This window comes from Neolamprologus brichardi, chromosome 18, assembly GCF_056152115.1.
Source record: "Neolamprologus brichardi isolate AB-2024 chromosome 18, ASM5615211v1, whole genome shotgun sequence".
NCBI lineage: Eukaryota > Metazoa > Chordata > Actinopteri > Cichliformes > Cichlidae > Neolamprologus > Neolamprologus brichardi.
This window is the reverse complement of record NC_142121.1, coordinates 19,905,905-20,047,582: the sequence shown is the minus strand read 5'-3', so window position 1 is coordinate 20,047,582 and position 141,678 is coordinate 19,905,905. Positions and strand designations below refer to the sequence as shown.

Genomic DNA, 141,678 nt, shown 5'->3' with positions numbered 1-141,678 from the left:
TCACTCGCTCCCCTCCACAAGTCTGCGAAACCATCCATTAAAGGACCATGGCGACTGAAATGATACACTAAGGTCATGATGAGAGGGTCCCACCCTGGGTGTACACAGTGCACTGTAAAAAAGGCAAGACCTTCAAAAGTATTTCACATATTTGTCTTTTTCAGTACTTTTAATAGATGCCTTGTTTCCAGAGAAAAGAAAGATGTGAGCCTGGTTGTTTGGATTTTGTAACCATTTCTTTCCAACCAATCATACATGGTATATAAAAATAAGAAATCCATAGATAGAATTCCTCTATCGCTTTTGCTCAGTATCTGATAATCAGGAGAAAAAAATACACAAGAAAAATGTAGAAATATAAACATTCATAATTTATTAATTAACATGCTATTTCAAGCCTGTTCTCAAGGGAACTTAACATTAAAAATTCTGCTTTCTGCTATTAATTTATTATGTAGTATTGTCTTCAATTACTTATTTAGAATCTACTAATTAGGAATCCCTGATTTTCTAATATTACTAAGTTAAGTGTGCAGGTTGAACCTTTGCAATTTCCCACTCATGTAGAAAGGTATGAAGCACTCTTTAACACCACCTTAAATGTCACGCTCTCATTTGCTCTCCTCTGTCTGCTTTCCCACTGGCGGGATTTCATAGCTCAGAGTGTCTCGTCATTGTGATAGATGACAGGTGAGAGAGTTTCTCTGATCCCTCTGACACTCTGTAATCGAGTTAAGAACGCTGGATTAGAGGCTCCTTTTGAAAGGAACTGAGGTCAGCTCTCTATTCTGCTTGATGCATAGCTTCAGAGAGTAAGAAAAGTCCTGACATTAATTACAGGAATGTGTGTGCGTGTGTGTGTGTGTACGAGAGACAAGGAAAGGGGAGGGAAAGAGGCACACATAGTTCATGTAGAGGAAAATGTGTGGGGCCTAGAGGGTGCTCTGAGTACCGAGGCCCGCCCCCCTCGGTTACTGTTGCTATCGCTGTCAATCTTTCCATTTTTGCCTCAGCAAAAGAGTGGTTTGCAGTGAGAGATATACCACCTGAAATTACAAGCGGTTTTTGGATATGCAAGTTTAAAATTTCACACAAAATTACACAAAGGTTTCAATTTTGTGGGAGTTGTTACTCGGGTAAAACTGATGCTACAGTTGTCTATCTTGGCACCAAAAATAGAAGATTTGCACGTTATGATCCTACAGGTAAATTTAAGCCTCTTCAGCAGCTGATATATGTTGCATTGCAGGTTAAAAATATTTTAAAAAGACTGTGTTATTAAGGTGATCTCAAAAAACCAAGTCGTTAACAGCACACATGATTTAAATGTGACACGCTCTGTCTTATCCGTATCATCCAAACAGACATGCATCAGCTTGAAATTAATTTAGGGTAGAGGGATAAGTCACAGCAAGTCAAATCTGGCTTCTAGGTCAGAAAACGTTGTGTATGCGTGGCCAGTAAAACTCAAGCCTTCTCCATTTGCTGTGAATGGGAGCAAATGTCTCACCAAGAAAATTGCAGAAAGCTCAGTGCTGATTTTCAGACTCTTGGGAAGAATTCAAAATGCACAACATGCAACTGAAAAAAAAAATAAAGATAAAGATAAAGATAAACCTGGTCACGTTCTTGTTTGATCTCTGGGTGGTAGATGATCCTCAACATAACTTTTCATGTCTGTCAGAAGTTGATGTTTACCCAAGCTTAAGGCCCATTATACACTATACATGTGCACGTGCAAGTGGTCATTCAGAGTTGGACTCCAGGGAGCAATCTAATATTAGTTGCAGTACTGAAATAGGCTGATAGGCCCACAAGAGCACTGAGCACTTTTTCAATTCCTTATGAAATGTTATTGCTATCAACACAATCGATTGTAGTTGGACAGAATACAACAGAGAATGAAAATGGATGGCTCGATGATGGATGCAGGATGAAAATGAAGGTCAAGGTTAACAACAAACATATGTGACAAACATAGTCCTTTCAGATTTGTGTTGCTGTATAACAAACCGAATAAACAGGGATGCCCTAATGTACTTTACTCTAGTAACAACAGAACAAATCTTCCATAAAGTCCAGCCCACGTCCTCACATTGTAAGACAGAAAGCAGTGTGAAATGTGGCGGGATGTTTACTGTTCAGCTTTCACCTCTGATTTGAAGGTGCGGGTGGCTCCGATCACTAATCTGAGGAAACTGGGGGTGAACCACCACCCAGCTGATAAAGATCCGAACATCAATGCCCCCCCCCCCCCCCCCCCCCAAAAAAAAAATGTTAAAAAGCTTTGCACTGAAGAAGAACTGTTAAACAAAAGGTTTAAATCACATCAAAGCAGAAAAAGCATATAAAACAGTTTGACAGTGTGCTAAAATTCAGCAAACACACCACCCGTGATTCCAGAGTTTAATTGCATTTTAGTAAAATAAGAAACAGCTTTAATAAAACTTGAAAACAAATAAAGCAGACTTGCCAAGTAGTGTTGAGCACGGCCAACAGATGGTGGTTAGTTTAACATTAGTCATAATAGTCATGAAGCCGGTGATGATGACAATAATAGCTCAAGCAGCAGACTACAGTCGCAGGTGGGGATATAAGAAGGAGGAAACTCTGTGTGTGTGTGTGTGTGTGTGTGTGTGTGTGTGTGTGTGTGTGTGTGTGTGTGTGTGTGCAAACACCTGAGTGTCTTGGCAGCCCTCAGAGGAAGGGTCCCGGTCATCGGACATCCCTGCTGCAGGACCCACTCCCTGGAGTGGACCCCCTAATCAGTGGGAACAAAAGGGTGAGGGTGTGTAAAGGAACCAAAATAGCACAAAGAGTAGTGGAAGGATGGGGATGGGGAATTTGATGCAATGCTTCACACTGCATGCCTTGGTTATGGCCAAAGTTGACTCTAGTACAGTACACGTGCATAGGTGATATCTGCCACAAAACTATACAGGAAAGTGAGAAAGTGCAAATGAGCAAAATGATTCCTGCCTTTGATCGAGTGTGTGTGTAATACCCATCATATTCAGAGGTCCCTCCTCTTAAATCATTGCTTTTAAATGCAAGCTAAAGGTGTGAGGAATAGGTGAGTAGTAGTTAAGGTTGGGGCTTTGAGTGAGTCTCTGGGAAATGAATGTGAGTCAATGTAATCTCTACTGAGGGAATGGAAGCGTCACTCTGCATGTGTTTTTTGCTTGTGAATTTGTGTGTGTGTGTGTGTGTGTGTGTGTGAGAGAGAGAGAGAGAGAGAGAGCGAGAGAGAGAGAGCACATGACTTCCTCAGCTGTTCATTATGGAGTGACAGCCTGACAAACTGTGGCTCTAGTGGTTGCATCGACTTCCTGACCTCACAACCCATGGTGTTTTCCCCTAATTGACTCTACCTCTTAGACGGGGAAACAGGGAGAATTACATCACTTATCGCAACACAGATCTGGTGTGTTGACTACATTAAATATTTTAAAGATTGTATTGATTTGTGCTTAATAATGAGTGCACACAAACGCATAACTGCAGCAAGGACAGCAACAGCAGAGAGCTTTTTTCCATGCTTGGTACCCCCCACGCACCCCACGTTTCAGTGATACATGCAATCTTACTTAAAATTCACTTTGTGCCGCCCTCTTTGTCTCCTGTGGCTCTTTTTCACGAGGAGTCCCTGTCCAATATGAAGAAAGGCCCATCAAAAGCAGGAGATGATAAACTGGACAATAAGCGGGGGCCACCAGGTCCCCCATCTCTGGGGGCCACAGATTAGGTCTCCTGCACTTCCTTTGGAAAACAGGCACCGGACCCAGAGGAAGCTCCTGTCAGCTGCGCTCCCTTAACTCCCTGGCCTCTCTCACTCTAACTCCTAGCTCCCTTTCTCCACCGCTGTCTGTCTCCCTCGTTCTCTTTTTTCCCTTCTTGCTTTTATTCTTTCTGTCTCAGAGATAAAATGCAGGCCTTTCCATTCAATACTTGCCATCAAATGCCACTCGGATACTACAGAGCAAGCTTCGTCAGCCTACTGAGCAAGTTGACACTTGGCTGCTTTTTTTTTTTGCTTTCATACTGCTACGTTAAGTTGCAATATCTTATATGAATAGCATCCACAAATACATAGTCACCCGTACCATGTGTGTGGGTGGAGCAGTAATTAAAGAGGTACAGAGATCTATGAATAGAAGCTCCTGCTGTGAATATCCTGCATTCTGCTGTCTGGTGGAGGTCAGGTGGTCACAGTGATGGAGTGTGGACACTCCCCTTAATGCAGAGCCAAATCACAGTTTAAGTCCTTAGACAGATACACCTCCACCCTTACACTGTCTCTGGGATGACCCAGAGAATTATGTTTGGATTAGGTGGATCTTTGGCCTTTAACATCTCAGGAGTATGTCTGGCCATATCAAAGTAGCTGCTGCATACTTGAAATCATTCATTTGGTAGTTTTGTTGAAAGACAAGGAATAAGTAACCAAACAACTAATAAAAACTCAGCGCAATCAATACATATATTATTTATATATATATATATTATGTGTGTGTGTGTGTGTAACCTTAGAATATATCAGATACGCAACAGCAGTCTGAAGAAAGTGCTTGCAGATGGATTAACATCAACATTTGCCATCATAGTTTTTAGATCAATTCCTTGGTTTACCTTTAACTTTGAGTTTCAGTCAGCCTCGTTTTCTTGTGCAATGAGTAATTATTGACATGTTTAGTGTCACATGTGTGGCTATTATTCCATCCAGGATTGCGTTCTGGTCTTTGTAGACATGACAGGCACTTCAATACACTGCAGGACTGTGGATTCTATTTCCAGCAGGACGGCCACAGGCAATTTGGATCTCCTACTAGCCAAGTAGTGTGCTTGGTGTGGGTGCACATGGAAAGCCTAAGTAGGTAACTCTGTCAGGCTTTCATGCAGGCCCTGTGGCCAGTGAAGGTTGGCACATAGTGCCCTCCTCACCGCAAACACTGCCACAGGTAATGTTTTCCTGAAGTCACGCCAGTCTTTTAAGAATTTCCATGCACTGAGGAAAAAGCCCCAGGCCTGACTTCTGAAATACAAGTAGTCTTTTCAGCCAAGACCAGCACTAATGTAGTCTGCCGTTACAGACAGCAAGCAGACTAAAGCGCCTCCTGTCTTGAAACCAAAGAGGTGAGAGGATTAGGGCTTGCCACAACATTTAACGACACTGAACCTTGTTTGATTCAATCAAGCGTGGTAAAAAGCAGGCACAGGCAAATCTGACCTAAACCTCCTGTTTTTGACCCTGCCATGCAATGTGTGGTTGTGTTTGGGCTTCTGTAAGCATGCGTCTGTTTATGTGTGTGTGTGCCTGTGTGTGCCTGCTGAGGCTTCTGGCACCTCGCCACACCATGAGCAAGTTGAGAAGACAGATTTATCTTGAAGCAAATTTCATCATGTTATCCCCTGACAAATCTGACAAATTCACAGGAAAAGCCCATCATTTGTAATCAACACGCACTTTAGGTGTGATTAAAGGTGAGGCGCGGTTCTTTTCAAAAAGGGAACCACTCAGAAAAAGTTTTTCTTTTTTTTTTTAACTCTCTGCTTAATCTATAAATGTCATCTCCACAGTTTCTAAAACCATGTCAGTGGCATTCAGTGCCTGAATGACATGCTATCATTCCCACCATAGCCAAAAGCTAGACCTCAGCTAGACACCAACCAATACACCTTGCTCCTTTGGAGCTTTGTTCAGTGATTTGACAGGGTCTAAGACTCAATCTGGTCATTCCGGAGATAGGAATGACATATGATAAATGGACCTTATCTGGAAGTTGTGGTGTTGGGAAGCTGACTCTGTTTCCCTCCGATTACATTAGCAGGCAGGAAAATGGGACACTGGGGAAAGACTGGAATTCCATAGAACGAGGGGCAGACACCCATTTTTACTTGTTTGCCGATTGATAAAGAGACCAGAAGGAGGCATCGGGAGTACTAGACACATTCTGGGTGTATAATAAGTCTGTTTAATATGTCAGTATTATCTGACAAACCACAGTCTAAAGTGTCACAAGTAAAGGCTAAATGGCAGTTCAAGTCCACGTTAACAATTCAACAATTAACAATTCAACTGATGTTCATCTGCAGGATGGTGGTGCACCATATGTGTTGTTATCTATCTGACCTCCCTGGAAAAACAAACAGTTTTAGGCCAAAATACTGGTGCCTGCACTGGTCCATACTGGGTGATATATTGCTTGATACACCTGCACCACTTGACTACACTTGACTGGAGTGTTTCCTGTTCGCAAACCTTTTGCAGGGAGACCAGAAGTGTCAGAAAGTGAATCTGCAGTATGATGCTCAGGAATAAAATAGCCCTGTTATTTTTAACAGTTTTAGTTCAAATGTTGATAACGCAACACATTTTGACACTAATATCAATATTTACCAGCAGCTGCATATTACTTTAATTACTGCAGATACTAGAGAACTGTTGTTATAATCTTAAAACATTTTATTCAGTAAAGTTTCATTATTTTGCTATCACTATGTTCAATTGGCTTTTTCTGTTCCAAAATATAAGTCTTGAAGATAAAGTATTTGCCCAAAACTAGATAAACTCCTTAGAAACTGTTTGGGGAACAACATCTGAGGTGTCCCCCCCAAAGAATCATGCACAATTATGCACATGTTCCCTCAATATACAATATGTTTTTAGCTACTACTTGTAATATATCACAACCCAGTCTACTTTTATCAATAAAACGTTATGTCTCTACAAACTGGGAGTGTAGATAATTTCATTCTATGTAATTTAATCCATCATGTTTGTGTCAGAGCACCTTTGTAGGCATGCCTGACGCCGCAATAGCACAAAGAATAAATTGTGGAATTTTATATATATAAATGACACAGTCAGGTAGTGAATGTGGGCATCTTGACCACATGAAGTCTTCTTTTCTGCCTACCCAGATTTAAAAAGGTCCACAGTTTTCAGGGTAAAACTCGGTCAGCAAAAATATCAGATTTGTGTGTGGACACAATGTGTAAACATAGCACAAGTTTCACATTCTGTGTGGAAAAAGCCAAAGATAGTTATCTGGTGGAAATACTGTGGCTCTTTGTAAACCCACAGCTCAGATTAGTCAGGGTCCATGAGTTGCTAAGTATAATGCAAAGTTATCCCTTATCAGTCATATGTATACAGTATATGCACAAGCTTTTTACAAATGAGGCAGCGGAGCTGCATATTTCTTTTTAAACATTTTATAGCAGTGTTTTGCTTTTAAATATAGTTTCTCTGGGTTTTTTTAACATTTTATTACCAAGTGTCCTGCACTTTTTATATTTATGCCCATGAAGGAGTGACAGTTTCCAGGCTTTCCAGATTTTTTTGAAACATAGATAACGCAGAGATATAATATGATATTGAGGCTGAGCACAAAAAAGGAAGAGAAAGCAACTGAGATAAGAAGTAGGCAGCAGCCCAGACGAACATGGCGTGGCCCTTCCTTACTGACATCCTGAGGAGGAAGCTATGTTGCTCCGGCCCCTCGGCTGCAATCCCAGAGAGACGAGCTCCTCCAACGGGTCATCGGAGTGAGCCAAATAATGCTTATTAACACTTTCCCTTCCGCTTTTCCTCCAGTTCCAACTCACTTTTGTTATTTATTTTTATATTGAACTCAATAGAGAGCAGCCTACCAAAAAGGCTTTCTGTCTGTCTAGATATCTTGGTATCTATACTATATCTATTCAGTTTTCCTGCCTTTTTTGCTCCCACCATTGTCTCTTTTCTACAGTCTGGCTCTTTTTCCACAATTTCAATCAACCTTTCCCCTTTCCCTTCCTTTCCACTCGCCACATCACTTATTCCCCACACCTGCTTGTCATGATTTTACGTGGATATCATATACCAAACAACTGCAGATATCCACCAGACATGCAGGAGAGCAAGCAGAGGGAAAATCTTGCTCCCAGCTCCATAAATCACTATTCAGTCAATCAAGCTAATTGCTGCCCAAATGGCTTCTAACGAAGCTCTAATTGAATAAGGTGGCTGATGCAGTTAAGCAGCACAGTGAGTTGAACTGGAAAGAATATCTTGTAGTGTGTGTGTGTGTGTGTGTGTGTGTGTGTGTGTGTGTGCACCAGGCCTGCTGGCACCAGACACACAGTGGTAAACGGCTCAGTTTAGCATTACAGTGGTGACTCCCCACGGGCCTGTCCTCCACTGCAGCAGCAACCTGAGGAATTGCAGGCTCTTAAAGAAAAAAGGCTGGAAAATAAAGAGTGAGACCAGAAGAGAACCAGGCTGTGCCAGTAAAATATGTACTCTGCAAACACACAAAAGCAAGCAATATACACATTAATCCAGCAAGTTGTTGTGCAGTTTAAGTCATGGTTTATAGATTTCATTTTATTACATAGACACATCAGGCAGAAAGTAAGTGTTTGACCAATCCTGTGTTGGCAAAACACCTCTGACCATGTATGACATGGGTGTGCAACTTCTGGGGTGGGCCTCTGGTTTTTGACACCAGGACTTTGACACAAATCGTTTTGGTCTTGAGACTTGTTAGGTTCTGCATCCACAGATGCTCAAGCACACTGGGTTCTGGAGGTTGGATCCAGATTCCTTGAGCCATTCAAAAGTCGGCTTTGCAGTGTGGCAGGGCACATTGTCCTTCTGCGGGCTGTCAGGACATGCAGCTTTATTTTAGGAACCATTCATGGTCTTAACCATGTTTAGGTGGGTGTTAGGCGTCAAAGTAGGATCGCATGAATGCTTGGAGCCAGTGTAATATTGCATTTTAATGAGATAATCAGTGTTATTCTCTTAACTTGTCGCTGTTGTGGCTGATGAGTGTATTTGTTTTGAAATGTGTTCCCAGCTATCAAGGATTGGAGTCCACAGACATGTTTTCAACAAGGTGTGGTTGTCAAAGCATACGCCAAAAAACAATGGGAGAGTCACTCTTTTTTTTAAAAAATACCATATTGGGTAAGTATGACTGCCATGGATTGTTATTCCCCCTTCATTTTTTTCTCACATCTATTCATCCTCTATCATGGTTATCGGTTCTCTGCATGCCTGTTCAGCACAGCAGGGTTTCCCCGGGAGAACAAACCCAAACTCGAGGGTATGGAGCAGTCACACAGTCACCCCTCTCCCTCCTCCTCTCTCCCACTCTGTCTCCCACTGTGTCCCTGCCCATAAGCCCCATCAGCCTGCCTTATGACTGCATTGCTGATAAGACCAGGGGCCCCCACAGTGCCCAGCTCCTGGTGCCAGCACTTTCCTCTCATACAAAGTCAGTCACAGATGTTATGGGTGATCAAAAGCAGCAGCCCTCCTTAGCAAAGAGCAAATACTGTAAAACAATAGGGTTTTGCTGATATGGCAGCATGTAGCAACTTTCTCACCAGAAGAGATTTCAGTTTCATTTTATCCAATAGTTCCTTTGGTTTGTGACCAAGTGTAAGCACAATTAATTACATTCTCATGTGCCACAGCTATACTTCATGCTTAATGCTAAATGGCACTTGTTAGCATGATGCAATGCTAAACTATTATTGTTAACATGGCAAATATTATATTTGACTAAATGTGCAACAGCTGTTTTGTTCACCAGTGTGGAGCAGAAACAAGATGCAAACAGACATTAGCATGGCACTGCAGAACTGTATCAGAGTATTTCTACTCATTGCCCAAAGGATCTTCTTGTGAGAACATAACAAAACTTTCTTTAACCTGCCAGGTGTGCCCATGCCCAACTCAGTCATGATCAGTGTTGGGGTCATTACTCAAAAAAAGAAACGTGTTATACATTACTCGTTACTTTTCTTAAAAGCAATGTAGTATGTTACGTAATTATTTACCAGAGAAAGTAATTAGTTACACTACTCATTACATTACTTTGTCATTACTACATAAAATGACCTGAAACACACTGTCTCATAATTACCAGTTATACAATAGACCGTCAGCATCACGGCAAAACGTGTAATGCACACACCAGTCTAGGGTCTTGGGCTACAGTTCCACACACCAACACAAATCCACATCCAAAGAGGACACATATACACATATACACAAAGTTGAAAACACAAAGCATGAAACCAGCCCTCAGAGCAATCACCACAGTGATTCTACTGTAGAAACATGAATAAGTACAAACAGAGGCTTCTAGTCTCCTTGCTCATCACTGCTTTTGTTATCTGTTGAGGATCAGGCTCAGGCTGCTGGGCTGGGTCAAGCTTAAAATCACTCTGGGTTCTTAGCTAGCTTAGCGTTAGCATGCTGTCTGTGCAGACGCTCGCAAAGAGCCAAAGTTCTGTTAGCAGTATAATGCAGCTGTTTCTGACTTGGATGAAGTTTCTGTGCTCTAGTCCTTTTGGCAATAAAAACAAAAGTCATGTCCATATCTCCACTCCTGAAAAGTTCTAGACCGCTCCACCATTGTCCTCCTCCTGCACACAAGCTGTTGCAGAAGTGCCCAGGAAGAAAAAAGCATCCTTGTTCTATCTGCCCAGTGTGCAGATAACTAAAGAACTTCTTTAATGAAAGTAGCAACCGTAATTTACTACAGTAGCATGTTACATTACTGAGTTACTGAAAAAAGTGATTACACCAACCAGTGGTCATGATCAACCTACCATGGATGTACAACTGCAGCCGTGCGAGAACAGCACATTCACAATGAGTGAGCGTGTATCTTGTGTCTTGCCTTATATACACTTTTATCAAGCACCAAACCGTTCTAGGCCTAACAGAGCAGGCCTATTTCCAACTGGGAACATGTGTGAAGCAGACAATCTCCTGTTGTGCACTACATGCTAGGAAAGCTGTTTGGAACCAGCACTGTCTTGAGTTCATGTGCTAAAAGGTTATTGTCACCATGTTAACATGATTAAGTTTGCTTTTAGTTCAATTACGCAGCAGTTGCAGCAGTTGCAGCAGTTGCAGCAGTTGCAGCAGTTCATCACTCAATTTTTTTTTCTTTCTCTATTTTGGATTTTTGATGAAGTTGCTTGAGCTGAGACAGTGAGTAAAATCTATTTGTCTCCTTGCTGCCACCGGCCAACGCTTAAACAAGGAGGCACACGCCCTCCAGCTTCTCCAAAAGATACATACAACCCATAACTCATCCTCTCACTGATTCAGCCAATAATTCACTTAAGAGCACACCTATTGAAAGAGAACGTGTGCATGTGTGTATTTCTGTGTGTGTGTGTTTGCTGTCTGGCCCAGCTGAGTGTAGTCCCTGTTACTATTTGTCTGGACATATATAACAAGGCTCATCAATCTTCTTCAGGGACTGTTCGGAGTTTGGATTAAAAACACCTGGGTCTCGCCAGACTGACTCATGAGGTGGAAACATGCTCCTATACCCTGTCAGAAACCAAATAGTGGTCAGTTTAACACAGCCTCACACAGATGGGCACACATGGGCAGGGTGAGACTGGTGGTGTGGTGCTCTGGGAGCTGTCTGAAATATTATATCTTCTTCCAGAGCAACTAATGGAAAGAATAGACAGAGAAAGACAGCATGTGAACCTCTTTGTTAAAACTCATAATAAATCTCTGGGGGGGGGAAGGAAGAACTATGTACCAGGAACAACCAAAACCTTTGCTTATTGATGATAAGTTGATGACTCAGTATGCATTCAGCCTCCTACTGGCTGAAAGTTGAAGAAAAACATCAAAACGTCCAGCAGTGAGAAGGATATTGGCTTGCTTTGTGGCCTGTTTGCCTTTCTTAGCTGTTCTTGGCACTCAGAGAGATTAAGTCAACTATGAAACAAGAAAGGTGAGACCTGAGGTGAGGTAGACTTTAAAGTGCACCCTTATTGAAAGACTGGTATAATCCACAAGAGGAAGGAAGAACAGGCAATCTGAGGGTGTTTCATAAATACATTCCTGTTCAAAGCTGAGGCAGTGCAGACAATAAATTTGTCTAAGTTGACATTCAAGTCTTTCCCTGAAAAGAAAAAATGATGGACAGTGTGTGTATCTGCATACGACTTTGAGTTCTTAGTCTGTGCACACGCAATCATGGGTGTGTGGCAGACAGGGGTGCTATGACCCCGGTCAAGTCACTTGACTTCTCGGCACCTCGGCCTCCCCCAGCTGTAACAACACATCCCTGCTCTACCCGCACAGGCAGGCAGGCAGGCAGTGGGCCGGCAGTGTGTCAGGAGCCTGGCTTCAGCCCATCACATGGAGACTGACTGTTTGTGTGCATTGTAGGTGGAGGGGACCCTTCACCACAGCTCCACTCTGTGGAATTCTAATTATTCCTCTCCACCCTCACCCCCAACTGGCAACCATGCCCTGTGTAAACAAGCAGCTGGGGTCAGGGGCAAAGCAATCAGCACCACTGGGTAGCTCTTAATGGATTGCTGTGTTTGCTGACAGGTGGTTTGGTGGCACTTTGAAATCAATATGTGTTGTAAGACCAATATGTATGTATGTTACGTGGCTCATGCAAATAACAATAACACTGTTATTGCTGTTATTGCAGGAGGTGCAGGTGGTGCAGTATTTAATAACAATATTAGACGTTAAAGTGTGATTAAAATCTTTGAATTTAATTTGCTATTTTCCACTTTCTCTAGTGGCTTACTTAGGTAACAGTGAATGACAAATGCATTTTCAAATGTAGGGACCACAAATTTAAAAAAATGGATGTTATTATTAATCAAATCTACAATTTGTGTTGATAATATGCTAATAGATGTTTTTTCATCTTAATACACACTTGTAGCATTTTCCTATAAGTGTAGGTAAAACCTTTTATTGAAGTCTCTTGAGATGTAAAACGCGCAAGTGCTCGACCTATCATGGGACAAAGGGCAGTTAGCAAAGTGGAATCAAAAGCAGATTCAAAGCAGAACAAGTCAAGGTTCAGAGGATTACGGAGCAGTTACGGAAGTAATGAAGGTGTTGGCCAACAGGATTCTAGAGGACAGTTAAGTTTATGGGGACCGGTGTCTACGAGATAGAGGAGACGTGAGTTGATCTAGGTGAATCCTCAGATAAGGCTTCCACAGGAATGTATTGTGTATGTACACTCCTGAAATGTATTGCGTTAGATGTGAGTAAAATTGTATATTTAGGTCATCGGAGGAGGATTCTTAGGAGGCGGGCTTTGGCTTCAGTTAGTCCTGACAAAAGAGTCATAGGACGGTGGGTCAGCAAGTGAGTTGATGTGCTCTTCAATCCAATGGGGAACAATAGGAAACAGAGAAAGGCAGACATTAAACAAGAAAGGTTTACAGGAATATGATGGAAAGTCCTGATCACCACAATAATTTAGCAGATGATCAGGTGTAGAATGGACTTAAGAGCTGGTCCTTAAATACTGGCTGACAGTGAGAGTTGATGATCAGTTGGTGTGATGACCAAAGAGCGGAAACTCAGGGAAACCTTCACCTGCGCAGCCCAACCAAGACTTTGGAGACTTCTGTGTTGGGTCTTCATAGAGACTATGAGGCAAACATATTTGTCCCTCAAGTTTTTCCACTTCTTTGTACATTCCCTCGCATCCATTCAAATTACTTTTGTGCACAACATCTGTGAGATATTATATTGATTGTTATTCAGTGCCTGATCACTTCAAAAACTACGGTGTAAAAGTATCCAGAAATACACAGGAGGACTCCATGATAGTGAGCATGCCAGTCACAATAGTTGTGGGCTGTGTTGATGCTACGTGTTGTTACATCTCCAGGGAGGTGTAGCTCAAGTTACAGGGCAGGTTTAACACAGGAGCATAAGTCTCCTCTAACACTTGCTGTTGACCTTCTATTATACTTATGGGAACATAATACCTTGTTGTCAACATTGTAAAGTACTATTTCACTTCAGGTGACTGCTGTCAGCTCCACACCTGTGTGCAAGGAGGAGAAAAGGAGAAACCAGTCTTACTGTAAATGATAGCAATTTGCAGCCTAACGACTCTCACTTTGATCCAAAGTAAGACCAGTGAAAATAAATGAGATGTATCGCACCAGCAAATTGTTTATTCTTTCCCCTTATTCTTCTTGGGCTTGTTTTCATTTATTATTTCACTAATAAATATCAACAGTTTGGTAACTTCATCATTTTTTTATCATCAGTGCTTCGCTTCACCGCAAACATGTTGTGCAGCTGTAACTTGTGTATCTGTAGGTTCAGGTGCAAAGGTGAATCACTGCATTGTGTTATATGTTTAGCTTTAAGTAATGTGATAAATGTTTTGGGCCCCTTTGTTGTTGAATCTCATGTAATCCTTTCTACTTGCACAAAAAATCTGGAGAGCAAAGAGCCTGGTTTAAAAAAATCCTGCTTTCATCCACCTGAGGTCATGGCAGTTTGTATATGTGTTCATATCATGCTTCACTTCAGGCTCACTACGGAAGGTAGCCGGAAGAGGATGTGGATATGGGTGGAGGGATAGAGTAGTCGAGCTACACACTGCAAAGGGTTGTTTGTGTGGACATTGATACAAATACCAGGAATGAGCACAGGGTGTATCTGACCCTGCGGGATACAAGTGTGGAGAGACGTGCTTTTAAAAGAAATAAACAAACAGGTGGTCTTGTTAACAGCTAAGATTTTTAACACCCTGTCTACCTCACTTGGATTTGAAATATTAAACTTCTATAATTATAACAATTATAATTACAGCTTACATTTATAAAATCCCCTATTGAAATGCACAAGGTGCTTAATGAGTAAAAACACAGCTGTAGGGAAAAACATAAAAATGGTTTCCATTTTCAAAGACACATAAGGAAGATTTTCTTTTTAAAATTGCAGCTCTCCTTACACCGCTGTTAAAATTGTAATGCATGGCTTTAAATGATGACGCGCATGATGCATGTTTAATTTCTGTCCATTGGTTTTATGTGGATTAAAGGATGCTGGATGCCCTCGTAAGTGGCATTTAATTTAAAAAATAAATTAAAGTCTGCCACTTTACTAATCCTCTCTCAATCTCTAATATCATTACGTTGGTAAATTCATCTTGGAGCGGGAAGAATGAATGGGCCTCTTGTGTTATTATTATTATTTCTGGCACGGAGCACCGCACACACGCCTGTGTAGCACTGACTGAAGGTCTATGCCCAGATGGCAATGGTGCTACAACTTATTGTACAACAAACACATCTTTCAAGTCTCCAGCCAGCACTGGCCTCAATATGGGCTGGGACAAGGGCCAAACAATGCATTACCTCTCACCGCCTAACCTCCACCGCTTCCATTTCACATAGTTAGCCCTCCACTGAACAGGAGCATACCAATCCCCAGGTTGATTTACTGTCCGAGGGATGCTATGGGTTTCCCTGCTCCAGAGTAGCTGAGGAGCTGCTGTAGAACACAGCATGTAGACAAATATCCTTTAACACAATGACACAAATGAAGAATAAAAGGGAACATTCATACATTTAATTGGTTATCAAGTTTTGTATGGTTTCCACTGGATGACTAATGACTATTTGGAGTTGAAAGCCTTGGGGCCTTGAGTGCTTGGGTGTGTGGTTCTATACAGTCTGTGTTCTGACAGCTGGTAGAGGAAAAAAAATAACTTGGCAGAAGTTTGCAATCCACAAAAAAAGTAGTCAATAACAGGAACTCAATCAAACTGCCCTGGTTTCCGGCAAGCTATGTACTCTGGTCTGACAGGGGCTGGCTTGCAGAAATACTGTTGGCAGCAGGTTGGCCCCCACCGCAGCACAGAGTGCACTCAGTTGGCTCTGTTGTGTGTGCCACACTCATTTGTACCTAATCTCAGTGAGGTTTTCGTGTTTTATGCCGTATACTGCATAAGAAAGTCATTGTCAGAAACATATATGACTTGTCACAAGTCAATTTACTGTAACCTGATCCGAGTTATTCTGTTTGCAGGATAAACAACATGTGCTAGAAAAGGAACATTTGTGGAAACAGAAGTTTCACATAAATAGTGGTGTGAGTGTGTACAATACTGATCAGCAGAATGTCTCGAAACCATGGACGTCACCAGCTGATGCCTTTTCCCCCTCGAGATGCGTTTACTGCAGCCATCTTTAATTGCTGCTGGTCTGTGGGTCTCTGCGTTTTATATTTAGGAATTGGAAAACATGTTGTGTTGGGTTGAGATCAGGTGACTATCTTGGCAATTGAAGAATATCATATTTCTTTTCCGACTCTTGGGCTGCTTTTGCAATACGCGTTGGGTTATTATCCATTTGCACTGTGATACTCTACCCAATCAGTTTTGCAGCATTTGGCTGAATCTGAGCAGCGAGTATAGCCCTGCACATGTCAGAGTTTATCCTGCTACTTCTATCAGCATTCAAATCATCAATAAACACTAGTGACCCACTTCCTCTGGCAGCCTTTCATGCCCATGTCATTAGCATTCCCTCTACCGTGTTTAACCAATGACGCTCTAGCATCTTCTCATTGACTGGCATCTAAGATTCCAGAGATGATTTCCTTTTATACCACATCCCTGACATAATATGTCATCTGAAACAAAGCTACATATTTATACAGATATAAATACAGTCTTAAAGATTTGGTTTAAAACTTTCCTTTTTGACAAAGCATACATTTAAGGTTGGATCCAGTGAGCATGAATCATCGTTTAGTTATGCTGCTGTAGGTCTAGGCCACTTAGGCTTACCATGATGTACTTACCATTTCTTATTCAGTTGCCTTTTTTTACTCACTGTGTTTATATGCCACTTTGCATTTAATCATTAGTTATTATTTGACTCTGGCTCTCTTCCACAGCATGTGGTTTGTCCTGTCTTCCTTCCCTCATCACCAACTGGTCGTGGCAGATGGCTGCCCTCCGTGAGCCTGGTTCTGCTGAGAGAAAAGGGCGATAATGTTGATGCTGACATTGGCTGATATTGTGGTACACGTTGAAAATAATGTCATAGCGAGTAAACCTCCAGAGTGACATGCAGCGTTAGCTTTCCACACTTGGATTCCACAGCACCTGTCATCACCGCTACCTTGTTTAGTCTAAGTGTCTCTGTCTATCAGCTCACCCAACACAGAAGAGGCAATGCTTTGAAAATCAGATCCAGAAGTGAGAAATAAAAGAGATGTTTACAGGAGCATTTTTAGCATTAGAGAGTTTTTCTTTTCGGAATAATGGCCAAAATCACAAAATCATGGCTTCAAGTGTAATCTGTCTTGAACTGGTAGGGAGCAAATAGGTACAAATACTGTGCTTAATTTGTACTTTATTGTAGTATTTATTTTTCTGACAACTTTTTACTTTCACTCCCTACATTTTTAAACAAATATCTGTGCTTTCTACTCGTTACATTTTCAAAACACCCTTGTTGCTTTAGGGTCAACGTTCATAGCATTTATACTCGGGAGTTAAAGTGGGCCGGGTGGACTGCAGGTGTCCGTATATTGTGTTTGCGGTACTTATTTATCTAGCCAGCACTAAAGAAGAGGTGGAGGGAGTGATGTTTTTTAAGTGGTAGGTAATTTAAAATTCAACATTTCTATCAGACTGCAAACTGTTTGTGTGCAGTTTGTCGCACAGTGTGTTGCTAGCTAAAGGTCTAGCTGCTGTATTTAACAGGAAGAGAAAAGAGTGCGACAAGAGTGCGACATAACTAAAGTGAGAGATGGAGAAAGATGTAGGAACACAGACAGGACAGGAAAGGAAGAAGAGAGGTTTAATTTAAAGGTAAGGTCTGCTCATTGACACCTGATAAACTCCAAATTTAAAGCTAAATAAACTAACACAAACTAAGCTGCGCTAACTTTGTGTTATTCAAATGTTGCATGAAAATACTGGGTAGCTTTGTCCAGGATAAACAGGTTAGCTTGCATTAATGTGGTGAGTTCACAGTAAAGCACTGTGTTGGATCGGTGCACAGTGCCTGTGGTGCTCATGACCAGAGGTAGGTTACATCAAGTGTAGCAGAGATGAATTTGGGTTTAAGCTGATGATGCTTAGATTAATTCACTGAATTCCAACTTTACACTGTGTAGTGTAAATACACAAGACAGTACAAACAGTATAGTGCCAGTGTAGGATAGACGTCGGCCATTATAGCTTGTGAAACTACTTGAATTCAGTTGTGTAAATCCACAAAGAGCAGCATCTTAGCGTTTTCCGACCTGCTGAATCTCAGGTTATAGGTTATAGGTGTGAAGGCAAGTCACCCTCTATAATATAGCCAACAGAAAATAGTTGTTTTTTATTCTCTTTCACTGCTTTTGTCCTACATAACAGATTCAAGTGCAGTCATTAGAATTAGAATTAGAATTAGAATTTGAACATTTTTTCTTTTCATGTACTAATATTATTTTATTGTTATATTAATATAACTAAAGGGTTGCTTTGTACAAAAAATGTTAGAAGAATTGTCCTTCAAGGAGCTACTTTGTGCTTTCTTACTTTTTCACTTTTACTTGAGTAAAAGTTAATTCAGTACCTATGGTATTTTTTAACCTAGGTATTTCTATTTCTACTTAAGTAAAGAAAGTCTGTACTTTTGCCACCTTTGTTCAAAGCAGCTTACTGATGACCCATCAGGAATGAGTCACAGCCTATTTTGTATCTTTAATCAAGCTCCTGTAGTTATTTACGCCTGCTTATGAGATGTCATATAGGCGCCACCCTCTGGCAGGAAACCTCATCTACACTTAAGAAAAAATGAACATTATCCAGCGTTTTCAGTCCTCTTTAAAGTTTGTGTCTTCTCCTGTCCTGTTTGGCAAAAAAAAAAAAAAAAAAAAAAAAAACATAATCATTGCCAGATCAGAAAACATTTGGGGTGGAGTTTTATCACATATGCCTCACACCACCACCTCCCGCATGTGCAGACCACCACAGTCTATCTGTACACTTTCTCACACTCTCTATTGCCCTACCCCATGTTTAGAGCCATGGCTTCAGACTAATTGAATAAGCAGCGACCCTGTGGACCGCCTCTCTGAGGGATTAGGATATGATCTCAAAAGAACGCTCCTCTGAGGGCAAACATAGCCAATCTAGAGCCATTTCATGCTCTGCGCTCCAGCATATGAGAGGTCGGCATGGAGGCCCACACACACACACACCAGAGAAAAGTCATTCATGGAGTCTCAAATCAAACATGTTTTAAATTCTGGTCTTTCTCTTATGAAGCACAGATGTTCTTTATCTTTCTGTCAACCTCCCAAAATAATGGCAACACTATTAAAAGTCAAAAACTACTCTGGCACTTAAATTCATCGCGTTCATATAGCACTAATTGTATTATAAAGAATTACAAAGGTAATATGTGTTGACACTTTTATTGATCAAGTGTTTGTGATGGCCTGCCTGAATTTCAGATGTCTGGATTTTTAAATCACTGCTGTCACACTTTTGCCTGCGTGCCATTCATCAAATTAACTGTATGAATCTTCTAATGACGCTCGCTTTAATTACAGTGATTAACGTTAGCTCTGTGGAGTGGTTCTCACACGTAACGTTGGCTACAAATCCTCTGATCCACCACTTTATTTTTGAGAAAATGCTGCAGTCTGCGAGCATTCACCTTGAGCAGCATTTCTGTGAGCTTAAGGGTTCAGAGGAAGCGAAGTCAAACAGTGTGGGTTTTATTACATGCCTCAGCAATCCAGGAAAGGGGAAGCACATGTCTCGGTGAAATATGATCAAATTTAGATTATCTGTGGATATTTTGCCCCATTTTAACCTCTCACATAAAATGAATCATATAAAAGTCTACCCTAATTCTGTGTGCATTATTTGTTACATGGAGCATCTTCTTTTCCCCGTGGGCAGCCAGTGTAGCAGTTTATTTCTACCTTTCTTTTTCCAGCTGCCTATTAGGATTGTGGCTTCCCTGTTGCCGGCGTATTTCTCCCCTATGGCAGAAAGAGAAGCATGCCATTAGTTCACCAGACCTGCCATTGCTGTCAAAATATGAGTGGGCAGTAAGCGTATTAGATACCTATATTTCCTAGTAGAGCAGCCTCCATCGCTGCCTTCTCTTTTGGCACGTGGAATAGAAAGACAAAACCCAGATGACTGGTTCCGAATCTATGAAAACATGAACTAAGTACACTGCTTTGGATGTGGATTCCGAAAGAAAATAATGAAAAAGCCACTGGTGGAAAAAAAAATGCTTCTCAAATGACAATTCCCCTGAGAAGACACAGTTTGCTGTCATGGTTAGCTACAATCCCAAGTGCATTGTCGTGCTTTGTTTACCTGCTTGCTCTTTTTTTTTCTCAATTCATGCATTTTGTGCTGTACTGAAAGAAAACGTGTGTTTATTTACTTTTTTCCAAACGCAATAATTCTATTTTTTTCAAACAGTGCCAGTTGCAAATGCTCACAGCGCTACTTCATCTCATCTGTCTTCATCAAGGGACTCAAATAGTTGGAAGCCATTTTTTGCTATTTAGTACTGGGTTTCACTTCCACAGTGAAGCCAGTTTGATTCCTTAAGTAGCAGAGGGAATGGTGCAAGAAAGATTTGTAATAAAAGCCTGCACAGGTAAATCAATTTTCAACCTGTCATCACCCACAAGGGTAATATTATTGGAAACAGGCGGTGTGTATAGCATGTGGATGCTGGCAACTGATTTCATGGTCCCTTATGACTTGGGCACTGTTGAATTCAACACTTCTTTGTGAATTATCATCAAATTTTGATGGTTTGTTTTCCTCATTTTTTAAAGTTCACTTTTTTGTGCATAGACCCAACTAGCAAAAAAAATCCCACATTGTAGTAAATGTCTCAGAAATGTCACTTAGAAACATTAACAGAATTTTATATTAATCTTAAATTAAGCATATATACACAAACTAAAACACTGTTATTCCTGCCCTGTGCTAACAACAAGCTAAACAAAACAGGAATGTATTAATGATAAATCATCAATAATGATAATAAAAGCTTAAGATCAGATTATAGTTTAGTTGTGTTAATAATCAAACAGTAATATTTAAATATATGTTGTTGTTAATTTAATACTGTATTAGGCAAAAATAATTTTAAATCAATGTATAATCTCAAGTAAAATAAAAACTTTGTAATAGTTCAGTTCAAAACTGAGAGATTTGAAGGTGACTAAATAATAAACTCATTTTCTGGATTGATTATCTTAAAAAAGGTTAAATATATTTATGTAACTATATATAGTTTGCTTTAAATTAAAAAAAAATCAAATTATTGAGTTTGTAAAAAAACATTTTAAATGTATATTTTTTTTTCCCCATCGCAGGATTATTAATTCTGCAGTTATTTGAATACTCCCTCTGTCTGGCCAAAGCCTTATCCACTAAGCTGAATCTCAGGGCAGTCCACAGTTTGTGTGAGCTCTGAATCTGCAGGCTTTGCAGGCTTTCCTCTTCCCCGGGCAGGGCGGAGAGGCTGCTGACTCCACATTCTCATCCCTCTATCCCTTTTCCTCCATCCCTCCATCCCCCAGTGTCCTGTTTACTCTCTGCAGCCCTGTGGCCATACCACCTCGGAGACTCTCCAGACCACCAAGGCCCTGGCGGCCTCCTTGGATTGGTTGGTGACGGCCCTCACCATGGGAACTGCAGGGAGAGGTGCTGGAGTGGGTGGGGGAGTGGCACGGACAGTGGCTTAGTGGTGGGGATTTTTCATGCTGCAGACCAGGCCAGAGGGTGAAGATATGATTACATGTGGCCGGTCCTTGACATTCAAAATATATAGGTAGGATGTTGCATTGTGTGGCCAGGTGACCTTTTATAATGCTCCTCTGCTGCACTGGAGATTTTTTTTTTATCTTTACACTGGCTAATGACTATTTCAAAACCATAAAAACCATTATGAAAAAGAAATGGGATTTCAGATTATCGTTGGAGAAAACTATAAAGATGTTAAAAGTTCCAGTTCGCATTTCTTCTCTCAGATTCTACCATTACATTCAGTCTCGGCTCTGGTTGGCAGGAGGTTTTCATACCATCCTTCTTAACTTTCCTCTATTGCCATGAAAGTAATAAGAGATGTTATTTTTGACACTCTGAGAAAACGGGAGGGAGTTATGCTGGCCTGCTAATGTCCTGGGATTCTTTCCAGAGCATTGGTCGCCCTCTGCTGGTCAGAGTCTACAATCTTGTCCTTGTCAGCAATAATGTGGTGTGTTTGCACAAAACCTACAGCCTACCACAAAAGCAACCACAGCAAGCTCCATTATGACATTTATATTTGCATGGGTGGTCCCCTTTACATTGTTGAACTCAGTGACAGCAAGCTCTTACAAATCTACAAAGACAGCTCGGGTCCAATTTTAGGCAGTAAAAAAAGGAGCTCTGCTTAGGTCAGTCCGTCAGCGACCCATTAATGCAAACAGCACGGGCCAAACAGCATATTGAAGGTTTTCTCAAAACGTTCACTGGCAGGACATCATATTCTCTTCAGGAAGGCCTGCCATGGTGGAATGATGAAGGAGTGAAGGAAATATGGGTTTCTAGTTTGGATGCGATATATACGAGGTGTTCAGGGCTAGACTCTGGAATAGAGAGAGATGAAAAAAGGAGGCTGGAAGAGGATACAGGTGTGTGTGTGTGTGTGTGTGTGTGTGTGTGTAACATCAAGGCATTCTGCATTAATTTTCTGCTGAGGTTTTGGAAAGCAGGTCCCAGCTCCGAGTTAAAAGTGTGTGTTTTCCCCACACTGGTGTGCTGACGTGAGCTCTGTGGGCCTACAAGTTTCTTGTGGCCCCCTGAGTCCTTTCAGAAAGGAGGGGGAGGGTCTGCTGAGACAGCACATATAGGTAAAGAGTGTGGCTTGCAGTGGTCAGTGATTAAGCAAAATTTTAGGAAATGAAAAACTTGATTGTGAATTATTGTAAGCAGCTTCTTTACTGGACAGTGCATATGTGTCATTTCGTGTTCCCTTTAAAGTCTGAAAGGGAAGCTCTAGTTATTGATTCTAAAAAAAATTATTTGTTTCCAGCTATATTCTGGAAAAATCTCACCAAACCTGAAGCAGTTCTGGAAAATGCGCTGGGGGGGGGGGCTGACTCTAAAGTGTTTGTGTAGGGTCCTCAACATTTTGACAGCCACAGGATATGTGTGGGCCATTGTTAGTCACTCCAAGTGCTACCTCGGTGGTACAGCTTCCTCCTCTCCCACCAACTTCCATGCACCCACACACACTCAGACACACATTTACATGCCGGAACCATTACACACAACTTTCCATATTACTATCACAAGTTGTTGTTTTTTACTTTTTGGTAAGTTTCAGATATGGTTAAAGACTGCAGTTGCATTTCATTTACATTTACCCAACAGATACAAAGTGTTGATTCAGACAAGACGAAATAAATAACATAAGAGTAAAAGTACAAGAAATAAAAACTAGGTTAGTGTTTCAATAAAAACCATCACAAAAGAATATAAAAATGCATCGAACATGTCATTATTTCTTAAACTTTAGCTATATATGAATGATTTTTTGGTGAATTTAACTGTTGGAAGAAAAGAGTGTCACCATTGTCAGAAACATCCACCTGATAGTATTTTCCAGCTGCAATAAATCTCCAGCCTCTACCAGTAAGAGCATGAACATCATCCAAAACACCCCTGAATAGACACAGACACAGTAAATCTTTTTTCTGCTTGCGCTGCCTGCCACACAACACATAAAATGTCTCCCTCAAAATGGGCTCTTTGTGTGGTCAAGTGAATATAGCCCGAAGAATGAACCGCAGTGCTGTGATTCTTTTCCTGTTTCCCCCCGTCTAAAAGCAGACTGCCCTGAAAATGAAGGCAGGCACAAAAATGCCAAACCAAGAACAAACCATGGAGGAATTTTTAGCTTAGGTCAGGTATCAGTGATCCCCCAGCAGTGACCGCCAATCTACGATCAACACCCAAATGGATGTTATTAAATGCAGTCAGCAGCGGTGGACAGTAATATGAGGATATCTGGCTGCTGTAGCTGTATAGTGTTTCTCAAAATATGCAGTATTGCAAATGTTGGATCCATCTTTTGCGCTGTACTAAATGTTTCAACAAGACACAAACTAAGCTGACACCCATTAAATCATTAAATCTTTTGCTTCACCTCAGAGTGACCCTTATCTCTCAGTTTCATTGTTGTGTCATCCATATAATCCTCCTGTCCCGTCCTGAGCTTCATCGTGGGAAATATTTCATACTACGATAGGAGCGGCTGTACGGGTTGCCATTTGGTTGCCGCGTGCTGTGTTTTTGTTGGCCATGGTGGCTGTTTTTGGGAGTCAGACGGAGAACAGGCTAAGGGTCTTTTCCCCTCTGTACGGTCCCTGCTGCAGAGAGTGCAGCTCATCGATCACTGTGCACTGGGAGGGAGGACAAACTCTGTGGGTGGGATGGGGGAACATAACAGAGACATGTACAATATGGATGTAAGAAGCTTACATACATCTAGTATGCTGTATCCTGTAACATATGCGAGCTCTACAAGTTATATGTGTGCGCAGGCAAGTCACACACTCACACACACACAGTTCATTGGACTAGATGAAGAGGAATCCAATAAAACATGACAGGGGTATGTTGTGGGCAGGATAAGTAGAAGTTTGGGGGAGCGAAAGGGTCAAGAAGGGAATCATTTGTGTCCCTGGAAAAATCCAAAGAGTTAAAACATGCGCACAAGCAGCGTGTTCAGACACCCACGCCTGCACACGAGCTCAAGTTAGCACACGAACCTCAGACACCAAGAACATGCGCCTTCGCCCTGTTTGAACAAGATGACCGGCTCCATTTAGTCACTTCAGCAAAAACTCCTCAGCAAGAGCTAAGGCATAAAAGAGCGAAACACATACATACAGAGGCCTGATATATTGCGGCTCTTTCAGCCACAGAGGCCTCTCAGCGGGGCTGGCAGGATGAACAGAGACCCCATGCAGGCTGAGGGGTGAGTCGAAGGGATGAGTAAATACAAATCTGATGGAAAGGGACCGCCTAACCAGCAGTAGGGCCCAACCTGGAGATGACATGGAGCCAAGCTGATGACCCAACAGCGGGGAACCGCCAAGATCATTTAAGGTTTGAGCGTGACCATTTGATCGAAGCTGAAACCACTAAGTGAAAACACCGGACGCAGCAAGCTGCCATGTTTCTCCCTCGTCTGGAAATCAATCTGCCTGTGGGTGGGAGCTATTTTCATTCCAAGTCATGATGCACTCTCACTGAAAACAAAATTTTACTGTAAATATCTGTCAACCATATGGGACGTCAAGTTCCAAATAATATGTGGAAAATTATCATTAATATCAGACTAATTTGATTTTGGCATACTTTAGAACATCAACATCCCTGATAATTTCTAACTAAAGCTCTATTAACTGTAAGTGAACTTCTCATTGAAATTATAGCATTTTAGCTGCCTGTTAGAGATCCTGATCACTATTAGCAGCTCATTATCCAAAAGCATAGGCAACAAACCCAGGTAAAATCAGGTTTCATTATTTTTGAGGGACATCGTCCATATTTTCTTGAATGTGTTTATTATGTTTCTGCTAAGAATGACCAAAGATGGCAATTAAAGAGTAACAGCAGATGATATAACACAGGATACTTCAGTGTCATTAGAGCTTTTAGAAAAGTTTCTAAAAGCATCTGGTCATGCCAGGTTTAAAGCAGTAGGTGCAAAACCACTGAGTGCACTGAATTAAAAACGAGTGTGTTTTATTGCTTGTGAGATACACATTTCGTAGGTAAAAGGAACTGCTTTTTTCTTTCAAACTTACATTGTCTCGGTTTAACAGGAGAACAGTAGTTTGCAGGTGTGGCTGTTCAGGGTGAAAACTGTGAAGGAATAATTGGACATTGTGTTCTTATTGGTGTCAGACTTCAGCAGAGTAAAAAACAGATCACTCACCCAGCATGTTCCCACCGCTGGACGTGACGACACGTGTACTGCTATTAACTGAACATAAACATGGTCTGTTCCTCCCCTGCACAAATCAGAACCACCTGCCCTCGGGCCCTGAGAACTAGCTGGTCCTCTCTCCGGACCTCCTTTGAGAGAGCGAGAGAGAGAGCACCTCTTGTTTGGACAAACGTCAGAGCCGGTCCAGCGGCTCCTACATGAAACGAATAGTGGAGAAAAGAGAATCTTAGCCTTCGTGTAGCCTCCTTCAACCCCAGGCTTCCTCTCCACCCCGTTGCACAGAGCCCAATATTTTTTAATTACATACAGGAAACTCCTGTTACAAAGGACACTTTCATAGTCAATCTAATGGCAGACTGTGAGAAGTGCTGGGGTCACCTCTCCCTCTCTCCCTGTCTAATTGATTGTGTGTGGGTTGTATTGACTAACAAACTGGAGAGTGTGCAACCTAGAAATTCGGGTCCACTTTCTCAAAGCCAAGAAGGCACCAGGTGCTTGAATGCAACACGCTTCTTAAAGACACCAACAGCAAAACTACATGTACAGCTATTGTCTTCACTTTTACAAGCACCTGATCTAGTAGAGAAAGCTGCCTCCACAGCACCTTCTGTCTTATTTCCTTGTTCATGTATCCTGGATTAAAATACTTGTCAGTCTTAACAATATTTTATATTGCCAGACAAAGAGTTAGACATGTCAATAAGCTTTTTCAATTCTCAGATTTTTTGCTCTGGTGGTCTCTAACTGACAGGAACTGAGGCGCTATTTGTTATCTTTAGGTCCAATAAGTACATCTGGTTTTGGTTTGGCTCCTCAAGATCGCCCCTGGAGATGTGGATGGAGGGGACTTAGGGGTGAGGTGGGGTAGTGGAGGGGCAGTTCTTGGAGCCTTTTTTCTTCTCTTAAATTGAATTTCTCACCATTCCAACCTGGGCCTTGGACCAGGGATAGAGCGAGAGCTTGCATTTGGCTTCCAGCCCTCAGGCTCCTGAAAAGCTATTAAAAAAAAGAGAAAAGGTAGGGAAAAATCCTTGGCCCAAATCAGTATCACCTGTTTTGCCAAATGACTCGCATGTTCAGAGTAATGGTTATTAGCGACTCAGATTCTCTCTGCCTGTGTTTGCAATAGAGGAATGTATGAACTCTCTCTGAACCGTTCCTGACATGAAACTTTTAGTGGGATGAAATGATGTGTGAAAGTAAACAAATAGTAGACTAAACAAGACTGTCAGCCTCAGATAGGAAACTATTTGAAATGTATTTTTAGGACGCTTTATGTAAAAGTTTTTTTTTAATTCTCAATTTGATTTTTCCCCTCAAAATTGGTTATAAATCAGTTGCCAATATTCTAGTTCGGTTCAAGCATCTGTAATATTTATACAATACTGTCAATTGCACGTGTTCAGTAGCCCACAGGAAAACAGCTGTTGTTGGAAGAAAGATTATTATAATAACCCACTAAGGTGGCCTATGTAAGGCAGTGCCTGTTACAGTTTTTTATAATTATTGTCTTTAATTATTAAATAATTATCATTTCAGATTCAGGGGAGTTTAATGATATAATCAAACTTTTTTCATTTATGTTCTGAATATATGTTCTTTATAATTGAAAATAAATTAGTTAATTCAGCTTAAAGGAGACATTTGTGCTTCTTGGTTTATGCCTATTAAGTTTTTAAAAAAACTGTTTTTCTCCCAGGTTGTTTAACTTGAGTGTCTGTGGGGTTGCCTTTAAAGCCAGCTTCAAGTAGCCATTTAATGAAGTTCAGAAGTGACACTTGGTCACTCCAGACATTAGGATTGCAGTCCAATAGACTGCATAAAGAAATGTGTTCACTGAAAACAAAGCATACAATGCTCATAAACTTACTTCGTTAGACTCCATGTGCGACAATATGCTGCTTTATACATTATTTGTGCAGTTCAAAGTCAACCAAATCTTTACATTTAAGAGTATTTAATTGAATAAAAAGTGGATTTAATGGTTCTCTTTAACAAGTTTTATTTATGATTCTTATTGTTCTCTTTTGCAGAGTGCATACATTCAAGTTTTTGTCTTAAAGTTTATTCTTTTATTTTAAGAACAAGAACAACAATAAGAACAATGATGAACATTTACCATCCTTAATATATATTATTACCACATACTTACCTTATATACTTGCTTTTCCAATATATATTGGAATAAAAAGCTTGAAAATTATTTGTTTTTCTTAGTGTTTGTTTTTGAAGTGCACTTATTCATGATAAGAAAATTACATGTTTGGGTATGCTAACAAGCATATGTAGTTTTGCATAAATGCATTTATTGATTGACTGATTTTGGTATAAATGGAGGTATGGGACATTATAGGGTCCCATATTGTAAAATGTTTATCTGCCAGTATTTACCATGTTTTTGACATATATTAGATATTCAGTCCAGCAGATTTTCATGAAGAAACCTGTCAAATAAAAAGCCATTTTAATATGCAAGAAATTTGCATAGGCCTGTTAATTCTGAGAGTCTGGTTTTATGGACAAAGCCAAACTGGAACCGTGTGAACTAAAGGATCAGGCTGTGGTGCAGAAAGGGCAGTTAAAGAACATCCTGAAATACCTGTTCTTAATGAAGAACAATAAGATTCACAAACTGAAGATAAATCATAGAATTTTCCAGCAAGATATCAAGAGTTGAACAAATATAAAAAAATCTTCTTTTCCTATGGTTGTGCCTCATTTCTTAAAAATCACCAAACCTTCCATTACAACTACAGAACAGTTCATTATTGCTATCATTTTTTCTTTGTATTCAGTTTCGATATGAGATGATTTTTAGTTATTTTCCATGTTCAACTGCACTTTTCACATCATGTTCATTTCCTAAGAAGAAATTCAACCAGAATAATTCAAGCTTCAGCAGATTCCAGGTTTTACAGATGGAAGAAAACCCGTCACTGTCTAATGCATGCTACGCAAAGCAGAATTGCTATATAAATCAAAATAGTTTATTTTCTCAACTCTTACGATTCTGTAGCATAACAATTTCACACTGTAATTGTTCTCAAATACTGGGTTCCTAAGGCTTTGGGGGCAGTTTGCATTTCTGGTATTTCTCTACAACTGAATACATGTTTCCCGTTGTACTCTCCCATAAAGTCTTTACTTATCCCTGATTAAACCCCTGGGTTCTGTAGAATAAGAGCTTATAATGCTTGCTTTGTGGGAAAGTTCTACTTTTCCTCACTGTCATTCTCCTTTTTTCAGACTCTTAGCCTGTTTTTTGTTGTCTGTACAATCCCTGATACCCTGAATCCCATTACTGCAACAGCATCCTCACCCCACACGCTCAGTTTATTTTCTCAAGTGACTGTATTGCACAAACTGACCCCTTCAGATTCTCCTGATTTTGCTCCTTGAATCTGCTCTACTTTCATTCTGAGTGAAAGTGTGTGCTCCTGTGTTTCAATTATTATGTTTATTACATAAACTGAGCCAAGGTTTAAAAAAAAAATAACTTTGCCAAAAATAGAATATTGCAAAGTTTATAAACACACAAAGAGAGCTATTAAAGTTCTCTGTAATATTATCTTACTAAATGGATTTAGTTTTTGACAACATGCAGTATTCTTAAAATTCAAAAGAAGAAAGGACAACAAACGCTTGAAGATACAATTTCAGTTTAATGAGTGTGTGCACACTTCAAAAGTACATGCTAAATATGTTAGCAATCAGTGAGAACAACTTATTTTACCAGAACTACAATAATCTGGCATTTAACACGAAGGTAAATGAAAATATAGCTCTAACTAGAGAGGCAGCAACAGGTAGACGGTGCGTCACTCTCAGTTAGTGAACCTTCACAGAAGGCATTTCAAATAAACACTTGTTTTCTTTATTAGCGATTTTAGTGCGATGAATATGCAGAAAGACAGGCTCTGAAGCACAAGGTACAGTTAAAAAAAACTAATGTAAATTATAACTACGTACCAAGTTCAAACTTTAGCTGCAAAGACATGCAAAAAAAAAAAAGTATATACTTTGCTAATAAGACATAAACTGTGTTGTCAAGGTGTTTATTTTAAGGTGACATGTGTTGCCGACTAGTCTGTCCAGTGGAACCCCAGCAGCATTGTGTGATATTAGGTCATAAAGCGCACATACTACAGCTTGTTAAGCCAAACACACAAATTCCATTCTCTCCAATATGCACAATGCACATCCAACAGATTCTAATTTGAATTATTAGCACCTATTTACAGCTGACCGTGTTTATAACCAAGAGGGCAGCGCAGATAATTACATTTATATTACAACTGTTGCTGTAGCCTTCAAGCAGTAGCAGCTGAGGTATATTTCTAAATGCATAAAGTTGTTGTTCTCAAGAAGACAAATAAAATCAGCAAGGAAAGGCGGTACAGTGTTTTTGGTTAGAGATAAATAAGGATGAGTCCAAGTGAGAATTTTATAGTGAAATAAAAGAGAAGAAAATGCGATTTTTTGTGGCTTCCACAAGCAAACACTATCATACAATATGTGTAATAGTAATTTGTAATAATAATAATAAGTATTAATATGTTTCTATTAAAGCTACATCAGATTATGACTTCAGCACCATTTTGAAATGCCAAATAAAAGAATATTGCAAACTACCAGTTGAACATGTATACTTCCCCTGTCACAGTTTCAACAATAACTGAACAGTATTAGCTTCACAAAGATAGCACAGTAATCACACGTCACATAGTAATTCTACTGGATTTTTTAGTGTTATGTGATGGTCTGTTTTTTTTTTTATTTAATTTACCCTGTTTTTTGTGACATCATCACCAGTATTTAACACACAGAACTGTTATACCTAAACTGAGCTATTTTCCTTTATATATTTCATCAGGGTGTTGCTTACAATAACACAACACAGTGGATCACATGTCAGGAAGAGGTTTGCAGTGTAGACAGATTTTCAGTCAGTGTCATGAGTACACTGACTAAAATTTAGGTAATTTACAGGGACAGAAGGGTTGGTCCAAGTGGCCACAGGTGGAGCGTCACCTCAGTGTAGCACCCTGGAAAGAAACATTGCAATGGTTTACTGTGAGAGAACCACATCTGTATCACAGCATCCATTCTGCTACTCCAAACAAAATTTGAGACATGCTTCCCTCTTGTGGATGATTTGAAAGCATAACTCTGACACTGAATTTTTAAGCTGTCGTCCCACAGTCCAAAAAAACACGTCAGTTCAGTTAACTCATGATTCTAAATTGGGCGTGCATGTGCGGGTGTGTTTCTCTGTGTTTGCCCTGATACACTGGCATCCTGCCCAGGGTGAGTATAAGGAGGTGTGTGCATATAAGAAGGGAACAGATTTAAATATAGAGCAATACTTTCAGACCCACCTCAGCTTTCAGTATTGGGCACACATGATGATCTCCGTGATCTGCACATAGTTTTCTGTGAAACAGACAAAAAACAATAATCACCAATACAACGGTAAGACAGGAATAAACATCCACAACAAATGTAAAGCACAATAAGATGCATTCAAATAATTTTCTTTACTAGGTTCACATATTTTACAAATTTAAGTACTTTTCCAGCATAAAAAGCCTTTACCCTCACAAACGCATGCTTTACCTTTGTGTGAAGACGATGATGAAGGGCAGGGTCGGCAAGCCAAGGATGCCTCAAAGCCTCACATGCCCCCATCCTCCAACTAATGGGAAACACAAAATCAAATTTATTTTTTTTTTACACAGTTCATGTATTATTAGCTTTCGTAAGATCAGAGGTCAGTGTATGTGTACAAAATCCAAATACCTTTTATTTACAATCAGGAGTCTGGAGATGAAGTCTTTGGCTTCTTCTGATGTATCTACAAACTCTTGTTCCTCAAAGTTCCACTGACAGGCCAAGATGTTATTCAGAGTCTCATTGTCATCATCGCCGAGGAAGGGACACAGACCGCTCAGACTAGCAGGGAAAAGGGAACGGATGATCAGCAAAAGTTTGTGGATGTGCGTGCATGCTTCTGTGTGTTTACTTACAGCATATATGTAATTACACCAAGGCTCCACATGTCTGTGTTGAATGACACAAAGTCATAGTTGATGACTTCAGGAGCGAGAAACTCTGGAGTCCCAAAATTCACTCGGAGTTTCTCCCTTGGTTTATATCTAAGTTTGAAATATGATTGAAATTCACAAAAATGACATGTTGCATGTTGTATGACCACAGCAGTTCATCCAAGTGGGAATAAAACAGAAGTAAATACCAGTACTTACATCCTGGCAAGACCAAAGTCAATGATCTTGACCTTATTTGTGATTCTGCTCACACACAGGATGTTTTCTGGCTGAAATTCAGCAACAACAAAGTATTACCATTTGACTTTTTGAATGGCATAATCCTGTTATGCAATATATCTACAAAGTAATCACTGCAAACACGTGTGACTTTGTTACCTTCAAGTCGAGATGCAGGATGGACATTTTGTGCATGTGCTGTAGGCCATCGCAGATCTGCCTGATAAACAGCACAGCATCCAACTCCATCAAAGTGTGGTTTTCATCAATAATCCTGTCAAACAGCTCGCCTCCGGCAACACTGAAGGCAAAGACGAGCACATGAAAAGCATTAAAAGAAATTTAAAAAAGAAAAAAAAATGGCAGGTAGATAAAATATGTAAGCAAAGTAAGTTGCATATGAAATCAAATTAGAAAAAAGGTAAATAATAATCTATAAGTAAACCAAAATCCCTTCTGAAATAAATAAACATGTTTTTTTAATAAAGGAACATACTATTCAAGTACAAGGATGATGTCATTTCTTGACTCATAGGCCGCATACAGCTTGATCAGGTTTGCATGGTCGAGATTATTCATGACTTGGATCTCATTCTTCACAACCTCCTACCAAAGAGACAGAAACACAGACACACGGATGCGATGAGAGGTGTCAGCTGTTCTCTGCTAGGACAGACAATGCTTCTTCTCTTCTAGGTCAAATACTTGTCACCTCGGTGACAAGTATTTCCCTCTATCTCTGTTCCAAGAGTGATCTTGTTTTGTACTAGCGAGTGTTTAAAATTTGAAACCGGGACTCTGCTTTTTATATCATGTGATGTAGCTGTCACTGTACTTTGTAGTCATGACAGTATATGAGAGGTGTCATACCCTTTCTTTCTGACTCCTGGCTTTGATGACTTTCGCTGCCAAAGTGAGACCGGATGAATTCTCCACACATTTGTGCACCTGGCCGAAACGACCCCTTTGAGGAGAGAAAGCAAAGACAAAAGTCACATTTCTGTAGCTGGAGAGAAACGTCTCAGTTCCATTATCACATCAAGTCAGACGATCCAGCAGTTGGGAAAAACGGTGCTGTGATAGATGTATTTTCCCACGACGAATCAAAAACTGATCTTCATACGGGGATGTTTCTGGAGAGTCTTGTGCTTAATCTGTTATTTCATTAAATGTGAGCCAAGCTGTGTCTCCACTTTGAAGACTTGGATTAACACTTTGTGATTAGCTACCAGCTGGCACCAGGGATACAGTTTCACATGCCAGTCGGTTCTAAAGTAAAAATAACTGCCGTGACTCTGAAGTTATGAAACATCAGAAAGGAAGGCGGGGGTTGGGGGGACTTTACGCGGTTACATTTTACGGGTAATTAAAACCTGTTCTTACTGACTTTGATCTGTGATAGATCAACTTGTCGATATCTTTTACTTATTTTGCATTTCATGGAGATTTGAGGAGAAGTACAGCACTCACCCGCCCAGGATCTCCTGCCAGCTGATGGTATAGAAGTTTGTAATCAGGTTGGGCTTGGCTGACACAATGCGGTGATTAAAAGGAGCCACTGGAGGTGGAGTGGTGTCTAAAGTTGGATGGGGGCACAAGAAAAAAGATGTAATCTGTTTTAATAAGTTGAGGAATGTGAGAACATACAAGCTTCACTGATAATTAGCTACAGTGAGCCTTTGGAGAGTGTAGATAGCTGTCATAATCAAGTTAGCACATTGTGTACTAAAGAGCTATGATAATCAACAGCTACAGAGTTGCCGCTTTAATATAACAGGTTACCATTTCACTTCATATTGTAATACTTCATTTGTAATTATTTTTCTTTTTTTATCCTCCCTCCCCTCACCACCAACCAGTCATACCAGATGGTCTGGCTGTACCTGAGGTTTCTTCCTGTTAAATGGGAGTTTGTCCTTCCCACTGTCGCCAAGTGCTTGCTCAGAAGTTCTTTTGATAACTGGGGTTTTATCTCTGTTATTGTACAGTGTTTACCTTACAGTGTAAAGCAACTTGAGGTGACTGTGTGATTTGGCACTATATAAATAAACTGAACCAAATTGAATGAAGTCTGCGACTAACTATGCTCAGAGTCCCAATAAAAAGAGTGGGAAAGCATTTAAATGTATGTACTGATATATAAAGCTGTATAAAGACTCTTTACAGATATTTGAGCGGTTCCAGTCAAGCCATTACAAAGACTTCTACTATACAGTGTACTATAAATGATACATACAGAATTTGTTGCTACCTTGAAAAAGCAAACACATTTTCAGTTTAAAAAATGTATAATCCTACAAAGATAAGTATATAATATTTTACTGGTGCTCTCACCGATAAAGTACTGCTCAGGACCATCGTCATCCTCCTTTTCCGCATCATCTTTTTCTCTCTCCTTCTCCACCTGTTGTTTCAGGTTCAGCTGGAGTTCAATTCCATCTGCCTTGAAGACAGCCCAACCCTCTGACTCAGCCTTCTTCTCATCCTTATTTTTGTTTTCTTCCTCCTCTTCCACCTTCTTTTCCAGCAGCTGGCTCTTTGGGTGTTCCTCTACAATAAAGTGTTCCTGGGTGACAAAGGACTTGGTGCTGCTGACCTCTGATAGGGTGTCCTGTTCAGCCTCAGGAGATGGTGCTGCATCTTTGTGGTCATCTCTACTGAATGAAAGTCGATGGATTAGTATGTTTTTTGCATTTATATTAAAATATTTTTTTATGTTTTTGTGCATATATTTGACCATAAAAATAGAAAAAACACAAACAAACAAAAATAATGTAATAACATATCTAACACTGTTATGAATTGTTATTGAATTAATGAAATGTTTTAGATCTTAAATATATAATATACAGTCGCAATGTGACACCATACAGGACGTTAATGAAATATCCTGTTTTGTTCAACAAATTCACAACATTTTTAACAGACACTAAAATGTTTAGTATTATAATTGTAATAATAATAAATTATTACAGATTGTTTTTGTCCTTAAATGCAATAATGGACTACCTGATTGGAGTTGCTTCCTTCTTATTGTCAGGGGAGGTAGAAAGACCTGAGACTTCTTCAGCTGCAGAAACACCTTTTTCCTCTTTGTCCTCTTGGACTCCAAGCTTTTCTTCTTCTTTTTGCTTCCCTAGATTCTCCACACTAGGCTTGAGCTCCTTCTCTGTAACATCCTCGGGCACCTTCTCTCCACTTTCCTCCTCAGTAACTGCCTCAACATCCTCATTTTTCTCAGAAATATCCACTTGGGAGTCTTCTTGCAGGTAGTCCACCAAGCTGCTGGCAGAGGCATCGGGTTCTTGATCTTTAGGGGGCACTCCAGCTTCTAGATCCCGAAAACCAAGGGTGATCTGCTGACCTGATTTCTCAGCGTTCTCCCTGTTGAGTTTCTGAACCTCCTCAAGGAGCAAAATCTGCTTCTTCAGTGAGATATGTTCTACAAGAATACCAAAGAGAAGTTAGATTTAGTCTCTCAGGATCTGGTTAATATTCATCGCTTTAAGAAGAATTAACATTTTCACTCTGAAAAATTCCACTCCGATCTTTAAACGTAGTTTCTATCCCAATTAAACGCTAGCAAGCAACAGCTACATGTAATAACACTGTAATACAGCCACATGTTCCACTCATAGAAGGTATTTTAGAGTATTTATTTACATTTTGCTGCTGCTGTGTCTCAGATTATTTTGACTTGCAAAGAGACACTGGAGTTTGTAGAAGTAACAGTGTGTTGATCTCAGCACCTGCTGTATCTGGAGGCTTCATCTTCTTTTGTGCTTTCAGACCCTTAGGGCACAAACGGGGTGTATCTGTCCCATCTTTGCCTTTATGGTCTTTCAACTGTGAAATGCAAAACAGAAACTGTCAAACCAGAGACCCAGACGAGTACATTAATATGAAATGAATGCATGATCAAAGCTTTATTAGAAAATAAACAAATCAGTTGTGTCGCCCTGGTACTATTTCTTGTCCCAGAGCGAAAATAAAATACAAATGGTCTTCTTTTTTTTTCGTATCTCTGGAGTGGCGATGCAAATATTTCACATGTTCTCTAAGCACATAAACGTACAAAGTTTCCACATTTGCGAGAGGCGAGGAAATGCTTTGGTCCGTGAAGCTTTATCTTGGGAGAAGACTGCAGTGTACTGGGCTCACATGCAGGCGTTATCTCTTGTTTCCCTTTTTTCCCTTTATTAGAGGTAGTTTTCTAGTAAAAAGACAAGAAGACAATGCTTAGAAGGGTTACATGAATGCACACAGAATTGGTGGCATTTTGGTAAGTTAGATTCACACGTTAATGCACAGGATGAATCAAAAATCAAAGACATGTTGGATTTAGTGTCACATGTAAAACGCAACAAGAAGTTAATAAAACGTTGAGTAATTTGATGACAGGCGAATGAAGGATAAAATACGAAGCATTTTCTCTGTTCTCCGCACACAAATTAGCACAGTTAGTGCACGTCTTTATTGCACTGGTAGAATTGCATGCCTTTGATTATTTGTGGCAGACTTGGATAGACAGGAGCAGGGCAGTGAATTTATAGCTTATCACTGGTCACACTCAGCGATGGAATGCAATGTCGACCCTGAATGGAAAATATTGCAAGCGACTGCAGGCTGTAGTTCAAATTTCTCAGCTAAGGAAACTCACTAAACACTCTCCGATCAGCTTAGCATGGAAAAAAACCTGTCTTGAACATCAGGTGTCTCACATTTGTTTTCTGTATGCTGTTGGGACATAAACAGCAGGGGAGCTATTTCAAGTGCAGCGTCTCCCCAGTGACCGCGGTGATTGGAGGGTGCGGAAGTGAATGCAGATGCCGCAGTAGCCCGAATTACTTTCAAGTATGTCACACCTGTGGAGGTGGAGGAAGACGGAGCAGCCACCTGGCAAGTGGTCTGACGACAACAGAAATTCCCTGAAACGTGAGTCACGGTGAAAACATCACATTGGTATTTGGTCATTAATCATCAGGGTATAATTAAGCCATAAAATGTGACACAAACTTTTAATGGGCTTGATATCGTTGAGTCTGATTTTAACGTAACCAAGTCTGGGCATATAAAACCTAAGAGTGCACCACTGCACAATGTGCACTGTTACGTAGGTATTTTTTCCAAGTATGTGATATCGTTATCATGTTACGTCAGAGCCACTTAAGTGAGTTCGCAATTTGCTTGTACGTCATACATCAAGAGAGATACAAGCTGTGTGGCGAACTGATAGGAGTGTGGTGTAAGATGTCAAGCAGCACTCAGTGACCTTTAGTGAGGTTTAACTGGATGTGAGTGGATCCTAAGTTTTCAGTTGGTGAATTGTTTTTCCTTTAAAAAAGTCATAGAAAAATGCATATTTGATTATTTTTTTCTTCATTAAGTTCAACATTTTGAATCTTGGTAGACTTGCGAGAAGTACAGTGGAAGCAGGCATTGCCTCAATGGGACTGTATTACTTCCATGAACTTGTAGCAGACTTCTGAAACACTATCTGCAGTTTAAAATAAAGACAATTACTGGAAGCTGTAATTCAAAAATACCCTGGCAGCATTGTAACAAGAACTCTCGCCTAAGTTTTACATTTTATGTGCTGCAAGAAGTTTAGAAGATTGCAAAGAATCACAATGACACAGACTTCAGACAATGACTGTTCATCAACAAAGCGATAATGGCAAAGATATGACTTGGATAGTAACACTAATAGGTCTGCACAAGAGAGCCGCAGAAATGAAATGGAAATGAAAGAAATGGACTGCGAAACAGAAAAGGAAAGAAAACTCTACAGTTTGTTAACACCTGGTAATCTGAAGGGATGCAAGACCATTTGGACCACAAACACTGTAGCCCGCATCCAAAGACAGCATTTCTAAACCAGGCCACTCGTATTTCACCGCAGACCTTGCACTGGCCCTCTCGTGCCCTGCTGGAGGTCCCCCACAGGCTTCACGCGAAGGAGACCCTCAAGTTACACTCGGAGATCCAACATCGACACGTGTGAGTTAAACTGGGAGTTTATATATGGAATAAGTGACATACTGTCCAGTAGCTTACCCAACACTATAAAACTAGTCTTCTTGCTTACTTTACCTTTAATCAGCAGTTGGCAAGTTTATACACGTCAAAACTCAGACACTACACCAGTCTATTATATGTGGAATTTCACACACAAGCCAAGTCACATTCGCTGCTATGATCATTTTCATATGTCCTGCCAAGAACAACAAGATCCCAGTGAGATCTTAAAAATCAAAGTCAGCATGGATTATACAAGACTTGATGCTCATGGTGATGCATGGGCTATGAAGCCTGGGCCACCTTTAAATGCATCAAAACAAATTCTTGTGAATCTAAATTGGATCAGTAATAAAGGTTGTCCCCTTTTTCTCCAAAACCTCATTCATGACCAAACATCTTACAGTCCTTTTGCAGTATAGAGCAGGTGCACACTTCAGCCTATATGTGCAGTGTCTTACTTCAGCTTGTCTCACCTTGTCAGGCTTTTTGGATACTGTATCTGAAGATGATTTCCTCTTTATAGCTTGCTTCCCTTTACTGTCTTTTGACCTCGAGCCCTTTTGAGCCGTCGGGCCTTTGAGCATCAGCTCCATTATCTTCGAATGTTTCACCGTCTCCCCGATGAAGCTGATCATCTGTTGCATGCTGAGGACCAATTTTTCCATTCCTTCCAGCTTCTGAGCCTGCTGCTCGGACCGCTGGTTCACCACCGACATGATGGAGCTCATCTCCTGGCAAATCTGCCCCACCTCTCGTCCCATGACTTGGGTCTGATTCATTACCCTGGGCGGGAGATGGATCTCCTCCTTGTCGACCTTCAAATTCTCCATATCCTTCTCAATGTCATCAATGTCGTGAGACATGCCATCTAGTCGGCTGAGAACTTTTTCCTGAATATTGATGAGCTTGTCCATCTTGCTGCTCAGTGTCTCTATGCGATTTTGGATGATGTCAAAGCCTGCGTTCTTGCCATCACCCACTGCATTTATTACCAGGGAACTCATGGTTTCCAGTGATGTAAAATTCACGTTAAGACACCAACTTGGGACAAGAATAGGACCAAGAATGCCCTCAAAAATACTTCTGCAAAAATCTTAGCCAGCTCTACAAAAAATGAAATAAAATTCAGAAAAAATATTCTACATCAAAAACTGCCAGGTGACAGATCAAATAAACTATAAAGCTCAATTTGTGTTTATCTCAGTTATTACTGAGTCAGACTTCTGTTCCTCCCAAACCTTATCCCTGAGCGGCTGCTCCTCTCTTCTAGAATTGGTATCTAGAATGGAGTGAGCAGGTGTCCCTAAATGTAAACGGCCAGCCTACGTCAGCAGGGTTTAAGTGATTGGGGTGGGAGCTTGGCAATGCTTGGGACACATGAGACGTTTGAGAGTCTTTAAGTGTTAAGCCGACCACCGTCACTCGCCTGCTGGCTGTCAAAACGTTCACTGTACACATTTCTGCTTCTTAGGACAATGCTCATTAATTTGCACAATTTATCCTATTTAACTGACGGAGGTATTAACTTGTTCCAAGAGACGGATACATGTGGTTCACATTTTTGAATCAACTGCACTAAAAAATAGAGAGAGCTGAATGTGAAGTCCATGTGTGGCTTTTTAGACAACGCAAGAGTACGTTTGAGATAATTTCAAAAGGGAAAATGTTCAGTTCAAGTGTTTATTTGTTGTATTGAAATGTTTGTGACATCAAGGGAAGGACTGGGCTGTAAGATATTTGGCACTGATGCATGTGACTGTGCGTGTACTGTTGTGAATGAGAACCATGTTGCAATGCAGATTCCCTCCTTATCTTTTGAATGCCTAAAACTCGCACTCAGTGTCAGGGGCAACCTGAAGAGGTGAGTGTTTCCTGGTTGGGTGGAGATAGATTAAAATGTTTATCCCTGACCTGAAATAAGAGCTGGGTAACATGGGCGAGTTATATGATGCTTACTTACTGACGGAAACATCCACCGATAACCATCCTTAAGACAGCAAAGGATCCATTTTAACTGAGCTGCTGTAATATGACCGCAATCCAGCTTCACTATATATCAAAATAGGCATGATGTATTCTACCAACAAATCAGAAAAAACATATAAACACAAATGCAGCCTTGCTGTCAGTCGGGTTTTTGTTTCGTTTTGTTTTTTGCCTTTCTGAGTTCATTCTGTACCCATAAGTACACGGATGACATAATGAAGGAAGGATCCAGCTTTGCCCAAGCTACCATGAAATTCTTTTGACAACAGAGTCACAGAGCACAAATTGAGCCACGGTGACCTTAGCCAAACTCGCTGTGACGCGAGCCAAAGTCTGGCCTCACCGGTGCAAAGAACCAGGGAAGGTTCTGAACTCTGCAAAGGAAAGTGCAAGCAAGTGAAGTGGGAGAAAAAGAGTTTACCTGTCGGCTTATGTTTCATGACAAGTCACCACACCGAGTTGAACATTTGTCTAATTTTTTTTTTTTTTTTTTTTTTTTTTTTGGTGTAGATACGCTATGTTGAACAAAGCCTTCACAAATCCTTCTACACCAGTGAGACCAGGGAGTGAACCGAACCACTGCTTCCCCTTGAATTTGTATTGTCTCGTGTCTCGCTAAAGCAAGACAGCTGCAGCGGGAAGACCGAGTAACTGTGACAGGGCAGAAACAGATGGAATGAAATGGACCATCAGTCACTCAGGGTAAGACACCAGTGCTCACACCTGTCTTTGAATGCCAGCAGATGACAGACAGCATGGGAATTAACAGCATGTTGTGTCAATTTAATGAGCTCGGACACTTAGCTTTCTTACAGTGTGCATGTGCATGTAACACGCACAAATATTAAAGACAAGACAGAGCAAATGATTCTGCAACGTGGTGTTGTTGTCATATCAGTGGACATTAAACGCAACGTTGCAACATCCTGGCACGATCTCGGTAGATCTGTCAGTGGTCAGCGGTGGGAGGTTACGAAACCCAGCAGGAGATATAAAGAGACATTAGACTTATGACATAAAGCAAATGTCAAGTTTATATCACTTACACTTTACAGTGAAACTAATACCAAAGAAAGTAACAGCATCACGGCCAGGGCTCAAAGTCGTCTCTCACCATCTCTGCCAAGAGCGAGTATGTGTACACACAATGTGGAAGCTGTGAAATCTTTGCCCGGTCTGCTGCTGCGTGGTTAAAAGTTGTTACATTAATGTGACAGCAAAATCACTGGGATGTTTAGCAGCATTGTCTAATGCATAAATGATGAATGCTTTATAAATTATTCAAAATAATTCTTTGTTATATTTACGGGTGCGTATCCCAGTTGAACTTGTAGTTCTCGAGTGACTTCTAGAGTGGAAAACATTTGAAGGTAAATTGATATACAGCACAGGGGAGAGCACCTTTAAATAGTAAAACTTAGAACTTTTGAGATCACCGTGTACCCTTTGTATCCCCTAATGACTGTGAAATCAAAGTCTTACGTAATAAAAGCACTAAGAAGAATCAATCTAGTTTATGCCACAATCACTTAGTTGCAACTGATGAAGCTGATTTATCACTCAGTGAATAAGTTCTTTGTCATGTTGCAAAAAAAACAGAAAACAGATGATGTCTTATTTCTTCTACAACCATTCAAAAGCCCAAATATATTTATTTTCCCTGGTAAATTGCAGAAAAATCCTCTGCGAATTCATAATTATGAACTAACTTTGCACAGATTTTTGTCACTGACCTCATTATTTTACGCTTCAATAAATTGTCACATTATTTTGCTTATTTATTATACATTCAAGGGACATGCTTTTGGGAAATGAATGCTTAGAGGCATTTTTCTGCACAAATAATTGCTGAAAGACTTGCATGTTGCTTCAAATTTCCGATGAAACTATGTACCCCTCATTGTCCTCACCTGTATGCATACATCCATCTACACATACTGTGTACATGCAGCATAGTATGGGTTTTTTTGTTTGTTTGTTTATTCATTTAAGTTTGTGTTGACAGCAGTGGAAGAATATAAAATGAAAAGAAGATCTCATCCAGCCCCGATTCATAAGAGAAAAAATGTAAAAAAAAAAGTTTACCTAAATGCCCTACAAATGTGTTTGTTTGCTTGCTTGCTTGCTTGTTTAGACAGCATTTTTTAAAGGGTCAGTGTGTGAATATTGTGACCTGTGTGACCCTCTGTATTAGGTTATTTGTTTGGCACTGACACAAGATTAAAAATGGACTGCCCTTACAGCGAACACAATGTCCTGGGAAGCTCTGGGGATGTGTGCTATGGCCACCATCCAGTCACCTCTCCGTCTCCGCTCACACACCGCTCTGTCTGCCAGCTCTGGCTATACTTTCTCTTGGAAACTTGTGGGCTTAAATGTGACTGGCAACCATGAAACTCAACTCCTCGTGCTAATGTCTAAGAAGCCTCTTCTGTTCTCCCGCTGTCATCTCAGATTTTGTCTTGGCATGCAAACACGTTTTGCTGCTGCACTTTGACAGACTTTCTGGTTCTGTTTATATAATGTCATGAAACCACACTACACAGCGTCCTGATGATTCAATATAGTGAGACGCACACACTCCAACTCCACCCTCACCCTCTCGTTGCATACAAATATGTCTGTCTTGTTAAATGCAATTGTCACGAGGACGCATTGCGTGCACATTTCTGTATGCAAACTAAATTATGTACATATTTTGAAAGCAGCTTTTGGATCCTCCATCCAATGACCATTTAAGAAAATGCAGTCATTTTTTGGGGGCTTTCACTGCTTTAATTTTTCAAATAGAGGGTGCTGTGATTTCCCATTATATTGTTAGTCATATACCACAAGGAGCGCTTCAAATAAAACCAACAAAGTGCCAGAAAACTTTCTTACACGACCACCTGAGGGTCACTCCAAAAAGGAAGCTAATCCTGATAGACTCCCGTGTTATAATTTCATACTTACAGCTTGGTACAAAAAATATTTTCCCTTTTATAGCATATTGTCCACGCCAATGACAACTGTACAGTGGTTTCATTTCTTCCTAATTCTACAAGCTGCAAATTCTACAAGCTGGATACATTTTTTTACATCATCTCGTAATTTTCTTATATTGTGGTGACTTCTGCCTTATAGTGCATCACATAAAGTTACAGAGATTATAAAAAATGACTGACTGAATGCTGCTTCAATGTTCCTCCACATAACATATAATCAGACAATATACATCTACAACTGTATGCAAGTCTATAAACACAATACACCCTCAAAATTTCTGTATTTCTTGAAAATAATTTATTTTTATCTTTAAACTGAGTATGTCTGTGAAGGTTCTCAGTCATCCAGGTCATCGTAGTCAAAGGAGCTTGCAAAGAAAAGCGTCTGGACTTCTTTAAGTTACTTGAAGACGTTTCACCTCTCATCCGAGAGGCTTCTTCAGTTCTAAGGTCAAATGGTGGAGAGTCCCAGATATAACCCTAGTGGGAGTGTCCCCCCACAGAGGGACAAAAGGACCCCCTGATGATCCTCTAATCGCCTGAGCCAAGGTGTGGAACTGGGTGTGGGTCCCAATCAGCCAGAGTTTCGGGTGAGTTCATTGTTCATTGGGGCCAGGTTTCACAATGAACTGAAGAAGCCTCTCGGATGAGAGGTGAAACGTCTTCAAGTAACTTAAAGAAGTCCAGACGCTTTTCTTTGCAAGCTCCTTTAAACTGAGTAGCGTTTGAACATTGCTTTAACTCCACATTTAAACTGCTTCCATATTTCACACAAAAACTTCTTATGGTTGAATATTGTGCATCTTTAGATTTAACGTATGCCTCCAATTTAAATTGTTTAAACAAAAATTCTTAGGCAACGACCCATACAAAGAGAACAATGAAATTACCTGCATACTGTCACAGTTGTTTGTTGTTGTTTTTTAATCTAAGCACTGCTCAGAGTAATTGCATTCATTTGCTTCTACATAGCACAATAATCCTTATTGTAATCCTAATTCACTCCCATTAACATCAAGTGCAGTCCCACTGAGGAATATATACCCTAAGGCACTATTATTACCACTATGGAAATGTAAGGAGCGTTTTACACAAGAGATATCAAAGTTAGTGACAGACTGTAAAGAAAGCTTGGTCAAATACGTGCCACTCTCCTACAGTAAATGTCAGTGTGTGTCTCCTAAATGCCAAGAGAGGAATGGAAACAAGAGAAGGTGAGAAGTCTTCAGCTTGTCTCTATGGTATACTGCCACAGCATTAAAGATAACTAGAGGATGCGTGTATTTATAAGCAGCAGTGTATATAGGCAGTGTATATATTTACTCTCAGTCAGATTTCCCTCAGTATACATGAGCTTTCTTCAAAATAAAATGCCATGTAAGAGTTCTGATGGAAACAAAAACACATAGGAGACAAAGTGAACTGAACTGTCGAGCTGCAAACAACAAAAGACAAAACTGTTGAGTTGCAGAAAACATTTTTTGCTCTGATGTCAGCCCCTGAATGTACTACACTAAATCAAGGCTGCGAAAAATCACTAAGTCGCTAGATGGCAGCAAAGCCAGGATCTCCTGTCTGTTTCATCATTCAGCAGATACACTACATTATTGTGTCTGTCATGCTCTGCCACTAGAGTTCACTGTACCTTTACAGGTGATTCTCTAATGTGCTCCCACAAACGCCACCAGCTACAGTCCTAATTCAGTCCCAACAAACTGAATGTTGTGCAAAGAACTTCCCAACTTCTAATAAGCATAAGAGGAAGCCAAAGATTGTGCTGACATTCCCTTGTGGCAGTAACTGTTAAAACACAAGAAGAACAAAGCAAGTACTAAACTACACAAATAATCTAGCTCAACTATCAATTCTGCATTTACAAAGTTATTAATCTTCATCTGCTATTGACACTGTCAGCGGATTTTTAGTTAAACTACTTACTTGTGATGTACTGTGGCATTGTATTTAACAGGATTTAGGCCAATTGGGTACATACGTTTGTCTTGTTGTAATGAATTACAGGCAAATATAGTTTACATCTGTGGCACTTGTGTTGTCTGAAGTGTCATACAGAGTTGCTGAGGCCAGACTGTCCATGAAACCTAAGGGAGCACAACATCATTTTCCTGTGTAGTATACAACTTGAACTGGACTTCACCTGTAGAATAAAAACTTTTGTTATGCATTAGGTAATATTTATGTATTTTGATCCCAGCGGTGAATCTTTAGTCTATTCCAAGGAACTGAAGAAGACTAAGAGCAGAAGAGAGGTGATTATGTTCAAGTAAGGGGACATCTGCAGAAAACAGCGGTTCTTTTGACATAGTAAACTAAGTAAGTAAAGTTTATTTATACTTTATAGAGCTTTTCATAGATATAAGAGTCTCAATGCACTGTACAATAAGAACAACAAAAAACACACTTAATACCAATAGATACATGCACCAAGACATAGCTGTAGGGTTAAAACACTGTATATTACTATCCAAGAATATTGATTTTAACACACACAGTGGTGTAATGTCCCTTCATTTAAATAATAATACTAATAATACTACTAACTTAAAAATCACCACTAGAAACATGAACACTCAAAAAGTGCAAACCTCCACCAAGGCAGCTCATTTTCTTTATGTTACATATATTTCATTTGTTCTTTTTAAACATACTTTGGAAATTGTACGTTTTTATTTCCGTAAAAAGAAGTGCCGGCTTTTATTATTCACCCTGTGGAAACCCATTTTAATGTACTTGACATTATTTTGATTATAGTTCTTGTTTTATTTTATTTTTTTACTTCTGTGGTTATGTGGCATTCATTTTATTGTTTAATAAAATTCACTTAAATGTTTAGTGAAAAATATAAAAAGAAAAATGTTTTTGATGATCACAAGTTTATTTTGTTTTCCAAAAAATAAGATTAAAAATGCTTATTCAGAAACATTTTATATGTTTTCAAACTATTAAGTATTTAAATGGTTGTAACCTGTTACTGTAATGTATATAACAAAATCATAATACAACAAACACTGTGTAGGAGTAGGAAATTTGACTTCAACAACTGGACATGAATAAACTGAGCTTATTATATATTATTACACTACAGTATATGTCTAACTGATTAGGCAGCTCATTCTGTTGCTCTTGACAATACTTTCGTTAAAGATATAACACGTTTTGGGGCAAAATTGAAAAAAACAGACAGATATGACAGGTCAAATGTGACATGATATTTGGATGCAAACTATAATGTAATATTTAGAATCCCCATATATCACTCTAATATTGCCAATGTAAACATTTTTTTAAAAGATAAAAGACATATTATGAAAGCTTGACCTAATTAAAGTTTACTTAAAGAAAACATCAGTGATCCAAAGCAACATGATATTAAGAATCCTTCCCTATATGCCTATATGCTGTCGATATAAACAATGGAAGTAAGAAACATAATTTTAAATAGCTCTGTATAGCATTATTATCACTTTGACCTTCAGATCAATTTATTAACCTTGAAGGAGAGGTCAGAGGTCAGATGTAACATGATATCTTAAATCTTTATATGTTACTTTTTATATGTTAATGATACATACCACGCATGTAGGAATCGTAGTTTATACGTTATAAGGGTTTTTTGGTCAATTTATGACTCATAAATCGTGAAGTTGACCTTGATGACTTTGGTGGATGTGCGCCAAATTTTCATAGGTTGTTAACATGCCCCCACTCTACGCCTCTTTAAAGTTTTAGCAGAATTCATTGAAAATTTCTCAAGCCATCGTGTTTACAGACAGAATGACACTCGTGCACGCACGCAAAACTGACAAAGCATAACTTCCTTAGTGGAGGGAATAATTCTATTCTGCAAGAAAAATACAGTCCTGATGTGACAGTAAACACTATTCTGTCCTTCTTGAAGGACATATCAATGTGGACGGTGATTACCAGGTAAGACCTGGTATTAGATGTTGCTTTAAACGCTGCTGCTGTCACCTCTTCTTAACACAGAGTTTTTGGTAGGATTGATACTATTTGTTGTAGGCTCTTTTTAATGATTACCAGCAAGCAAAAACACAATTAGTGTTTCAGAGGAAAAGAAAACATAACTCACAGTGCAACAGTATTGTTATATGTGTATGTAATAGGGCCATTAACATTCAGCCTAGATAATTTATTAATACCTCAACAAATCAAAGATGTCTTCTTCTAATTAGATTTTAAAACAACATGGCATAGCACCCCAAAAGCATCTTACACAGATCCAAAAAAAATGCAATTAAACAAATATGTTTTAGTATTCTGTGCTGTCTCATTAGGACTTATAACAACAAAATGATCCCCATGATGAAAAGACTGGATCTGAATATAATGTTTTTGTTTGCAAAGGTAGAAAGTTTTCTTGTCCCATCTGCTAGTTCATCAAAACATTAAGACAATCAAACTCTTCACAGAACAACTGCTGACTATTCAAATGCTTACATGGAGAAAATGTAAAATACTGATAACCATTGTTTAAAAACACAAAGATATTTTAGCTTTTTACGATTAACCTGTAAATATTGTCCCACATATCAGAAGGTTTTGTATGTACCTGAACGGTGAATGCTCTTTGCTGCCTCCTGTAGCAGAATAAATCATACAGGCTGTGCCAGAGGTAGGAAAGAATCAGACACATATTGTTGACTAGCCAGATATCCCAGAATGTGACAAAGTTGTCCATGGCTTTCACTTTACCCTTCATCCTTCCCTTTCAGCCTCGCTTTGCCTATATTTAACTACAAACGGCCTTTCAAAGCTCAAGGAGGAGTCTCTCAAGTGAAGCTGATGAGCGTATACTTTCTCAGGATAAGAGCTGCCAGGACATTAATGCTACTCTACCTCCCGCAGCCTCTCTTAATTCAGCCAAGGGTCCTACTTCAATCAGCACTTGCAGCTAAAGGAAGGGCAGTGTGTCCTCATGACAAAAGAGTGACAGGTGCCAGCAAAGGGTGTCTGGGAGATAAGCTCTCTCTCACACTGTCCAGTCACTCCAGCTGTATTAGGAATCGACCTTTTTTAAATTTTCTATATCACTTTTGTCCCATTGATCTCTACTTTAAAACTGAGACTCACAGAATGAAGAAAAACTAAATTAAATCAGCACAGCATTGACTCTGATTAGTGACAGAATTGTTATGGGTTTCCAGCTCGCTGTCAACACAGACCCAGTGTAAACCAATAGCCTGTGCTATGCAATTCCCACTGCAAATGTCACAAAGACTATTACATGAAGGATTAGACTCAATGATTCCAGCTGTATCAATTTCATATATAATAATTATTAAATCACACTACAAATGAACTTCTAATCAGTACTTCATGGTGGCTCTGAAGAGTTTTAAGCTCAGCACCATATCTTCAGTATATTGTGCAATAAAGACATATAATGGGTGTGTAAATATATATAACCACAATTCCAAGAATGTATTATCTGGCTAAGAGTGGTCAGTCACAGCTACACAGCTATGTGCAGCATGTCTGGAAACCTCCTCTGACTTGACCAGTCGTTCTGCCAAACACAACACTGAGCTCACTTTTGGCTTCTGGGTGGAGGCATGTTTCAGATTGCTTCTTACAGACAAGACAGAGAAGTGTTGAGGCACATTAGTTATTGGTTTGGTTTTTTTTTTCTATATTATTATTATTATTATTATTATTGTGTATTATTATTATTGTGTTTTATTTTTAATATTTGATCAACTGGAATTCCTCAATTTACTGAGGTCAGATTTAAGTTTCTTTTTTTTCCCCAATGTATTTCAAATGTTTTCTAAAATTATAACAAGTGTTGCTGATTATGTTATTTCAGGATACTGATAGACATTAATCCTGAATATGAGATCTTAGAAGTTTATCATTTAAACTTATGAACTGTGAATTTTCGCAGTGGTGTATTTTTACTGATACAATTCAATAAACATTTTCTCCATTATAGATATAAACAATTAGATAAAGATGAAGAACCGTTAAATTGGTCATTTAAAAGACATTTAACTGGAAATAAAGAAAGCACATTCAGAATTTACAACAGATAAATTATTAGAGAATTATTTGAATAGCGAAAACTTGCTGAAAACTTAAAATGCTTGTTCCCACAGTCTTGCAAAACCACAGCCACAACTTACATGCCTGAGGGCATACAGGTGCTCCCGACTTTTCAAAGGAATTCACACTTTCAAACAAACAGCTCCACAAGACTATATGATCAACTTCACCGAGGTTCTTTTACTTTGACACAAAGCTATTTGCAAACATCCTGGCACCTTTCACCCTGAACTCTTACAAAACAGTTTAAAAAATAATTAGAAATAAAGAGGAATAGAGAAGCTAAAAAACTGTGTGGTTCACCTTTTAAGTCCCAATTTAATTTTATTTTTTAATATAATTAGGTTCTGACTTTTTTTTTTAACCTATCGACACAATGTGTTTTCCTGGTGACGGACTGTCTAATCGGCACGTAAACGCACACAGGAACGTAATCCGAAAACTCGTCTAGAAAGGCAAAATGTTCATTAAAAATGTTTTTACATCTACACACCAAACCACAGCTGGTTAAAAAGAAAAATTTAATCATTTAAAATGAAAACGTCAAAAGGTCAACGCCGTGTTTTGGTCACGTGATCAAAGGTCCAACGTTTAGCGGGAACCAAGATGGCGAACGAGAAGACAGCTGCAGCACCAGACTCGGTGCAATGTCCCGTTTGTTTTAAAGACTTCACGTCCGCCACAATCAACGGACATCTGGATATATGTCTGCTGAAAGGCGTAACCGACAGCAGCCCGTCCACAGCAGACGAGAGCGGACCTCCCGTAAAGAAATCCCGCACTGGTCCCGAGGCTGTCATCAAACCTGCAGCCAGCTCCTCCTCCATGGCCAGCACGCAGTCACCGGGTGTGTTTTCGCTGTTTCAGGGCAACAAGGGGAAACCTCCGGTCCAGACTGAACGGAACGGTTTGTTTGTCGGTAAACAAAGTCCTGGCAGTGCTGCCAGCAAGGGGGTGAAACGTTCACTGAACGAGGAGGCGGATCTTGGAGCGGCAGGTACAGAGACTTTGAGGAGTCAGCAGCCCGCGCCTGCATCCAGCGGGCAGGGCTTGAAAACGGCGAAACGTCTGTCACCGCGGACGTTGCTTGCAGTAGACAAACCTTTGGCGGAGGTGCTGAGACCAGAAACACTGGAGGAATACTTTGGGCAAAATAAAGTTGTAGGAGAGCAAAGTCTCTTCCGGCCACTTCTTGACTCCCAGGAAATACCGTCGCTGATCCTCTGGGGACCTCCGGGATGCGGAAAGGTGTGGAGGTGACCCAGTATGATGCAGCATCTCTCCCCAGCTTTGCTTAGTATTTTCCTGCCGTTTAATAAGTGATGATTAAAACACCCTATTGCCACTGATTCAGCTCCCCTCACTTTATTTGTGGGGGACAAATTAAAGGAAAAACCTGTATCCTTCACCCCTAAGATGATAACCGGGCGGTATTATTGGGTCAATTCCAAAGGTCACTATAAATCAATGCAAAGTATTTCTGCATGATCACTTTTTATGTCTTATTGTAAAGGAGGCGATGAGTTTCAAAATTAAGTGAATCACGTGCTGTGCTGTTTTGTCCATGTCCTATGCCACGCTCTCCAAACACCAACCGAGATGACTAAAGTCAGACATGTAGCATCATTCATTAAAGTTTTCCTTTAATTTGTCATTAATGATATCCCGAACAATAAGTCATAACCTGCTCTCGGCAACTAGTACTCAGAATTGAAGATGCTTGAACCGACTGAGTTATAATTTCTAGAAAGAAAAAAAAATCAGGGATATTGAACAAAAACAGTATAACCATATAAATATTTAACACTCTACCTCATTCATATAGTGCTTTAAAAGTGTTTTTTAATATAACTGTTAAAGTCTCATCTATTCAGTGATTCTTAAAGCTCTACTCTGATTTTTCGCACAAAAAATATTTTAATTTAAGAAGCTTTCGTCAGTTTTCTTTTAGTAATATGGCAATTTTCTGTTGAATTAATAATCCACAAATTGCTGAAATTATTGTGGGTAAGAGAAAAAAAAATGTTAAAAAATTATTGTGATTAATTCTTCAAATGTAAATTTCTTATATTCTAATAATTACAGTCTCAGTTTTGGCATGAAACTTGGGGCTTGTCCATTTTGCACCTTTTTTCTTGTATGTTTTTAAATAATTATTGTCTAGATTAATGCTGAATATCCAATACAGTGGATTTAAGTGAATTTTCAGCTGTGGTACTCTTTGTTGTATTCAAGTAGAACTTTTATGTTGTGTTGAAAGAGTGAATGATGGCGTCTGTGGCTGCTCGGTTGGTGGTACAGCTTGTTAATGACTCCTTAGGCATGTTGAGCTGCCAGCGTGGCTCATTGAGCAGTCACTAGCCATTCCCAGACTTTGTCGACATGCTTTTCTGACACCTTATCTCTTCTTTGACCCTCCTGTCGACTGCTTTGCCGCAGTCAGGTTTCCTCATTGAATAGACGAGTCACAAAATCAGCTCATTTAACTTGATTACACATCACAGAAACTTCTTGATGAAAGCTGCATTACATGTTCTGCCTGTGAGTTTACGTTAAATTACTCTCCATGTGGCTCACTGTATTTCAGACCACTCTAGCCCACATCATTGCCAGCACCAGTAAGAGGAAGGGGACGGCTCGCTTTGTAACTCTGTCCGCCACCAGTACATCCACCAATGAGGTCAGAGAAGTGATAAAGCAGGCGCAAAACGAGCTCCGACTGTGCAAGAGGAAGACCATCCTGTTCATCGATGAAATTCACCGCTTCAATAAATCCCAACAGGTGAGGAGGTATTTTAGAGCAGAAAGTTGTACTCTGCTTGTTGCAGACTTTTTTTATGTTCTTCCCCCTGCCAATAAGATTGTATATCAGCACAAGTGTATATGTATGTATAACCAGCTTACGGGACCATCTTTATCCCTTCAAAAGCAGCACGAGTTCTCCAGCTCATGTCTTTGATCTATTGGAAACATACATTTTTGGGGTTTTGACTGATAATAATAAGTAGAAACGATTTATTTACATTTTGTCTCCTAATTCATTGGTAACTAAATGGTTCATGTTTATGTTTTACAGAAATCTTAAATGGTTGTATCAATCAATATAATCCATTGTCCTTTATTTGCAGTAGTTTATTCAGAGGTCTGCTTCACTACTGGTACCAAATATTGCCAAAAGTATTCGCATGTCTGCCTTCAGATGCATATGAACTTGAGTAGCATCCTATTCTTAATCTATAGGGTTTAACATGATAACGACTCAGCCTTGCAGCTTTCACAAATGTTTGTAGAAGCAGTCTGCATGCCTATGTGCTTGATTTTATAGACTTGTGGCCATGGAAGGGATTAGAACACATGAATTCAATGATTTGGATGGGTGACATCCAATTACTATACAATATTGGCACTATACTGTATTTATTCTGAAAACTGAAGCTTTAAATTCTAGCATCCTGTGAAATCCTGTATAATGTGTAACAGTAATATAACAGCAATGTCGACTAGAAACGAGGATTGCTCCAGATCCTTTTTGAATGCCCAGTAAAATTAGTCTTACTTGGATCTGTATGTGTTTGCGTCTGTAGGACACCTTCCTTCCACATGTGGAGTGTGGCACAGTCACTTTGATTGGAGCGACCACTGAGAATCCATCCTTCCAGGTGAATGCTGCCCTACTGAGCAGGTGCAAGGTGCTGGTTCTGGAGAAGCTGTCTGTGGAGGCAATGGGCTCGATCCTGAACAGAGCTGTGGCCACAGTTGGGATCAAAATCCAGGGACAAGATTCGACAAACCCCAAAGATGAAGACCAAACAGATGGACACAGGTAGGTTCCCACAAGCTCCTCGACTGTAGTGTCACACGTGACCAGATATCACCTAAACCTCACTATCTTTGTAACCCTCACATAGTGGGTATCGGAAGATGGAGCCACAGCAATAGTCTCAGCTTTGGTTTTGTTTGATAGTTTGACAGATGAGGTTCGGCACAAGCTATAATCACCTGTTAGCTGCCAGCTGATGATTGTATATAATCTACTATCTGTTTACGGTAGATTACACAAATCCATTGTTTTAGTTAATTATTTTTTTATGGGGGAAAATAAAAAACAACATTTTGACAAAACTGATAAAAATCATTTTGCTGCCAGTCAGAGTGACTTATATCAAGATATGTTTTTGAGATGAGCGCTGGTTAAAACAGAATAGCATAACACTGAGAATATTCATGATGAAAGGCATTTAAGCATGATCTATTTTTTTATTTTTTAAAATTTATTCCATATTAAACAGTAGTGGCACTGATACAGTGTATATTTTAATGTTTTTAGACCAAAGATTTACATTCAACAAAAAGCCCTGGACACCATGGCCTACCTTTGTGATGGCGACGCAAGAGTCGGGCTCAATAGTCTCCAGCTGGCTGTTCAGGCTCAGATGTCCAAAACAAACCTCTTAGCACCCGACGATTCTCCTCAAGAGATACTAGTGACAGAAGAGCATGTCAAAGAAGGTCTCCAAAGGTCCCACATTCTCTATGATAAAGCTGGTAAGCGCAGATGTACTCACATTGTCATTTTAGCATCTACGCTCCTTTCTTTTAAGTTCCTTTTATCAAAGCTGGTCTTTTGGGTGTCACTATGTGCAACTAGGCCTGAATAAATATTCCAGCTCATAACACTGTGACCCATGCTTGCATCATCCTCACCCTCTGTTTTCAATTGTATTTCCTTTACTCTTACATGGAATCCTGTTTATGTGGAAAATGTTTTTGCAGGTGGGACCAAGAGGCAGAAATTACCGGCCTCTTGCCTCTAATTTCTTATTGAAACTGTTAATTTTTTACTTCCATTTTGCTGGAAAACGTCACCAGAGGTCCTGGGATAACGGTTGTTTCAATAAAAGAAGAGGCTTTGTCTTTAAGGATGTGGGCAGCACTAGGGCTGCCACGATTAGTTGACTAGTCACGATTACGTCAACGACTGATTTAATAGTCGAGCGTCGTTTGAAGCTTTGTAAGATCACAAAAGACGCAGGAATAAGTAGTAGGATTTAAGAGTGTAATAACGGACTGAAACAGAAGATGGCAGCACTGCATGTACAAGGATGCCAGCTGCCGTTAAATCGCGAAGAAGAAGAAGAAGTAGCTCTGTCCCAGAATTCATAGCTCAGCCCAGCTCAGTTTCCAACAATGGCGGCAGCTAGTTAGTTTTAATATTACTGTTATTATTCTTTCTGGGTCACAAAATAAACGTTTAACATATTTTCAGGCGAGAATGTAACTGTGTAAACCTCAAATATCTGCTCAGTTTATCAAGACACCGCATATTTTCAAAAGCGCTCCTACGTTTTCGAAGACGTCTGTTACCCACTAGCTCGATAGCTAGCCGGGGGCAAGGCTCACTAGAGCCCGTGAGAACACCGGACTCCCGACAAATCGTTTTCAAACCCACCACCGTCTTTCGCTACTCAGGTTAAACATATATAAGTCACTTAGATAACTTAAAAATGTTATTATTTGGCCTTTTTTAGTATTTTATTTGTTCCTGAGTAAATCGGTTTGGCTGAGATTAAAGTTATAGCTTTTACACAGCTGAATAAACGTCAAGCAAGACAACTGAAGTATATACTCCGGTGTCCCGGATAGCAAGGAGTTTATTAAACTTCACCGAAACAATCTGCAAATTTTATTAAAATTTAATAAACTATCATCTTGTCTTTATTTTTAGTTAGCACATACCTTAAACACTTAAAGCTGTAAGCTAATGATAGTTATAGAAGAGCAGATGCCTGCTGGTGCAATAAGCTGTACATTTTATGTCCAATGGATGCATGATCTGATTAGTCGACTAATCGCAAAAATAATTGGTGACTAGTCAACTATCAAAATAATCGTTTGTGGCAGCCCTAGGCAGCACAAATCGCTCCATATTTTACAAATCCACATTTTTAAATTCCTCTCGGCAGCGTCATTTATAGCACTCGTCATAAGTACTTTCATGCTTTGAGCTTAACAGCTCTATCATATTACGCCCCAGTGTCTTTGATCACCGTTATATAACGGGACAACCTTATTTCTTGCGTTTCTTTGCCCCTGGTAGGTATTTAGGTGTGCCGTATGTTTCTTGTGAGTGCAGTGCACATATTTTAGCTGAGCGTCAGAGCAGCGTGTGCTATTCATTCATACCAGATTCATAAAACGAAGCGCTTTGAGACTGTGTTTTTTTTTTATTGCATTCATAGCTAACTGATATTTTAATTTTTTTGCTCATTACAATAACTTATAAGGCCTGCGTTTACCTATAATCAGTGCTTTTTTTTAGTCTGCTGTAGTTTTAGCTGTTCTTATCACCTTTGCTCATCATGCACAGAACTTCTCTCATTAGTCCTCCACACTGTCCTGTTACACAACACGCAGCTGTCCCAAAAGATGGAGATTTACTGTTCCCTGCTTCACTGGGAGATGAAGCCATCATTCAGCTTGACTAATGACTTTAATGGAGACGGTATTCATCTATTTTTGCCTCAGTCCTTGTTTTTTTTTTAGATAAGGTCATTTTTTTCAGTATGTAATGACCTTCAATCTCTTGGTTTGAAAATTGCTGATGGAATGCCACCTGAAGAAAAATCTTCTTATCTGTCAGAAACATTTCATTTGTGTGTGTGTGTGTGTGTGTGTGTTACTTAAAGGTGAAGAGCATTACAACTGCATATCAGCGTTACATAAGTCTATGAGAGGCTCCCATGAGAATGCGTCTCTCTACTGGCTGGGCCGTATGCTTGAGGGTGGCGAGGATCCGCTCTACGTGGCTCGCAGATTGGTCCGCTTTGCCAGTGAAGATGTGGGTAGGTGAATTTAATTATCGCATTATCTCACCTCTACATTTATATATATATATTTATATATTTTAGAATTTTCCAGCTGCAATCATCCGGTGTGTATTGACCTTTTTTTTCTCCCTGGCACAAAGGGGTTAATAAATAGCAAGAAAATCAAAATACACAGAGAAAAAAAAGATACGGGCACTGCTATCAGCCCAATAATTTTTTTTTTAAACATTATCAGTGCATCCCAAAGTTAAAGGCTTCTTACACTTTTTCCAGTTTTTCTTCTCTACGTTCCTAACCACATCTGGCTTTATTATGTCAGTAGAGCTATTTATACTTTTTTATTGTACAATTTTAAGACAAAATAAGGCAATTTTGAATTTGGTGGCAGCAATATGTCTCAGAAAAGTTGAGGCATGGCAACAAAAGGCTGGAAAAGTAAGAGGTACTACAAAGAAACAGCTGGAGGAACATGTTGCAGCTAATTAGTGTAATTGGCAATATTACAGCAACAAGATTAGATATAAAAAAGCATCTTAGAGAAGCAGAGAGTTTCTCAGAAGTAAAGCGCAGAGGTTCAGCAATCTGCCAAAAACTGCATCTACAAATTGTTAAAAAGAATTCAGAATAATTTTCCTCAATGTAACATAAAGACTTTAAATATCTCATCATCTATAGTACATAACATCAAAAGAATGATGACTGAAGAAATCTCTGTGCATAATGGAAAAGGCTGAAAATCAACATCAGATTCCCGTGATGCTGCATTAAAAAACGGGCACGACGTTGTCATGGAAACCACAGCACAAGCTCAGGAACGCTTCTATAAATCGCTGTCTGTGAAAATAGTTCACTGTGCCACCTGCAAATAAACGTTATAGCTCTGTCGTGCAAAGAAACGATGTGGGGACGTGATCCAGAAACACTGCAGTCTTGCACATTTCAGCAAGATTATGCTAAACCACATAATGCAGCTGTTACAACAGCATGGCTTCATAGTAGAAGAGTCTGGCTGAACTGGCCTTCTGCAGTCTGGACCTTTCACCAGCTGAAAACATTTAGAGCATCATGAAACAAAAATATATATACAAGAAAGAAGATCCAGGACTGTTGAGCAGCTAGAACTGTATATCAGACAAGAACTGGACAACAGTCCTTTCCCAGAAGTCCAGAAGCTGGTTTCCTGAGTTCCCAGACACTTACAGACTGTTGTTAACAGAAGAGGTTAGTAAATATCCCCCGACCAAACTTTTTTTGAGATGTATTCCTGTATGAAATTGCAGCAGGAAAGAAACTACTGACTGGACTGAAATGATAGAGAGAGAGGAAGCTTGACAAAGTAGTCATAATGTTTTTTTAAAAAGTGCTTCTTATTCTGCAGCATTGCATCCTTCTTGTCTTTCAGGTATGGCAGATCCCGCCGCTCTTACTCAGGCTGTTTCTGCCTTCCAAGCCTGTCATTTCATTGGGATGCCTGAATGTGAGGTAAGCTCAGTGGACCAATCAGTGACTGCAAGTCTCATGTCTTGTCAACCCTATAGTTGTCTTTACCTCAGTTTTCTTCCTTTTGTTTCATCTGCTGATCAACAGGTGATCCTCGCTCAGTGTGCGGTCTATCTGGCACGAGCACCCAAGTCTGTTTCGATCTACAAGGCCTATGATAATGTGAAGACCTGTTTGAGAAGCCACAAAGGTCCCCTGCCTCCCGTCCCCTTGCACCTCCGCAATGCCCCAACCAGGCTTATGAAACAGCTGGGATACTCTAAAGGCTACAAATACAACCCAGCCTTCAGCGACCCCGTAGAGCAGGAGTACTTACCTGAGGAGCTGCAAGGAATCAACTTTTTCACCTGGAAGCCCTCAGACTCATGAGTATTTTTGTAAAAACAAAAAACACAAAAGTAAACACAGAAAACTTATTTTCTCCACATAAATTATATCCACTCATCTCTGCTTCACTGCATATTATTCTGTAGTTGTCCAGCTACCCTGCTGTACTGACACACTGAACCACAGTTTGAAAACCACTGCTGTCATGTTCTTTAAAACTGAGGCTGCTACAAGGACCAGTTAAGGCTTATTATATAAGCTGTGTATTTACGCTGGCAGTTAAGATTTTTTGCTTGTGTCACAAACTTGTTAATTACAAAGGTTAGAAAAAAATAATAAAAAAAACCAGTGCACTCATTTCTCATGTTATAGTTTTTACATTTGCTTTGTAGTTATACAAATAGATCAATGACACAGTAACTAAATACACCCAACTCACCTTTGTATTTTCATAATGCTAATTCAGACTTTTTTAAAACTGTCCATGTTTGGATTTATCTTTATAAAACATGTGTACATTGTTTAAAATGAATAAATGTGTTTCCTTATCTGTTCAATCCTGCATGTTTCTTATAATGTGTAGATACTTAAAGGAAATACAAGTCTAACATAATACAAATGTTTCATTATACACTTTAATGTTCAGTCTCTTCACATGTTATGAAGTCTAAATCAGTTTTGGGCCATTGTCTGCAAAGAAACATCACCAGAGTTTGTACCTGTCTCAGAGAGAATTTTCTTTACAGGGCAGGGCAAACAGATTCCTGTCATCGACTTCCTGATTTCTTGTTTTTCACGTATTTGTCAAACTGAAATGTTCCAGATAAAACAAAATTTAATGTTAGATAAAGATAACCCAGGTAAATACAGAATGCAGTTTTTAAATAATTTATTTAAGGGAATAAAGCTATACAACCCTACCTGGCCCTGTGTGAAAAGGTAAATGGCCCACTTGTTAAATTCTGATTTAACTTAGAAAACAGAGTTCAATTTCACTAACCACACACTGACCTGATTACTGCCAGACCTGTTGAATCAAAAAGATCACTTTAACAGAACCTGTATAACAAAGTGAAGTATGCTTAAAGATCATGCCACGATCTAAAGAAACTCGAGAACAAATGAGAAACTGTTGTTAAGTTTCCAGATTGATACAAGTCGATGACATCTATCTGTCTATAAAGGTTACGTCACATCTAAGGCTTTGGGACTCCAAAGAGTAGACAGCCTACCAAAATTACTCCCAAGAATACATCCCCTCATCCAGATCACAAATGAACACAGGACAACATCTAAAAAACAGCAGGCTTCACTTGCCTCAGTTAAGGTCAGAGTTCATGATTCAACAATAAGAAAGAGACCAGGCAAAAATGGCATCCATGGGGGAGTTCAAAGGTTAACACCACTACTGGCCTCCAGAGTTACCCTGAACTGTAACACATACACTGAACAGCACTGTCAGTTTATTTTGCAAAAATATAACATAAAGTTCTGTGGTTGTTTTTCACATGGCATGCTGACTTGCTTTCACCTCCTGCACAGACCATTGTTGTCTTTACTGCACCGCCCCACCAGTCACTTTAACTGCAGACGCTGTGATCCACCACCTGCTGTGGTGTAGCAGGGGGCTGGGAGCTAAAGATCACAACACCAATCAAATCGAATGCATAATAACTGCGTATTTAGAATTTAACAAAGATGTGCCACACTTGACAATAGCAGTGGGTCTTACTGTAAAGACGACCCCACCCTGTGATGTAGCAGGGCTGGTTGTGGGTGAGAGTAGCATCATGTTGTGGCAGGCAAGCCAGATGAACCTTATCACTGATAGTGGTTCTCTTCTCCAGTTTTAGTAGGGCAATGTCATTCCTGTGAACAAGGATGAGGAAAAAAAATAGACTGTGTCATTGTTTTCCTACAAGTTAAAGAGTAGAAAGCAACACCATATCCACACGACACACAGTTCCATTTGGGGTGTATGAATTTTTCAATGATAATGAACTATTCAGGTCCCTCCTCTTTGTTCATGTCATGCTCAGCAAGAACCACCCTGTATGTGTGGAAACTGGAATTGAAACGAAAAAGGCTTTCAGTTCATGTTTATGACACTTTTTTAGTATTCAAAACGGCTGCTTATATGTGATCTGGCCATGAAAACACCAAGAACAAATTCGCTCTCGTGTGATGCAGTGTGCTGCTGTCAAGACCCAGTTTGGTGCAATTATTGTCCCTCCACAAGTGGGTTAGAAGGACCGCAAAGAAACCTGAAAGTAAAGGAAAACTTTGAGATTTGGATCAGAAATCACAATTTTGTAGGAAGGGTCTGAGTCGGCTTTACTTCTACGAAGGCTCAGATCCTTCAGTGTTAGCAGCAAGCTGCTCTATATGTTTTATCAGTCTGCTGTTGCGAGAACCGTCTTCTTTGCTGTAGCATGCTGGAGTCCAGGCATCAAAGCAAAGGACGCAAACAGACTGTACAAACTCATCTGGAAGGCAGAGTCTGTTTTTGGCATGAAGCTCGCCACCCTGGAGGAGGTGAACAGTGACAGAATGCTGGCAAGACTGCTGGCAATCATTGACAATGACTCCCACCCCTCCATAACACACTGGACAATCTGAAGAGCAGTTTCAGTAACAGGTTCCTTCAACTTTGCTGTCTGAGGGAACGTTACAGGAGGTTGTTCCTTCCCGCTGCTATCAGACTCTTTAATTTATCCCCTTGGGTCACTTTTGTGCACCACAACATATATTTGCACACATGCTTGTCCTATTATATTTATATGTATATTTAGATTTATACCTATATCTCTATATTTATCTATATGTCTTAATGTTTATTTATTAATATCGCTGTTTCTACAGTAATTTTTAATGAGTGCTTGATGTTTGTTGTATATGTGCTGCTATGACAACTCAATTTCCCTCTGGGATTAATAAAGTTTCTCTGATTCTGATCTGCTCATGTTTTTACGAGGCGCTCTAAAAGGTGCAGTTATACTCCCTGCCACAAGAGGGCGCTTATGAAAACGGCTTGTAGAGGAGCCGAAGAAGAAACTGTAGTTTAAAGATGGCGCTACCCGGTGTTTTACTCGTGCGTTTGAGAGCGCTATGCAATATTGGCAAATGCGTTCACAGTGGCTGTAAAACAGCGTCTGACTTGAGTAAAGAAATGCGGTGGTATGGGACCAAATCTCCAAGTTTTCAGCTGAATGCGACATCTTATTTCCAGAGTAAACGAGGTGAGTGAAGAGCCGGTTAGCTAACGGGTGACAGCTTGCCAGCAGCGGCGCTAAAAACTCAAGGGCACGTCATTTAAAAGGTTGTGGTTCGTGCTTGTATTTCGCAGTCTTGCTTCTTTTGTTTTTTTTAATCTCATATTTGGACTCCCATGTATCCACTGCCGACAGTCACCTTCTACAATTTTTATTATATTTACTATTTAGTCGATAGCAGACGCCACCTCCTGAAGGAGTTTCCAGATCCTAAAAGCCTCCTGCACAACACCATCTCACGGTCACTGGGAGTCAGCGACCTCTCTCAGCTCATCCAGTACAGTTGCATGGAACATGCTGGTGTTAAGGTCAGCGCTAAAGTCAAAACGAGACAGCATTATTGCTTTCACTGTATATGTGACAAAATCCGTTGATGGTGTTAAGTTTTGTGTTGTGGCTCCTCTGTAGAAGGCCACTGTCACGCTGCAGTGGCCCTGCAAGATAGAAGAGGAGGGTTACGGCTCAAAGAAGAGCGAGGCAGAGCAATTTGCAGCAGCTGCCGCTTGTCAGAAGCTCAGAGTAAGCTGAAAACCAGCATGTGAGTTTGCAGTATATGATATGTCTCTTTCTCCCCTCTCACCGTTCTTTGATTGTGTTTGTTTACAGGAAATGGGTGTGATAGGGCCAAACAACCAGCTCCCCAGGAGGAAAGCTGGCCGAGGGAGAGGAGGGCTGCATACACCTCTTCATGATAATGAGGATAATTCCTGGACAGGTGACATCTACAGAGGCAGAGCAAATGACCAGGCACCTGCTAAAGAGGATGACTCCAATGTGTCAGAAGCTCTTTCCTTGTTTCCACAACCTAAATCTCTGCTGAATAGGGTTATCCAGGTGGCCACATCGTCCAACAATATCTGGGTTTGTAGTTCACTTTGTTTTGGGCGGTAACCATCTATCCTCTTTAAACTCGATGTGCATTGTAAGCTACCATGTGACTTATTACTGCAGGAGCTACTGCAGTTCAGAACAACAGGAGGGAAGCTAAAGAAGTGTGAGCTGACTCTGCTCTGGCCCGAGGAGATGACATTCACAGCCAAAGCAGGCAGCCGGGCGGCAGCAGAGGCGAGAGCTGCTGCACTTGCCTGCATGAAGCTAAAGGTGAGTATTTGTCAAGAACTACTGTATCTTAACAAGTCAAGATTGTACTTAATATATGCATCTCACCTGCTGGTTACAGGAATTGGAGCTGCTGGATAAGGACAACAACCCACTGACACATGCCAAGTATCATCGAGAAAAGGTGAGGGAGGCTGGAGAGAGGGAGAGACGCCCATTTCCATTGGAGATTCCAAAATATCTGGAGCAAAGCGTGAGAGAGTACCTGACCCAGGTGAGTCTTGGTACAAGGAGGATTAGTGGTGTTTGACTGAGTTTTGACAAAAATGTAAGTTTCTGATTTTGCGCATTTTTCTAACAGTACCCAGTGACAACAGAGGTACATAAACTATGGGAAGAGGAAGAGGCAAAAGAACAGCAGACAATAAACCGGAATGATGAGGAAGAGGAGGATTTTATAACAGATGCCATCACAGGCAGGCCGTACAGGCCTCTTTCTGAGTCTGAGGCTCAGCAGCTCAGCATCCACCTGCAGGAGAGATGGAACAGAGCGAACCCCGAACTGAGCCTCGAGCTCCCGGTCGACGCCCACTGTCAGCGTGTGATCTCAGCTGTGCAGGACTCCAGGGTAGTTGTGATTGCTGGAGAAACAGGATGTGGCAAGACCACTCGGATCCCTCGTTTTCTGCTGGAGGATCGCGTGAGAGGGGGCAGCGGGGCTGAGTGCAACATCTTGGTAACCCAGCCTCGCCGAATCAGTGCTGTGTCGGTGGCCCACCGTGTTGCTCAGGAGATGGGTCCAGCTCTGAAACAGTCTGTAGGATATCAGGTTAGGACAGCCGCATAGATTATACAATATCTTAGTTGAACACAAAACGATTTGTTTTGATTTCTCTAATAAGAGAAATGTATTTGCAAAACTTCGTCTTGTGCTTTAAATATTAAGCTTTTTAAAACTTTTTATTCAATAAACATATTTGAAATTCCTCTCAACAAAGCTGTTTTTTGGGCTCCCACATTAAAGTGCTCTAACTTTAATTTCAGTCATCACTGGGACATAAAATTATGTCATACAGTGGGGCAAAAAAGTATTTAGTCAGCCACCGATTGTGCAAGTTCCCCCACTTAAAATGATGACAGAGGTCAGTAATTTGCACCAGAGGTACACTTCAACTGTGAGAGACAGAATGTGAAAAAAAAATCCATGAATTCACATGGTAGGATTTGTAAAGAATTTATTCGTAAATCAGGGTGGAAAATAAGTATTTGGTCAATAACAAAAATACAACTCAATACTTTGTAACATAACCTTTGTTGGCAATAACAGAGGTCAAACGTTTACTATAGGTCTTTACCAGGTTTGCACACACAGTAGCTGGTATTTTGGCCCATTCCTCCATGCAGATCTTCTCAAGAGCAGTGATGTTTTGGGGCTGTCGCCGAGCAACACGGACTTTCAACTCCCGCCACAGATTTTCTATGGGGTTGAGGTCTGGAGACTGGCTAGGCCACTCCAGGACTTTCAAATGCTTCTTACGGAGCCACTCCTTTGTTGCCCGGGCGGTGTGTTTTGGATCATTGTCATGTTGGAAGACCCAGCCTCGTTTCATCTTCAAAGTTCTCACTGATGGAAGGAGGTTTTGGCTCAAAATCTCACGATACTTGGCCCCATTCATTCTGTCCTTAACACGGATCAGTCGTCCTGTCCCCTTGGCAGAAAAACAGCCCCATAGCATGATGTTTCCACCCCCATGCTTCACAGTAGGTATGGTGTTCTTGGGATGCAACTCAGTATTCTTCTTCCTCCAAACACGACGAGTTGAGTTTATACCAAAAAGTTCTACTTTGGTTTCATCTGACCACATGACATTCTCCCAATCCTCTGCTGTATCATCCATGTGCTCTCTGGCAAACTTCAGACGGGCCTGGACATGCACTGGCTTCAGCAGCGGAACACGTCTGGCACTGCGGGATTTGATTCCCTGCCGTTGTAGTGTGTTACTGATGGTGACCTTTGTTACTTTGGTCCCAGCTCTCTGCAGGTCATTCACCAGGTCCCCCCGTGTGGTTCTGGGATCTTTGCTCACCGTTCTCATGATCATTTTGACCCCACGGGATGAGATCTTGCGTGGAGCCCCAGATCGAGGGAGATTATCAGTGGTCTTGTATGTCTTCCATTTTCTGATGATTGCTCCCACAGTTGATTTTTTCACACCAAGCTGCTTGCCTATTGTAGATTCACTCTTCCCAGTCTGGTGCAGGTCTACAATTCTTTTCCTGGTGTCCTTCGAAAGCTCTTTGGTCTTGGCCATGGCGGCGTTTGGAGTCTGACTGGTTGAGGCTGTGGACAGGTGTCTTTTATACAGATGATGAGGTCAAACAGGTGCCATTCATACAGGTAACAAGTGGGGGACAGAAAAGCTTCTTACAGAAGACGTTACAGGTCTGTGAGAGCCAGGGATTTTCCTTGTTTGAGGTGACCAAATACTTATTTTCCACCCTGATTTACGAATAAATTCTTTACAAATCCTACCATGTGAATTCATGGATTTTTTTTTTCACATTCTGTCTCTCACAGTTGAAGTGTACCTCTGATGCAAATTACTGACCTCTGTCATCATTTTAAGTGGGGGAACTTGCACAATCGGTGGCTGACTAAATACTTTTTTGCCCCACTGTAAGTGTTTTTGGTATTTTTGTTTTTATGAAGCTATCTAGATTACAGTAAAATGTTTGATCTGCCTGCACTTCTCTAGAAAACTTGAGCATTGCAGCTCATGCAATGACTACAGATTTATATTGAAGTTCTAATTTTTGAGGGCCTTCCTTATATCTATTGTTTTTAACTATTTTCTGACATAAAGAGTAAAAAGTAGAATAAAATAAACTGGCAGTTTTCTTATTCTACCACATTGGTTCTGTAACTGAACCCTTGAATTGTGGCTGGTAGCGTCGCAAAGATATGAAGGGTTGAGTTAATCTTTTCCATAGTAATGCATAATATTTGTATTATCTTTCTCCTCTAGGTGAGACTCGAGAGCCGACTCCCAGAGCACAGTGGAGGAGCGTTGCTCTTCCTCACAGTGGGCGTCCTGCTGAGGAAGCTGCAGTCAAACCCAACCCTGAAGGGAATCAGCCACGTGGTGGTTGACGAGGTCCACGAGAGAGACATAAACACAGACCTGCTGCTGGCTCTGCTGCGCACAAGCCTGAACAAGAACCCTGACCTGAGGGTTGTTCTCATGAGTGCCACTGGGGACAACCAGAGGCTGGCTCAGTACTTTGGCGGCTGCCCGATCGTAAAGGTGCCAGGGTTCATGCACCCAGTACGAGACAAGTACCTGGAAGATGTACTAAAAGAGATGGGGCGTCGGTCTCAGGTCCCAGAAAGGGCGAAGACGGACAAAGAGGTGGAACTCACATCTGCCACATTTTTGTTTTTCACACATTTTTTTTTTTTTCCCCAAACTGATGAGTTGCTCTGGGTCTTTTTCTTATTTAGAATGATGCCACACCGGATCTTGATTTAGTCGCTGATGTCATCGAACACATTGACAGATGTGGAGAACCAGGTGCCTATTTTACCAAGCTGTTAATTCACTTTAAATAATAGTGTGTGAAATTTTGGGCTGAGTCATATTTTACAACAACTCCTCTCCCCTCATTCTTCAGGTGCAGTGCTGTGTTTCCTCCCGGGATGGCAGGACATAAAGGCTGTTCAAGAGAAGCTCGAGGAAAAACCGCGCTTCTCCTCTGGCTCCCAGATGATCCTGCCCTGTAAGTAAGGAGATTGATTTCCAGAGGCCTGCTTTTTGGCCTCTGGAAAAAGGTTCCCCACCTATAACCAGTTTATAATTGGTTCTGCTTTTCTTTTAGTGCACTCAAATTTATCAGTGGCTGACCAGCAGGCTGTGTTCCAGCGCCCCCAAGTGGGACAAAGAAAGATTGTCCTGGCCACAAACATTGCTGAGACCTCAGTTACAATAGATGACATTGTTCACGTGGTGGATGCAGGAACTCACAAAGAACAGAATTATGACCCAAGGACTAAGGTTAGTATTGGCATCTGATTTTATTCCAGGAAAATGTCAGCAAAAGTAATCTCTTTATTTATTTATTCCCCCCCCCCCCAGGTGTCCTGTCTGGATACAGTTTGGATTTCCCGTTCAAATGTTACACAAAGAAAAGGGAGAGCAGGCCGGTGTCAGCCGGGACAGTCCTACCACCTTTTCTCAAGAGAACAGCTGGAATCCATGCCTCCCTTTCCCATCCCTGAGATCCTGCGCACCCCACTTGAGAGTTTAGTAGTGCAGGCTAAAATCCACAGTCCAAACTCAAAGGTACAGGAATCATTTTTTCCCCTGTTCTTTCTTGTATCTGTATTTAAAATTTTCTTCCATTTTATATTTATTAATGGCTTATCATTTTTGGTGCTTGTAGGCTGTAGATTTCTTATCCCAAGTATTGGACAGCCCAGAGCCAGAGTCTGTGAGAGACGCTGTCCGTAATCTACAAGATATAGGTAAGCGCGTCTTTACTCGTCTTTACTTGTCTTTACTTGTCTTTACTCGTCATTTTAAAGTGCACTTTTGTTTTGCAGGAGTCCTGGACAGGACCGAAACACTGACTCCATTAGGGGATCGTGTCGCCTGCATGTCATGTGATCCACGGCTGGGCAAAATATTAGTCCTGAGTAGCATGTTTAGATGTGTTCTGCCTATGTTGTCTGTAGCTGCCTGTCTCACTAGAGACCCTTTCCACAACAGCTTGCAGAACAGAGCACTAGTCAACAAGGTGAGATGTCTTCACCATAATAAATTTTGCCATATTTTTGTTTGCTAAGCTGTTACTGAGTCGTCTGCTTTCTGTTTGTCCAGGCCAAAGAGGCTCTGAGTGGCTCAAGCTACAGTGACTATCTGGTGGTCAGTAGAGCTGTTCTGGGCTGGAGGAAAGTTCAGCAGGACGGCAACCGAGAGGACAGGGATGAATTTCTGGAGAGACACACCCTGTCCAAGGCCAGCCTTCGGTTTATAAACGGTCAGTCTTTTACACCTTGTCTAAGTCCACTTTTGGAAGTTAAATCCCTGCCCTTTTGTTTTTTGCTAAAATGCTAAATTCAAATATTTCTGTCATGTGATCCTATTGCAGGTCTTATATCTCAGTTCAGTGAGAATCTGCATGACGCCGGGCTGGTTTCTCATCCCGGTGACTGCCAGCGTTACACCTCTCTCTACAATGAGCACAGCAACCAGGATGAGCTGCTTAAAGCTGTGCTGCTGGCTGGGCTGTATCCCAACCTCATTCAGGTACATGTCAGCTACCCAGACTGACTTTCATTGCCTATATCCTGCTATAATCCCCCCAGGGACTCATAATTATCTCTGTATGGATGGAAAATGGATACGTATGCATTTGTATGGTAACAGTGATGTAACGGTTCTATAAATCTACTTGAGCCTTTCTAGGTTAAAGCTGTATAGGTGTTTGTGTTGAATCTGACGTTGCATTGCATTCAAATTAGACCTGGTTTGTTTTGTTCTTTTGTTTTTAGGTGAAGAAAGGTGTTGTGACTAAAGGAGGACGCTTTCGTCCCAACAGCATTTCTTTGCGAACACTCAGTGGGCCAGTGCTGCTTCACCGCTCCTCAGTGAACCGGTCAGAGCATGCCCTAAATATTGAGTTGCATCACAAACAGACTTGATGTGCATGTAAAGTTTGTTTTCATTTTATATTGTAGAGGGAAAGAAGACCTCCCTAGTCGGTGGTTGACCTTCTTCAGTGCCATCAAGTCCAACGGGAATGTTTTCATCAGAGACTCTTCTGCAGTCCATCCACTCGCTCTGTTGCTGCTTACAGACTGCGATATCACAGAGATGGGTAAGATGTTTTCTGCTCTCCCTAAAGAATGCATTTGTAGCACAGGTTGGAGGATGGTAATCTGACTGAAGTCCTTTGTTTGTGCACCTCTCTGATCAGCTGAAAAACTTGTTGGTTTAGATGTGTTCAAGTGCTGACTAATGCTTTTGGACTGTTATGGAGTGCTACAGTAAAAATGAAATTATTTCAACTGTGCAAGTCTGTCTACATGTTTGCATTTTAGACAAGCACCAAAAATGAAATCATCCCTCTGCATTAGCAGACTTGAATACTACTCTTCTTTTTCTTGTGACCAGTGCATGGCGACAAAATAGAAGTATCATTTCCTGGACGATCTCTGGTGCGCTGTGAGCTGCCGGTTGAGACGTGGGAGCTGCTCTGGGAACTACGCACTTCCATTCACACCATGCTGCACCGAAACCTCAACAGCCCCAGTAACACAAACGCTTCTCAAGATGGAAAGCTCATCTCTTTACTAGTAGAGCTGCTGAACAATACAGATTCAAATCCTCTTGTTCACAGCAGTGACAGTGAAGTGGATTGATAAGACTGAGCGTTTTCTACATGTCTGCTGGCTCAGACAGATTAAGTGGCCGATGATTTGCTGTTTTGACATCACTTTTTTTTTTTTTTTCTGTTTTAGTGCTGGATTCCATTGTGAAAGCACGGGATTTATCAAGAACTCTTTAAAGAACATACTACTGCTATTTTTTTTTTTTTTTTTTTTTTTTTTTTTAAATTTAATTTTTAAGGATGGCTGATGTAAGGCCTCATTTGAATTTGGAACTTGTAATAGATGGTTGGTTGTTTTCTGAAAAGCTGGAGCTGTATCTTACTCTAATGGGTAGTGACAAAAGATGGCTGACCAAAGATTGTATGCAATAAATATATTTATTAAAATCAACATCGCTGTTTCAAAAATGGTTTGATTTTCTATATAGAGTTATGGGATTACAGAACAATTACACTCCAATGGGAACTTTCTCTTTAAGAAAAATCCTTCATAAATGTCATGTGGAAGCTGCTCAGGCGTCTCAGTAATTCCTCCATGACGTCCTGAGGGACCGCAATGCAAAATCTGCAGAGACAAAAAAAAAAGACATTGAGACTTGGACCATGAAATGAATCCATCTGCAGTCTAAACATAGACTTCTTTTAACAATAGAAATGATTTTTTTTGTTTTGTTTCATACCAAAAATAAAATTGCTTTATATAATATCTATAATTTCTCAATTATGTATTTTGAAGAGTGCCCGACTTGTATTGTACCTGATGTGGTAGGTGCCCTCCTTTTGTCCGTACTCCCAACCAGGACCGGTAAACACTCCACCTTCTTCTAGCAGTCTCGTACAGTAGAATGTGTCTGGCTGCAGTCCTAATTCCTGAAATATCCAAGGAAAACAACAAAAACACATTTCAGGAAAATGAACCAGGAGAAAGTTCAAAGGGCTTCAGCACCGATTATGTAATACATCCTCTTGCATTTCTGCGGTAACCTTGGCTTTCTGAATAGCTTTTGGTGTGAGGTGCAGTCTGGGGAACGCAAACAATCCTCCTTCAATGGGTGAGCAGCTGAATCCCGGTAGGCTGTTGACAACCTCGTGGACTCTCTTCACGTTATGAACCAGCACAGTCCTGATCTGCTCAATTTCCTGCAGAAGACATCAGCTTGTAGAAAATGGCAAATTCTTTATCAAAAACAGCTACAGCTACAGTGCTACATGTAGTTGGTCATCCTCAGCTAAACAAGAGTACAGTTCTCAGGTCCAACCTGTTTATAGAGCAGGTACGAGGGGTCTCCTGGCTTTGGAGGGTCCATCATCAGATCCAGGGCAATCTGACCTAAAACTGGTGCACAAGAATCTATGGAAAACAGTGTGTAGATGTATTTCATGACAGCAGGATCCAGATTTACCAGCTCGACATATCCAGCACGGAGACCACACCTAATGAAAGAGACTTACATGTAGAAACAACAAAAAACGTAGCTGTTCTGGAGCTTTGCTTCTCATGATCACTCTCAGTGGATGACCAGTTTATCACTGAATTTCATTGTTTTTTTTTTTCATTTCACACTATCCCTACCATCCTCCTCTGACACACCAACCCTCTGCACGCCCTTCTTTACTACATCCTATGAAGATTTCTTCTTTACTTCCTGCCTGCCAGCTCAAGGGGACTGGTACATCAAAGGGAAAGCTCAGGTTGATCAGTTTGGAGACATAGTTTGAGACCGAGATGGTTTGGACATGTGCAGAGGAAGGATAGTGGATATACTGGACACACAACCTTCCTTTTGACTCTTGCCCTGAAATGCATTCCCATCCTCTCCACCCTGCTTGCACTCTTAAAAGTATCACTGTTACACCTGTGATACTTTTAAGTTCTGTATTTTAGCTTGTATAAGAAGTGTTTAAACTTACAATGAGACTCTGGTCAATGATCTCTTTGTTCATACCAGTCTAAAGAAAATGTCCAAAGCTATTTTAGCACACTTGGCATTAATTTGCATGAATTTCAAAAAGACATTTCTACAAATAACACAGAAAATATATGTTAAACACAAAAGTGTAATTGTCACGATGCAAGTCCTGCAATGCAATCAACTTTGGAAGATTTTACCTAACAGCCATAAAAGACTGACAGACAACATGGGCACCCAAGTTTGTGAATGTGATGACTCGAGATCAAAGTGATGTAGGAGTTTTAAATTACATTATAGGTGTATCTACTAGAAGGCTGAGAGGTGCCACTAACTGCTGCCAGTATCAGGGTAACCATTGCACTGGTTAGCATATTAACCTGGCTGCAAGGAGGTTCAGGGATCAAACCTGCTGACCAGCTGGAGTCTCTCCCTGTGCATATGTGGGTTTTGTCCAGGTTATCTGGCAACCTTTCAGAGTCCAAAGATTGCATGTTAGGTTAACTGGTGACTTTAAGTGTGAATGTGTTTATAAATGACTGTCTCTCTGTGCTGGTCCAATAATAGCCTGCCAGCCTGACTAGGGTGTATCTCACATCTCACGCAGTGACCCTAAGGTATCCAAAAATCTCCTCAGAACTTGTTTTTTTTTTTCACTAGTATATCCAGTGTTCAGATTTCTCTTCTGAAAAAAAGCATAAACTGTAGAGAGTAGCTTATGTCACATTTGTGTTTTTCAAGATAAGCTTTCTTAAAACTCAACAATACAGAGAAATAATATTTGTAATGCAGTTAACAAACTTGAGAAGTTAGATGTATAAGTTTTTAAAAATCCTGATCATCTTTGTAGTTGTGCAAATAATGCACAATAGCACTTATAAGTATCAGTGAGCATACTAACGTCTTCATCTTTTTGATCTTCTAGTGAGATTGCTTATTTGACTGCTTTATTTCTTTAAATTTCAGTTTAGTTTTTGCCTCAAGCTTTGTGAGAATCATCCATTACAAACCAGATACATATCTGGACTGAACACATACTCTCCCGAGAAGCTTTTGGACACTGAGTGAAAGGACGCCAGCTCCACTGTGCCTGAGAAAGGAGGCCCCATCTCGCTCAAAGTCCTTTTGTAGGAGACAAACTCACAGTTTTCCCCATAAACACAGTCCTGATAGACCTGCAGTGCAACATGTAAACATCCATAAGTTCCTTTATACAGATGCATTTGGTTTTTAAAATATGCTTGCATGGATGATAATAGCTTCTCCACCTCATCAACCAGAAGAAAGAGCCTCTTTTCCCAAGCAAACCGGATCACCTCTTGCACTGATTTTTGGCTCTGAACATAACCTACAGGCAGTGTGGCATAAAAACAAGTAAGAGTATAATATTCATCCTGTAACACAAAGAACAAACACTTACAGTAGACGATCCCCACACTGGCTGGAATAAATACCTGCTGGATTTCCGGGGTTGATGATGGACAGAGCCACAGGATTACAGACTCCCTTTGCAGATTCGAGCGCTCGCTGCAGCTCTTCCACCTGCAGCGCCCATCCCTGCTCCTCACTCAGGTAATAAGGGACGGCGACTGCACCCAACTGCATTATGGACAACACGGTTTTGTTGTGGCATGGCACTGGAATCAACACACCTGTTCTTGGTGAAGCCTCACGGTTCACTAAGACATTGAGAATGTTCTAAAAAGCACAGAAAAGAGAGCTTGTGATGATCCATTAGAAAGCACATACACATGTATGCTGCATGTCTGTAATCATGGAGTTACCGAGATTGACCACTGTGAGCCAGGACTGATGTAAATGTTCTCGGGGTGAGATGGAATTCCTCCGTCTCGTCTCTTTATGAATTCAGAGATGCTGTGGATAATTTCTGGTATACCAGGTGCAGCAGAATATGAACCTGAAGAGATTGAAAACAGATTTTAACTCACATACATTGGGGGCGATCGTGGCTCAAGAGTTGGCAGTTCGTCTTGTAATCGGAAGGTTGCCGGTTTGAGCCCCAGCTTGGACAGTCTCGGTTGTTGTGTCCTTGGGCAAGACACTTCACCTACCGCCTACTGGTGATGGCCAGATGGGCCGATGGTGTGATATGGCACCTCGCTTCTGTCAGTCTGCCCCAGGGCAGCTGTGGCTACAACTGTAGCTGCCTCCACCAGTGTGTGAATGTGAGAGTGAATGAATAGTGGAATTGTAACGCACTTTGAGGGTCTCAAAAAGCGCTATATAAATGCAATCTGTTATTATTATTATTATAAAACACACCTACAACTTGATCCGGCAAAACAAAGCAGACTTTTTGTATTTGTATTTCTGCCTAGATTTGAATTCATAAAATGGCTTTTTTAAAATGTTTTATAATACATATACATTTCATTGTATTTATAATGTTTGTCTATATGAGCCTATAGTTTATTAAACACTTCTATTATTACATATGCTTCCTGTATAGAGACTTTTATGAATATAATAAACATGGAAGCCAGAGTATGACAGTATTTCTGCGCAGTTTATTTGTAATCTGTGGAGACCTGTTACTGTTGTTTTAAGTGAATCACTGAAAGTAAGATATTCTCACCCAACTTTATGAATTAAAAAACTGTTTTAAAAGAATTCTTGCAAACCTTATTTTTTATACATGAACAGCTATTTTATTTTATTTTAGAATTGAATTGAATTTTGATTTTTTTTTCTATTGCACACAGTGGGCGAAACGGCATTTCAGTGCGGTGTATGTCCTGTACATTGCAGAACTGACAATAAAGTTTAATTTGACTAACAATGATTGTAGTAACCCTAAGAACCTTAAAGGTATTCTCCAGTTCCATTTTTACCAGTTGAAGCTCTGTAGATCTGTATCTGTAGATAGTTTTGATGCCATCTGCCCTGTTTTGGGGGTTTTAGTCTTTTGCTATTTCTGCCACCACACGGTTACTGCAGATAAAGCCTTGTGGCGTGGGCGTGGTCTCTGGCCTGCTGCAGTGGAGAAAGCGTCACAGTGAGCTTATGGGGCGGTGCTGAGGCAGGAAGAATAGGTGCGCAGGTGCATCAATTGACTGTGTGTCTGCTTTTTGTCAGTAAAAGCTAGCTGGGAAGGTGTGGCAGCGAGACGGAGTGCCTGTGTCCGGAGCCAAGGGCCGAAACCACAGAAGTAGTAGTTGTCACACAATAAAGATAACTGTGTGCGGTGAGTTTATGTGCTCCACCTTGGGGGTCCTGCACTACAAGCATTTTCATGTTTTTTCCACATCATTAGACCGCATACGTTGCCCTCACCTACACTCCCTCCAACACATCTTCGCAGCTCCTCCTGGGCCCTCTGTCTTACATCAAGTGGCAGATTGCTGCTGTTGATAAGCGCCGGGTAAACACACGCTGCAAGAACCTGTGAAAAAGTGCAACACGGACATCCTTACTCAAAGGAAACGTAATGAGTTTACACAGTGTGTAAAGGTCCAAGTTTACCTGTCTGACAAATGTCAGAGGTTTCATTCCTGCCCTGTGTAAATCACCCTGGAAGACATCGATCACTTCTTTGTAGGGTCTTCTCACTCCCTGTAGAAGAGGGATTGAAAGCAAAGGTTAAAGATATTACAACAAAGACAGCATGACTAACTCTGGTTTATGCTTCCTATATTACAACTCTGCGTAAACATAGTTTTTCTTGCCTGTCTGAGCTCGTCCTTGATCTGGTTTGCTCGTCTTGCCAGGGCTCCATACTCTAACTGCTTCATGTTCCACATGTTTGAATTGATGTCCTGCTACGCAGATATTACTGTAACCCTCTTTACTTTGTTCAGACCAAAGAAGTGTGGAGAAGGTGAGCTGAGTCTTTTCTTCCTTCTCGGCTTGATGTGAGCAGAATCATTTACCAAAGGACTTGTTTTATAGTTAGATGTGCACAGGATTAGGCAATATGTGCCTTATTAACAGACCATGTGCTGGAAGGACAGACTTCTTGAATCAACTCCAGTGCACAATTCGATGCTTTACTTCTGCATTGTGTATAAACTTTTGGTCATGACCATGCATGACAAAGCACGTTAAAGTATCTTCTCTTAGTGCCTCTGTGTGCGATCTGTCAGTCTTATTTAGAGAGAAGTTTTAAACAAATAATTATGATTTGGTTTTTTTAGTATTTATTTATTTATTTATTTCTAATAGGGCATGAGATTCACATCAATGAACCAAACTAAATTAATTAATCTATGGATGGACAGATCTCCATAAATAGGAACAAACAGCACAACAACTTATGTGCCATGTGGTATGTGCTACTGAATGTTTAGGCCACGGGATCAGTACAACTGTTTCTTAGTCGGAAAGGTGAACAGCTTTCATCGTGGCACAAAGGTTAGAAGAAGGTGATGATGTCTTCACTAAGAGAGGCACACAGAGGTCAGTTTGACAATTTTGTTTCTTTATTTCCGATAAAAAATGAATAATGGTTTATGTCAGTCAAATATAAATGTAACACTCATTAAACAACATTGTACATCCTTTCCAAAAATCCATTTTAGTAGCATTAGAACTAAAGACGGTGACTCAGTAAGAGAAACCACGCCTTTTGTCGGTTGTTGTTCTGAGATTTTAAACCACAGCTGCTGCACAATTATGTACTCTCACTGGCCACTTTGTTAGGTACACCTTACATTAACTTGCATCACACAGTTGCTACAGATTTGTCGGCTGCACGTCCCAAAGCTGCCCTTGGATTGACTGTGCAGGTCTCTTGAGTATGGTGAACTCACTGTCTCTGTACAAGGGTTGATCGAGAGTGGTGTGTGAAAATCACAGTAGATCAGCAGTTTCTGAAATACCAGCACCAACAAGGATGCCAAGGTCCAGGTCACTAAGATCAACCTTCTCCCCTGTTGTGATACTCTGTTTGAACTTCAGCAGGGCATCTCTATATGTCTACATACCAAATTGCGCCGAGGTCCTGTCCTGTGATTCATGTTAACAAGCAGTTGAAAAAGGTGTAGCTAACAAAGCAGCCAGTCAGCATACAGTCACTTGACTCCTTCAACTTCAGCAGGTCGTCTTGACCATGCCTAAAAAGATGGAGCTGTGGATTTTGATCGAGAGTGGTGTGCGCTGTAAAATCTAATTAGTTCCCAGAACTCAAAAAAATTGAGGAAACTCGTTGCCTCAAAAGATTGAGTAAAGCTTAGCTAAAAATGACTAAATTAGGACAACTTATTTATTTTGAGTACTCTGTACAAGCTCATTTGTTCCCAGAACTCAAGAAAATTGGATCAAGTTTACGTAAGATGACCAAGTTAGGCCAACTTACTCATTTTGAGTACACTGTACAACCTTGTTAGTTCTCAGAACTCAAAAAAATTAAGGAAACTCGTTGCCTCAAAAAAACTAAGTAAAGCTTACTTAAGATGACTGTTAGGACAACTTATACAGTGCAAGTCTGCAGTATTAAGAATAACTTGATATTTTTGACTGTACAATACTAATTGTTTACCTACTGACAAACATTTCAAGTTCAACTAAATGAAAATACAATTTGTGGTAACCTGAATATGATTAAAAATAATTAACAACACTTTTTGTAATGATGTTAAAATCAGCCCAACTTTTATTTTCAAACACAACAAAGTATAACAGCCAACATACTGGACACTGTTCTGTTGAACAACAAACAATTATATTGCCATCACTGTTATAATCTTACAATGAAACAAAGTCTCAGATGTAAATATTCTGAAAATAAGTTTAGGCCTACCACAAGTTTGTTTTGTACTTACATTACTTATATAATCCAAATAAAATATTTGTTGTTCTGTCACAAGTGCAGTCTCTGATTTAAACAACACATTTGTTTTTCATTCCAACACATGAGCTGGAATGTTGTAATATTTTAAGGATGGCTTGTTTCCAGTCCTGGCATTACTGCCTGAATGACTATCATGGATCGAGGTGATCCAAATGTAGGTGCAGAAGAAAGTCTTTAACTTCCCTTAAGTACAGTGTCAGTGGATGTGGGTTGGAGATGCAATGAGCTTGAACCTGCAGGCGACCATCTTCACTGACTGCACCATCTGTGACGGAGGACTCATCTCTCCTGTTGTCCTGCAAGCAAACAATCATATTTTTTGGAACATGAACTTAATTGCTTTCTTAAAACATTTTTTTCTGCATTTGGTATAAAACAGACTCCAATTTAGACAATCTCAGGCTCCCTCCCCAACGGAGAGGTGACATTCAATGTCCCAATTGTCAGTCTGGATAGCCCTGACCACCACCCAACATACAATAATGTCATGAAAGCATCATTTTAAAAAGGGCTATGCAAACATGGCCAATAACTTTCATTCTAATGATGTGCAAATTGATTTGGGCACAAAACAAAAGAAAACTTGCAGACTTCACTGTTTACAGTGTAGACCGTCTAAACTAAGTTTGGGGGATGTGATCTTTCAAGAAATGCAGACCAAACTGGTGTTGTTTGTTTACTTACACAGCATGTCTTGTAGAATTAACTGGAGTCACCAGCAACAGCATAGTGCAGTCATATCTCAACTTCCCCAAACCAAAGCACAAAAACAATAAGTAAAACAGGCTGATCTAAAGTATGATTAAAGTTCAGCATGATTAATATAAATGTCACTGACAGTTGCTAATATATTGGAAAACCAAAATACTTACCGATGTCCAACAGCAGGAGTGCTGGTCCCGAGCCTCAAAGACAGTAAGAAGCAAGCAGGGGGAGAAAAAGCAGAACATTTTTCAGAAACTGATTTAATCCTTAATGGCTGTGCAATCATTGTAACATAGAGTTTGCTTATGTTGTTAAATAAAGGCTAGATTTGACATTAATAGATGCCACAGATGTTCAAAAGCTGCCACAAAGCATGAAAAAAATGGACGTCTCTGAAAACGTCTGAGCATTTTTGCAAATATGTGATGTCTTTATAAATCGAACAGATATTTGAACTTTACACAGCTACATTCTCGCCTGAAAATATCTTAAAAGTTTATTTTGTGACCCAGAAAAAGTAATACGTTTTTTAGCCGCGCTCCTCCGCCATTGCAGCGCTTACAAGTACACAGGCTCTGACAACCACAGCGGACAAATGCATCCTCCTTTTCCCCAGACTACCCTGTCTGGGTCACAAAATAACCTTTTAAGATATTTTCAGGCGAGAATGTAGCTGTGTAATGCTCAAATATCTACTTAATTTATCAAAATATCACATATTTAAGTGCTTCCACATTTTCGGAGAGCTCTGTTATCCACCAGCGTGATAGCTGACCTGGAGGTCAAGGCTCCATAGAGTCCACGAGCACAGCTAACTCCTGGCATATTGTTTTCAACCCCCTGCAGTCTTTTGCTACTCAGATTAAACATGAAATATATATATATATATATATATATATATATATATATATATATATATATATATATATATATATATATATAATTAGTTAGTTATTTAGTTAGTTATGGCTATGGATTGAAAATACCCCCCACACCCCACCCCACCCCTAACGGCTGCACCCCCTGAAGAATTTTGTCTGGGCTGTTATCTCACTTTTTTATTTCAAACAATCAACAGAAAATTGATTGTTCACAGACATAGTGTTACGTAAGGTTTTTAAGGTTATGGTGTTAATTTTTAAGTAACATGAGCCCAGCCGCAGCAGCAACGCTAGGCTAACACTAACTAGCTAGCAAGATTATAAACCTGGTGCTAAACTAAGGGAAGCCACAAAATCAGTTTGAATAAGAGTAAACATTTACTCACCAAGTCAGTGTATCAGGTAAAGATTCACAGCAATGACAATAATCTCTTGAGCTGACGCTTCTCCAGGTTTGCTCAACATATTCCATAACAAATGCTGGCACCATGAACATGCGGACTGATCCGAGAGGGAGGAGGACGGTAGTGACGGGGCATTTTCAAACCACATCTTTCATCCTTCCGCATTGAGAAGCAAAACTTCCATCTTACTTAGTTTTTCTAAGTTAAGACAACTCAAATAAATTGAGTTTATCAGCGTTTTTGTATAAAATGTACTGGTAACTTGTCTGTGAAGGTTCTCAGTCATCCAGGTCATTGTAGTCAAAGGAGCTTGCAAAGAAAAGCGTCTGGACTTCTTTAAGTTGCTTGAAGACATTTCACCTCTCATCAGTGACAATAATACCTACGAAGCCTTAAAGCGAGACCCCACAAGCAGCTACAAAAAGAAAGTTATAGCTTGCCTTCAAGACTTTGAAAAGGACAAAATCATTGACCGCCTTACATATCACCGCCTTTACCCAGGGGATGCCATACCCTGCATTTACGCACTTCCTAAAATCCACAAGGAAGCTGTCCCACTCAGAACCATAGTCAGTAGCATAAACTCAGCCACTTATAACATTGCAAAATACCTTGCTACCATCCTTGCTCCTCTCGTGGGGAACACCCCACACCACATCAAGAACTCCACCGACTTCACTGACAAGGTCCAGAAACTTACCCTGGATCCAGATGAAACCATGGTGTCCTTTGATGTAGTCTCTCTCTTCACTTGCATAACCACCACAGAGGCCGTGGAGACTGTCAGAAAACGACTACAAGAAGACAGCTCCTTGGAAGACAGGACCAACTTCACACCTGATCAGATTTGCACACTGTTAGACCTCTGCCTTACCACAACATACTTCAAATACAACGAAGGCTTCTACAGACAAAAACATGGCTGTGCCATGGGCTCCCCCGTGTCACCTATTGTAGCCAACCTTTACATGGAGGAAGTGGAAAGGAAGGCTCTTGGCTCTTTCAAAGGAAGAGTACCCAGCCACTGGTACAGATATGTAGACGACACCTGGGTCAAAATCAAGACACAAGAAGTGGAATCCTTCACTGCGCACATCAGCGCTGTGGATAAAAACATCAAGTTCACCAGGGAAGACACAAAGGATAACTGTTTGCCTTTCCTGGACTGCGCTGTGCACATTGAAGAGAATGGCAACCTCAACATCGAAGTTTACCGGAAGCCCACACACACAGACCAGTACCTCCTCTTTGACTCCCATCACCCTCTGGAACACAAACTTGGAGTAATTAGGACCCTACACCACCGGGCAGAACATGTTCCCTCTAAGCCTGAAGGAAAAAAGAAGGAACACACGCATGTAAAGGAAGCACTCAAAACGTGCGGTTATCCTAAATGGGCGTTCTTAAAGTCAGCAAAGAGGCACAGAAAAGAAGATCAGACACCAGCGAGGGAGGATAAGAAGGACAGACGCAACAACATTGTCATCCCCTATGTAGCCGGTGTATCAGAAAAACTCAGGAGAGTTTTCTCCAAGCATGACATCCCGGTGTACTTCAGACCCAGCAACACGCTCAGACAAAAACTGGTTCACCCGAAAGACAAAACTCCAAAACACAGACTTAATAATGTGGTGTATGCTGTACAGTGCAGCGAGGAATGCCCAGACCTCTACATTGGAGAGACCAAACAGCCACTTCACAAGCGCATGGCACAACATAGAAGAGCCACCTCCACAGGACAAGACTCATGTGTCCATCTGCATCTAAAGGATAAAGGTCACTCTTTCAAGGATGCCAATGTTCACATTTTGGACAGAGAGGACAGATGGTTTGAAAGAGGAGTGAAAGAAGCCATCTATGTCCACTGTGAGCGACCATCTTTGAACAGAGGCGGTGGTTTATGACACCAACTGTCTGCCATCTATAATCCAGTTTTGAGTTCCCTCCCCAGACGCCTTAACGCCCACTCACATCCTGGGCCATCTGACCTCAGGAATTCACATGATAAGGTGGGACCAGGTTTCACAAAGAGCTCACCCGAAACCCTGGCTGATTGGGACCCACACCCAGTTTCACACCTTGGCTCAGGCGATTAGATGATCATCAGGGGGTCCTTTTGTCCCTCTTTGGGGGGGATACTCCCACTAAGTTTAAATCTGGGACTCCCCACCATTTGACCTTAGAACTGAAGAAGCTTCTCGGATGAGAGGTGAAACGTCTTCAAGCAACTTAAAGAACTCCAGACGCTTTTCTTTGCAAGCTCCTTTGACTACTGGTAACTTATTTAAATCGAGTTCTAATAACAAAGTGATAAAAACTGAGTTCAGCCTATTTAATATTTTTAATTAAACACAATATTACATTTTGCAGTGTGTGAAAATCACAGTAGATCAGCAGTTTCTGAAATACCAGCACCAACAAGGATGCCAAGGTCCAGGTCACTAAGATCACCCTTCTCCCCTGTTGTGATACTCTGTTTGAAATTCAGCAGGGCATCTCTATATGTCTACATACCAAAATGCGCCGAGGTCCTGTCCTGTGATTCATGTTAATGTAACAGAATCATAAATCACATTGTTATAATTACCCAAAATGTGTACTAAACCCCCAAACCGTTCCTTTTATACCTGACTTTTAGGACCTCCAAGCCTGTAGTTATGTTCATTATCAGTTAGAGCCCCTCCTCATTCTTTTCTTCTTCTTCTTTGGTGCAATCCTATAAATACAGTGTACCCCTTTTGCCTCTCCCCTTTTCTACAATTCCCCTGTGGGAGAGGTGGGTGTCATTTCTTTCCAACACTTTAAAACACACATATAATGCATATTTAGCCACCTGGATGTTTCTGATTGCGATTTTAGTTCAATTATTGTCATTATTAAGCCTGTTTTTGTTAGATGTTATAAGTGTGTAGTATGTGTGTATCATAAATGTGTTTTAGGCGCCATAAATGCTAGCATGAATATATACTCCTTGCTAGCTTGGAAGTTGTGGTGGGTTGAGCTAACCCTTATCCCCACTGTTTGTCGTAGGAGCTGGAGTGGGCAAATTATTTACTTGGAGGTCTTTCTTTTACCTTTTTTTTTATCAGGTATGTCGGATTTCATGTTGTTGTTTTTGTTTTATCTTATGTCAAATATGTTACGTGTAAATGCATACTTTATGTTTAATGTAAAAATAAATACCAGCCCTCTTCCACAATTCCCCTGTGGAAGAGGAGCTGGAGTGGGCAAATTATTTACTTGGAGGTCTTTCTTTCTTTTACCTTTTTTATCAGACACAACGCAGAATCACACCAGTGACATAAACAAGAAGTTGAAAAAGGTGTAGCTAACAAAGCAGCCAGTCAGCATACAGTCACTTGACACCTTCAACTTCAGCAGGTCGTCTTGACCATGCCTAAAAAGATGGAGCTGTGGATTTAAAACCACAGCTGCTGCTCAGTACTTTGGGCGAAGACGGACAAAGAGGTGGAACTCACATCTGCCACATTTTTGTTTTTCACACATTTTTTTTTCCCAAACTGATGAGTTGCTCTGCGTCTTTTTCTTGTTTAGAACGATGCCACACCAGATCTTGATTTAGTCGCTGATGTCATCGAACACATTGACAGATGTGGAGAACCAGGTGCCTATTTTACCAAGCTGTTAATTCACTTTAAATAATAGTGTTTGGAATTTTGGGCTGAGTCATATTTTACAACAACTCCTCTCCCCTCATTCTTAAGGTGCAGTGCCGTGTTTCCTCCCGGGATGGCAGGACATAAAGGCTGTTCAAGAGAAGCTCGAGGAAAAACCGCGCTTCTCCTCTGGCTCCCTGATGATCCTGCCCTGTAAGTAAGGAGATGGATTTCCAGAGGCCTGCTTTTTGGCCTCTGGAAAAAGGTTCCTCACCTATAACCAGTTTATAATTTGGTTCTGCTTTTTTTTAGTGCACTCAAGTTTGTCAGTGGCTGACCAGCAGGCTGTGTTCCAGCGCCCCCAAGTGGGACAAAGAAAGATTGTCCTGGCCACAAACATTGCTGAGACCTCAGTTACAATAGATGACATTGTTCACGTGGTGGATGCAGGAACTCACAAAGAACAGAATTATGACCTAAGGACTAAGGTTAGTATTGGCATCTGATTTTATTCCAGGAAAATGTCAGCAAAAGTAATCTCTTTATTTATTTATTTCCCCCCCCCCCCAGGTGTCCTGTCTGGATACAGTTTGGATTTCCCGTTCAAATGTTACACAAAGAAAAGGGAGAGCAGGCCGGTGTCAGCCGGGACAGTCCTACCACCTTTTCTCAAGAGAACAGCTGGAATCCATGCCTCCCTTTCCCATCCCTGAGATCCTGCGCACCCCACTTGAGAGTTTAGTAGTGCAGGCTAAAATCCACAGTCCAAACTCAAAGGTACAGGAATCATTTTTTCCCCTGTTCTTTCTTGTATTTGTATTTAAAATTTTCTTCCATTTTATATTTATTAATGGCTTATCATTTTTGGTGCTTGTAGGCTGTAGATTTCTTATCCCAAGTATTGGAAAGCCCAGAGCCAGAGTCTGTGAGAGACGCTGTCCGTAATCTACAAGATATAGGTAAGCGCGTCTTTACTCGTCGTTACTCGTCTTTACGCGTCTTTACGCGTCTTTACTCGTCTTTACTCGTCTTTACGCATCTTTACTCGTCTTTACTCGTCTTTACTCGTCTTTACTTGTCTTTACTTGTCATTTTGATGCACTTTTGTTTTGCAGGAGTCCTGGACAGGACCGAAACACTGACTCCATTAGGGGATCGTGTCGCCTGCATGTCATGTGACCCACGGCTGGGCAAAATATTAGTCCTGAGTAGCATGTTTAGATGTGTTCTGCCTATGTTGTCTGTAGCTGCCTGTCTCACTAGAGACCCTTTCCACAACAGCTTGCAGAACAGAGCACTAGTCAACAAGATGAGATTGGGGCGAGCGTGGCTCAGGGGGTTGGGAAGCGTATCTGTAACCGGAAGGTTGCCGGTTCGATCCCTGGGCTCTCTGTCCTGGTCGTTGTGTCCTTGGGCAAGACACTTCACCTACCGCCTCTGTTAGCCAGAGGGGCCGATGGCGCGATATGGCAGCCTCGCTTCTGTCAGTCTGCCCCAGGGCAGCTGTGGCTACAACTGTAGCTGCCTCCACCAGTGTGAGAATGTGAATGAATAGTGGCATTGTAAAGCGCTTTGGGTGCCTTGAAAAGCGCTATATAAATCCAATCCATTATTATTATGTCTTCACCATAATAAATTTTGCCATATTTTTGTTTGCTAAGCTGTTACTGAGTCGTCTGCTTTCTGTTTGTCCAGGCCAAAGAGGCTCTGAGTGGCTCTGGTTCTGGGCCGGAGGAAAGTTCAGCAGGAAGGCACTGCTGTTTTAGTGCTGGAGTCTATTGCGAAATCACTGAATTTATCAGGAACTCTTTAAAGAACACACAATTGTCTATTGCCACTATTTTTTAACACCTAGAGTCCCAGAGAGCAGCCATTTGGCTTTTCTACGTTTAAAACCCGCCTACCAGCCAAATGGCTGGTTCAATATCCTGAACTGAACTGAACTGAACTGAACTGAACTGTGAACTGCTGCTTTTGTTATAAATAAGGTGGCGCTGAGCCACTTGGAGTGGTTAGTTTCCTGGGCCACAAGGAAACTTGTGTTTCAGTTTGCCATCTTAGGGAGAAATCAACACACATGGGTGTATTTCCTTTGTTGCTGAAATTTATTGATCAAAACAGTACAAAAAAAACAAAAAACAACAATTTGTACACATATTTACAAATAATAATAAAAAGTGAGTGAGTACATTTCAACATTTTCAGCAATCACTCACTATCCTGGCACTGCCATGGTATCTGTAGTCTGCATTTACCACATGTGTATCTGTAGCAGTGAACACATCGCACAGTGGCATAATTGTTCTTGCATTTGTGTTTGACCTGACACATGGCTCTTTTTCAAGGGCTAGGTGTGGAGGGTTGTGTCCAAAGCAACTGTTCTTTTCTTGCCTTCTTCCCAGCCATATGAGAGTTAGCCAACTCTCTTGCAAATGTACTTGGATTTTAGGTCACAAGCCACCCACCCCAGTGATGGCTGATGTAAGGCCTCATTTGAATTTGGAACTTGAAATATATGATTAGTTGCTTTCTGAAAAGCTGAAGCTGGATCTTACTCTAATGGGTAGTGACAAAAGATGGCTGACCAAAGATTGTATGCAATAAATATCATATTTATTAAAATCAACATCGCTGTTTCAAAAATGGTTTGATTTTCTATATAGAGTTATGGGATTACAGAAAAAAGAAACCTTAGAGGGAACTTTTCCTTTTTCTTTAAGAAAAATCCTTCATAAATGTCATGTGGAAGCTGCTCAGGCGTCTCAGTAATTCCTCCATGACGTCCTGAGGGACCGCAATGCAAAATCTGCAGAGACAAAAAAAAAAAGACATTGAGACTTGGACCATGAAATGAATCCATCTGCAGTCTAAACAGAGACTTCTTTTAACAATAGAAATGATTTTTTTTGTTTTGTTTCATACCAAAAATAAAATTGCTTTATATAATATCTATAATTTCTCAATTATGTATTTTGAAGAGTGCCCGACTTGTATTGTACCTGATGTGGTAGGTGCCCTCCTTTTGTCCGTACTCCCAACCAGGACCGGTAAACACTCCACCTTCTTCTAGCAGTCTCGTACAGTAGAATGTGTCTGGCTGCAGTCCTAATTCCTGAAATATCCAAGGAAAACAACAAAAACACATTTCAGGAAAATGAACCAGGAGAAAGTTCAAAGGGCTTCAGCACCGATTATGTAATACATCCTCTTGCATTTCTGCGGTAACCTCGGCTTTCTGAATAGCTTTTGGTGTGAGGTGCAGTCTGGGGAACGCAAACAATCCTCCTTCAATGGGTGAGCAGCTGAATCCCGGTAGGCTGTTGACAACCTCGTGGACTCTCTTCACGTTATGAACCAGCACAGTCCTGATCTGCTCAATTTCCTGCAGAAGACATCAGCTTGTAGAAAATGGCAAATTCTTTATCAAAAACAGCTACAGCTACAGTGCTACATGTAGTTGGTCATCCTCAGCTAAACAAGAGTACAGTTCTCAGGTCCAACCTGTTTATAGAGCAGGTACGAGGGGTCTCCTGGCTTTGGAGGGTCCATCATCAGATCCAGGGCAATCTGACCTAAAACTGTTTCACAAGAATCTTTGGAGAACAGTGTGTGGATGTATTTCATGACAGCAGGATCCAGATTTACCAGCTCGACATATCCAGCACGGAGACCACACCTAATGAAAGAGACTAACATGTAGAAACAACAAAAAACGTAGCTGTTCTGGAGCTTTGCTTCTCATGATCACTCTCAGTGGATGACCAGTTTATCACTGACTTTGAAAAATTAAAATTTCAGTTTAATTTTTGCCTCAAGCTTTGTGAGAATCATCCATTACAAACCAGATACATATCTGGACTGAACACATACTCTCCCGAGAAGCCTTTGGACACTGAGTGAAAGGACGCCAGCTCCACTGTTCCTGAGAAAGGAGGCCCCATCTCGCTCAAAGTCCTTTTGTAGGAGACAAACTCACAGTTTTCCCCATAAACACAGTCCTGATAGACCTGCAGTGCAACATGTAAACATCCATAAGTTCCTTTATACAGATGCATTTGGTTTTTAAAATATGCTTGCATGGATGATAATAGCTTCTCCACCTCATCAACCAGAAGAAAGAGCCTCTTTTCCCAAGCAAACCGGATCACCTCTTGCACTGATTTTTGGCTCTGAACATAACCTACAGGCAGTGTGGCATAAAAACAAGTAAGAGTATAATATTCATCCTGTAACACAAAGAACAAACACTTACAGCAGACGATCCCCACACTGGCTGGAATAAATACCTGCTGGATTTCCGGGGTTGATGATGTACAGAGCCACAGGATTACAGACTCCCTTTGCAGATTCGAGCGCTCGCTGCAGCTCTTCCACCTCCAGCGCCCATCCCTGCTCCTCACTCAGGTAATAAGGGACGGCGACTGCACCCAACTGCATTATGGACAACACGGTTTTGTTGTGGCATGGCACTGGAATCAACACACCTGTTCTTGGTGAAGCCTCACGGTTCACTAAGACATTGAGAATGTTCTAAAAAGCACAGAAAAGAGAGCTTGTGATGATCCATTAGAAATCACATACACATGTATGCAGCATGTCGGTAATCATGGAGTTACCGAGATTGCCCACTGTGAGCCAGGACTGATGTAAATGTTCTCGGGGTGAGATGGAATTCCTCCGTCTCGTCTCTTTATGAATTCAGAGATGCTGTGGATAATTTCTGGTATACCAGGTGCAGCAGAATATGAACCTGAAGAGATTGAAAACAGACTTTAACTCACATACATTGGGGGCGATTGTGGCTCAAGAGTTGGCAGTTCGTCTTGTAATCGGAAGGTTGCCGGTTCAAGCCCCAGCTTGGACAGTCTCGGTTGTTGTGTCCTTGGGCAAGACACTTCACCTACTGGTGATGGCCAGATGGGCCGATGGTGCGATATGGCAGCCTCGCTTCTGTCAGTCTGCCCCAGGGCAGCTGTGGCTACAACTGTAGCTGCCTCCGCCAGTGTGTGAATGTGAGAGTGAATGAATAGTTGAATTGTAACGCACTTTGAGGGTCTCAAAAAGCGCTATATAAATGCAATCTGTTATTATTATTATTATTATAAAACACACCTACAACTTGATCCGGCAAAACAAAGCAGACTTTTTGTATTTGTATTTCTGCCTAGATTTGAATTCATAAAATGGCTTTTTTAAAATGTTTTATAATACATATACATTTCATTGTATTTATAATGTTTGTCTATATGAGCCTATAGTTCATTAAACACTTCTATTATTACATATGCTTCCTGTATAGAGACTTTTATGAATATAATAAACATGGAAGCCAGAGTATGACAGTATTTCTGTGCAGTTTATTTGTAATCTGTGGAGACCTGTTACTGTTGTTTTAAGTGAATCACTGAAAGTAAGATATTCTCACCCAACTTTATGAATTAAAAAACTTTTTTAAAAGAATTCTTGCAAACCTTATTTTTTATACATGAACAGCTATTTTATTTTATTTTAGAATTGAATTGAATTTTGATTTTTTTTTTTCTTTTTCTATTGCACACAGTGGGCGAAACGGCATTTCAGTGCGGTGTATGTCCTGTACATTGCAGAACTGACAATAAAGTTTAATTTGACTAACAATGATTGTAGTAACCCTAAGAACCTTAAAGGTATTCTCCAGTTCCATTTTTACCAGTTGAAGCTCTGTAGATCTGTATCTGTAGATAGTTTTGATGCCATCTGCCCTGTTTTGGGGGTTTTAGTCTTTTGCTATTTCTGCCACCACACGGTTACTGCAGATAAAGCCTTGTGGCGTGGGCGTGGTCTCTGGCCTGCTGCAGTGGAGAAAGCGTCACAGTGAGCTTATGGGGCGGTGCTGAGGCAGGAAGAATAGGTGCGCAGGTGCATCAATTGACTGTGTGTCTGCTTTTTGTCAGTGAAAGCTAGCTGGGATGGTGTGGCAGCGAGACGGAGTGCCTGTGTCCGGAGCCAAGGGCCGAAACCACAGAAGTAGTAGTTGTCACACAATAAAGATAACTGTGTGCGGTGAGTTTTTTCTGCTCCACCTTGGGGATCCTGCACGACAAGCATTTTCATTTTTTTCCACGTCATTAGACCGCATACGTTGCCCTCACCTACACTCCCTCCAACACATCTCCCCAGCTCCTCCTGGGTCCTCTGTCTTGCATCAAGTGGCAGATTGCTGCTGTTGATAAGCGGCGGGTAAACACACGCTGCAAGAACCTGTGAAAAAGTGCAACACGGACATCCTTACTCAAAGGAAACGTAATGAGTTTACACAGTGTGTAAAGGTCCAACTTTACCTGTCTGACAAATGTCAGAGGTTTCATTCCTCCCTTGTGTAAATCACCCTGGAAGACATCGATCACTTCTTTGTAGGGTCTTCTCACTCCCTGTAGAAGAGGGATTGAAAGCAAAGGTTAAAGATATTACAACAAGACAACATGACTAACTCTGGTTTATGCTTCCGATATTACAACTCTGCGTAAACATAGTTTTTCTTGCCTGTCTGAGCTCGTCCTTGATCTGGTTTGCTCGTCTTGCCAGGGTTCCATACTCTAACTGCGTCATGTTCCACATGTTTGTTTGATGTCCTGCTACGCAGATATTACTGTAACCCTCTTTACTTTGTTCAGACCAACAGAAGTGTGGAGGAGGTGAGCTGAGTCTTTTCTTCCTTCTCGGCTTGATGTGAGCAGAATCATTTACCAAAGGACTTGTTTTATAGTTAGATGTGCACAGGATTAGGCAATATGTGCCTTATTAACAGACCATGTGCTGAAAGGACAGACTTCTTGAATCAACTCCAGTGCACAATTCAATGCTTTACTTCTGCATTGTGTATAAACTTTTGGTGACATGCATGACAGAGCACGTTAAAGTATCTTCTCTTAGTGCCTCTGTGTGCGATCTGTCAGTCTTATTTAGAGAGAAGTTTTAAACAAATAATTATGATTTTTATTTATTTATTTATTTATTCATAATAAGTCACCTTATTCACACCAATGAACCAAACTAAATTAATTAATCTATGGATGGACAGATCTCCATAAATAGGAATAAACAGCACAACAACTTATGTGCCATGTGGTATGTGCTACTGAACAGCTTTCATCGTGGCTCAAAGGTTAGAAGGAGGTTAATACTTTCCTTAGAAGAAAATGTCCAAGAAAGACTCTCCCTCTCTACTGTTTAAGGTTATCAGTGCTTGTAGGTTCACCTACGTTTGCAGTACCATGCAGAAGTTTTGATCCACCCCTCATTTCTTTATATTTTGCTCACAAAATGGAAAAATAAGTGCATCAATTTATTGAAACGTGAAAATATACATGGAAATACAGAATACAAGGTAAAATTGAGCTTTTATAGTTCAAATGTGCTTGAAAGTCGATATTTGGTTTGATCACCTTTATTCTTCAGCAACACTCTTAGCCAAGCTTTCTGATCATTTCTTTAAGTAGTCTTAAGGAATAGTTCTTCCTTCTTGAAGAACATCCAAAGCTCTTCTTTGGATGTTGGCTTCCTTTTTGTTCTGTTCTAAGTCAAGATGATCCCACACTGCTTCAATAAATGTTGAGGTCCGGGCTCTTGGCAGGCTAATCCATGACTGTCAGTGCTCCATTGTGTGGTATGCTTTTACTGCATTGGCAGTGTATTTGGTATCACTGCCATGCTGAAAAACGAAACCCTTGGAAATCAGATGTTTTAGAAATAGTGTTTCATGGATGATCAAAATCTGGTGGTACTGTTCTGCATTAATAATTCTATCAATTTTGACATGATTCCCACTGGCTGAAATGCAGACCCCAGACAAAACCCAAAACATCCTGCACTGTGTTTTACAGATGGCTGTAGACACTCACTGTTGTACATCTTCACTGATTTTCTCTGTATACGTTGATAATTTGAACTACACGTTTCAGTTTGGATTCATTACTCCATCAGATCAGTTTATGTGAAATGTGGCATACCTCAGCCACAAAGAGGAGAAAACCTCTTTCCCTTCATTAACAGTGGCTTCTTGACAGCCACTCCTCCACTGAGACCATATCCGATGAGGTTTCAGTGAACAGTATGAATTTAGCTGAAGGCCCAGATGCATGTCTCAGGTCCTGTATTAGGTCTTTGCTGGATTGTTTCCTATTTTTATAAGGGCATAACTTTCAGATTCTGTTCAACTGTTTTAGATAGTTTTTAGGCCCAACACTCTTTTTTCCTCCATTTGTCCAGTTTCCTAAATTGTTTTTAGGCACACAGTTTCGAGATATGCCAGGTTTTTGACTAACAGCTCTTTGGGAGTCACCTTACTGGTACAAAAATATTTCTCTCTCTTTTTTTTGTCTATCAAACCATGTTATGTTTGGTATTTTTCATAGATCCAACCAAAGAAACTGGAACAAGTTATGTGTTTTGCACTAGGTTCAACCCTTTGTTATGCTGCTACAACAATATGAATTTCCCAACTCTGGGATTAATAAGGGGTTAGTAAAGGGTGTTAACGTCCATGTCTTACCATCCATAAAGCTTAAATGACTCATAGCCTACTGGGATGACTGTTTCTTTAATTTTCTTTTTCTGAACAGTGCATATAAATAACATAAAGCAAACGCAAGTATGATTAATATTAGAGATATAATTCTTTATTAGAGATGATTAGAGATTAATATTTTTAATCCGTGTGTGTTTTAAATCTTTCTTATACTGCGCTGTGTTTTAAAATTGGAGTCGCTGTTTCTTTACGGAGAAGATTTACAGTCGTACTCTTCAGCTTCCTGTTTTGTTTTTCTGTCGCTCGGCTTCGGGTAGACATGGAAGAATTTGCGAGGCGCGGAGACAGCCAGAGCCTCCCCGTGATAAAACGCGCTCTCTTTAAACACCGGTGGACCTGTTAAATCCCGCAGAAGACACGGGCAGCAGTACCGAGCCTCACCCGTCCGTGGTGTCCGCGACATGGCTCTCAGCTCGGGCGGCTGGGCTCCACCAGCCCCGATTCCTGCCTCGTCCCCACAGGCTGCATGCGGCGGCCCTGCACCTACCGCCTGCTGCAGTACAGTCTTAATGTCCGTCCGTGTTTCGGTGTGCCATTCCGGGATCCGACCGCTGTACCTCCCCGGAGCGGGCAGCGAGGCTCTGCGCCTGCAGCTCAGCATGGACCCGAGCCGGGCCGGAGAGTTCCGACTGGCTTTACGCGATACGAGCGGAAACCGCAGTGTGGTAAGCGTAGACACACACACACACCTGTATGTTTAGAACAAATGCTTTTGTTATCAACCTAATCGTGTGTGTGTGCACAAACGCCTTTTTAAAGTGACATTTATATTCTTAACTAACAAAAGGCCTTTATGCGCAGTTTTACGGATCTCATAGCACGACATGTGCACCTTGGTGGATTCAATTTGAGGCACGACAAATCTCAGAACAACAGAAACTCTTTCCTGCAGTTTACACCAGGATCCACTGTGACAATCAAGCGGCTGATAGCAGAGCCTTCAGATTCCCACCCCGGTGTCGTGCTTATTACCAAACAGTATGTTTTTAAAAGGGGGGTCTTAAAAAGCCTCCCATTGTTGTTTTAACGGAGAAGTAGTGTAGTTACTAAAACTTTTAGTTTCGTTTTCATTTTCGGCCCTTCCACGACATAACAGCATCACGGGGGAAGTCCTTTATAGTGGTAAACTCTCCAAGTCTTAATGGCAAAATGGCAGGTGGGAATTTCCACGATCCTCTTGTCATCTGAACAAACATGCAGATTTGTACTGGCAAGTCATTTCTCATTATGTGTGTTGTAGGAAGTCTGTATTTATTCACTGGTATTCTACACCAAATGATTCAAACAGTGGCTTAAGCAGAAGAAGAAACTTTGATGGTGTGACTAACCTTAGTGCTCAAGCCCTCCTGTGATTGGAGAGTTGGTAATGACAGATAAAAATAACAGCATGGCTTATCAGGAAAACCACACTGAGCACAGAGGTGCATTTACCTTGGCGCTTTACCACTGTTTCCATTTAGATTGCTGACTGTGGCACTAACAAAAAGACAGCAGGCGGAGTTGAAGATATATTTGATTTTTATTGGAAGTGACCAGTATTAGAAATTAGTACAACAGAAGGACAGCTCAGGTTGAGCGGTTGGGAGACAACGTCAGAAAGGCAAGGCTGACTTGGTTAGAACATTTGCAGAGGAGGGAAAGTGGATATATTGGAAAAAGGATGGTGAAGATGGCGGTGGGAAACATCAGGCACCCCAGGATATGATATTATTTAACATTTTATAATATGAATAACTGTGTCACTAACAGATTATACTTTTGAACAAGAGAAACAGTGTAAGGGTTGATCACAGAATTATGATTAATTTGTGAGTTTGCAGATAGTTAAATATGCACAATACTGATCAGAACATAATCAGTAAATGTAAAAGTGTTTGAGTTTGGCTAAAATGATGAATAAGAATAAAAGTAAGAAAAGAAAATAATCATGTTAGAGACAGGCGTAAGTCAGTCCTGGATCGCAGTCGGTCCAAGTCAGACTGCGACTGTATCCTATCAGGTGAACTCTGGGCAACCATTTAATCACAACAAGTTACCATCCGTCACAAAATGTGAAAAAAAACCCAGTACAGTCTCTAGGCAACCACCAGTTTTTTTGAAATACATGGAAGGATGTTGCTATCCTGTTTTCACTGAGCCTTTAGCTTTGTCAAGCTAAGAGTGTCCACTGTTGGATGGTTCTTTGGTTGACCTGATTAAAAAGTAAGAGCCAGGAGGATTGCTGTGGTTTATACAATCGAACAACCTTTGGCTAAGAGGATGGCACAACGCAGAGCCCACAACTACCTCTTCAGGCCAGGACTCTGCAGTCTATTTACTCCTGTAGGCCAGTGGACACCTTCAGTGATGTGGATGTACACATAATGGACAGGGATGAGCATTGGGGAGTCTAGGAGGCCACGCTCAAGAAGAACATAGAGGAGATTGATGGATGTATGGTGGATGACGGATGTGACAGAAGAAGATGGTAGGGATAGGGTGAGATAGGGGCGGGTGATGCGCTGTGGTGACCCTTAAATGGAGCAGCAGAAAGAAGAAATGAATGTTTACAGGCTGTATAAAACACCAAATGTAAGCATAGTACTTTCAACTTCTAATGTCTGATTAGTTCTCGCATCTTCAGTGCTTCTCATTTGTGAAGTGTCTCCATACTCTTTCCCATGGTTCTTGTGTGGTTTGTGGTGTTTGAACCTGTTGTGTTTGGCATAATTTGCTGTGTTTGTGTGTGTGTCTATGTGTGTCAGCCCCTCGTTTAGGAGCAAGCTCCTCGATTTGTCTCGAATGGTCCTGCTGCTGTTCAGAGCTACCTATGCAAGCCTGCACACCATCATCCAAATAATTAAAAAGTATTGCTGCAAAATGTAACGTGTGACACCATGAAATAAATCATGGAGCATAATATGAAACTGTAGATCTATGATATGATATTTAGACACATTTTTCGGACAGTTTATGCCCATGCAGCAAAGGGCCACTATTCAGACTCGAACATGACATACGGTCATTTTTCAAATTTACTGTTTGTTTTTATGTTTTATTGTCGCTCTTTCAGTAACAGCAACTTGTTCAGTTGTTCAGTTTAAATAAAGCTTTGATCTTAAATACTAAATACTTAAAAACCGACCAACTCTAAGCAGTCTGTGAGACTAAACGTGTATTTTTGCACAATTAATCTGGCAAAGCAAGCCATTTAAAGCTGTTTGACTTCACATAATTGTGCTTTTTTTTTTTACTACTTTTTGACGATCAAAGGATCAATTAGCAGATTGTGGCAGGCAAAAGACATTTCAATACAAACACAAGTTTAATCTTCTCAATACTGGCAATAAAATAAACAAAAAAGGCACACATGCTTAAGCTCACCTCACTTTGCACAGTGTCTGACTGGCCACATCATAACTTAACTCCCAGATCTGCCCTTTGTTTGTCACATTCACTGTGTGTCATCTTCCTGAACTCTGACAGGCTCTGAATTTGCTTTTGCATCTCCACTCTGACAGATTTCCCCCTCGACTACCGAAACATGTCTTGATTCAACTTCTTTTAGCTCGTCTGTCTCAGCTCAAAGACTTAACAGCCACCCCGCGTTATCGTATCACACAATGTACATGCATTCCTTCCGGCGGAAGGCAAATCCGTCTTCCCGGCTTTTGTCTGTGCCCTGAAGATCTCTCTCCCCCCCCACTCCCCACTCCCCACTCCCCACTGCCACAGTGAATGTTCCAAGACGGATTGTGTGTAAAAGAAATCTCTGCTGCCAAATTCACTCACTGATGACACATCTTTCTCTGTCAAAGTGAGGATTTCACATGCTTCATTTTGCCATGTATCAGGGGATTGTTTCCTTTCTATTAAACTGTGATAGTCCTCCAAAGAGAACTGCAGTTTGCTTCTGTTGCATCTACTGTTTGTTTTTTTTCTCCCTCAGCTCTTGTTCAGTGTAAAGGAGGGTCTTCCTTTTTAATATGCTAAACATTCGTTAGTCCCAGCTTTTCAGGTTTGAGGTGTTTTTTGACATATTAAACAATTAGTCAGGTGGATGCAAATGAAAGTGATTTGACTTGTTGGTGTTGGAACTGAGTTGTTGGCTCTAGGATTCATTTGTCACACTTCAGCTAATGTATGGGGAAGAAATTTTCTTACATCACTTTGTGTTTTTACCTGCAGTTTATCGCAGAGTTTGACCTGCGCTCTGTGCAGTATGAGGTCAAGTCCTCTCGCTGCCATGAGATGCGTCTCGTTGCTCCGCCTCACGACTGCATCCGCTTCAACTTCCGCTGCGACCGAGAGGCCGAGGAGTGGGCCACCGTGATGATGTCTTCGCTAAGAGAGGCACACAGAGGTCAGTTTGACAATTTTGTTTCTTTATTTCCGATAAAATGAATAATGGTTTATATCAGTCAAATATAAATGTAACACTCATTAAACAACATTGTACATCCTTTCCAAAAATCCATCTTAGTAAACATTAGAACTAAAGACGGTGACTCAGTAACTGAAACCAGGCTTTTTGTCGGTTGTTGTTCTGAGATTTTAAGGTCCAGGTCACTAAGATCAACCTTCTCCCCTGTTGTGATACTCTGTTTGAACTTCAGCAGGGCATCTCTACCATGTCTACATACCAAAATGCGCCGAGGTCCTGTCCTGTGATTCGTGTTAACAAGCAGTTGAAAAAGGTGTAGCTAACAAAGCAGCAGTGAGCATACAGTCACTTGACTCCTTCAACTTCAGCAGGTCGTCTTGACTATCCCTAAAAAGATGGAGCTGTGGATTTTAAACCACAGCTGCTGCACAATTATACTAAAGCAAATCCAGCAAACAGCAACCTATTTTAGTCAATTTTAGTTGCAGGAAACAGTTTCTGCCATGTTTGCTGTAACTAAGTAGATATTTGTTAACGAGTGGTTCGAGAGGACGTAAAGTGTATTTCACAATTCTGTTCCCTGTGACGCATTTTTTTCGCTGTGTTGCTTCAATTTGAAAACTCAGTTCAACTTTCACCCAAATATCTGCTGAGTAAAGGATCTTCTTCTATATCCTCGGTTTGATAAACTGCAAATCTCTTGAAAACACAAAGCATCAGCAGCTGCACAAGTTCCTTACTTTGTGCATACACAGCAAAACCGTTTCTTACTGGTTCTTTTTTACAATGACGCAAAACTTTTTGTCTTTAACTGTGTTGCACTCAGTTTTTGCTGTAACAGTTCAACAAACAAAATGCTTTCAAGCCTCCACCCAAAGGGAGAGAGTATGTAATCGGTCTGTTTCCTAACAGTCTAGCGTCCTGAGTTTTCAAGATATCGTTTTCAAATTTCCTGTGATGGTAGATGCCATGTGGAAATCAGTACAAACTTTAAATTAACCACAATTTTTCATGGATCATCTTCAAATTTTGCAACAACATAGTAGGCCTTGGGGGACATGAGTACCTAGGTTGGTTAAGCATTTGACCTTGACCTTCAAATGACCGTAAAAATAAATCCAAGAACCCATATGGAGTAATATGTCATATGAAAGGGCATGGAGAGCTGTACAATACAATTGAAATGTTTTCAATACAACACCCTGCGGCGTCACAATGACGCCGTAAAGCTTTGCAAAAGTCACACAGAGCATTTTTTCAGCTTACAGAAGCCAAAGATTTCAGTCAGTTGGGTTCCAATCATGTGGGTGAAGATGATAAAATACACTATTCGAGTATTTAATGCTTCAAGGTCAAAGGTTAGGGTCACACCAATTAAGAAAAAAACTGTAAAGCAATATATTGGTCATTGGGGGACATAAGCTTTTTTTTTCTTCTTTAAAACATTTTTTCAATATAACATTATATAACTTCACAATGACTCAAAAAGATTAATATACTACACTTGATACCCATATTTACAATGCTGACGTCAGCATGTTGTAATAAAAACATCATAAAACATTAAAGTTTCAGTATAGCCCTCTGAGAGCTCTTGTTTGTAAAGAATTGATTTAATGTTGATAATCCATCAAAGAAATAAAACCTGAGGCGCCCTCTGGTGGCGGCATGCTGATGAACAATATTTTTTTCTCTACCCGTTTTGCCTGTCTCTCTCTCCCCTCATACTTTTGTTTATACTTTTGTTTATTACATTTTTCTTTTCATAAAAACGTGAAAATAGGGTTTACCTCAGGTTAAAGGGGATGAATAAAACCATTTGTTAAACCGTTAAAAAGACTCTTTATAAACAAACTGAGTAAATAAGGGCAAATTACTGACCCTTGTTATACTGTAAACGTATTGCACCTAAAAAATGTTGTGTCTGCGAAACATAACTCGCGCTGTGAGAAGTCAAAGAAAAAGCACTTTAGATGTTTTCTATCTGAGGTTAATGTTAAGGTAAAAGCTGGAATCAAATCAAAGCAGCATTACACATGTTAGTTGGAGGAGATAAAGTATCGTTTGGGTTGGACCAACTGTTATAGGACGTTCGTTTTTTGTATGCTTTTGCTATGTTGCTTAGTGATAAACGTGCGCAGACGTCGGACCTTTATCAACCCGGAGCAGCAAGTGTAAACACTGATATCGGCTGAACTTGGTATGTGTTGACTTCAAGGCGTTGTAAAGCACTTCAGTGACAAAGTTCTCCATCTCTCCTCTGACAGTTGCAAATGTGGATACATACGAATCAGACAGCAAACAGAACAACACAGCAGTGGCGAAGGAGCAGTGGAGCTCAGCCTCGCTCCCGCTGAGCGGTGAGCATCCATGTTTGTCGCCATGGTTTTTTTTTCTCTCTCTCTCTCTCTTTACTCACAGTGTGGTTTAATAATGTCCCGTTTAATTGCTGTGCTGTGCTTTTCAGAGGAGCTGTGTTTGGAGCTCACCAGGGCAATCGAAGCCGGCGACACGCAAGCTGCTTCACAGCACGCGTCCGCGCTGGCTCGACAGAAAGCGGCGCTGACGATACAGCTGTCGGAAAAAAACTACGCAGATGGGGAAATCAGGTGAGGAGGCGGAGAAACGTTTGGCTGCGCAGGGCTATTCAAGGTCATTATTATGACCGCTGTGTCTTCCAGGGTTTACCTGTGTGCCATGTCTGTGTTGCAGTTTATCTGTGGTGGTGGAGGATGTCTCGTCATCCTGTTGTGTCACAGTGAAAGTGTTTCCCTACATGACTGTGGCTGCACTCAAGCAACAGGTCAGAAAACTGCTGGTTACAACAGCTGGAAATGTAGCTGATCATAAATTTGCACTCACTGACTTCCTCCTCCTTTCTTCTTCTTCTTCAGGTGTTTCTCGAGTACGGTTTCCATCCTCGCGTCCAGCGCTGGGTGATCGGTCAGTGTTTGTGCACCGAGCCGAGGTCATTAGCTTCCTACGGGGTGCAGAAGGATGGCGATACAGCGTACCTATACTTGATCTCTGCCCGGCAAGCCCGGATTACCCGCCAGCTGTTCCAGCAGGACCTGGAGAGTGCCCTACTCACCACACCTCTCCCCCCAGGCAACGGGCCCACCTCCCAGGACTGGAGGGGTTACAACACCCTCCCCTCGAGGCTTCCCCACAACAACCAGGGTGAGTTCAGGGTACACTGCGATGATGATGTTTCGGTTGCATCTGCACAGCAGGCGATGAGTGCACTGCTGCGGTCCTGCTAATTAACGACAACACTTGTTAGCAGAGTCAGTCGCAGCCACCTTAACCATCCTCGGTACTTTAGAACTTTTTGTCACTGATGTGCTGAGGTAATACTGATATAAACTGAACCTTTCCTGCGGCTGAATCAGGGGGATGTTGGAAGTTATTGCATAATTAGTTTCATTTCATTAGGTAAAGAAACCCTTCATGGAGGAAGCGTTGCCGCCGAGCAGCCAGCACTCTGTGACCGAACACCGGAGCAATGTTTGCTGACTCGATCATCTTTTAGATTTACTGCGTCTCAAACTTGTGGTCAACGAAGCATAAAGTCTAGTACAGGGGTGGGCAATCTCAGTCCACAAGGGCCGGTGTCCCTGCAGGTTTTAGATGTGTCCTCGAACCAACACAGCTGATTTAAATGGCTAAATTAGCTCCTCAACATGTCCTGAAGTTCCCCAGAGGCCTGGTAATGAACTAATCATGTGATTCAGGTGTGTTGACCCAAGGTGAGATCTAAAACCGGCAGGACACCGGCCCTCGTTGACTAAGATTGCCCACCCCTGGTCTAGTAGAAAGTCACCTGTGTACACATTAAAGTCTCGTGATTTCCAGATTAGTTCCTGACTGCAGAAGATTTGCAACCAGTCTTTAACTGTCCAAGTTTTTAACTGCCGGCCTGTCTTATCGTCTTTCGTTGGTGTCCGAAACACCAACATAGACCTTTGTTTCAAGAGGGATGAACACCTGTCCACACACATGGCATCGACCAAATCGATCCCATTTGTGAAACCGATGCTGCCCTGGGAGGAGCAGATAGAGGAGCATGACAGGAGGAAAAGGGAAATAGATATGATGGTACTACGCTGAAATCCAATTCTAATTACTTGTTGTCTTTTGGGGGAAGCCAGACAATCTTCCCCCAAAGATTGTCCGGATTCTTGTGTAGAAAATACAAGAATCCGGACAATCCCTACAGTTTGAGAGTCGTCAAACCTGAATTAACATTGCAGGAAAACAATTCCTAATGTAAGAATTATACTGCGTGGTACATGTTCTGTCAGGAATTTGTGAGTGGGGCTGCTAAATAACCTTAAGATATTATTCAAAAATTACAATTCTTTATTTTGGGATTTTTGTAGGCGTGTGAAAGTCTTTCAAGCTGGATGTAGATGCAGCCAGTTTAACATTGTGTTGTCCGCAGGTACAGGTGGAGGGAGCGACAGACCAGGTGACATCAAAGATGTTCTCGACATTGAGAAGCTGCAGCTGAATGATCATACCAGCAAAGCGAGTAAAACACAGGTATGTGTTTAGTATAAGATGCTTCTAACATTGCTGGGACACAGGGATGCCAAACTTAATTAACTCCCCTGCACCCTAATAACAAGGGCATGTTTTGGCTCTAGTACGCTGTATAAAGAGACGCAGTCATTTTGTCTTGGAAGCCAGCCTACAATATGAAAGAAACCGCTCTGTTCAGAAAAGAGAAACAAGGGTTACCCCTAGTAGGCATCCCAGGAGGGAAGAGTTAAAGGATAGATTATGCTTGGAGTGAATTAAACCTTAAAGTAAACCTGTTTGGGGTTGGTTTTTTTTGTCTTTGTAATGCAGTCATAGGTCAGTGTTGGTGGGTTCTGGGCTCTTAATCCCAACAGACAAGAGGTAATGCAAAATCTACCTAATTTTTCAGATAGAGCTTTAAATGAATGTTTGTGTACTCAGCAGACAGAGTGGGCGTGTCCCTCGTGCACTTTCATCAACAAGCCATCTCGTCCCGGCTGCGAGATCTGCGCTACAGCCAGACCTGACACACAGAGCTTTATCCAGCAGGTACTATAACAGATACCTAGGAATCAATATTTGTTTTACTCTCCTGGACCTTCTCCCCCTACTGACAGTGCTCTTTTTTTCATCTCGCACAAAGGAGAAAGGAAGGCGAGAGGATCGGGGAGAGTCTGGTTTAAGCAGCAGCTGACTGCCCTTCATCACTGTCCGGATTTCACTTCTCACTCACTCGCACGCACACATACATACACACAGAGTGAGAAGACTAATTCTGCCACTTACATGTTGACAAAATACTTACACGAAGCCTGTCAAGTGCACTGAGAGTCCTCTGACAGCTGGCTGGCTGCTGAAGACGGGGCCGTTTGAAGCGCTGTAGCATGACGCAGAGCTGCACCCTTCGCTGCTCAGACGATGAACTGCTGACACGAAGCTTTGACAGTTTATATGGACATGACCTGACCATGACATACATCTGCATCAGGCCAGATCTCCTTGCTATTTATTTTACTGTGTGCGTGCGTGGGTGTTAGTGAGTGTGTGTGTGTGCGTGTGTGTGTGTGTGCGTGTGTGTGTGTGTGTGTGTGTGTGTGTGTGTGTGGAGCAAGCAACACAGACAGCCTAATATTTATTTTAGGTGGGAAGAGAAGGGAGGTAAATTTGATTGGAGCTGAATTTGTGGAAATGTCAAACTCCGGTGTCTGCCAACTGTGAAGTGATAAGAAAGGTTGAAGCCTTGTGCAATACCCTATTCTGTCTGTTAATATGACATCTGTTGGTGCCAAAAGAATCTTAAAAGTGTTTGAAATAAAAAAGAAGCAGCCGTGGCTGTAAAGAGAAGGATTTGTGATGCATTTACAGGGTTGTTGAGTGCTTTTATTTTTGTATAACATTGTATTACATGTATTATTTTTACCAGAGGAGCATTGAGTAATTGTACATTTTAGCAGCTGATCTAATTTGTTTCTTTGAGATGTGACAGCAAAAGAATGATCTGTTTTCAGTACATAATACTGTAAAAGCTCACATTATCTGAATAAACAAAATGGGATTAAAATAAATGCTGTTTTTTCTGTTCTTGTGAGATCTACAAATGTCGCGTTATTAGGCGCAGCCTGCTAGTAACAGGTTGGACCTCTGTTTGCCTTCAGAATTAACTTAATTCTTCATGGCGCAGATTCAACAAGGTGCTGGCAACATCCATCAGAATGGCATGACGGCATCGTACAGATGCTGCACATCTGTCAGCTGCACATACATGATGTTAACCTCCTGTTCCACATCATCCCAAAGGTGCTTTGTTGCCTTGAGATCTGTGATTGTGGAGGCCACGTGAGTAGAGTGAACTCATTGTCATATCAAGAAACCAGTTTGAGATGATTTGAGTTTTCTGACATGGTACGTTATCCTGCAGCCATCAGACGATGGGTCCACTGTGGTCATAAAGGCATGAACACGGTCAGCATCAATACTTAAGAAGGCTGCGGTGTGAATCATAGCCTCAGCTTCCTGCTCCTAGGTGAACAGAATCTGGTGCGATCTTCTGCTGCTGTAGCCCATCGGCTTTAAGGCTTAAGATGCTCTTCAGCATACTTAGCTGTAATGTGGTTATTTCTGTGTCTATTATCTTGAAGCAGTGTGGTCATTCTTCTCCAACCTCTAGCATCAAAGCATGTTTAACCAGAGAACTGCAGCTCACTGGGTATTTTGTCTTTGACCGTTCTCTGTAAACCCTCCAGATGTTTGTACAGGGCCTTTCCTTTTAATCTGTGGCAACAGGTCTGAAATCTTTCTGTAGGAAAAGTGTTATTTCACTCTTTTTTGTGTTTTTCTACACTAAAAAAACTATTTTTCATCCATGTTTATTATATTACAGATTATGTTAAATAATTCTGTGACACAGTAAATGATATAAAATTCACCCCTGTCCTAATGGAACCTTTTTATGTATTTATGTTGCCGCAGTAAATAAGATGCACGTATGTGCAGTGATAATACAGGAAGGTGTCAAAATGTATTTTATTTTTGGCAGCCATAAATATGAAATAAACACAAACCAAAGTTTCAACAAGTATAAAAATATTAGATGTAGTGATGGCTTGTTCCAATGCAGACAAACATTTTAAAAAGAGGCAGATGGCCAAAATGGTTTCTACCATTATATCGCTGTTTTATATGTTGGTACCGAGTCAATGTTTAGCATCCTGTATGATTAATAAAAAAAACAGTATTGTTCTTTATGTATCCCCCCAAAAAACCTTTAGAAGAAATCCCCAAAAAAAGTCTTTAATCAAAATCTCCTTTTACACAAATCAACCCAACCGTGACTTTTATAGTTATTGGGAAAAACTCATTCCCTTCATGCAGCTATACTGTGTGATTCTGAGACTGATGTTAAGTAGAAATCAGTTCATTTTGCTCACTTTCAAATAGTTTTTGGTGATTCAGAAATGCCTCTGATGTTTAAAGACTGAAATATTTTGAGTAAACGTAATAACCAAATGTCCAAAGATGGAGTTGGAGTTGCTGCGTCTTCTCCAAGGCAACTACAGTACATTGTTTTTTCCTCTCCAGTGGATTCAACTGGTAATTCTTCACATTCACCCAGCAATGACAGACCTGAGTACATTTTAGAGGGCGGTCGCACTCACGAGACCCTTCAGTGGACCTGTGGGCTACTTCCAGAAGAGGATGTTCCAGAAAAGCAGCCAGCATGGAAAAACCAGCAACGCTATGAGTGGGTAGACTAAAGATCCGTACAGGGAGTGGTCCAGGATCCCCTGTGAAATGACTGACAGAAACAGCAACCAGCCATCTTGGAAGCTGACAGGCATGTCTTGCAGCTCTTGAAAGAAAAAGACTGAAAACAGGAGCGTGCAAGCTGGGCTGAGGATGACCAAGATGAACGCTGACAAAACCCTGGAGAGAGAAAAAGAGTTTTAGTTCTGTATAGTGATAGAGGGCTATAAAGGCCAAAGTGTCTGTGCAGGTGTTTACTTTGGAACGTGGGGTGTGACAAAGGCAGCTAAGGGCACCAGAGTGAGAGCCAGAATGAAGCCTAAGGAGAAGTTGATGAGGGCAGTGCAGCCCAGCAGCACAGCCAGGTACAGCACCGCGACGAGCTTCAGCACTCTCCAGCCCTGCTCTGTGCCCTCCCCCGACAGCAGTCTGCAACAAACAACACAACAGCTCACTTAATCTCCTGCGTCAAGTTAGCCATTGTCTGATAATCAACTAAAAGTTATGTTTTGACATGTTTACAATTTAAGTTTATGTACTGAACTTTGAGGGGTAATCCACACAGGAAGCTCACTTTAGTTGATAGACTCATTCGGGCCCCACAAATTTTATGTCGCCGTCACCTTTTTAACTTAAAGTTACCAAGTGCTACTGACTTTCTGTGGTTTCTGGTCGCTGTGAAATCACTTCCTATGTGGAGGTCTCTTAAGTGTGTGCACTGATGCATACATAAGTCAGTGTGAGAACCCTGAATGATTTGAATTTGTGCTCATACTGAAAACTCAGTTTCATAGTTTGTACATTAATGTTTTGCCCTCCTCGAGTCACTCTACTCTGACATCAGGAACTGTCGCTCACTGGATATTTTTCTCTCTTTTTCTGATCATTCTCTATAAACCCTAGAGATGGTTGTGTGGGCAGTTTGTGAAATACTCAGACAAACCACTTCTTACTATCATCTGATTGATTGATTAAATATTTGGGTTAATAAGCAGTAGGACAGGTGTATTTAATAAAATGTACAAGGAAATAAACAAGGAAAATCAATTTACACACACACACACACACACACACACACACACACACACACACACACATTATGTAGTACCTGTGTGTGTTATGCGGCAACGCCAGGCCTGCTGTGTAAATAGCAATTGCCGTCAGGACCACAGCCTCGGTCTCAGACACAGGGAAATGTTCGACAGCAGTCTCCTGAAAACGGATCGGCAACGCGTACAGAGCAACTCCTGTCAGGTGGCTGATCACCAGAGGAGTCAACACCGACAGCACTCCTGGACTGGACTGCTGGGAGGAAGCAGATTTTTATTAAAGTGTTGCTTAACCAGCAAAATTCAGGTTCAGTTTTGATGAGTTTGTCTTAGCACGTGTGTCTAACCTGATCAATGTCAGCAACTCCATCCTCTGTTGTCGATGGTGGAGTATTGAGTTGAACCCACAAGTCTAATGCCTGTATTACAGTCAAGGAAAAAAGACTGAAGGTTGAATTTGTTCCCACCCTGCTCTCAGCTGTTATTAGGTTTCTTTTATACATTTCATTTTTATTTCAGGATACACGAAGCAGCAGAATAACGGCGAGCAGGCCGAAGGCTGGCATGTAGTATCCAATGGAGACAAAGTGAGAGAGTGACGGCATGAGGTAGAAGAAATAAGACTGGTGCAGGCGCTCCAGGAGGTTATTCAGCTTACGATACATTCCTTCCAGCAGCCTGCAGGACATTTATTTAGACAAAAAAAAAAAAAAAGATCATAAAAGTGTCAAATTACAAGCAGAACATAAAAGTCTTAAATATAAACAAAATCAGTATACACCATCTCTGACCTGCCGATGGTAGTGGCGTCAGTCTTGTACTGCCGGAAGCTGTTGACACCCTTGATGGTTGCAGCTTCAATGTGGTAGCGCAGAAACAGGCCGTGGTCTCCCCAGGGCCGCCCACTGGCCTGCTTCATCACCATCAGCATCATAGTCTGGACTGCGTGGCTGTACCCTGACACGCTATCCCAATCGTTCCTTTGCAGCTGTAAACACATCCACAAAGAAAAGCTACATAACGACTCTCCAACACATAATCTTAGCACTCTGCTAACCATGCACAGAGCAGAGTGCGTCTGTTTATAAGCCTTTACCTTGCCCTGGATGGTGCAAAGAACTCCTATCTTCTGACAAAAGGCATAGAAAAGGTTTGCTAAGTCCAGGTTGGGTAACTGGCCATTGAGGCCTTCCAGTACCAGGTCCAAACTGGTGATGACATCACTGCTAAGCTCCAGGGACAGTGCTGCCTGGATTGATCCACCACGGCCTTGTAATGGAGACCACGACATACCTGGATGAACCATTTCAGCAGTAAAGTTAACTTAGTTATACATCTCTTTCCTTTATTTTACTGCACTGTAACTAGATACACGTGTTTGATCACCTGTAGTGTTGGTGTGATGGTAGCCCTCCAACCAGGCCTGCATACCAATCAAATCATGCTCATTGACAAGGAAGATGATGTCCTTGGCCCAGTAAATCTGATCTATTAAACAAACAACATTCATTAAACCAAGAAAAGCAACTGCAGCATCATTCAAATTGTGGAGAAGGAGAGGGGAATGGGTGTTGTACTCACTTCTGAAGTACTGAGCCAAGCCGAGAAGCAGTCCCACAGCCTGGTTGTTGTTATCACCTGGGCTGCAGGGAGCACTCAGCACCAAGGCTTCAGTTCGTGGAGCTCTAGGAGCTCGAAGGATACCATATACATTTGTGCCTTTTACAATCTGCCAAGAAGAGGAGACAGCACCAAAAACGAAGTCATGAAATATTCATAAAGATTATGCAAACACCAGTCTGTCTCTTGCTGAGAACAAAATCAGTTTTCCACAATAAACGTACATATCTCTCTTTGTTTTCATCAGGGAAGGGTAGTGTGCGAGAGAAGCTCTGAGTAAACACTTCCAGTCCTCGATCCTGCATATTCTTCACGAGCCAGTCCACTGGCATCCCACTGCAGAGAAGTAAATAGTCAAACAAGATTACACTAAAAACGATCAGACTTCTACCTAGACTTGAGTTTGAAAAAACAACAAAAAACTAGGAACAAACTGCATAAAGACCCACAAGCCTATAGTAAACCTTACCCAACTTTCTTCTTATGGGCTGCAAACTCCCTCCCTGTGGCCAGCGCTCTCTCCCCAGCTGGAAAGCGCTCCTCCACCATGGTAGAGCCCATGGCATTCTCTGACATGTATGTCCGCAGAGTGAACGGCTCAAAGGCCAAACCCATGAACCAAGCCACACCGGCAAAGTAGCAGACCACACTAAAACAAGACAGGAGTAATATTAATAGAGAGAGAGCTAAACGAAAGTAGGCAGACGGTTGACACTGACTGAAGCTCACCAGATTGGGGCATTGAGGCGAGTCAGCATGCTGATCAAAGCCCGTCTTCTGTTTGGGTCAGATAGCAGCCCCATATTATCAGCTGTAACGTTACTCCAAAGCCTGGATTTACTGGCGGATCCTGAAGGAAACACACTAACAATCCGTCAGGATAGCTGCCGCTGAGAAATAAACATCGATATAAAGACATTTATGACAATTCGACGCTGGGGTAATCACGCCTTTATATCGAGCTGAGAAATTGCTTCCTGGGATCCATTGTCAGAGCATCGACTGACAGCTGAGGTTAGCCAGGACGGTTTCGCTAAATGGTAAATGTTTAAACCCGCTATACCCTGCAAACGCGTTTTTTAAAGATGTTTAACAACAACTTTGTATTATTTTGCAGAATATATATGAAAAACCCACCTGTGTCCACTGGTCACATCCACCTTCAGAGGTGGGGCTTTATCGCAGAAGCCGCTGCTGGACGTTTTTGATTTCCTTGTTCCTGCGGGAACATTACTGCGGCGCACCGACTTCCGCTCAACCACGTTAAAATTAAAATAAAAACAAAATAAAACGACACAAAGAAATATTGAAAATACTGGATGAATAACCTGTTCCATCGTTATTTTAAGGTACATGTTTAAAATGGTCTGTATTTGTATAGCGCTTTAAAACTTCCCATAAAAATATTCTTAAATGCCTAAAGCTGGTAGTTTTCATTTAGCTTGTGAGTTTACGCGTTTATTTAGTTTTAAACATTTAAACGTCGTTTTTTTAAATTATTATTTATTGCTATAAAATGTAGAACATCAATGTGGTAGCTTGCCAGTATGTGTGTATATATATATATATATATATATATATATATTCACCTCTGGCAGGTGCAGAGGTGAAGCTGCAGGAGCAGATGTCCTATAAGTAGACAAGTTTGAATACCTCCCTCATAAATAAACAACCAATAAGGAAACAATGCATGACTAACATATTTATTATTACATTTATCACATTTATACAAAAGTATTCAGTGACTGATATAAATGAATTAAACGTTAATATCATTTGAAAATATTTAAAGTCCAATAACACTTTCAAGCTGCACTTGGATTCCACATGTTCCTGCCGCTGTCCCACGTCACTCTCCGGTTAGCACCGAGGCTTCTTGAAGATGCTGCCTCACCACCTCATCCAGCACTTTGCTCACACCTTTACAAGCAGTCATTGCAGCCTCAATCAGAGTCTCGAGGTGATCCTGATGCAGTCTGGCATCCATCTGCAGCAGAGCGATCTGTCCACCTCGGGGCAGAAGCGCTAAAGCCAATGAGCTCACGCCTCCATTTTCCTCCGCGTAGCACAGGTCAGCAAGGGGGGTCTCATCCACAAACCCTACAGTGCAGGCACACACATAGTCCCGCATGGGGATGCCAGCGTCAATCACTGCCAATGTGGCAGCATTCACGCACACGCTGTAATTCCCTCCATCTGACTGCAGAATCTGTTGGAAGACGATGGAAACGTGTTTGTGAACAATTACAAAAAAATCTATTTCTGCAATAATACCTCTCACCAGATGAAGCGTCAGTCCAACACGAACCTTGACATAGATATCAATTTGAGATCGAGGGTACAGCTGGGTCATCACAGCAGCCTCAAACGTCTGCTTCAGGTGGAGGCTCATCTCAGTGGATTTGCGGTCTCCGTGTGGTCGTCTCTTCCTCTCCGCTGTGCTGAACGTGGCCATGCTATACTGGCAGTTGATAACTGCTCGATCATGAAGAGTCCGACTTCGAGAACCTCGCATCTGGAGGAAAACGACAAGTAAGAACTGATGTACAGCTTGGACTGGACGTTACTGTGCTTACACACTGGAACAATGTTAACTGCACCCAACATAAATAAATGCTGCAATATACACCAACTGGACACATTTTTGGTGCACTTGTTCGATGGCTTGTTAACACAAATGGAATATAAACGTATCATTTGCACAGAGTCAACCTGATTATTGTTGCTGACTGTGTTCATCCCTTTATGACCACATCTTGTGATGTTTGCTTCCAGCAGGATAGCACCCCACATCACACACCTCAAACAGGTTTCTTTAATATTCTCAAATGACCTCTACAATTACCATGTCTCATTCCAAAGGAGCACCTTTAGGATGTGGCGTAACAGGAGATTAATATTATGGATGTGCAACCAACAAATCAATAGCCACTGTGTGATGCTAATATCTCAATATGGACTAAAAAACTCAAGTGGAAAAGTGTTGTTGAATAACAACAACAACAACTTTGATTTCAATTCATACTTCATGCTGTTGAGCCTTAAATAAAACTTACTACACATCCCGTCTGCTTTGAGCAATAATTTAATAATGATACTACACTGTGCAAGTACTGCTACAAGCAAAAGTTCTCGCTGAAAATGCCCCTTTCTCAGGTATTTACACTATATTATATCAAAATGTGGCGACTTTATGTCATTGGTGTGATAACCATAATCAAATGCATTTTATTGTTTATCCCCACTAACCCTCTCCTCCATCCGCGGCACTTACTTCATGGGGACCGTACACCACGGCCAGAGCTTTGGTGTTCCCCTGCTCTAAATACGCAGAACCGTCGGCCTGAGTGAACACACCCATACGGGCCTGAAGCTTTCGCAGCTCGGTGGCTTTCCTTCCATCTAAACGGTATCCTTGATCAGACAGCAGTTCCAGGCCCGCCATGTTTCCGTAAACGTCGAATGAACGGCAACGCAGCGTCCCACGTGTCTCCTGCTACACTACATTACCCATACGCAGAGTACCTAATAGAAATACGGCAACACCATAGGTCCAAACCGAACGACAACTTCCGGAAAAGAAAACCAGGCAGAACGGAAACCATGAGAAGCACAGTTAGTATCCACAGTAAACCGTTTTCGTTGTGTTTAATATTATGGTTTCACGTCACTGGTGGCTATGGTCATCTTTTATATACAGTGTTGTGGTCCAAGCTGTTCATACCAAGATGCCAAATCAGGAATCCGTGCTCATTGTAATGATTGTGATACAAACTTGCCCAAAACGTATAAAATAAAATATCTTCTCTTGAGGCCTCTGGACTTTTGGTACTACCCAGATGGACACAGTAGGATCCGCAATCCACAATGGAAGAAAGGGTGCAAGAAAATTCCAACACTTTTAAAAATAAAATTTATTAGCATCTCTAATGTGTATAAATAAAAACATATATGAAACAATGCATATACGTATGATGTAATGAGCTTAACAATAACAGGGTTACATGTGATACAAAGGAGCAGTCTTCATTTTAGCCAGTGTATTGTGAGGAAAACTGAAATCAAGCTTTCAAATATGCATACCTATAAGTTGCAAATCTACATTCTTTGACAAGAATGAAATAAAGAGTCTCTTTGGGGCGATAACAGGGAGAATATGGTAAATATCCTTTCTTTTATGCATTCCTGTTCAAAGATTTTAAAACATCTTTCATTGAGTACATTATACTTTTTTTTTTTTTAAGGTTCACTAAATGTTGAGGTGCGGAGATGCAACACTATTCACACTGACCCTCTCAGCTTTACATAAAAGTTAAAATCCTAAAAGGATTTCTCTTTACTCCCTTTTACCAAGGTCACGTTGTTCCACAGACTTGTAATGAGGGTCTTTATAAGCAGGCCCGATGGGAACAATATGACTATAATGTTTGACACAGCGACAAAATATTGTAACATATCAAACTTTACATGTAACTAGCGGACCCAAGCAGATCAAACAAACAAGTGGATTTTACATTTTTACTAATGTAACAAGGTTTGTCATTTTCTGCATGGCTTGCTGTGCCTGGGTCACGATGCAAAGGAGACAGTGAACATGGGGGTGAGGGGGGCTCATCTAAGGATTTGGCTCTCTAAGGCTTAAAGCAAAGAATGGAAAGGACCTCTCTTCTTGTGTCACCAAGCGTTTTCCCATTTGGTCATCCTTTAATCAGTCAAAGTTGTCAAATGTCTGGACAGATTTGCACCTAAGACAAAATCTAAATGTGATGCACACTCTTAATTTACATTGCTGACAACTGGACGGGAATCCCTACAACCCAAAACGTGCGTATCATTATTGGCCACTGTCAGTTTTTCCTCATAAATTGAAAAATATCACATTTTTATAGGGGATAACAACATCCAAGACTAACTGCTTCAAAGTAAAAAAATGGATAAGTACAAAAAAACCAAAAGAAAGAAAGAGAAAAGTGATGTGTCTGCTATAATATGCAGGTGTACGTGACGGTGACAGGTTATCGGCACCCAAGGATCATGGCGACCTCATTCAGCCTTGTGGAATGAAGGGACTATGTAGTAGATCTGAAAAAGATGGTCTCTGCTCCATCCCAAGTCTTCAGAAGAGTGCAAAGATCCCCTTATTTTCCCTGATATATCCATGTTCTCACGTCCTAAAACTCTGCGAACTCCTTTGCGCATTTTTCCGTTAAAGAAACGCGGATTTCCTCCTCTTCGTAGTCGTCGAAGTTGCTGGTGTCCCCAGGGCCTCTACACTTTGGTATGAATGGAGCTTCAACCTGCAGAAGAACAGAAAGACTTGTTTTACTGGGTGAGATTATATTATATTTATGCCTACACTGGCTTGTCAGTAGAGCAGTCAAGACTGTATTGTATTACAGTGAATGTAGACAGCATCTGTTGTCCTGGCAAACCCCGAATGCTGTCAACTTAAATGATGTGCCTGTCAAATAGCTAGTGTCTGAAGCCTCTCCCTCTACAATGGAGGCAGTTTTTAATAACTTAACAAAAACTGTCAACTCTGCAGTTTGTGTAACAATTCACCAGGTGTGCAGATACGAGAGCACACACATCTAAATTTCCCTCTAAAGTCTGCTTTTCATTCCTAAAACTACTTTATTCACGTCGTATGAGTACAACAAAGCACAAAAGCATGAATCCTTTGATTAGACATCTTAATCCCATCTTAAAAATCATCTTCAAAGCATCTGATCTGAAGAGCTTCCACACCACAGATATAGACACTTGTGCCTTCATACATAATCAGACACACACTGTACAAACCAGCTGATGCATAGCAAAGAGTTAACCCTTTAAAGCCCGAACCAAGAAATCATTCAGAGAATTTGTTCATTGAATCTTCTGAAAATTTTTGCAATTTATTGTTTAAAAGTGCATTGTCCAATTTATTCAGGTTTTATGGGAGAAAACCCCCCCAAAAGAGCAGAATCACAATGATGATGAAAAACTGTATGTATCAAATATGTTACAGGTTAATGGGTACCTCTGGTATCGCTTGTACTTTTATCTTTGTCCCCTCTAATTTAACAGGATTTAGGACTAGGGCTGCACAATGACTCAAATTCTAATCTCAATCATTTGAGAGTTTGACTTCCCATAACTGTTCAGCATCACATTTCCTGAAAGCACTTGACTGGGGTGATATACTCCAGGTAACAGACCATCGAAACAAAATTTAAATGTCTGGCGCAGCACGACGTGGAGCTTGTCCCTAGAAGCGGATCATCATTCATAGTTTGGAAATACTTTGGATGTAGGGCAAGCAACGTCAGCCAAGTCATATTATGTCTGTGCTGCAAAGCAGCACACGTACCTTATTGAAAACACATCACAAACTGCAGGACAATTAATGCATGAAGGCTACGGAAAAACAATGCAATGGCCGCTAGCAAGAATTTTCCAACATCAACTCAGACGTTTGTAAAAATAAGCCAATACAACTCTGGCTCACAAAGACACACTGAAATCACAAAAGTAGCCACATTAATTTAACCAAAGATATGGGAGTTAAAAAAACAGGGTGAGTAATGCAGGCTTCTGGAAAATGATCAACATATGGGGACAAAAGAGCCGTTATCCCCAACGCAATTATTTTTCGAAAGTGGTAATACCTGCCCTGTATGCAAAACCTTGCAGGGGAAATGGCAAATGATCTCACAGCTGTCGGGCACTTGGTACTCCAAGCTTCATTCATGTCCATGGTACTGGAGTGAAAAACTTCTGATTTTGCTTCTAGGAGACGCACTTAGGTCACTGAAATATTTGTCTGCAAAGATGTTTTAATTAACAGGAATTTTAGAAAATTTTTAGAAAAGCTAAAAGTTGCTGACTCAACTACGCATTAAGTTCTACTTTAATTTTTACAAATATTTATTTTTCTTCTAAATGATGCACTGAATTTAAGTCATTCAGTATGTTTTATTTATTTATTTTTTGTTTGTTTACATCTGGCTTGTGGACAACAGTTAAAAATTAGCCATCTGGCAAACACTGTATATGTGACCTCTTCGGACAAAGCATTATCCTTGATAAAATTAATATAATTTATATGATCTATATTTAACTTTCTTTTAACTTGCTCTTTGTACTGTGTTTGTACATTAATTTTACCCATTATTTAACAGAAGTCATATGATTGCAGCTTATTCAAATACATAATACACATAACTGAGACTAAAGACAAACTGTGATTGGATGATTTTCTCAAACAGAGTTGCATCTGTAATGCTTCAATACATCACTTACTGAACACTACTTTCAAAGATGCACTCAGTACAACACAACGTGTATATCTTAAAGACAAAAACTGTGGCATTTTTTCAGAGTTGCCCGTTCAACTCCCTCTGCTCTGGATTTACTACATGTCAGAGAATAACCTTACACGCAGAAGCATGTGACATTCGCCAGGATCCAGAAACAAATGTTATACAATTAATCTGATCATTTCGTCGTAGTCAGATGTCTACTTTTTTTCCATAATTATTCCATCATGAAAATACATATTAAAACAAAATGATCAAAGAGAAGAAAGGACCTCTGCAAAAATAACAAAATATGCTTATATGAGCTGGACCAGAATATTCAAATAGGATATTTGTTCACTGGGACTTCATAAAAACTCAGCATGGGTGCCCGCCAACTTACAGTGAGACTACACAGTGATTGGCCCAAGATATTACATTCTAACACTGCCATACAGCAATATACTAAAGGCAAAGCAACTGAATTTCTGTCCACAAAGAAAAGGCTCCAACTTCACTGTAAATACAAAACGGCTTCTCTTCCTTTTTGCAGCTCTTTATCTTACTTTTACTTCATAAAACCCCAGGAAGCAATTCTGCTCATGAGGAACTACTCTGGAGTTTTACTGGACTAACTTAAACAGAGAACGCTGCTTATTTTCATCTTATAACAAATCACAGGTAGAAGAGTGCAAAAACAAAGTTAATAAAAAAAACCATAGTGACTCCATATTAAGCTAAACTAAAGGAAGTCAATAAGATTTAAGCCCAAGCTAAATAACTAATTAGATTTATCCAAACAGTCCATTATCAATGTCACGCCTGCAAACTGGCATGTGGCACCATGTGCAGTAAAGCTGGGTGATTTCCAAGTGAAAAAACCCCACACCTTTACTGGCCAGTTAAAAATTAAAATAAATATATTAAGTAAATACTGTGCATGCAACAACTAAGTAACGACAGTCAGAAAGGACCGTGTAGTAAAATTGATTTAAGAGTATTTAGAAACTTTCTAGAAGATAAATAAATAAATAAATAAATAAATAAGGGTGTAAATCGATATGTAATTAACTCTACAAGCTAATTCTGTATGGTGTCACTTTAATGTGTGTTTGGTATCTTGCCTTTCTCTCATAGATTGCGATCCAGTCTGTTGTGGCGAACCATTTGTGTCCTTTGATGTCATTGACTCCATTCTTCAAGTTGCCGTAGCGTTTGGTCAGATCCACCTGCAGCAGGTTTCTCAACAGGTCCTTTAAATCGGAGCTGAAGTGAGACGGGAACCGAACCTGAAAAGGCCGCAAGTGTTAGGATTTCATTTCTAGTAGTTAAAGCATTCGTGCACATTTAATTTAACTTAGCTATCATGCATGACCGTTGCTCCTCATGCCATCATGTTTGCATTTCCAAAAGAAGCAGCTTCTTACCTTTCCAGACACAATCTTCTCATAGATCTGAATAGGCTGATCTGCAAAGAAAGGAGGGTAGCCAGCTGCCATTTCATAGATGAGGACTCCAAGGGCCCACCAATCCACAGCTTTGTTATAGCCCTAAAACGAACATAACACATGTTAATGTAACAGTAACACACAAGAAGAAAAACACTTTTAGTATATAATTGGTGAAAAAGTAGGCTGTTTTTAAGACATTTAAGACTTTCTCATTATAATTTATCACTTGAGAAAACTTCCAAATGGCTCCCGCAGCTGCACTTGGATAATAACACTCAGGAGCTTTGGTTAGTTGCATTGTAAGAATCTGCACTTCACCACTGATTTTACTCTGACCTGCAGTTAGAAAACTGGAACTTTGTATATAGAAATAAGACATTTGTATAGCAAGCACAGACAATTCTGTTCCCTCTAGATAAATTCCTGCAACAGTCCTTTTCTTTTAATGATGATTTTTATTTTTTTGTCATAGAAACTTTTGTAAAATATGACTCATCTAGAGACCAGTGTTTAGGCTTTACAAGCATCCATTAGCAGAAATGAAACGGTACTCATAAACGTTCTCAGTCAAAACTGCTCATTAACGCAAATGTTTAATCACCCAATCATACTGCACATCTCAATTCATTTATGCACGGTCAGGACAACCTACTGAAGTTCAAACTGAGCATCAGAATGGGAAAGAAGGGTGTTTTAAGTGACTTAGACCTTAATATAGTTGTTGGTGCCAGGCAGGCTGGTCTGAGGATTTGAGAAACTGATCTGCTGGGATTATCCCACACAACCAACTCTAGGGTTTACAGAGAATGGTTTGACAAAGGGAAACTATGCAGAAAGCAGCAGTTCTCTGTGTAAAAATGTCTTGTTGATGCCAAAGGCCAGAAGAGAATGAGAAGTCAACAGCAACTGCATTCAAAACTCACTGAACCTTGAAGCAGATTGGCTATAACAGCAGAAGAGGACACCTGGTGCCACTCCTGTCAGCTAAGAACAAGAAACTGGGGCTATAAATCACACCGGTTCACCAAAACTGAATAATAGCAGATGGAAAAAGTTGCCTGGTCTGATCAGTCTCGATTTCTGCTCCAAAATTTGGTCAGGTTTTAGTGAAAACAACATGAAAGCATGGATTCATCCAGCCTTGTATCCGGCTGCTGGTGGTGGTGTAATGAAGTGGGGGATATTTCTTTGGCACACTTTGAGCCCGAGTACCAATTGAGCATTGTTTAAACATCACAGAGTATTGTTGACCATGTCCATCCCTTTATGAGAACAGAATCTATATAAAATGAAGAATTCAGTCAGTTCTGAAACCTAATGGAGATCTGTACCTAAAGTTGCCTGGGAGTTGTTATTACTGTATCACCTATAACTAAAAGTTTTGCATTGTTAGAATGTGCCCTTCTTATTTACACAGGCAGTAGGTCCACTTCCATTGAGCTGCAGCGGACACTTAAAGCTCACCTACATGTCTAGAAAGGAAACGGTGATGAGGTTGCTTGCAGTCCTACAGACAAGCTGTTTAAAAGATAAGCTGTAAACCTTTTCTTCCTATGTAGTCACACAACAGCAGCTTGATTTCTGTGTGGCATCACTGATTTTCAATATTAATCAAATAATGACTAAAGTAAGAAAAAATGCTTTGATACAGTGCAGAAAAGTAATGAAAAAATAAAGTTACAAAATGACGTCCATACTTTGCTGAGTATGATTTCCGGAGCCAGGTACTCCGGTGTCCCACACAACGTCCATGTCCTGCCTTTTACCCGCTTAGCAAATCCAAAATCTGTCACCTGGAAGTCAGTCGCACATTGTTTATTCAGCAAGTGTGGACACACAGAAAACACAGCAGAATGGTGTATTGATCTGCGTTCTGGCTCACCTGAATGTAGCCGTGGTGGTCAATGAGAAGATTCTCGGGTTTCAGATCTCTGTATATGAGATCTAGTGAATGGAGGTATTCAAATGTCAGCACTATCTGGGCGGCATAAAACCGCGCATGTGGTTCACTGGAACGGAAGAAGAGATAATTCTGTTTAGAGTCGTAAACAAACACGCGCGAGTAATATCAGAAAGTCTATATGACGAACTGCAGGAGACTGCAGAAGAAAACTAACCTGAACCTTCCAATTCGTCTTAGGTGTGAGAACATCTCACCACCTGGAACATACTCCATTACCATGTACAAATTGGAGTTGTCCTAAAACAAGAGGGGAGGGGCCAAAAAACACAATTTAATTTTACTGAGACTCAAATAAAGGAATTTTAATTATATAATGCCAAAAATCATACTGTACCTTAAATGCGTACTCAAGTTTGACGAGAAAGGGGAAGCTCACTGCCTGTAATATCCTCTTCTCATTTAATGTGTGTTCTATTTGCTTGAGTTTCACCACCTGACAGATAAAGAGATAAGATGACCTTGCCGGGCAAATCTCACTAACATTAGCAACAGACGCGGCTGAACACTGAAAGCAAAGGCAGCTTTTAGTTATAATTTATTTTACTTGTGTCCCCCAGTAACCCTTTTAATACAACAAGAACGGGTTATAATGTCATTTTTTTAAGAAGATTAGCAGCCATTTGTTGGATGTGTTTAGCGCCACCTCACTTTCATCGTCACTGTGTGGTTCCCGCTCATGTCAACACTACTGTCTGTTTGACAGTGTTGCCACTGACCTTCTGCTTGTCCAGTATTTTCATGGCGAAGTATTGCTCTGTTCCTTTGTGCTTCACCAGCATGACTCTACCGAACGAGCCGGTACCCAGCGTCTTTAATCTGTCAAAGTCATCTAGGCACGTTGTGCTCTGTTGAAACAACATTATGTTAGCCTGCTTCGTGTGCCAAGTCTTTAAATAGCGAGTTCAACTTTTCGAGATTCTGACCTGTGGTGGGCATTCCCATTTCCGTAAGAAATCTTCTTTGGCTTTGGCTAGAAACTCTTTAACTAAAAGATAAAGAGGACAGACCGGCGGTCAGCATACACTTCTTTATGCCAAAAGAGCTTGGCTTATGAGTACAAAAGTTATAGTTGGCAAAAAGAACAAAGGGCATTGTTATAGAAGGGAAAGGAACAAATGAGGAGAACAATACGGGCAATCAACTCTCATCTGGATATGAATTAAAACATATATTAAAAGTATCACATACTTTAGTTTAAAGAGGGGGACAAAATACAAAACACAAGACAGCAACATCCACAACAAGCAGACTAGTGATGCATTCCAAGACACTCAGAACGTTCTCTGTTATTTTGTAGCCTTACTAAAAACGGTAAGAGGACCACAGCACTCAGAAATGAGAGGGAAAAGTTTATCTGAGCATCTTGTGCATCACTTACAAGGAGTTTGTGGGAAGGCTACCAAACAAAGCATAAAATGGTAAGCATAAACAAACCAATGTATGGGACACACAGCAGATATCCAGATTGAGAGAATGCAGATAACAAAAAATACTGAATTATTTTCAAAGCAGGACAAAGTAAAAAGCAAGCACATCTAGCAGGTTTTCACAATAAGACCAATTCTGTTTGCCATTCTGGTCATCTTTGGAGGAATTTAGCATACCAAAGGTCTCTATTGATCACCAAGGTTTTGCAGGAACAATCACCCACACGGATGATGTGATGGAAAAGAGAAAACAGAGAGAAATATAGAGTTCATGTACATAAAAACAAGTATAACACGTCAACAAACATGGAGCATGTGTAGTGAATAGAAGCAACAGGAATGAAAACAGAGCTGAGAGTCACGTGAGGAATCGAAGAAGCGACTGACTGCCTACTATGGTGTTTTAAAAAAAGCTGTATCAGAAATTCAGCCATGCGTGCTAGATCAGCCTGAAAAGATAATCTGTAGCAAAGATAAAAACATTACAAATCTAATCTGAACTACAAACTTTTTTTATTTAAAGCATCTTCTTTCTTTTTTCACTCTCACTGAAAAAAGAACAGCTATGGTACAGTAATAAGTGGCTACCTCAATGTTGGAATTGAAGGTTTTTAGCAATAACTTTTTGTTGATAAACTCTATGGACACCAAGACATTTGGGTGTTTTTGTCTTTAACATGAGTATAGTGATTTTGTCAAATGAGGTTCTGGTTTCTAAGAATCAGACACATGCTATCCGAGTCACTTCCAGCACCATTTCAAAACAACAGCAGTCGGTCTCCTTAGTTCCAGTGGGCTGTGAAAACAAAGAGGTGATACAATACAGCAGTAAACATCCTCCTTCACCAACTTTTTAAAGCGTGCTGTTGGTATTAAGTTCAACACACGCATTTTTATGAGGGAAAATAAAACAGTTTTTCAGTTTCCATTGGATATATTGACTGGCAGGTCATAGCATACAGATTTTATTTGCATTTAACAGTGCCCTGTATATCATCCATTATACATTTTCACAGCAGATGCTGTTGCAGATGCCACATCACTCATCCTGCTGAACCACTGCGCAATATTTTTGTACTATTGAGTCATTATTGTTATCGTTTTGTGTTTTTTGTTACCATTTATATGAATTTTTATACTTTTAACTAAAACATCTGTAGAGCTGCAAAACCAAATTTTGTTTCACTGCATATTCTATTGTTGCCAACTTGTATCATCTATTCTCTTAATTACTTTTCTTAGCTCTAGTATGACTTTTTATAAACTTTAATCTGTTAAAAATAAGAAAATAATGCCCCAAACTGCAGAGGTCAAAGTTAAAGACACATTTTTACCCTTGCTTAAATAACCCATCACAAACTAAGCATAAATTCCAATTCCAAGGTCTGCAAATACATTAGAAAAAAAATATCCAGCTTGTTAGAGAAATAAATGAAGCATCTAAAAAGTATATCAAAAACTTGAGGAATATACTGTCTCAACTCTAATTCAGTGCGGGGGTTAGAAAAAACAAACTGTGAGGTTTAGACCTGTTCAGTTGAAATCTTCAATACTCTTTGCAATGCTGCGTGTCTATAGAGTAAAGTTAGCACAGTCGACAAGCCCTTTCTGAGATCAATGCCAAACTCCACACAAGCAAGACATGGTTGAGTTATGTTGGCTTATCCAGTTACACTACAGTACACGCGCACTGTGAAATAAAACAGGTGTCATGATGGCGAGTGTTTAATCTCTCCGTCCAAGTGTGACCGTGTCAGTGCTCTTCCAACCGGTCCAGCTCGTTGCATCAATGTACAGTAAACACAGGTAACGTGCAGCTCTGTGGGTAACCAGGTCGTCTTATCAGGACGGCTACACTCCAGACAAATCTGCCCCTCGGAGCACAGTGTCAGCTTAAATGGGTTTAACAGTTAGCTATGGCCCAGGATCTAGGGATCATAGTTGCATTCAGCGGAAATGCTTGGCAGTATAGATAATATAGCTGATCTGATCATCTCCGTCTGCCTGAGTACGTCTGCTTGGAACTGTGCACAGGGCCTGTCTGGTGTCTCTCTACAGGTCAATAAATCTCAACAATCACTGCATCATAAAGTGGCATTACCTTAAACAAACTCAGTGTACAACTCAACCCAGATGGTTCTCGGCTTTGTGTTGTTTTTTTTAAGAGTAAGAAAATGCACTGGGCGTGTTTTTGTTTGTAGCCAAATACAAGAGGATTTTTTTTTATTATTTAAGAGCAAGGGGATGCTCAATGATGACCAGCTGCACACATAAAAGCATATGAGCACAAAGTAACACTGGCCTAGTCTGAGCTACGTCAAACCTTTCAAAGCTTGTAATACCCCTTATCCTCTGACGAAGGTCTGATGACAAGCTGCTCCAGTCAATGACACTGAGTGTGAGAAGTGAGCCCTGATGGACCTTTACCACAGTAAGATTAGCAAAGGGACTCTAAACAAATGAGTGACATTATTAAAGTGTGCTTTCTGGGGAGCTTGCGGCCCTAATGCTGGAAAGACGGCAGCAGGTCCAGGCTTTATGAATGGAAAGAGGGCATTTGTCATTTCTCCACCATATTTGGTCATGCTGCTGTTTATGCAGCCCAGAATAAAATGTGGCAGTGAAGAGCCCGGGGCAGGAACAATCCTACGCTGCCTTCAGATAAAATTTACTGTCTATTTATTTAACAATTACCCAAGAGCCTGCGGTTTATTGCCGCAGATTTAAGACCATCTGTGAAAACTTTCTGTCTTCGTACAACTAGCTGCTGTTGTTATTGTTGAGAAGAAGCCTGCAGTCAAATATGCAGCAAGAGCCAAAGCATTATAAAGCTCGAGATGACACAACAAAAGAGGTGGCGAGGTGATGCTAAGGCTTAGGATTTTTACTCATTAAGCAGGGATTTTGACATGAGACAAATACAAGTCGCTGATGAGTGTGTCAGTGTATGAAGGCCCTGGAAAGCTACAACCATCAAGAGGCAATGAAATGACAGGGGCCTTCTGAGGGCTAATCCCCCCACCACTACCACTACCACCACTTAAAGCTAAAGTTAGCAGGCTAGCTGCTCTTCCAGGCTTTCTTGTGCTCCAGTTTGCATGCAAACCGCCTTTTTAATATTTGAAATGACCACAGAGAGCCATTAATAGACACGCACTGTTTTCCTGGCTACTTAACAGGTTTTAATAGTCTCCTAACACTGCCAGGGCTCCCCTTCCCCACCTCCCTGAATGCCAAAACACCACAACAATCCCGGGGTCTTCTTGGAGCTATAGCTACCTTCAATAGCCCCCCTATTTAAAAAAAAATGGATATACATTCGCAGAACCACAAAAACAATCCTTCATGCTCATTTTTCTATCTAAACGGAGAGTGCTTTCAGCGTCGGTGCAATGTGGGAATGTGCGGGGGGTGATGACGGACGGACGGCCCTCCCTTGCTTTACTCTGGCTGGTAGTTTAAACAGTTTTTAGTTATAACAGGCTAGCTGGCTGCTTCGTGGCATCTTGTTGAGATGACTAAACGCAACACAATAACACTGCTGAGTTCAAACGACAGCTCGCACTCACCGCTCTCTAGCTCGTTGCCCTTCTTGGCGGTGGCAGCGTTCCCCATGGTGTGGAAGACACGGCGGTCGCTCCGACTGAGAAGAGATGGCGGCGGCTAGCTAACCTTCCAGCTTATGTTTTTGAGGTCTTCAAAAGGGGCTAGCCCGAAATCGATGCGAGTGTTTACTCGGTTTAAAACGCGAGGAAAGCAAAGTCCAGTAGCCGCCCCCTTTCCTTCCAGCTGCCCCTCGCTCTCCCTCTGTCTCTCCCGCTCCTTCTTCCCTGCGAAAGATGTTCCGCTCCCGCTAGTTCACGTCTGCACGGCTGTCATGAAGCTAGCGGTCACTCCTGTTTCTGACTAAGCTGCTCCCGAGAACCGTCACCAGCACTCAGCTGCGTTCACGGAGCGCTCAGGGGCTTGGATTGGCCACAGATGGCTCTGAGCAGATGCCAAACCAGGCATGCTTCTGCGTTTTTGGAGCATCGCAGCGATTGTATTTCGCAGATGTGGGATACCGTTAGAGTGCTCTTTTGTCTGACTTTAGAGGAATGAGTCTTTATTTTTATTTGTGCGTTCAGAGCCAAACGCTATTAGTGTTCCCTTACACCATGTCAGCTGCACATCTGCTTTGACAAGTTCATTGCACAGCTTCAAATGTTTATTTGTATGCCTGTGTGATTTATACATGACAAAGTACGCGATAGACAGATATAGTATCACAAATATAGTAGTAATAAATCATATATTATCATTATTAGATTTAACTGAAAAGGAAAGGGAAAATTATGTTAAAACCATGTTGTTTTTCTATCAAAAATAACCAAGGTTTTTATAGTTAACTGAAAGCAGGCAAAAAACTAAAACTAGATTTGTTTTATTTAACTGAAAAAATAATAAAAACTAGAAACGTAAAGAAAAGTGCAAAGTAAATTTTAAAAAAAGTAAGTAAAGTAAGTTAAACAAAAAAAGTCAGTGAAACGATTTTGTGAACTTGAAAAACAAAACAAAAAAATATATAGATGAAATATCCTGAATTTTGGTATTTGGTCAGTCGACGGCTTTTGTCTATAGACTGAAAGTCAACTGCTTCTAAAAAGTTCTGTTTGTGATTTTTCTAAATCTTGCCTCTGGCATTTGTCATACATAAAATAACAAAAATTAAAAATAAATAAATAAATTATATAAAATACTCTGAAAACAGATCAAATCAAATCAAATATGCAGAACATTTCGTTTACATTTTTACAGATTTGGTTGTATTTGTTTACTAGTCAAGTACATAGAGGACTGTTTGTAATCTACTTTAAACTTTATATTTCTATCTATCTGTAAAACATTTCAGACTAGGCTAGATTTCAGGTTTAAAAACTAACTTAGAGTAAAGTTGTTGTTTTTTTAATCGAACTAAGATTTGGTACATAAAGGAGTTTAAAAGCGATTTAAAAACATTAATTTAGACACCCCAAGCTGTCTTCATAAATTTTTGTATTATAAAATCTAGTTTAAACTCAAAATACCCATATTAGGACAGGGTATTAATATTATAAATAAAATAATAATACCATAAATACCGCAAGAAATAGAGTAAAACATACCACAAAACAAAAAAAAAATGCAAGACTAAAAACATAGTAATGTTTCTAATAAAAATATTGAAATTATCTCTCTGCCAATCTATCATCACAGCTTTTTCTGAACTGCAAACAGTAAATAATCAATAATAAGTTATTTTGTAAGTACAAATTTAATAAGCATACCTGTAGTTACAACCACTGCAGCTGCCTCATTCTTTTCTGACAAGATGTGTCTCGCTTTGCTCCATTCAGCTACATGTGCCTCACAGGTATAAATACCATGTGGTAGATGGTATAAGACCTCCTTGATCTTCTTGCTTCTTTTCCCTCTGTAACATCTGTGTCAGGGTTTTGTTCTTTGCCTGCAGATCTGAAGGGAGGCAAGTGCATTGTGCTTTTGCGAGGCACAGTGCAGCTTGGCTTTAGGGTGACAGATGAAAAAAATTCCTGCATTTCTTTTTTGTTTTATTCCTTTTTAATTTTTAGTATTGGTAACTTCTGGTAGCTACTGAATCTTCCTGTGGTAACGTGAGTCTCATATGGACTTTCTAATATAGGAAAAATCCGAAAACAGATGATCGGGTGCCAAGGGAGGAATTGTGGTACTACAGGAAGAAGTCTGGAGCGGCAGAGATGTATGTGAGGGTGATGTAGGAGGTGAGGACAGCGTAACAGAGGTGAGATGTGTGGTGTGGTCGGTTTAGGGGAGCTGTGGCTCAGGTGGTAGGCAGGTCATCTACCAATCAGAAGGTCTGCGGATTAGTAACTGTGAACAAGATACAGAAACCCGAGTTGTCCTTGATGTACCCACTGGACTGTGAGTGGGTGAATTTTAGATAAAAGTCTTTATGTGTGTGATGTTGCTTTGGTTGGAGTGAAAAATAGGCTCAAGGTGGGGGTTGGAATACATCAGGTGGTCAACCATACATAGCAACAGATAGTTCACAAGAGAGGAGAAAAAGAGTGTGGATGCTGGGTGAAGTGGGTGGAGATGAGTGTCTGGGGTGATTTGTGACAGAAAGATAGCAGCAGAAGTGAAAGGGAAGATAGTAGAGAGACCGGCTATGATGTATGGTTTGTAGACAGTGGTACTGACAAAAAGACAAGAGGCTGAGCTGGAGATCTTCATTGACTAGAATGGACAAAATCAGAAATGAGTACATCTGTGGTGAACCCAAATAGAGCAGCTGGAAGAAAAAGAAGAGAAAAAGGCTAGATAATAACGTCTGGCTTTGCTTATTTATCTGTGCTGTGAACTAGCAGAATGGTTGGAGAATCTGATCCAAGCTTTGCAGTTTACCTCAGGCCTACATCAGCTTCAAATCCACACTGGGTATTCAGTCTGACAGACTAACTGTATAGTGATGTTCCTATTTAGATGCGTATCTGTGTGCATCTTTGAAAGTCGGTCTGCTTGGAGTTTGGATCATTTCCTGTGGCTTGTTCACAGTTCAGATTTCCTGGTTTTCATACACGCGACCTGGATCAGTGTCTTGCATCTTAGGAACAAGCCTGTTGTCTCATGCTTTAATCTTTGGTAAGCGATAGCCTTCTTTAAATAATTATGGCAGCGCTGCCAAGAATGTCACAACTACAGCATGCAGGAAGATTATTAGAGGAAGTGAGGAAGTAATCCATGCCTTTGGAGCGATAACCAGCGAAGCAGAGCATTTGGTATCCAGCCTTGCTGTCATATGACATCATGGGTGTCTGATGACTGCTATCAAACACTGGCTGGTCAGTTATTTTGAGGGCAGAAGCTGAAAAAGCATTTTATTCGACATATATTCTCACACAGGAAGAAGAAAAGATCAAAATCTTTTTAGGTGTTTATTTCAGGCTAGTGGTTTGCCTCCATAAATTAAAAAAATATTTTATTCTTCCAAAACACAAGGAATATGTTTACATTGTCCTTCAAGGGCAAGCATATCGCCTTATTGTCCTTCATTTTAGCCTGTCATAGGCAAACTACGTCTTTACAAGATACATGAGCACTAAGAAGATTGTTCGTGAGGAGTGCAAATATTCCTTACTTGGAAGACTGACTCATTTGCACCCCTTTACCTCAGGAAGCAGAAGGAAGAGAAAATCCATCCTCATCAAGGTATCAGGCAACTCTGCGAAGGGCAAGAGGTCTTTTGACCCAACCCACCTGTCCATGTTTGTTTGTTTTGTATCACTGGATTCAGTGGAAATGTTAGCCTTTTCTCACTTTCTTGGGGGCAAGTTTGTGTTTATTGTCACACTAGAGGTGGATCTCTAGGGAAGAGGGGATACAGATGATTTGGCATTGTTATGGGAAAGCCCAGCCCTTTGTTTCACACACAAAGATTGCTCTATGTTGTTTTCTCTGGCAGAGACCAGCATTCCTCAGGGGATGGATGGCTTTTCCAACGACGGCCTGAAGGGTCTTGTCTTCTATGCATTTTCTCCACTCTCCTAACAGCATCTCACTTAGTGAGATCGTCTTCTCACACGAAATCCCCCGAAGGCCCCCAGGTAGCCATCAATATGATTGTTGGACAGAAATCACCTGGAAGCTTCCAATCAGGATAAAGCTTTGGGTGTGGCCACCAAAAGCTTACAAAAGGGGTCAGTGACATTTAGGTGTCCTTCAGTCTTGAATTTAGCAGACTTTCCGTTACCCAATGGCGCCAAAAGAGCTGTTTACAGTAACAGACACGGACTACAGATCCAAAATGCCTGCTCTTTACAGCACATGCAATTGCTTTAAAGGATTTTTGAACTTAAATATAAATTACTTTATGCAACCCTGAAGAATAACCTCGGAGGTGGTTGATTAAAAACGTCTGCAAAAAATGTCAAAGAAAAGCAAAGTAAGCTCCGAGAAAAGTTCAAGGATTGCTTGTCTGCACACTATTATTCAAATCATACGTAAAGCAAATCAGTCCTCCATCACATTTACTAATCCTAATCAAAATTCATAAATGGAGGACTTCTGTCGAGAACAGAAGGCAAACAGGAGGAGCCAAAAGGGCACAGCAGTAAACTGAGCCATATAACTGTGTGTAAAGTCAAGACGATGACACACAGAGATCACCAAGAATTACCAGACATGTCTCAGTTCACCAGTGTTAGGCCCAAAATTCATCACAAGCCCAAAGAGTAAGAAAGCTTCCTTTGCAAAAGAAAAACAGCAGCTTTTAGAGACTTCTGCATTCCACCTGTGTGTCTCTGACAGCAGAGATGTGACATATTTAAAGCTTTACAATTCACCTTATATACGCTGTGATACTGTATGTGCAATATTACTTTTTTCCACTTCTGCAGTGTTGCTTACTGTTCTAATGATCACATCCCAAAACCCTGCCCGCCTTGTTGTTGTTAAGACCAATAGCAGAGGTGGTTGAGATAGCAGAACTCACTGCTTGGCTTAGTGCAGATATCAAGGGTCTTATTATCGCCAGCATGTGGGGTGGGAGGTTCCCCCCTTCACTGACAGACTCAGCCAGCTGTCATATTTTGATAAGGTGTCTGATGATTGGCTTTTCCTGTTCGACTGCAACCTTCCTGCATACTGTAACCAGATATCCCCACCATTTGTTGTTGCTGCACTGATCCACAGTTAGGTTTACATGTATTCACCTTTGGATTGCATTTCAGGGGGCTGTTATGCAATTTATAGCATATGTTAAAATGCTGAAAAACCTACAAACCAATTTTATTCTGGCATCTTTCAACTTTTTTTTAATGAAATCAATTATTGCTAGCTAAGTGATTAAGACAGGCGATTTTTGCTATTAACAACACTACTTTTTTTTTTTACTGACAACTAAAAGATTAGTTTGAACTCTTATCCCTGCGTGGAATTTATCCTGTCTACATTTACACTGAAATATTTGTGCCATCTTTGGCATTTCAAATGCAGCTTAGTGCACAACTTTTCCAGACACAGATACTACATTTGTGTTTCTAACTTTGACCATATATCTACTGTGACCTTTTATAAAAGGTTGTTGTTGTTCAGTTAACCAAACAGGTTGTTTGAATTTTATTTTTCCTGCATCGATTGTTTCATCCATCTATTTTCTTATGCTTATCCGATTCAGGGTCACGACGAGTTTGGAGACCATCCCAGCTGCCGTAGGGCAAAAAAGTGCGGTAAATTCTGGACATGTTGCCAGTCTACTGCAAAGGTAGACCTATAACCATTCACACCAACATTCACACCTATCACCAATTTAGAATCACCAGTTCTTCTAATTGGTTTACTGAGCTTGGATTGTGGGAGGAAGCATAAGTACCTGGGTGAAACCCAGGCAAACACGGGGAGAGTATGTAAAACTCCACACAAAAACACACACACACACACACAGCCACCTGGCTGGTGGATTCAAATCCAAGACCTTGCTGCCTTAATTGTTTAATTTTAAATATATCTTGGACACCTGGAAATGTGAACGTGTGCATTATTTTTGCAAGATGAAAACCAAATTTATGTGTTTAATCTCGCAAATGTGTTCCAGCAGATTTTGCAAAGTTGCTAAAGACAACAGAATGACTGACATAAGAATACTGATAATACTGTGTGTGTGGCTGCTAGGGCAGTGTGTTGCACGTTTGCCCATTGAGTGAAAGATCCTTGCTTTGATCCTGGGAGGGGACACAAATCCCTCGGGGTTTGTTGCAGGAACAGCAAAATAATGGGAGCTACCTGCTGGGGTGACCCCTTGTGAATGAGGGGAGCAGCCAACAGTAGCTTTTACTGTGTGACATTAAATACAGCTTTTACTGTGCTCTCTCTCTCTCTCGGTATTGCATCAGGCCAAACTTTGAGCTGTAGTTATCTTTCACTACACAAGAGGGCAGCAGACCTCTGCCGCATAACCTGTGATAAACACCCGAGCCAATTCTCTGTGCACTCATGTTTTGCCTTGACCGCAGTCAGAGGGAGTTGATTTAATTTTTTGATTTTAGTTCATTGCGGTCAGCTTTGCAAACTCGGTTCAGTGAGTCTGCTTATATTGCATTTGGCTGATGTAAAGTTTGGTGCTTGTCTGCTGTGTGAATTTAAGACTTACAAACAAGGCTTTCTCTTGTGGCCAAAGTAAGTTGCGCTTTCTGCAACAAACATGTGACAGTGTGTCCTTACAGAGCTGTGGCATGTCTGATGGTTAAAAAAAGAAGTGTTTTTTGTGGATTGATAGCTATCCAAGAGTTTTTCTCTCTGAAAATGTGGTGCCTCATCGTGTTTTTCATAGAAATTGCGTGCAAGCACGTAAAGAGATATTTTGGTTATCGAATGGAGCGTTCATCTGTTTTCACTCTTTTACCTCCTCGTTTTTTCCCTTTCTTTCTCTTTTCTTCTCAGCAAACAGCAGGTCATATTCATCTCGATTGACCAGCTGCTCTCCATATTGGCTTTCTTATGTTTCTTGCAAACAGTCTCGGCTGCGCTTCAAAGGGAATGATTTATGCCCTTAAATGAATGAATGAAAAGCCATATCTTCCATGTTTTCAGATTTGATCGCCTCAGACCTGTGACTGGAGAGTATGCTGCATTCTTTCAGCCTTCTTTTATCTTAATCACAACAATAGCCACAATGATTATTGTAATTATACTGTAACCGCGACTCTCGACTCATTTGATGACATTGTAAAACAATGATAATTCTATTCTAGGCGCTTATTTGTCCAAGCAATTGAAATATTGGGTAGAGTGGCTGTATTTCAGACACGCCCTGCTACACATTCACACAGGAGCTGCCTAGTACAACCACAGATTTCCTCTGTTGGCAACCGACCAGCTCTACTCCAGTGGTTGAGGCTTGAGTGCCTTCATCCACAGCACATCAGCTGAATTTATAGGGAGTAGGGTGTGTGATATTTGCAGCTCTCCAGCTCCTGGTTGTCACTGAATCCCTAAATTTCCTTCCACTTGCTGGGATTCAAACCAACAACATTGGAATACCACATTCACTGCAATCATTTTGTGGCCGCTAAAACCTAGGGAGTGAAGTTATTGGACCAATTTTGTTTAAAAATCGCCTATTCTTCTTTAGGCAGGGGGCGTGAGTGGTGAGCTCGGGAGTGATTGTATGAATATTGCTACTATTAAGCCTCACATGAAACGAGGGCAAACTGATCAATGTGTATGCTTAAATATGTTCAAATCTGCATTATTCTAACGTTGTGAGCTGGTTAAAGGGAGAAAGAAGAAGGTCCCAGGTAGCAGACAGACACGGATGTTCTGGTTATCTCCCTCTTATCAGTCACCAGCTCCTATTAGGATATTGCATGTGGTTCCAGGACATTACCCATTTCCTCCTCTGTATATCAAAGCCTCGAGGTGCCCCTCCCTCTAACCCCCTAATTTACTCCAGATGAACACAATGGGACATTTGATTTAGTGTGCAAAGACACATGTATACAGCTGTGTCAGCTTGCCTCAAACAGCTGGCGCAGAGCTTCGGTACAACTTTTAATCATGCATTTGTTTATGTAATTAAGTTTTTTTTTTTTAAAACAGCACCAAAGACTGTGTCGTATTGTGCTCAGCTGCGGTCCGATCAGATATTTCAGTATGATGTAGGTCCTGTCTCTACTGTAGCTCACATTGCTAGCAAATGCTCATGGTTTAATGACATGCAGGTGATACAAATCAAGTGCAAACTGCCGAAGGTCTTCCAAGAGTGTGTCAACAAACGTGACAGCTCTCCCACTGAATATATTTTTGCTGAATATGTACTTTGGACCCCAAACAAGAGGCTTAAATAACCTGTTGCAAAGACCACTTGTGAACTAACACGTGGTCCTTTTTTTTTTATCAGCCTTTATTTAACATTTTTATTAGAGTGATAAAATGTCAGACATGAGCTGCAAGAATGCAGGACACATTTTGTATATTCACTTCCCGTTTTAGTTTTACAGCCATCAAGTATTGATGCTTGTATTTGCTGCTTGGCACCCTCTTCCTGTGTTAGCTCCAAGCAGGGTGAGCACTGGGCATGAAGAGGTATCATATATTTACAACACGCCTGTCTGGGAATGTTGATCTGAAAACCATAAGGGCTTTTCTCTATTGGTTCTCTGTTCACTGTACTAGGTCTCCTTTGTGTCTTTATGTGGGAAATAGTCAAGTTTTTGTCCTTTAGCAGCCTTCATGGTGCACTACTACACAAATGCCTGTAATTTCCCAACCGCAAGATAATGTATTCTTACCAACAGAGGATGGTCTCAAAGTGCTCAGACAGTTGCAAAGGCAGCTAATTTGGGATAGATGCACAATATCCCTTTGAAGTTCTGCTTTAGCGCTAGCGCTCTAAAATTTCCCCCTTAGAAAGCAGCACATAAGAGCTCCTCTGTTGTGCACTGTTTTAGTTGCTGAAGGGAAAGCAATGTTGCATTTGATTAAGTGGAAGGTTTATTCATTAACAAAACAGGGCGTGGACGTGGAAGTCCAAGTGCAAAGTAAGAAAGTGTTCTGGGTCACCTTGCCACAATCCTGCTTGTTTCATTTCAAATAACTGCAATATTTTCTTCTTCAGATGAATAAACTATATTTTTTCCAAGATGTATTCCTCAGAAGTGTTTCTTCCCTGAGCTTTTATTAATAGATAAGGTGCTTCATGCTTACTGTGCGGGGTGAAAATATTGCCCAGTGCAGAGACACAGAAACCCTGTCAGTGTTTTTTTCCACTGCAGTGTTTCAGCGATGGCAGAGATTATGGGAGGATAACACTGCACAACATGGCCGCCCCAAAACCAGATCAAAGCAAAGACAATCAAAGCCAGAGTGAAAGCTACAGCAGTAAGCTCTTTTAAATGTCTGGCTCCCCCCACTCCGCCCCGACTGAGCAAAAGTGTTACCCTCGACTCAACTGTTTCCATCCCCAATCTTTCCTCTTCTGGGGCAGACATAAGCCCCTTTGACTGAAAACTGGACAGTGAGTAGGCCGGACGTAAATCCTTCAAAGCAATGCAAACAGCACAGTAAATGACCTATGATAATATTAAACCTGAGCCATCGCGCTGTAAAGCCTGTGTAATGCCAATACTGATAAGATATGACACTGGTCATAATCATTTATGGTTCAGGGTTTGGCTGTACAAGATTGTCATGACAAACGATTTATCATGACTCATGTATGGTTTTACATGAAAGAGTGTAACGATGGGGCTCGTGCAGGGCTCCATCACAGAGTTGTCTTGACCCACTTTCCCACACAGAACAGATTACGCTATAGAGGATTGGGTTACTTCTCAAATGTAATAAGTCATCCAGTTATCCCTTTAAAAGTGGAATAACTAATAAGTTCATTTCTAATTTCCTTTCTTCTTTCAAACTGGTATAAAAGTCCTGCAGATGTTGGACATTGAGCATTTTGTGAACTTTTATGTTATTCAGTGTTTTAGCCCTTTTCAGATTTTAGAAGGAAAATAGTGAACAGATACCCACCTTGGTGTGGTCAGCTAGTACAAGTGTAGTAGTCATATTATAAGGAAAGTTGGTTTTTTTTAAAGTTTTTTAAATAATATATGTTTTTAAGCCATAAATATATATGAAAGAGTTCAAATACGTCACAAAATCTAAATATTTAAATAAAAATAGAAAAAAGTCAATATGTTGAAATTAAAGACAGATGAAAGAAAAAGACTCAAAATTCTGAGCTTAAGGTTTTGTTCATTTTATTTATTTATTTCTATCTTAAAAGGGGCTACATAAATAAATCTACTTACTTTTTTTTTTCGCAGAACACTGAAAAAAATCAGGATTCGGAGATTAAAGTTTTGTAGGTTTTCTCCACAGTCTGAAAATTAAAGTCACAGCAAAGTCAGAATTCACCTCTTCTAAGATAAAAGTCAAAAAAAATTTTTTTTTAAAAAAGGTCAGAATTGGGGGATTAAAATTTATATAGATAATAAAATAGATAAATGTACATTTTGTCAGAAATGTGTCTTTTTTCTCAGAGTTCAAAAAAAGAAAAAATTCACAGCCCCCAAGTTGTTGTTTTTTTTTTTTAAAAGTGGCCCTAATCCTTCTCCATAAAGTAAGGCAATGCATCTGAAATATTTAAAATGCATTACTAAATTGCGAAAGTTGCGCTTAAACATTTGTGAGAAACATGTGTTTGCATTTTCCTGTGCTTTGTCATTATGAGCAGCAGGGAGGCGACCGCAGTGATCTCTTTTCCAGACACAGTCTTTTTCATTGCTTTGTTTTGATCGGTTATTACAGAAATGGAGGCCTTACATAAATAAGTGGGTTGCTATTTTTCTCCATGTTTTGAGTCGCACTGCTACATTGAAACCATGACATGAATCCGTTTTGAATCCAGATATGAAGGAATTACATTTGTTGCTTTCTCTTTTTGTGCGGTTTTATTGCAGTTGAATGGCTTTGACAAGTAGAGACTGCATCAAGAGTGGTTACATGTGGTTTGTTGAACTTGCAGAATTGAATTAATTATTGTTTCGGTATTTTTAGGAATTATGCAGGAATGATATCATTTTTCAATTAACTTTTCTTTTTTTTTTTAAATTGAGCACGAACTCTATTACTCCAAATTTCCTCTAGTGGTGCTGCTACCTCCATATGAGAAATGCAGACAAGAGCCAGTGCACATTCAAACAAGAGAATCAATCAATCAGTCAATCCCCACTCATACTATATAACGGTGGCTACAGAAATCTATTGATGCTTCACCATATTTCAAAAGTCAAGCCTCCTTAACTTTTCAGCCTTTGACATTTGACCTCCTTGACATTTGCCCATGTGGTTTTAGATTGATGGATGCATTTTTTCTTCCACGGAGACAGCTACTGGTTTCAGTTTATTTCAGTGTGGTATGAAAATCTATATCAGAGCACGGAGCCTTGCTTAAGAAATTTAATCCGCCACCCTGGGCATTCAGCTTTATTTTTAGTAGCTGTTGCATTAATGATAATGTATTCTATAAACCTGAATTGTTTTTGGGATGTGTTGAATTGGATGTTACATTAACGAATATTGTATTTGTCTTCTTTTTCATTTCGAATCAAAGGTTCCTGCCAGCATCGCCTAACCCTCACCGATCCGCAGGTAAATAATTTGTATTATCGCACCGCGATACAGTACAATGGCTCAATAATTCATAAATAAGCATTTGCTCCTATATATTAACTGTCCGGAGCAAGATTTTAAGATCTGCAAGTTCATTTTCAAACTGCACTCGACAGTAAACAGTGGCTCCACGGAAAGAATGAAACACACTGATCGGTGTTAAAAACTGCGGTATGCTTTGGGAAGCAGTCAGCATTAACTATTCACAGTAAATGGGCAAACACTTTTATGTAGAAACATATAGACTCTGCATATGACCTCAGCCTCACCCGTTTCCATTTGCCCCAGAGATAGAGGTGACAGGTACACCGGGAGACCTCTCAGGGAGAGATTTACCGTTTGGATCAAATGTTTTAACTGGACTTGCAGCGGCAAGGGACAAACTTGTATCAATTAGGAGCATCGCAATGATTACGAGTGAGATCAAACAGCCGACCTGGCCCTGCTTGTCAATTCCACAGACAGCATCTTTTCGAGTGCTTATAATGTCTGTGAGAGCAGAGATGAGCCCGCTGAGGGGGAACTTTCATTTTGATGATGTTTCATCAATCTGTTTGAAGTTTTTTTTTTTTTTGGTCCCTTTTTTCTTTTTGGCTGCACTCTTGCTTGGTTTGCAAAAGCTTTTACTCCAGGTGACTCATAGCAGTATTTTGCTATGTTTGCTGTCCTTGAATATCTCCATGGTATCTAAATGTACAATTTAATTAGACCAAACTATGTTTTGTTTTTTGTTTGTTTTTTTTTTTTTTTTTTTGGGGGGGGGGGGGGGGGGGGTAGATAGGTCAAACTGAAAATGACAGTGCAGCTGATAATGGTCTTATCAGGTCCAAACTGCGGGAAGATTTCTAACTCGAATTTAACTCTCTCAGTAATACGCAAGTTGCTGCTTATTTTTATCTTCAGCCTCGTCTTGTATTATTTTTACTATTAGTCTTATCAATAGAGCTTCTTCAGTTATGACAGTTCAGTTTATAACTTTTCTATTGTTCTATTTTTTCACTTCTTAGTTTCCTGAGTACTGAATAAATTACTTTTTGGCATGAGCACAACAGACTGTGCTTGTGTGTTTCAGGCAAATAAAATGTCTGCTGCCGCTGCTCTAAATATTTAGCCATTGCAAACACGCAGTTCATGCTCTGTGTCTGCTTTAATAAGATGTGACTGTTTCTGGATCTAGCTCTGTTCACATTATTGCAGTTTTCAAATAGCTCTACATATTTTTTTTTGTCTTGGACATGAAAGAGAGGACACGAGTTCTGGCCCGCAATGCGAGTGTTCAGCAGGGAAAGTGTTGTTAAATTGCTTTAAAATCAGAACTGAGAAGTCTGCACAGGCTTCCTCACACATAGCGCTGAAGACATGGTTGATTCCAGGAGTGCTTTCTGATCTCACCATATTCAACTTGACTCCAACTTTCCCTTTATAAATCAAGAATGTGGGAGTGGTATTCTTAGCTCATCTCAGGGTTTTTTTTTATAACCCTCTTGATAGTTCTGATTCCTATGTTCAACATCTTATTCCAGCTAAGGTCTGCCTCATACCATTGTAATTAAGACCAAGAATTATCAGACCGGAATCAGATGAAAGGCTCATAAAGCACTGCTGAATTCAGACGTATGCCAGGGGCCAGCTCGGTTACAGACTTAATTCATATTCCCTTTGTTCCTCTCCTGTCTCACAGAGGGCTTGGGGCAGCTGAAGGACTGGTGGGTCTAGTGACAATATAACAGGTATTAAATAGACCATTTCCAGTGTCACCATGTGGTAACCGGAGGCTTCAAAGAGCCACCAATTTGCTATGAAATTAAACCTGGGATCAGTCTGGCCCACACGATGCGTTTGTATATCTTTAGCGATCCACGAGTGAAATGTTGTGATTCAGGCACTTAGCATGCACTCAGCAGCGGCTTCTAAACAACATCATTTTCTTGTAGATATTAGTCCAATGTGGCATTCATGTGAAAGACTTCTGTTCACTCACCGTGTGTATAAATCACGATGTGTTTCTAGAGGATGTGGCATGAACTGGAGTGTGCTACATCATCCGTTTTGCTTTCCACTTTTGGCTCAAACCCTCTAATAGGCTGTTTCAAGTCTATTTCTGTAAACATGGCAGAAATTATGCAGCCTAACCTTGCAAGTAAAATGATTCTGTTTGTAAAGCCTGTTTGGTATTCCGGTCATTCCCAACCAAACCATCTGGTGGCGGTCTTTGCACTCTCCCCGTGGAACATTACTCTTAGTGATCTTGTTACCCTATCAGTTGCTACCTCATTAAAATGAGTGATGATAATAAATTCCATAGGCCACGTTCAATGAAATCATATTTATCTGCAAATATGCACACTCGTATCCCTCGTGTCATACATATGAGAGCACAAACAAGCCCGGTGCAAAAGCACAAGGAACCACTCCACTATTAAAATAATTCATTTGAAACCCAGTCTCACTGTGCAGCACCTTGCAGGGACACGCTATAGACACTATAGACACATAGGAAAGGCTGCTTTTTCTCTCTCTCTTCTGAATCCAAACCAGAGAGGAATGTTTAATCAGCCAAGGTCACTGTGTGTATGTTGCTATGCTGTGTTGTTGAAGGAGGTTCTGGGAGAACAGAGGGACCATCTCTCATCAGTATTCTCTTCAGATGGCTTGCGTTAGTAGGATCATGCAGATATGGGATTTTTCTCTGAGAATTAAAACCCAGATGTCACGCTAACAGACACACACATCCGCACCACAGTAAAATATTATTTATGGCTCCGCAGTCAGCATAACTAATGCCTCACACTCAGCAATCACTCACAGTGAACAATGCAAAAATAGTCTTCAATTTGAACTTGTTGGCAATAATCCAGTTCCACCCATGTACCAGAATTTATCTGCCCTACTAGCTCCGCTCACACACACAGGCGCACTTGAATGTTAAACATTAAATTATTTCACAGAAAGGAAAACAAAACGGTGCTGTTTCTTCGATTTTAATCTCACTGTGGCCCGAGTTATTTCTGAAAGTTAGTGTGAGTGTCAGAAACACCGAGCAAAGGGACGTTTGCTGCACCCTGCATAAACACACTTGGTTAGGCTGTTTCTGCAGCACATCCTGTGGCGATTGTATAATCGCAATGCTGAATGCAAAGGGAGCACACCTCTTTTGATGTTTGAATGTTTTATGTAATGCATGAACGTGTGAATGCTGTCAATAACAGCGTAATAGTCTGTGCAATATCAGCTTGCCTAGTTGATATGCAGAAACACTCACACACAAAGGCTGGTTACATGTCAGAAGCCTTCCGCACAGAGATATTTAATTTAACATTATGATGAGTTCATATTTGTAGAGCATCACTGTATCTGCAGATAAATGTGACACTATGACATGTCCGTATCTTCTGTTGTTGTGGAATAAATTCCATCCTGGAGTGGCGGCAATTGACTGAGCTACAGATATGAAGTCTCTGAGAGCCTTCTGCTGTTTTACATGAAAAAAAACAAGGCTTTGATGTCCCCCGCCGAATTGCGCCGCAATAACAACAGAAGACATCTCAACACATCACAGGTAAAGCAAATGCAACAATATGACAACTGGGTTTCATGCAGTGTTTGGGTATGCTAATGCACTAAACAAATAAGATCCGGCATGAATGTAGGCGCCAAAGAGCAGTTTAATATGTCTGTTCGTTGCCTTTGAGACAAACTACAAGCTACAGAAGTGATTATTGTGATTTTTGATTTACCAACATAGAAGAATATCCCTCATCTTTAACCAACGGAAGCCTGAGAGCCCTTCTTTTAAGACCCCTGATGGGATACGAGCTGCAGCAATGAGAAAAGATAGCACAGATTCACTGTGTGCTGAGAAAAGGGATCAGAGTTTAAGGTGGGCTAGTCTTTAATTATTGAGCTGATAATAAAACGTGGAACCTGCACAAATAGGGGGCACTAGTTTAGCTTACTGAATGGTTTCAGCTGTTTTATGTCTATTAAGGTGGTTAAAACAAATTATTTTAATTATAGCAGATTAATTTTTTTTACAGATGTCGATAAAACTATTGAAATAAATATATTTAATATTCAACATCATAACAACCAATTAATTTTTATACCAGTATAACATATTCTAATTTCTCTCTTTCTTTCTTTTTCACTGGAGTTGCATTTTAGTGTCTTATTTTGTCATTCATGAAGAATTTTTTTTTTCATTTCCACTCAAAAAAAAAGAAAGAAAGAAAGAAAGAAAAAAGAACACTGAAGACATTTGGCTTTAACAAAAGTTATCTCGGGTGATTTCACATGCACAATCAATTCCAGGCTGGAAAAAAAGTAGGTGAACCTCTCGGCTAATGACTTTTCCAAAAGCTACTTGGAGTCAAGTGTTCCAGTTAAGGAGCTGACACTGTAAGTGTGGGCTGTGAATACAGACATACAGAGTCTGTTCTTCTCACCAAAGATAGGTCATAACCGTGCCTCACACCAACTTTTAGGGCGCTGTTAAAGAAGCATTACAGAGATGCAAGAAGCTGGAAAAAGATGCATTTCTCATGGCCAGAGAGGTGTAGTGCAACCGTTCTTTGTCTTAGATGGTTCTGCAAAACCTAAAATCCAAGTCAGAGATAACAGGTGTCACCAACATCCTCTGTTAAGCCAGGCTTTCTGTTTCAGACTTTGGACATGCTCACATTAAAAAGGAACATTTCACGCATCATATGGCTTTTCTTTTGCAGAAAATAAACCTACTCCAACCAGAGATGTTATCAGATGATAATGACTTTGAAAAGGTGATAAAAATCTATTAAAATTTTTTTTATTACCATTTTAATTTCAGACCAGTATGTAAATTGATGGCAGCTAAATTCAGCCAGCGTGTAAAGTTATAAAAGTAAAATGCAACACTGCTGCAAATTAGATAGACAATTAATGCAGCAGAAATAATCTCTGGGTTTAGCGCACAGAGCAGAAAAATAAACATTTTTAACTTGAGTTAATTTTTTAATGCTGCTGGGTTTTTTATTCTAATGTGACAAGTTGCAGATTACAGCTCAGAAAATGTTCTTGATACATTTAAACATTGCAGGTTAGTGTCCCAAAATCTAATAGAAGAGACGTGGAAATTGATTTTGTTTGTTGACAAATCAAAGTAAAAGTAATTGTATTGATTGATCTGTAATTTTGGTTATAAATAACCTGATCAATTTTTCTTATCTGTGCATTTCCACCTGTAAAACAGACTTAACGGCACATTAGAACCCCATATGAAACATGTATATATTTTTTTGCATCACTAGCTGAATGTGATATTGCCACGCACAGTTAATTCACTTTACAGTCAATTATTTGGTGGATGTACATCTTAACAGCTTCCACATATATAACATATTCTTACAATGAAGAATCTACATAGTGCTTAAAACCTGCTGGAAAAAAAAGGATCCGTGAGTGGCACTGTGCGCAGCATCAGTTACCACGGTGATTTAACCAGGTAAAAAGAGAGCCACTTTCATAACACATAAAACTCTGACTTTAGGTTAAACAACATAGCTCACTAACCCATCAATCTCATTTTCAGTACACCTTTCTGGTTCACAGAAATACATTTCATGTCAAATAGAGAAAATTCAGGAATTTTGCTGCTCTCCTCAGGTGTGGGCACCTCTGAACGATCACAGAGCACACAACCTGCGGTGTGCAAAGGAGGCGATAGAAGCAAAACACCTTTAGAAATCTTTGGGACAATATTTATGCCTCGCTGAGACAAAGGTTGAACTTTTTTGGCAAAGATCTTCAACGCTTTATTAAATTTGTATCAAGAAATTTTACAGAAAATGTCAGGCTAATGGTCCATGACCTGAGCTTAGGAGCTCTTGGATGGTGCAAACACACGAGCACCCAAACCACACAACAAAATCAGTAACAGGATGTGAAAAGGGAAAAAAAGTCAGGTTCAGACAGACTGGTGACCTTAAATAAATAAAGATACTGTGGCATGACCTGAACAGGTTTAGGGTAAATAAAGACAAGCCAGAAATACTGAGAAAAAGACAGAGTTTAGCAGGGAGAAATCTTAAAAATGTTCCTCCTCATCATGGTGCAGGAAATATCTCATGGGAGGCTGCTGCTGCTGCTGAAAGAGATTCTGCTAGATTGATGAGTCAACCCAAAATGTGAATGATTAGTCAGTAGATTTGATTAGGACCTGATATGTACAATTGCTTGTGTGTTGTCAGTTTAGTGAGGCTGGGGTTTTTTTATTATTTAAATCTGGAATTGACTTAGATGAAGAATGATTGAAGGCAGGCTACATGTTGTGAGTAATCCGTGCAAAAACCCTTTTCCCATTTGCTTTAACCACAATAACTACAACTTGTTTGCTTCTATGCAAAGTGTGTATTGCAATATAAATGATTGTTTGTTCAAAAATACATATTTTAATAACTTAATAGGGTTTTATATAAAAAGGTAAAATATTAATATTCAGGTTTCTTATCCTTTGTTTTGCAGGCTGTATGTAGGATGGAAATGCTAATGTAAAAGAGGCGAGGGTATAATTTTAATGTTTTCATTCTTTTTTTGGCAAAACACACACATGCTCTTTGGGAACCCTTTGAGTGAAACCTTTTTGAGTCTGTGCCCACATTATTGCCTTTTCTGTCCCGTCATTATAATTCCACACAACGGAAAAGCGCTCAGAGCCAGCACCAGCCGTGCATACTTAGAGCGGAAGACATTAAATGGAGACATACCTGAAGTGACACAAACTTGGCTGGGCCGAAATAGTTTCCAGATAGTTAATTAACCTCGGTGGCTGGTGCAGCGGTCTTACGTGGCTGGTCAGTCACAGGCTGTTCGGGGATAAATACAACCAGTCATGTTGACATGTCAAAGTTCATACATGTCATGTGTGTACTGCCAGCCTTTACACTTTGTTTAGAGCTGAGTTCACAGGGGATTTTCACCATGGAGGGGGGTGAATTTGTGCACAGCCGTAATGTTATGCAAACACGCCAGAAGTCTCTGTGTCTGTCCATAATTAACTCAAGAAGTTTGTAAAATGGTATTTGTACAACCCTTTGTTGAAAATATTATATTATTCATTAGAATTAAACAGAGGTTTTTCACATGAGAGAGAAAAAGAAAAAGCAGTCTTGTCATGTCCCTGCAATGTAAATAGTTTTTGGTTTTATTGCCCCAAACCCCAAAAGAAGGTTAAGTGAATTTTGTTGGTCCTTCAATAAAAAAATAGATTTAAAACATTTTAAATGTTTCTAATAATTCAAACAATGTGGATCTGAATATGAGTTCAGACCAACTCTGTTGGTAGGTCAGGAAGTTAATCTGCAACAATAGTTGACATGTAATATATATATATATATATATATATATATATATATATATATATATATATATATATATATATATATATATGCAATGGAAAGCATGTGAGGCATTTTAAATTTGGTGTAGTTGACTTTTGGCCTTTTGGTCGTAAAAGAAATTATTTCACCCTGAACCGGAGGCAGCGGATGGCTGCCCCTCGCCAACCCTGATTCTGCTGGAAGTTTCTTCCTGTTAAAAGTGAGTTTTTCCTTCCCACTTTCACCAAGTGCTTGCTCATAGGGGGTCAACTGATTGTTGGGGATTCTCTTTACCATATTTTTTGGACCATAAGGTGCACTGTCAATGAACGGGTCTGTTTTCACAAGGTGCAGTGGATTATAAGGTGCATTAAGCGAAACAAAACAGTCAGATAACTCAAACTTTACTCAACTGATTCTTCTTGCTTCCTCCACTTCCGTACCATTGATTACCAATGTTGAATTCTCTAGTTAACTTTTATCGAGTGGAAAAAAGTTAGCATTCATCCTCCAGCTTCACTGTGTTTATGTTATGCTAACATAGCTGTGTCGCTAGCGATCATGTAGCACATCATTATGTGCTAGTCCAACTTCAGTAACTCAACAAAAGTCACTACTGTTTATTTTTCTGTCTTCATTTATGTTGGAAGTGATAGCAGAGCTGTCCGTTTTAATTTTTTCAGAAATCTCTCAGTCAGAACATGCTAGGTAGAAACTAGCGAGCTAACTTCCCGCTAACTTCTAACTCTGTTAAATTTAATAAATTCTGTTTTCATGAATACCTGGATGTTAAACTTAGTTGTTACACCTGGTAAAGCAGCAACGCTGATCATTTTTATTAAAGATGAAAGAATTTAGACAGTTTTTAACTCTTAGTGATGTCACAGTGTTCGTTTGACATTGGGACGGAATTTTGGACCCAGATCACTCCGCGAGGCTCCTGACTACGGCAGCCATAATGCTCCAACAATCCATCAAGCGGTGTGGCTTCGTAGCTTACCAAAGTCATGCTAAAACATTTTTTGACAGATTTTTGTGCACCATGTACCACATAAAATCAGTTCGAGGTCAGTAAGCACAACAGAATTCATACATAAGGCACACCGGACTTGTCGATTTTTGTGAAAACTAAAGGATTTTAAGTGCGCTTTATAGTGCGGAAAATACGGTATTTTCCCTAACTTTCTAATTTTCAAAAACACATGAGTAGATTTTGAAGACAATTGTCATTTGCAGCCTTACTTGGGACATTTTCTCACTGGAATGGCTAGCGAGTGAATACGTTATTGAGTTTTAAAGCAGATAGGTAGTGAAAACCATCCCGATGCCTGAAGTTTTAAATCAGTGTGCTGCATGAGATCCAGATGTCACTCTGCTGCGATTTTTATGGAGAGAAAATGTCAGGCTAGGAGGTGGCAGCCCCAAGTAACTATTAAGTCTATAGAGTGACATAAACATTTATGTGCATCGCTCTCCCGATTCTTTAACGTTTCCATATTTCTCACCACCATCTCACACGTAGCTACATTTCAGCTAGATCTTTAAAAGCTATGTCCTAATCAGAATGCCTCTGACTGAACTGAGGCTGAAACATCTGGACAGTAACACCTCACAGCTTCTGGAGAGAGAAAAAAGGCATTAAAGTTTGCTGAAAGAGATCGCATGTGTCAGAAAAATGGATAAAGAGTCGGTGGTGGAGTCGGTTGAAATGAGGGAACAATGACGTGCACATGGCTGCGATTACAGAAAAAGAATAGAAAACGGGTGGAATCGGCATGCACCCACTAG

At 40.6% G+C, this 141,678-nt stretch overlaps 9 protein-coding genes and 1 pseudogene across 16 annotated transcripts; 3 read left to right on the top strand and 7 right to left on the bottom strand.

Annotated features, from left to right (window-relative positions):
• Positions 1 to 29,451: 29,451 nt before the first annotated feature.
• On the bottom strand, positions 29,452 to 39,382 carry mylk4a (myosin light chain kinase family, member 4a). 3 transcript variants are annotated; one of them, XM_006786417.2, is made up of 15 exons: positions 38,588 to 39,382; positions 36,169 to 36,306; positions 35,843 to 35,939; positions 35,103 to 35,535; positions 34,428 to 34,750; positions 33,564 to 33,669; positions 32,964 to 33,057; positions 32,590 to 32,699; positions 32,253 to 32,394; positions 32,073 to 32,143; positions 31,836 to 31,964; positions 31,609 to 31,761; positions 31,426 to 31,504; positions 31,188 to 31,242; positions 29,452 to 30,854 (listed from the first exon to the last, which is right to left on the bottom strand). In XM_006786417.2, exons 1-14 carry the CDS (start codon positions 39,116 to 39,118, stop codon positions 31,189 to 31,191), a joined length of 2,460 nt encoding a protein of 819 aa, XP_006786480.2. In that variant the 5' UTR covers positions 39,119 to 39,382; the 3' UTR covers positions 29,452 to 30,854; position 31,188. The 3 variants fall into 3 exon arrangements, with proteins under 3 accessions (XP_006786480.2, XP_035761982.2, XP_006786481.2); XM_035906089.2 differs by having other exon boundaries at positions 34,428 to 34,747; XM_006786418.2 differs by lacking the exon at positions 36,169 to 36,306.
• Positions 39,383 to 49,753: 10,371 nt separating this feature from the next.
• wrnip1 (WRN helicase interacting protein 1) lies at positions 49,754 to 58,376 on the top strand. Of its 2 annotated transcripts, XM_006786419.3 has the most exons (7): positions 49,754 to 50,413; positions 51,753 to 51,947; positions 52,750 to 52,988; positions 53,493 to 53,710; positions 55,852 to 56,007; positions 57,395 to 57,474; positions 57,580 to 58,376. In XM_006786419.3, the coding sequence occupies exons 1-7, from the start codon at positions 49,772 to 49,774 to the stop codon at positions 57,859 to 57,861; spliced, it is 1,812 nt and encodes a 603-aa protein (XP_006786482.2). In that variant the 5' UTR covers positions 49,754 to 49,771; the 3' UTR covers positions 57,862 to 58,376. The 2 variants fall into 2 exon arrangements, 1 of the variants encoding a protein (XP_006786482.2); XR_015716763.1 differs by lacking the exon at positions 57,580 to 58,376 and having other exon boundaries at positions 55,852 to 57,213.
• Positions 58,377 to 59,224: 848 nt separating this feature from the next.
• On the bottom strand, positions 59,225 to 60,056 carry LOC148097740 (chymotrypsin-like elastase family member 3B; annotated as a pseudogene).
• An 830-nt stretch (positions 60,057 to 60,886) lies between these two features.
• On the top strand, positions 60,887 to 68,726 carry dhx30 (DEAH (Asp-Glu-Ala-His) box helicase 30). Its single transcript, XM_006786416.3, has 19 exons — positions 60,887 to 61,058; positions 61,263 to 61,399; positions 61,500 to 61,610; positions 61,698 to 61,952; positions 62,043 to 62,192; positions 62,272 to 62,424; positions 62,512 to 62,979; positions 65,177 to 65,560; positions 65,653 to 65,722; positions 65,823 to 65,927; positions 66,027 to 66,202; positions 66,284 to 66,490; positions 66,591 to 66,672; positions 66,751 to 66,944; positions 67,028 to 67,187; positions 67,299 to 67,456; positions 67,702 to 67,805; positions 67,888 to 68,027; positions 68,324 to 68,726. The coding sequence occupies exons 1-19, from the start codon at positions 60,887 to 60,889 to the stop codon at positions 68,569 to 68,571; spliced, it is 3,474 nt and encodes a 1,157-aa protein (XP_006786479.2). The 3' UTR covers positions 68,572 to 68,726.
• A 278-nt stretch (positions 68,727 to 69,004) lies between these two features.
• On the bottom strand, positions 69,005 to 73,975 carry LOC102784421 (alanine aminotransferase 1-like). The gene is made up of 10 exons (XM_087831638.1): positions 73,934 to 73,975; positions 73,745 to 73,853; positions 72,235 to 72,368; positions 71,905 to 72,148; positions 71,719 to 71,798; positions 71,489 to 71,625; positions 69,800 to 69,974; positions 69,525 to 69,680; positions 69,298 to 69,410; positions 69,005 to 69,105 (listed from the first exon to the last, which is right to left on the bottom strand). The coding sequence occupies exons 1-10, from the start codon at positions 73,958 to 73,960 to the stop codon at positions 69,015 to 69,017; spliced, it is 1,266 nt and encodes a 421-aa protein (XP_087687764.1). The 5' UTR covers positions 73,961 to 73,975; the 3' UTR covers positions 69,005 to 69,014.
• Positions 73,976 to 83,961: 9,986 nt separating this feature from the next.
• Positions 83,962 to 88,555, bottom strand: LOC148097739 (alanine aminotransferase 1-like). Its single transcript, XM_087831598.1, has 11 exons — positions 88,389 to 88,555; positions 88,187 to 88,276; positions 87,998 to 88,106; positions 86,483 to 86,616; positions 86,153 to 86,396; positions 85,967 to 86,046; positions 85,737 to 85,873; positions 85,368 to 85,542; positions 85,093 to 85,248; positions 84,866 to 84,978; positions 83,962 to 84,672 (listed from the first exon to the last, which is right to left on the bottom strand). Exons 1-11 carry the CDS (start codon positions 88,461 to 88,463, stop codon positions 84,582 to 84,584), a joined length of 1,404 nt encoding a protein of 467 aa, XP_087687724.1. The 5' UTR covers positions 88,464 to 88,555; the 3' UTR covers positions 83,962 to 84,581.
• A 2,093-nt stretch (positions 88,556 to 90,648) lies between these two features.
• Positions 90,649 to 100,869, top strand: sharpin (SHANK-associated RH domain interacting protein). Of its 4 annotated transcripts, none has more exons than XM_035906137.2 (9): positions 90,649 to 91,097; positions 94,600 to 94,774; positions 97,063 to 97,155; positions 97,263 to 97,404; positions 97,508 to 97,598; positions 97,690 to 97,975; positions 99,246 to 99,340; positions 99,764 to 99,868; positions 99,963 to 100,869. In XM_035906137.2, the coding sequence occupies exons 1-9, from the start codon at positions 90,834 to 90,836 to the stop codon at positions 100,011 to 100,013; spliced, it is 1,302 nt and encodes a 433-aa protein (XP_035762030.1). In that variant the 5' UTR covers positions 90,649 to 90,833; the 3' UTR covers positions 100,014 to 100,869. The 4 variants fall into 4 exon arrangements, with proteins under 4 accessions (XP_035762030.1, XP_006786478.1, XP_006786477.1 ...); XM_006786415.3 differs by having other exon boundaries at positions 99,761 to 99,868; XM_006786414.3 differs by having other exon boundaries at positions 99,240 to 99,340.
• Positions 100,870 to 101,824: 955 nt separating this feature from the next.
• Positions 101,825 to 106,445, bottom strand: gpaa1 (glycosylphosphatidylinositol anchor attachment 1). 2 transcript variants are annotated; one of them, XM_006786412.3, is made up of 13 exons: positions 106,369 to 106,445; positions 105,961 to 106,081; positions 105,701 to 105,880; positions 105,456 to 105,567; positions 105,193 to 105,340; positions 104,998 to 105,099; positions 104,708 to 104,904; positions 104,403 to 104,599; positions 104,136 to 104,289; positions 103,959 to 104,030; positions 103,671 to 103,867; positions 102,821 to 102,991; positions 101,825 to 102,742 (listed from the first exon to the last, which is right to left on the bottom strand). In XM_006786412.3, the coding sequence occupies exons 2-13, from the start codon at positions 106,032 to 106,034 to the stop codon at positions 102,499 to 102,501; spliced, it is 1,848 nt and encodes a 615-aa protein (XP_006786475.1). In that variant the 5' UTR covers positions 106,035 to 106,081; positions 106,369 to 106,445; the 3' UTR covers positions 101,825 to 102,498. The 2 variants fall into 2 exon arrangements, with proteins under 2 accessions (XP_006786475.1, XP_035761984.1); XM_035906091.2 differs by having other exon boundaries at positions 103,671 to 103,864.
• Positions 106,446 to 106,920: 475 nt separating this feature from the next.
• exosc4 (exosome component 4) lies at positions 106,921 to 108,728 on the bottom strand. The gene is made up of 3 exons (XM_006786411.3): positions 108,506 to 108,728; positions 107,540 to 107,746; positions 106,921 to 107,440 (listed from the first exon to the last, which is right to left on the bottom strand). The coding sequence occupies exons 1-3, from the start codon at positions 108,674 to 108,676 to the stop codon at positions 107,081 to 107,083; spliced, it is 738 nt and encodes a 245-aa protein (XP_006786474.1). The 5' UTR covers positions 108,677 to 108,728; the 3' UTR covers positions 106,921 to 107,080.
• A 1,533-nt stretch (positions 108,729 to 110,261) lies between these two features.
• On the bottom strand, positions 110,262 to 121,306 carry prkacbb (protein kinase, cAMP-dependent, catalytic, beta b). The gene is made up of 10 exons (XM_006786410.3): positions 120,922 to 121,306; positions 116,849 to 116,910; positions 116,642 to 116,770; positions 116,260 to 116,358; positions 116,080 to 116,162; positions 115,845 to 115,971; positions 115,660 to 115,755; positions 113,939 to 114,061; positions 113,636 to 113,800; positions 110,262 to 110,528 (listed from the first exon to the last, which is right to left on the bottom strand). Exons 1-10 carry the CDS (start codon positions 120,965 to 120,967, stop codon positions 110,403 to 110,405), a joined length of 1,056 nt encoding a protein of 351 aa, XP_006786473.1. The 5' UTR covers positions 120,968 to 121,306; the 3' UTR covers positions 110,262 to 110,402.
• Between the last annotated feature and the right edge of the window lie 20,372 nt (positions 121,307 to 141,678).

Bases quoted from the DNA above. Each gene is read 5' to 3' on its own strand.
- mylk4a (XM_006786417.2), bottom strand. From the start codon at position 39,118: ATGAGTTCCCTGGTAATAAATGCAGTGGGTGATGGCAAGAACGCAGGC. The intron at 34,751-35,102 runs GTAGTCCATTAT...ACTTTCATTCAG, and splicing joins AAGGAAGCAACTCCAATCAG to TAGAGATGACCACAAAGATG. The intron at 31,505-31,608 runs GTATTTGGATTT...GTTTCCCATTAG, and splicing joins CTCCTGATTGTAAATAAAAG to TTGGAGGATGGGGGCATGTG.
- wrnip1 (XM_006786419.3), top strand. From the start codon at position 49,772: ATGGCGAACGAGAAGACAGCTGCAGCACCAGACTCGGTGCAATGTCCC. The intron at 50,414-51,752 runs GTGTGGAGGTGA...ACTGTATTTCAG, and splicing joins GACCTCCGGGATGCGGAAAG to ACCACTCTAGCCCACATCAT. The intron at 56,008-57,394 runs GTAGGTGAATTT...CTTGTCTTTCAG, and splicing joins CTTTGCCAGTGAAGATGTGG to GTATGGCAGATCCCGCCGCT.
- dhx30 (XM_006786416.3), top strand. From the start codon at position 60,887: ATGGCGCTACCCGGTGTTTTACTCGTGCGTTTGAGAGCGCTATGCAAT. The intron at 61,400-61,499 runs GTCAGCGCTAAA...GCTCCTCTGTAG, and splicing joins TGGAACATGCTGGTGTTAAG to AAGGCCACTGTCACGCTGCA. The intron at 67,457-67,701 runs GTACATGTCAGC...TTTTGTTTTTAG, and splicing joins TGTATCCCAACCTCATTCAG to GTGAAGAAAGGTGTTGTGAC.
- LOC102784421 (XM_087831638.1), bottom strand. From the start codon at position 73,960: ATGAAACCTCTGACATTTGTCAGACAG. The intron at 72,369-73,744 runs GTGAGGGCAACG...CAATCTCTTCAG, and splicing joins ATGTGTTGGAGGGAGTGTAG to GTTCATATTCTGCTGCACCT. The intron at 71,799-71,904 runs GTATTTATTCCA...CACTGCCTGTAG, and splicing joins CAACCCCGGAAATCCAGCAG to GTTATGTTCAGAGCCAAAAA.
- LOC148097739 (XM_087831598.1), bottom strand. From the start codon at position 88,463: ATGTGGAACATGACGCAGTTAGAGTATGGAACCCTGGCAAGACGAGCA. The intron at 85,543-85,736 runs GTATGTGTTCAG...CTCTTTCATTAG, and splicing joins TCCAAAGGCTTCTCGGGAGA to GTGTGGTCTCCGTGCTGGAT. The intron at 85,249-85,367 runs GTTGGACCTGAG...TGTCTTCTGCAG, and splicing joins CGTACCTGCTCTATAAACAG to GAAATTGAGCAGATCAGGAC.
- sharpin (XM_006786413.2), top strand. From the start codon at position 90,834: ATGGCTCTCAGCTCGGGCGGCTGGGCTCCACCAGCCCCGATTCCTGCC. The intron at 91,098-94,599 runs GTAAGCGTAGAC...TTTTACCTGCAG, and splicing joins CGAGCGGAAACCGCAGTGTG to TTTATCGCAGAGTTTGACCT. The intron at 97,156-97,262 runs GTGAGCATCCAT...TGTGCTTTTCAG, and splicing joins AGCCTCGCTCCCGCTGAGCG to AGGAGCTGTGTTTGGAGCTC.
- gpaa1 (XM_006786412.3), bottom strand. From the start codon at position 106,034: ATGGGGCTGCTATCTGACCCAAACAGAAGACGGGCTTTGATCAGCATG. The intron at 105,341-105,455 runs GTACGTTTATTG...TCTTCTTGGCAG, and splicing joins ATGAAAACAAAGAGAGATAT to ATTGTAAAAGGCACAAATGT. The intron at 104,905-104,997 runs GTGATCAAACAC...TGGTTCATCCAG, and splicing joins CCATCACACCAACACTACAG to GTATGTCGTGGTCTCCATTA.
- exosc4 (XM_006786411.3), bottom strand. From the start codon at position 108,676: ATGGCGGGCCTGGAACTGCTGTCTGATCAAGGATACCGTTTAGATGGA. The intron at 107,747-108,505 runs GTAAGTGCCGCG...GTTTTCCTCCAG, and splicing joins TGGTGTACGGTCCCCATGAA to ATGCGAGGTTCTCGAAGTCG. The intron at 107,441-107,539 runs GTTCGTGTTGGA...GTCTTCCAACAG, and splicing joins AAATTGATATCTATGTCAAG to ATTCTGCAGTCAGATGGAGG.
- prkacbb (XM_006786410.3), bottom strand. From the start codon at position 120,967: ATGGGGAACGCTGCCACCGCCAAGAAGGGCAACGAGCTAGAGAGCG. The intron at 116,359-116,641 runs GTCAGTGGCAAC...TTTATCTGTCAG, and splicing joins AAATACTGGACAAGCAGAAG to GTGGTGAAACTCAAGCAAAT. The intron at 115,756-115,844 runs GTGAGCCAGAAC...ACTGACTTCCAG, and splicing joins ACCACCACGGCTACATTCAG to GTGACAGATTTTGGATTTGC.